This window comes from Thalassophryne amazonica, chromosome 5, assembly GCF_902500255.1.
Source record: "Thalassophryne amazonica chromosome 5, fThaAma1.1, whole genome shotgun sequence".
In the NCBI taxonomy this organism is placed as follows: domain Eukaryota; kingdom Metazoa; phylum Chordata; class Actinopteri; order Batrachoidiformes; family Batrachoididae; genus Thalassophryne; species Thalassophryne amazonica.
In genome coordinates this window covers 118,391,284-118,521,562 of record NC_047107.1, presented here as the reverse complement: position 1 = coordinate 118,521,562, position 130,279 = coordinate 118,391,284, and the positions used below count along the sequence as shown (strand labels likewise).

At 43.1% G+C, this 130,279-nt stretch overlaps 2 protein-coding genes and 1 long non-coding RNA gene across 4 annotated transcripts; all 3 read right to left on the bottom strand.

Annotated features, from left to right (window-relative positions):
- Window positions 1-13,905: 13,905 nt before the first annotated feature.
- Window positions 13,906-93,200, bottom strand: rasgef1ba (RasGEF domain family, member 1Ba). Its single transcript, XM_034171188.1, has 14 exons — window positions 92,919-93,200; window positions 82,684-82,866; window positions 79,509-79,631; window positions 79,230-79,367; window positions 73,354-73,569; window positions 64,916-64,990; window positions 61,462-61,557; window positions 61,066-61,168; window positions 53,030-53,109; window positions 49,625-49,720; window positions 17,421-17,516; window positions 16,492-16,615; window positions 15,995-16,067; window positions 13,906-15,316 (listed from the first exon to the last, which is right to left on the bottom strand). Exons 2-14 carry the CDS (start codon window positions 82,858-82,860, stop codon window positions 15,292-15,294), a joined length of 1,422 nt encoding a protein of 473 aa, XP_034027079.1. The 5' UTR covers window positions 82,861-82,866; window positions 92,919-93,200; the 3' UTR covers window positions 13,906-15,291.
- LOC117511193 lies at window positions 34,726-46,574 on the bottom strand. Its single transcript, XR_004560907.1, has 3 exons — window positions 46,507-46,574; window positions 38,118-38,192; window positions 34,726-34,756 (listed from the first exon to the last, which is right to left on the bottom strand). It is a non-coding gene; the product is annotated as an uncharacterized LOC117511193 (long non-coding RNA).
- Window positions 93,201-96,761: 3,561 nt separating the features above from the next.
- Window positions 96,762-114,088, bottom strand: LOC117511191. 2 transcript variants are annotated; one of them, XM_034171186.1, is made up of 3 exons: window positions 114,021-114,088; window positions 105,185-105,817; window positions 96,762-99,119 (listed from the first exon to the last, which is right to left on the bottom strand). In XM_034171186.1, the coding sequence occupies exons 1-3, from the start codon at window positions 114,079-114,081 to the stop codon at window positions 98,605-98,607; spliced, it is 1,209 nt and encodes a 402-aa protein (XP_034027077.1). In that variant the 5' UTR covers window positions 114,082-114,088; the 3' UTR covers window positions 96,762-98,604. The 2 variants fall into 2 exon arrangements, with proteins under 2 accessions (XP_034027077.1, XP_034027078.1); XM_034171187.1 differs by lacking the exon at window positions 114,021-114,088 and adding an exon at window positions 108,509-108,621.
- Window positions 114,089-130,279: the final 16,191 nt, after the last annotated feature.

The following is a 130,279-nucleotide window of genomic DNA, read 5'->3' as shown; positions in this document are numbered from 1 at the left end:
AAATTCTTGAAAGGATAGTTGTAAAACAGCTAACTGATCATCTGCAGAGGAATGGTCTATTTGAAGAGTTTCAGTCAGGTTTTAGAATTCATCATAGTACAGAAACAGCATTAGTGAAGGTTACAAATGATCTTATGGCCTCAGACACTGGACTCATCTCTGTGCTTGTTCTGTTAGACCTCAGTGCTGCTTTTGATACTGTTGACCATAAAATTTTATTACAGAGATTAGAGCATGCCATAGGTATTAAAGGCACTGCGCTGCGGTGGTTTGAATCATATTTATCTAATAGATTACAATTTGTTCATGTAAATGGGGAATCTTCTTCACAGACTAAGGTTAATTATGGAGTTCCACAAGGTTCTGTGCTAGGACCAATCTTATTCACTTTATACGTTTCCCTTAGGCAGTATTATTAGACGGCATTGCTTACACTTTCATTGTTACGCAGATGATACCCAGCTTTATCTATCCATGAAGCCAGTGGACTGCAGGATTGTCTTACAGACATAAAGACATGGATGACCTCTAATTTCCTGCTTTTAAACTCAGATAAAACTGAAATTATTGTACTTGGCCCCACAAATCTTAGAAACATGGTGTCTAACCAGATCCTTACTCTGGATGGCATTACCCTGACCTCTAGTAATACTGTGAGAAATCTTGGAGTCATTTTTGATCAGGATATGTCATTCAAAGCGCATATTAAACAAATATGTAGGACTGCTTTTTTGCATTTACGCAATATCTCTAAAATTAGAAAGGTCTTGTCTCAGAGTGATGCTGAAAAACTAATTCATGCATTTATTTCCTCTAGGCTGGACTATTGTAATTCATTATTATCAGGTTGTCCTAAAAGTTATCTGAAAAGCCTTCAGTTAATTCAAAATGCTGCAGCTAGAGTACTGACAGGCACTAGAAGGAGAGAGCATATCTCACCCATATTGGCCTCTCTTCATTGGCTTCCTGTTAATTCTAGAATAGAATTTAAAATTCTTCTTCTTACTTATAAGGTTTTGAATAATCAGGTCCCATCTTATCTTAGGGAACTCATAGTACCATATCACCCCAATAGAGCGCTTCGCTCTCAGACTGCAGGCTTACTTGTAGTTCCTAGGGTTTGTAAGAGTAGAATGGGAGGCAGAGCCTTCAGCTTTCAGGCTCCTCTCCTGTGAAACTAGCTCCCAATTCAGATCAGGGAGACAGACACCCTCTCTACTTTTAAGATTAGGCTTAAAACTTTCCTTTCTGCTAAAGCTTATAGTTAGGGCTGGATCAGGTGACCCTGAACCATCCCTTAGTTATGCTGCTATAGACTTAGACTGCTGGGGGGTTCCCATGATGCACTGAGTGTTTCTTTCTCTTTTTGCTCTGTATGCACCACTCTGCATTTAATCACTAGTGATTGATCTCTGCTCCCCTCCACAGCATGTCTTTTTCCTGGCTCTCTCCCTCAGCCCCAACCAGTCCCAGCAGAAGACTGCCCCTCCCTGAGCCTGGTTCTGCTGGAGGTTTCTTCCTGTTAAAAGGGAGTTTTTCCTTCCCACTGTTGCCAAGTGCTTGCTCACAGGGGGTCGTTTTGACCGTTGGGGTTTTTCTGTAATTATTGTATGGCCTTGCCTTACAATATAAAGCACCTTGGGGCAACTGTTTGTTGTGATTTGGCGCTATATAAATAAAATTGATTTGATTTTGATTTGTGAGGAGCTCGGTCACTCGGGAGGAGCTAGGAGTCGAGCCGCTGCTCCTCCATGTCGAAAGGAGTCAGTTGAGGTGGCTCGGGCATCTTTTCCGGATGCCCCCTGGACGCCTCGCTGGAGAGGTGTTCCGGGCACGTCCCATTGGGAGGAGGCCCCGTGGAAGACCCAGGACATGCTGGAGGGATTACATCTCTCAGCTGGCTTGGGAACACCTTGGGGTTCCCCCGGAGGAAATGGGGGAGGTGTGTGTGGATCGGGAGGTTTGGGCGGCTTTGCTTGAGCTGCTGCCCCCGCGACCTGACTCTGGATAAAGCGGAAGAAAATGGATGGATGCACATGGGGTTGTCTGGAGCCTCCTCTGTGTGGTCTTCAGGTTGTGTTAAGCTGCGGTCATCAATCTCCTCCGACGTGCTGTTTACATCATCATCATCATCATCATCATCATCTGTATATGAGAGCAGAAATTAACGTGATGCATTAAAGTGAACGAGGATAAAGAGTGTCGGTTAACTCGACGATCAGACTGTGTTCATGCACTTTACTCCGCGAATAAACTTATGGGATAACTTAACATGAATCCCCAACATTAACTTGAACTAAGCCACACATTTGGCTCAAAGTACACGTCTCGTAAAAAAAAAAAAAAAAGGAACGTTGAGTTAGCGTGATTTTATCAGGATTTACCTCCAGGCTTTCCGGTGTCTCGGGTGAACTTTCCTCCGGTGGAAAACTGACTTCTACTCCAGCGTCCTCCTTGGAGAGGGTCGACCTCCGATTATTACTCCATTAATTCACAATAAGTGAAGCTGGTTGGAGCCGCGCCGCTTCTGCTCGTTACTTCCCAGCGGTTTTTAATTTGCTCTGACCTGCTAACTCCGGACACAAGTCTGTGCTGCCAACTTCTGTTTACGTTTACTCATGTAAACGCAGCTACTGACGCTGTCAGAGGTGCTGAAGTCTTCACTCGAGTGGAACGATAGACATACATTGATTTTGATATCTATCACTATAAAGAATTTCATCGTCATTCACACTAACTCTGTAGAAAGCCACCTGCAGTGAATGTTTAACTTTAAAGAAATTATTCTGAAATTTAAATTGTAATCCTTGATGTTATCTGTCAGAGGTGGGACGAAGCCACTGTCAAGTCATTCTCAAGTCATGAATCGCCAAGTCAAGTCTTAAGTCAGCTTGCAAACAATTGGTGGTCATTATGACTTGAAACTTGCTGATTCATGACTTGAGAGTGATTTCGTCCCACCTGTTATGTTTCCTACTTGCACATTTTAGACTCAGAGATAAGAGGTCATTATTTATTCCATGCAGTCGTTGAGTTTTTATAGTATCACAATACGATTATCACAATACGCAATGTATTGTTCCAGCCCTAGCGACAGATCATTATTGTCAGTGATCACCAATGACTGACAACATCTCCATTTGTGTCTCATGTAACACTAAAGTAGTTGAACGTATGAACACTTTGAAATGAAAGAAAAACAGACAATTTCATTTTGCTACACTTAACAAATATTTCAGACTTGAATGAAAGGGAACCACAAAGAGCAGAAATTTAACTAGTGAACTCCCAAAAACAAAACTCATACACCAGTTTCCATACCAGCTGAAAACAATCAGTAAAACTGAAATAATTAACAGAAAAGTAACTTTAAAATATTTCAGCGACTGGAGATGTCCCGATCAGGCTTTTTTTTGTTGTTGCCCTAATCAGTCATTTAATACTAAGTATCTGCCAACAGTTCCGATCCAATACTTGTATTTTATAACATAAAATATAATTGTAAACTGTAGTTTGCCAAAACAGCGCCCCACCAACACTTCAGGGCTGTTCAGGAAATACAGTGGAGCCTTTGCAGTGGTTTGTCCTCTTGAGCTCTCCCATTTGAGACAAACTGTTTTTACAGTTTGAAAGCAGCAATAAATGCCTTAAACTGGTTTTAATCTGGATAAATATGAATAGTCTGGTTTAAACTGTGATGGTGTTTTAAATGGGTTTTAAACCAGATGTCCAATTCAGAACACATTTCAAACAGCTCTAACAGGTCTAAACTGGTGAAAATTCAGATAAACTTTGTTTAGATTTCAGACAGTTTGAACAAAACGATTTATTGGACAACGTCTCCTGAGGCAATGAGAAATTGTGATTGATATTTACTGAGAGAGGTTCTACCTGTTCACACTGTAGAGATCAAAACCATCTGACACCACTGTTTTTTGAAAATGTCCTGTATTTAAACTTTGGTTTCCAGTGGTTTCCGGGTTTTTGGTGCCACCTGAGTTAGAAAAGTGTTCCACAGTTTGGATGAACTCAAAACATGTCCATTTTAATTTCCGTCTTTGGTGATAGAATGATTTGGACCATTGGGCGCCTCTGAGACAGTCAGGCTGCCTCTGCACCGACACCCCTATTCTCCCTCTGCAGGACGCTGCTGAGTTAATTCAAATTAAGTTTCAATTTATCAATTTATATAGCACCAAATCACTTCACAATTCACAACAACACAGTTTAATCTAAAATCAAAATTAAAAACAAGAAAAGCACAGTAAAAAGATAAAACACAGTAGAATAAAAAGAAATTACAAAGCAAACACAAACAGATTAAAAAACTAATGATAAGACAGTCTAAAAAAGTGGGTCTTCAGTCTTGATTTAAAAATCTCCACCGTGTCAGACTGCCGAATAACAGCAGGTAGATCGTTCCAAAGAGCCGGACCACGGTAGGAGAAGGTTTTATACCCCACAGACTTTTTGTTCATCCTCGGAACACACAGAAGCCCTGCGCCTTGCGAACGCAAAGTCCTCGCAGGTACGTAGGGCTTAACCAAGTCCGCCAGGTAGGAAGGTGCCAGTCCATGAACAATTTTATAAACCAACAGTAAAACTTTAAAATCTGATCTGGCAGAAACCGGTAGCCAATGAAGGGATGCCAGAATGGGTGTAATGTGGTCAAACCTTCTACTTTGTGTCAAAAGTCTGGCAGCAGCATTCTGTACCAACTGAAGTCCTCGAATGCTAGACTGCGGTAGGCCAGAAAATAAAGCATTACAATAATCCAATCTAGAAGAGACAAACGCATGAATCAGAGTCTCAGCATCAGCCATAGACAGGATGGGGCGAATCTTTGCTATATTTCTTTCTTTCTTTCTTTCTTTAATATTTATTTCATTCATTTAAAGGAAAAAACAGAAAAGCAAAATAAAGCATTCTTTAACCTGACACATACCCCTGACTTATCTCATAATTATAACCATTATTTAATAGATTACATCTCTAACATGTTACATTTTAAACTTAAAACATTTTAAACCTTATGAACAGATTACCTTTTTGACTTTCTTACAGCCCACTGACTTATTTCATAGTTTCATACTTACTTAATACATCTAGTTTAATACGTTTTTTTAAATAATTTAAGCGACCTTAATTCTTTAATTTCCTTGTTGAGATTGTTCCATAATCTTACACCATTTACTGCGATACTCCATTCCTTTACTTTGGTTCTAAATCTTGGTTTTTTAAAGACTTCTATTCCTTTCAATTTATAACTACTTACTCTTTTTTCAAACATATTTTGAATGTTTGTTGGTAAAGCATTTTTATTAGCTTGGTACATTGTTTGTAATATTTTCAAATCAACCAAATCACAAAATTTAAGTACCCTATACTTAATAAACAAAGGATTTGATGGATCTCTAAAACCACTGTTGCTAATCACCTTTAAAACTCTTTTCTGCAGAATAAATACAGGTTGTATATAGGTTGTATATGTTGATCCCCAGATTTCTACACAATAAGTCAAATATGGGAAAATCAATGAATTGTACAATGTTAATAAACCATAACTATTTAATGAATATTTTACTTTATGCAAAACAGCAGTGGCTTTTGCTATTTTTCCTTTTATGTAATTTATGTGTGACTTCCATGTAAGATCTTCATCAATCATGACTCCTAAAAATTTCCTTTCTTTTACCCTTTGTATATCCATTCCATCTATTTGTAATGACACATTATTTTTTTCGCTCTGTCATTAAACGATATGAAATTTGTCTTATTAATATTTAGTGACACTCTGTTTATATCAAACCAATGTTTAACTTTTTCCAATTCTATATTTATCACTTGTGCTACTTCCTGTATATCTGATCCAGAGTAAAACAGCTATCAAGCACATTAGATACATTCACAAAATCATTGATATACAAAATGAACAGTTTGGGTCCAAGTACCGATCCTTGTGGTACTCCATGAGTAATGTTACACAATTCTGATTTGGTGTTATTTATCTGAACAAACTGTTTTCTATTTTCTAAGTAGCTTTTTACCCACTGATGTGCAATACCTCTTATTCCATATTGTTGTAACTTGTGAAGCAATCTTGAGTGGTCTGTAACATCAAAAGCCTTTTTCAGGTCGATAAAAATACTTTCAAAATAATCCTTATTTTCTATTGTTGTTGATATTTTCTCTATTAATTCCATAATTGCCATAGCTGTCGAATGTTTTGTTCTGAATCCATACTGAGCATTATTTAAAATATGATGTTTCTCAGTGAATTTATCCAGCCTTGTCACAAAAACCTTTTCCATAATTTTAGAAAACTGTGGAAGCAATGATACTGGCCTGTAATTAAAAAAATTATGTTTGTCTCCAATTTTATATAATGGGACTACCTTGGCAATTTTCATTTCATCTGGAAAAATCCCTGTTGACAGAGACAGATTGCAAATATAAGTGAATGGTTCAATAACAGTTTCTATTAATCTTTTTACAGTCATGTCAGAATCTTCATAGTCAGTTGATCTTTTGCTTACAGTTTTTTTTACAATATTTCTTATTTCATCTTTTTCCACATTGTCCAGGAAAATGCTATTGACCGTATTTACAAGTGTATGTCATTTATCTTCTACTATTGGTTTATTTCCCACCAAACTTGATCCTACATTTGAAAAATAATCATTAAACCCATTTGCAACTTCTTTTATGTTATATATCTCTTTATTTTCCTTGACAAAGTAATTTGGAAAAGTTGCTTTCGCTCCATCACTTTCAATCACACTTATAATTCCCCATGTTGCCCTCATATTATCTTTACTCTTATTTAATTGTTCACTATAATAATCTTTTTTTTTTGTTTCCTAATTATTGTCAATAGTTTATTTTTATATTTTTTTGTATCTGTGTTCTGTTTCCTTTGTTTGCATTTTTAAAAAGCACCTGTATAAATAGTTTTTCTTTGCACAAACATTTTTTATTCCCTTTGTCAGCCATGGTTTATTTACTCTTTTCTTATTAATTTCTATTAATTTACAGTTTTTAATTATATGATTTCATTAATATTTTCATAAATGAGTTATATGCTACATTAACATCACTGACATAAACTTCTTCCCAATTTTGATTTTTAAGATATTTTAATGCCTCTAAGGCTTTTACTGACTTATCTCTTTTAAAGTTTATAACAGTTTTTTTTTTTCTTGTACTTATTTTTATATTTAAATATTGAAAAAACTGGTAAATGATCGCTAGCATCTGTCATCAAGATCCCATTCTTAATAATTTCATCTGTTCTATTTGTAAATATATTGTCGATTACCGTTGCACTTTGCGATGTAATTCTGGTTGGTTTTGTTATCAAGTGGAATAAACCCAAACTATACATTGAATTCACAAAATCACTTATTCTTTGGCAACTGGAGCTTTCTATGTTAATGTTAAAGTCTCCACATATAAAAAGTGTTTTGTTTGTAATTTGATGGAATAACTCTATTATTTTATCTGTAAATTTCATAACACAAGTCTGGTGCTCTGTATATACAACTGATTAGAATATTCTTAGATGTTTCATGTACAAGTTCCACTGTTACAATTTCTATGACGTCATCTATAGTTGTCATTTCTTCTACAATTGTACATCGCAGATCTGCCTTTATGTACAGAGCAACACCACCGCCCCTTTTATCTCTTCTGTTCAGAAAATACAGCTCATATCCTTCCATTTGAACATCAGCCATGAGATCATCTTTAAGCCAAGATTCAGTGATTGCAACAATACTAAATCTATTTTTAAACTGATTTAAATAATCTTTTATTTGTGACATTTTACAATACAAGCTTCGACTGTTTATATGTATGAGTGACAGGGTATCTTCTGCAATTTTTTCACTATTTAGCTGTTCTACCGTATAATACTCACAAGCAATCGTTTTTAAGTCAAATATACTTTTGTCAATATTAGTGTCTATATCATATATTTTATCATCTGTTTCCATGTTTGATCTGATTTTTTTTTTTTTTTTTTTTGTTGGTCCAATTACCAACAGACGTCATATTTGATTGTCTATTCAGGTCTGTATTTTGTAAGGTCCTCCATGTTTTTGATTTGTATACCGTTTGTTCCTTCTTTTACTCTAATCCACACCCTACAATTCCAGACCCATGTAGCAACAACGTGCTTCTGTTTTTTTAATAGTCTTGCTTCCCTAGCAATCTGCATTTTTTTTTTTTGTTAGATGCTCATTTATATAGACACTTGTTCCTTTCAACTTCTTTGCCTGTCTTAATATTTCATTTTTATATTTTCTGCTTGTAAATCGTATAACAATGTTAGTTTATTTTTTCTATCTTTAGTTGGAATAGTATAACAGTCTATTGTGTCTTGATGGATGTCAACACCTTTTTGATATAAAAAGTTTATAACTTGCTGCTCCAATGATTGGTGTTCTTCAGGTGGTGCATCCTCCCCGCTGGCTCCACCAGAATCCACCACCCTTGCATATGTCCGATGCCTTGTTTCTAGTCCAGATATTATAACATCATCTTTTCTAGTGAATTGTTCAAGTTCTTCTACACGTTGTTCAAGTTTCTTGATGATCCTGTCCTTCTCTCTAACCAGATTTTGGAGTTCTTTAATTTCCACCGTCAGCTTGTCTAAATTAGACATGTCTTTTGATATCTGGTTAATTGAGGTCTTTATCTCCTCTATATTTTCCTCAAGTTTTTCCATTTTTTTGGGTGGTGCCATGTTGACTACCGTGGCTCAGTATGGCCACTATTGATTACAAAAGCAATTCTCACCCGTAGCCTCCACCACCACAGGTCCGCCGCACACCAACCCTCCCCGTTGCTAACCTCGTTCACAGCCGCCCCCAGCCTCGGTCGTAGCCGCTGCTAGCCACGGATGTAGCCGCCATCAGCCAGGAATGTAGCCGTAGGCGGCCTCAGATGTTACCGCCGCCGGCCTCGGTTGCCGCCGCCAGCCCCGGTTGTAGCCGCTGCTAGCCGCGGACGTAGCTGCTGTTAGCCTCGGATGTAGCCGACGCCTCGGGCCTGGATGTATCGCTGCCACCGACGCCTCAGGCCTGGATGAACCGCCTCTACTGATGCCATGGGTCTGGATAAACCGCCTCCGCCGATGCCGCAGGCCTGGATGAACCACCTCCGCCGATGCCGCAGGCCTGGATGAACCACCACGCCGCATGAATCGCCTGACCCAAGTACGATCAGCATACACTCAAATTTGTGTCCAAGAACAAACTCAATTCGAATAATTCGCTGAATTCGAATCAGAACGCTCTACATCAGGTCCAGTCTGTTCCTCCACTGTTGTTGCGAGCTGTGGGCGTGATGCACTTCCAGCTGCACTCCTCCTAAATTCCTGGTATAAAGAGTCTTTCTCAGATTTTCTCAGATCAAAGAAAGCAGTCCTCATAATGTCCCTAATGTGGAGGTCAAAGGACAACGTAGGATCAAAGATTACCCCAAGGTTCCTCACCTTGTCAGTATGATGTATAACACATGAACCTAGGCTAAGCGCCAGCTGATCAAATTGGTGCCGATGTCTTGCTGGGCCAAGAACCATCATTTCAGTCTTATCAGAGTTCAAAAGTAGAAAGTTGCTAGACATCCAACTTCTCACTGCTGCAAGACAGTCCTGTAAAGATTTTATGTGGACAGGATTTCCAGCAGCTATCGGCACATACAACTGAGTATCATCAGCATAACAATGAAAAGCAACCCCGAAACGCCGCAAAATATTCCCAAGGGGTGTCATATACAGGGAAAAAAGCAGGGGACCCAGAATGGATCCCTGCGGAACCCTGAACTTCATGCCCTTAAAGTCAGAGGTAGTGTCATTGCACAAAACACAATGGGAACGACCAGACAGATAAGACGTCAACCACGCAAGAGCAGTTCCAGTAATCCCGAAACAGTTTTCTAGCCTATCAAGTAGAATATGATGATCAACTGTGTCAAACGCAGCACTGAGATCCAACAACGCCAATACTGTAGTAGTATCCGAGTCCATTGCTCGCAGAAGATCATTAACTACTTTAATAAGTGCTGTTTCTGTGGAGTGATGTCTTCTAAAAGCAGACTGCAGTGGCTCAAAAAGGTCATTCTCAGTAAGATAGTCCACAAGCTGCCGTGAAACCACCTTTTCCAGAATTTTAGAGCAGAATGATTTGATATCGGCCTATAATTTTTCAATACACCAGGATCAAGATTAGATTTCTTGAGTAGTGGTTTAACCACGGCAGATTTAAAACAATTTGGAACAGATCCAGAGTTTAAAGAAAGGTTAACAATTTCCAGCACAGTCGGCCCAAGAATGGGCCAAAGATCCTTAAACAATTTTGTTGGTATAGGATCAAATAAACAAGTTGTGCTTCTAGTAGACATCACGAGTTTCGTCAGCACACCTTGTGAGATACTGTTAAATTCCGTGAATCTAGGTAGCACCTCAGTGGTAGTCCCCAAAAGCTCCTCAAAAGTTAAACTTCTGAGGAGCTCCAGAACCCTGAGCTCATGCTCCATATGGACCTTCTCTACACTCCTCCCTCTCAGCCGCCTCCCTGTGCTGGCACTCCTCCCTCTGCAACCACTGGGCCAGGAGCTCCTGATGCCAGCGGGTCTGCTGCCGCCTCTGGCTCTCCAGCTCCACCAGCAAGCCCCGGGTCTCCGACACTAATCGCTGGAAGCACTCCGACAGGTGCCTGAGAACCGGTTCCAGGCAGGCAGAGTCTGGGTGAGGATGGAAGGAGTTGGATGTGGATCCTGCAGGTGGGTCTGGGGCTGCAGGGAGAGGGGAGGCAGGGGGATGTAGAGATGGAGGAGCAGGTGGAGGTGGAATCAGAAGTGGGGAAGGACTTCTCAGGCTGTTTTCCACAGGTGTGCCTACAGCAAAGGACAAAATCAGTGTTTTTAATACCAGTAGAGTCTGCTTTGCTTAAATGAACATACTCCCGAGAACACTCTGAGGATTCCACAAAAATGATTTCCATTGTGTTTGATATCCTTTGCCATTCATGTCCAAGGCTTCAAACCAAATTTCATTGTCAATCGTGAAGTTTTCGTGGAAACATTGCGATTATGATGATGTATCATGAGTCCATTCCACACTCATTTCCAGTAACCTCTCCTCCTTAGACATTCTTACCGACAGCCAGTGGAAGTTTGCAACACCTTGCAGTTAACTCGACATACAGAGATGGCATTCTTAATTTAGGCAGCGAGCCGACCAACCACCATTTGGACTGTCAATTTTCAAAAAAGAAGGGTATAGCCAGGTTGTCTTAACAATAATGTCAGGCAGAAAAGAAAATACATTACTGTAAAGAAGCAAAATCTAATCAGATTTCTAAGGTCAAAATATAGTATTTGGTTCTCCACAACCACTAGAATGCAACATTGATGATGCATTGTGCACCAAAAATTTTGGGCACCCTGTTTTTCTTTTTGTTTGTTTCTGTGTAGGCTCTCAGTTGTCCAGGTGGTTTCCATAGTAGAGAAGCTTGAAGTCAGACTACCAGAGCAAGAATTTTAGCTGAGGAAGCTTCTGTAATTTGAAGCAAAACATCAACCCAGTCCAGTCAAAGATTCAAGCTTCTCTGTTTTATTTTTTTGGGGGGGGGGACACCCAAAAGTTAAATTTCTGCCTAAAATTATGGCTAGAATGTTACTCACAAGCAACAGATTCTGGGGTTCAAGGAGCCTTAAATAGGTGGAAATTATGTGAAATCAGATGGGTTTTTTTTTTTTGTAGATTAGACATGGAAGATCAGAAATTTTTTTTTGTCTAAAATCAAGCAACAAAAAAACCTTATGTCGCATATCAAAGAATGTTGATTGCTGCGTACGTACACATCACGATGACAATGCTCAAATTATATGTACATTGAGGAAAATAAGTATTTGAACACCCTGCAATTTTGCAAGTTCTCCCACTTAGAAATCATGGAGGGGTCTGAAATTTTCATCTTAGGTGCATGTCCACTGTGAGAGACATAATCTAAAAAGAAAAATCCGGAAATCACAATGTATGATTTTTTTTTGGTTTGAATTGTGATGGATCAGCACCCCACACAATTGTTGTTGGTTTTTGTTTTTCTTTGTTTGTTGTTTGATTCCTTTGAATTGATTAAAATGAAAAGGACAAATAAACAGTTTTTTTTTTAAATTATCTGTAGGTGTGAATGTTTGTTTGCGTATATGTGGCCATGTGACAGACTGGCGTACTGTCCAGTTTGTAACCCCCCTCACGCTGTATGACTGCTGGGACAGGCTCCAGCACCCCCATTGAAGGTGTGTGTGTGTGTGTGCTTCCTGATGAAATTCAGAATACAGTTTAAAGTCCTGGTGATCACCTACCGAGCTTTTCTTGGTCAGGGTCCTGCTTATCTTGGGGACTTCCTGCAGCCTTATGTTCCTCTTCAGTTTTCTGACCAGGGTCTGCTGGTTGTTCCAAGGCCGACATAGAAGACAAAAAAGTGATGTTTGCATTTCAGGTTGTAGCTCTGAAACTTGGACACTGTGGACACTTTTAAAAAGCGATTGAAGTTCAGCTTAAGTTTGCCTTTGGGTCATTTATTTAATCAACTTTTTATTTTGTTTTTATGTATGTTTCATTTATTTTACTGTTTTAATCTTTTCTGTGAGGTATTGTACTTTGTGACACCTGTTCTTCAAAGGTGATATACAAATAAATATGTCTACTGGTAAATCCAGAGTCTCACCTTCTGGTTGAGCGCTTTCTTTACCATGATGGTCCGGTACAGCATCTTTAAACGTGTGTGTGTGGGTGGGGTTACCTTTGAGTCAGAGTGATCTTAGGGTCAGGGTTACCTTTGAGTCAGAGTGAGTTTAGGGTCAGGGTTACCTTTGAGTCAGAGTGAGTTTAGGGTCAGGGTTACCTTTGGGTCAGGGTGAGTTTAGGGTCAGGGTTACCTTTGAGTCGGGGTGAGTTTTGGGTCAGCATTACCTTTGAGTCAGTAAGTTTAGGGTCATGGTTACCTTTGGGCCAGGATGAGTTTCAGGTCAGGGTAAACTGTGGGCCACAATGAGTTTAGGTTCAAGGTTACCTGATTAGTTTAGGGTCATTGATACCTTTTGGATTAGAGGTTTGGTTTTGGGTCATTGCCTTCAAACTTTAGTGTCTTCAGGGACAGAGGATGTCAGTTGGACACAAGTATAGGTGTTATGTTTGGCAGCCTGTAGCAATGATGTGACATTATGGGGACATTACGCCATGTTTTGGGTTGTGTCCATGTGTGTCCTTTGTTCCCCCCCCCCAAAAAAGTACGAGTGAATGAAGCTGTCAACTAAAAAAGTGGTTGCAAAATTATTGGTCACAAATCTGACTTCATATAAGTAAAAAGCTAGTTTTAGTTAATTCAAATTTGTAAGTCTTTTCGACTGCTCCCTTGTTTTCATTTGGGGTCGCCACAGCAGAGCCAAGGTGGATCTGCATGTTGTTTTGGTACAAGTTTTACACCAGATGCCCTTCCTGACACAACTCCACATTACACCGAGAAATGTGGCAGGGGTTGGGTTTGAATCTTGGAACCTTCCACACTGATTCCAAGCGCACTAACCACTTGGCCACCACACCTGCCACTTCTAATTTATTTTAATTAGTTTAATCTTTTTTTAAAGAATGTAAGAAGTTAGGTCAGATTTAACCACCAGAGGGCGACTCACTCAGCTTCTCCACATCTTCAAAACATTAGTTCTGTAATGAACGATTTCATGTTCAATCACGAAATATTCTTTTTTCTCACCTCTCAGGTTTTGTTTTTTGTTTTTTGGCCATTGTCCAACATTTGCCAGCAACTTTTGTTAATTTTGAAGAAAATGAATCTTAAAAAAAAAAATCAAGAACGAGTCAGTTCATCATTTTTACACTTTTTAATATTCTCTTTCACAACTAATGCAGTTCTAAATTTCTCTATTGGATTGTAACTGAACACAAACGTAAACAATAAAAACGACATGTGACGGTGAGCAGACATCGGTCCAACACTTCTGACATCATATTTCCACCTCAAACATTTAAAAATAAATCTATTTAAAAAGTAATAACAACAACAACAGGTAAACTATCTGAGGACTAATTCAGGACGTTGTGTACCTTGTACAAAATTAAATAAATGTTGGCATGACGACAACACACAGTGGCTTATAAATAAAATATGGCAAAAAACAAAACTGCATTACAATGTCAAAATAACATTTAGCATGTTTAGGGTCAAAACATAAATTCTCTTCACATTATTAATCCTCACAAACAATCCATTCACTGAACCACCAGGGGGCAGTACAACCACACTGACGTCTAAGCTCAGGATGGAGAGGAGGTAGAATAAGGTCTGAAAGTTTAGTAATTTAACTTAAAGATGACAAAATTGTCATCATATTTATCAGCAGAGTTCTTTTTATGTAACAGAACAGCCGGCGTTTATTTTAGTAACCTTTAGGCCTAGAATCACGTTACACAGAGCTGCTAATTCAAACAGTTCTCCAAAAACTGGAGCTTCTCCACCAGAAAAGTTCTTTAAATGGTTCCTTCTGGAAACACTGAACAGACACTGGATATGAACACAGTTCCCACAACAGGAACTAGTTTTATTAGTTCCTGAACCCAGCACTGGAACCTACCTGTTGTGTGTGAAGCCTGAGGTTCTGCATTCAGAGGTTCATTAAACAGGATCGCCATCTTCCAGATGGCGCTCAGAAACAAGAGCATTTCCAAATCTTAATCATATCTTCAAAATGCAGCCTGCACATTTTGTCGTACATGACAAGAAAAAAAGACAATAGAAAGTGAAATTTGAAGACGAAGAGAAATCAGAAAGTACACACTGTGTGGAGGAGGTTTAAGTTCTCCAGAAGGAGAACTGCTGGTTTGTGGAACCACAGTGAGAAATGTTTCTGTTCCAACCATTTGGGCCGCGTTAACCAACCAGCAGCTAACGTTGAGCTTCAGTGGAAAATACCTGCAGGGAGCCAAAAACCCCCCACAGTCCAAGACCGCCTGGCTCCCAGGAGACGATCAGGACATCAAAAACATGCCCTGATAATCTGAATAAAAATTCATACAAAGAGGTGAAAAAGAAAACCAGCGGTCTGTCCTGACAACACGTAGGACAATGAGAATCAGAAAAGTAGCGCTTCGTAGAAATCTGCGGCTGGAGGTGCAAAAAACGGCATCCAGGCAAACTGAGATTGTCAGTTCCCATGAAGGTCAGGATACTTCGTTCGGATGTCGACTGCTTCGTCTTTGTCCGGGGTTTAGACTCTGCTTAGCAAAGAGGATCTATGGAGACAAGAGACGCCAACAGCTGTTAGCATTGCAGGACAGGCCGGAAACAAACAAACAAAAAGCTAGAAATGTAAACAAACAAAACAAAACAGAGAGAGAGAGAGAGCTGAAAACAAAAAAGAAATGGAAACAGAAAAAGAAAGAGAAACAAACAAAAATCTGGAAACGTAATAAAAAAAAGACAAAAACAGAGAGAGCTGAAAACAAAAAAATAAATAAATGGAGACATAGAAAAAGAGAGAAACAAACAAATCTGGAAACATAAAAAAAACAGACCTGAAAACAAACAAAAAAGAAATGGAGACAGAAAAAGAAAGAGAAACAAACAAAAAGCTGGAAACTTTAAAGAGAGAGAGAAACAAAAACAGACAGAAACAAGAAAGCTTTAAACTTGAAAAAGCGAGAGAGAGAGAGAGACATGGAACTGTCTGGAGTTCCAGACAACATCATCTGTGTATAAATTTAACCTGATGTTGCTCTTTTAGACTTAATTTCAGGGTTACAGTTGAATCAGTGATAAACTTGCAATAAAACAAAGAAAAAACTGGACAGTGACAGATCAGGCCACAGTGTGGATGTTCGGCAGGTTGTCCGGCAGGTTGTCAAGGTTACAGTTAAATCTGTGTGATGAGGCTGGATTAAAGTGAATATGTGTGATGAGCAGCTGCAAACCTGAGGGACTTCCAGCGGTCCTTCTCCATGTTGTTCTCGGGACCTTCGCTGTCGTACGATGCCAGATACAGCGCTGCCAAGAAGAAAAAAATAAACACTTTGAAAAAATGTTTTTAGAAACTCCATTGTCAGAGTGTAGAACTGCTTTCAAGTTTTCAAACCAGAGCCAAATCAAACCACTGAGGTAAGAAAGTGACGGTTTAAGGAAACAAAATCCTCTGGTGGGATTTGAACCCACAACCTTCTTGCGAGCATTTGGTTCAACAGCGACCCTTGAAACAGTAATTTTTTTTCATTTTATTTTTTATTTGATTATATTTAACATCAAATAAACATTCAGCTTCAGTCCCTCGTACCAGAACTATTTTTACAATTTTGTAAAAATTCTAATTGTATATCACATTTAATTAAATTTTTTGCAGCTCAAAAGATGTCAGATTTGTCATTTTTGCATTTATTTATTTTTTAACAGAAATGACCGGCTGCCATCCTCTTACCATCTTCGCTGAACACCGGAGCCGTCAGCAGATACTGCAGGATCTTGCGATCTTTCTCAAATGGACACTCCACTTTCTTCCAGGTCATGAACTCGCTCACTTGTTTGGCCAGTTCCCAGAATTTCTGAGAAGAATCACGTTATTTATGGTGAGAACAGTCCATCCGTGAAGTGAGAAAAGAAAGCTTTCATACAACAATTATTTCCACATAAATTTAGCATTATTTCATAATAAAAGACGGGGGAGCGATCAGAGCGTCACAACAGCACATCTGAGTCAGACTCTCTACACCCAAAGCGATCAAAGGGAATAATGTGATTACTAACCATTAGATGACAAAATAAAACCCCTTAAGTCATTCTAAAGTCAGTCTTAAGCAGAAATGAGGTGATAATCGGTGAATCGCTGCTGACGCTTCGAAACGACACGTGCAGTGAAGGCAGAGGGGACCGATTTTTAGGGTGGGGGGAACCATTCGGTCTGTGACACCAGTGCTCAGGTTCCACACAGCACAGGCACGTGAGGTCCAGCTCGATAACATCCATCTAACGGTGACCAGAGCTTCAGTTATGTACTAATTTATCAAACTATACTGAGTCATGTCAAAGTCAGACCTCGCTTTAGTTCTTTTTTTTCTTTCCGGATTACAGAACAGTATCATTGACGGACTTTAACCCAGAGGCTCATGATATTAAAAATGAAAAACTTTGTGATTCTGTATCTGAGAGCAGGGGAACTTTGACGTGGGTTTATTCATGGAAACGGCTAAAAACCCAACTCGTCTTACTTCTCTATTCTCTGAAAGTCTTTAGGGAAGTTGCCATAAATAGCAGCTGATCTGTGGAAGGTTTACTACGTTTTCCACACATCGCCAAGGTGTCATCAGTTACCAGGGAAATCCCCCCCAAGGAATAAAAACCTCAGCTGACCTCAAAGTTGACGTGTCCGTTCTGCAGCCTGTTGGCACATCCCTCGTTCAGGAAGTAAATGTCTTTGATCAGCAGGCTGAAGAAAGGGATGACAATCTGAAAGACAATGACAAACTGTCATCAAAATAACCTGAAAGACACCTGTATGTTGCCAGGTTTGTTAACAAAAAGCCATTTTAAAGTCTGAGGTCACTGTAAAAGTTATCTCGTGCAGATGTTTAGTTTTATCGTCCTGAAAGCAAAGCATGTGACAGCTGATCTGCTCGGCTCCACTGAAAAACACGAAAACTGCAGCAAAACGTCACAAGCCTTGTGGCTGCCTAAAGACCGTAAACAACCCACCCACACGCCCCTAACTGAGAAGTCACAAGGCCGAGGATAATTCACGTTGCTCGAGAACTTTCTGTTTCATGACATATGAACTTTTGCCAAATTTCTTTTGACTTAAAATGCTGCGCAACAACACTCAAAGTTAAAAAAGTAAAACAAATGATTTCCAAACATTACACACTGACTTCATTGTGCATCAGGTCCTCGTGACAGATGTGAGGTTTGTGACCATCACAAGCTGCATGTGTCCAGCTGGTACTTTGAGAACTGTGATGCAGGACTAATGTGAGCCAACAGACCTTAGCGCTGATATTTCTTTTTTGAACGATGTAACAGGTTGACAGCAACCTCCTTTTGCAGTACAGCAACCACGTTTGCCTCCCACACAGAAGGCCCTGGTTGGAAACCCCTTCTGCCCCATTGTCCAGGTACATCTGGTGTAGATTCAAGAAGGGTGTCCGGTATAAAACTTATGGCAAATTCATCCACATGAACAAAACTTTGAAGAATCTATAAAAACACATTTCTTTTTTTAGGGCCAAATGATATCTTTTACAGACTGATCAAGACAAATATCCCTCAATCCATCCATCTTATATACCCGCTTACTCCAATTATGGGTCATGGGGGACTGAAGCCGATCCCAGCAGTCATAGGGTGTGAGGCGGGGTACACCTTGGACAGGATGCCAGTCTGTCACAGGGCCACATATAGTCAAACAAACACATTCACACCCTCACGAAAACCTACAGACAATTTAAAGTTTTCCAGTTCACCTAACATGCACATCTTTGGATGTGGGAGGAAGCCGGAGCACCCAGAGGGAACCCATGCAAACACGAGGAGAACATGGAAACTCAACACAGCAAGGCCCAGGTGGGAATTGAACCCATGACCTTCTTGCTGTGTGGCAACAGTTCTAATCACTAAGCCACCATGCTGCTCATCTAGACAAATATTAGCCTCAAAACTATGAAAGCTGAGATTGTTCAGAACATTTTGATATGCAACACATGGGCATTATACAGTAAACAAGGACCCCGCGAGTTAACGTGTTAATTATCACTTTTTTTGGTCGCTTGGCAGCAGAATCAACAAGACTGTCAGTTTTCTGATGGTGACCGACCATTAATTACTTGAAGGATTAAAATGCTGACATTCTAATATTCCAGACCAAAGCTAACTTTCTTTCTGAACAGCTCTTCATTAATAAGATTTTTACAAACTTCATGTGAATCTGAAGCCTGAGGTGACGAGTTCACAGTGCCTTCACTGAGGATAAACACGCCGCAGACCAGAACGTCCGGCTGAAGATGCAGCAGAACATCATGTGACCTGGCATGTGCTCATGTTTTCCTTCTTTCTGGAACAGAACAACATGTTTGAGGCGGACACCATTTATAACTCGACCTCCGCCACTCCGGTGAAGCTGCTCATACACTGTTATGCAACATCGGTCCCGCTGCACTCGAGCGGCTGTTAACGGGATAAATTCGACTGGAGCGTGGCGCTCAGACGATAACAAGCTGCTTATTTTGCTTTGCTCTCAACAGGAATGGTTTCTTTAAAGTTCACTGCAGCTAATGGAGATAACAGGAGTGTGATAAGAATCTGAACTTTTTGTACAAAGTGTTCAGCGCGCACAGCAGCGTGGGCGTCACCCATCGCCGGCTTCAGGGTGTCTCGTGGTTCTTAATCTCAATCTGAAAGGTCACAGTTGATCCCAGCAGCAGCTGTCAAACCCACGATTAGCGTCACTGTATGAAATGTAAACCCAAGTCTGGAGCACAGATATTCAGAGCTTTAAGTAAACAGTGGCTGCTGGATGTTTGGACCATTTGGCAAATGAGTCACTAAAAAAAAACTACAACTTCAGACTCCTGTTCAATTGAATGGAGAAGTGTACATAATATATGTGGAATGGAGTAGAGAATTAACAAACAGATCAAATCTAACCTTACAATGTGCCAATGTGCTTTCTGGCAAACTGGAGCTGGACTTTCAAATTTATTTTATTTAAGTATTTAGATCCAACTGGTGACGCAAAATTCAAAACTTTCACTCTGCACAATTTCCTCAATCACAGCCACAGAAGCCGATAACTTCTTTAGGGTTGTTTTGTCGCCTTGGTGTCTTCCCTCATGAATCACATTCTTTCACAGTTCCTCAGTTTTTGAGAACTGATGTCTCCAGACAGATTTACCGTACAGTACCATACTGTTTGTATTTCTTAATAACTGATGTAAATAAGGTACAAGACATAATAGGGGAGGTGATGGTCGAGTGGTCTAGTGAGACCAGAGGATCCTCAGTTCAAATCCCAACCTGACCAGAAAATCATTAAGGGCCCTTGGGCAAGGTCCTTAATCCCCCAGTTGCTCCCGTGTGTAGTGCCTTGTATGGCAGGGGTGAAGGGGTGAATGTGAGGCATTGATGTGTAAAGCGCTTTGAGTGTCTGATGCAGATGGAAAAGTGCTATACGTATAAATGCAGTTAATTTACCATGGACCATAATCGGTTCATGTGTTCATCCCCCTGACTTGTCTGAAGAAAACTGGATGTGAAAGTGATGGCTTACATGTGTTGCACTTGTTACGTCCACCAAGGATGTAAGAAAATCATCGGCATTTATTTATTTATTTGTCTGTCTGTTAGCAGGATTATCTCAAAACTACTGCACGGATTTTGACGAAATTTTCACCACAGACAGACAGTGGTGTCAAAAGTACACACATTTGTTACTTAAGTAGAAGTATAGATACTGCAGTTTAAAAACACTCTGGTAAAAGTTGAAGTATCAACTTGACCTCTTTACTCAAGTAAAAGTGAAAAAGTATGTGCTCCAAAACCTATTTAAAGTATAAAAGTATAAAGTAACCTTTAAAAAAAAAAAAAAGGTAGATGCCACTATATTAATTGAAAGCTTAATTTAAAAACTGATTCGTTCTACATGTGGCTCAAGACCCAAAACCCCAAATTACCCCCCAACACCACCTGCACGAAAATGTTTCAATTCTAGAAGCTCTGAAATGCAATCTGGAACTATTCCAGACAATAAACTGCAGTGAGTGTAGCATCCATTTAGTGAAGGAAAAAAAAAACACAACTTTCCTTATTCAAATTAATTCCAGTAGTATTCTGCTCTTACTAGGATGCAGCAGTTTTCTAGTTTGGCAGATAGTTCTGGAGGAAATCACTGAAGAAATTAACAAACTGAAAATATGGTTTGACTGAAACAAACGTCATTAAACTTAAATAAGACAGGGATGAAATGGAGGTGTAATAGTCACTAGGTGTTCACAGGAGACATTTATGTACGTATGTATTTATTTATGTATGTTCATTGTTAGTTGCTTTTATATTTTCTGTTGTGTTTCTATTCATGTTCTTTTTGCCTCTTTCTCTAGAATTGTATATAATAATAATTAGATTATTAATATATAAACAAAAATAAATTTAAGAAATATTACAATTTGAAAACAAATGCACCCGAACGTGATGAGAGCTGCAATTGCTAAATGCTAACTTTTAACATTGAAAATGCCATAGACATGCTAACGCGTTAGCGTCGCTCCCGTTTTTAAGTTATAAAATACATCTATCAACTGTTTCAGAAGACCATAACAGGTCGGTTTAACATGGAAAAGGTAAATAATACTCACAGAAGTATGCTCTTTAGGATTTTAGCGGGGGGAAATTAAGCGAAAGAAAGAAAGAATAAACGAAGCAATGGTCGAAGCATTGCTTCAATCTGCGAACCACTGCTTCGATTGGTTCACGGTTCAGAGCAAAGCCGCGCTGCAGAAAAGTTGATTACAGGCGCACATGACGTGAAATATATATATATAAACATTAAACTGAAGCCAAGAGTAACGAGGCTGTTTGTTTTAAAAATGTAAGGAATAGAAAGTACAGATACTTGTGTGAAAATGTAATGAGTAGAAGTCAGAAGTAGGCAGAAAAATAAGTAATGGAGTAAAGTATAGATACCTAAAAAATGTACTTAAGTACAGTAACGAAGTATTTGTACTTCGTTACTTGACACCTCTGCAGACAGATATTGGGCCATGGAAGACTCCATTCAATTTTGCAGGTGCTCTGGATCCAAATCCAGATTCTGGATCAAGATTTCACTTTATTTACGCTCTGAAGGATAAAGTCAAAACGACTTCACGGATTCTCACCATATTAGGGCATGGAAGACGCCACTGAATTTTGGAGGTGATCCGGATCCAGATTGGCAGACATCAGAAATCTTGGATTGCTGTTGTTCACACAATCATTTTGCCTTTTATATTTTTCCTTCATGATGTATAAATTACTTTTCACCTAGATTAACGAGCATCATCTTAGAAATGTTAATATAAAACGCCTGAATTTTTTTTTTTATGTCATAAAAAATTTTAATGTAAAAGCTCAAGGATGCGCAAACTTTTTCACAGCACTTTGTGTGGCTGTGAAGTTGCACGTACTGTAAAATGCTTGTTTGTCAGTTTGTTTCATTTCCGAAGGCCGCCACTGTTTGTTAATTATATTAATCATGTTGCTGAATAATTGTGTGTTAATTAATGAGATAATAAATTAATTAAAATTTAATTAATTCTATATTCATATTTTCATGCCCTCCTCTCTTTCACTTCCAAACTCCACTGGAATTTACTTTAAACACAGTAATTTAAACAAAACTACTTCTTACTGAACAAAACAAATAAAGAAACAAATCACTTTTACAGTGGAATCATTAAAAGTGACATGCATCTTCTTTCTTAAATTATTTTTTTTATTTTGTTTTGTTTATTTAGAACAAACATGTCCATGTTTTCTGCTCACAGCGTTCAAGCATGATCATTAACGGTGTTGACAGATACAGCTGATGCTTTCCAGCAAAAAGATGTAAAAAAAAAAAAAAAAAAAAAAAATCACCAATATCCACCTAAAATTTATTAACTGTAAAAAATATTATCTATTTAATATATAAATATTACATATACATTTTGGCTTCAGTGCAGAAGGTTCCCAGTTCAAACCTTCTCTCTCAGTTCCTTACCTTCTCTCTGCTGCTGTGGGCGGTGATGGACCGCTGTGTGGCTCCTCTCAGAGCTGTTCTGTAGTTGTAGAAGTTACTGGAAGGATCCATCTGATGCTACGGAGAGAAAACTGACTCAGGATCAGTTAGACAACAACACAAACATGAATGCTGCTTGAAAGCAGTCTGCTGTTCCTGATCTGCAGGTTTGTTCAGAAATGTGCTGTTTGACAGTGCATTTTCTTCCTTGTCATCACCGAAACACTGGAGTATGTTATGGATTAGATCAGCCAAAAATACAGTAAGTCAGCAACAGGTTTTACCAACCAGGACTGTAGTTTTACAAAGGTATATCAAAGCCCAATCTCATTAGAAGTTCAGTTCTGTAGGATAGTTTTGGGTTTTGTGATTTTTGTTCCAATCTCATGGCTTTAACCCTTTACCTACTGAGGCTATAAATGGACGATTGGTTAATAAAAATAAGAATTAATATTCAATGTTTGTGTGCTTTGGTACCCTTTTCCAAGAGTACCTGAATTTCAATTATATTACACCTGATTAACTATTTATACACATTATTTGTAAGTTTTAGCATTTAAATGAGAAAAAACACAAACAAACTTGATTTTTTTTTTCAGTTTTTTAGTGAAAAATGATTGTTATGTAAAGGAAGTTTGGATTTCACATTTTTAACAGGAAGCTGTAAGTGTTTACAATCAAAATGATTAATTTTGTGTGTCTAGAACTCAGAAACAGTGCAGAAACAGTGCAAAAGTAAACATTTTGCATGGTGAAAATATGCAAAAAGTAACCAATTTTAAAGTGCAGAACCAAACAATATGAATAACAACAAAGTGCAAACTATATATAAATATATCAATTATTATCTGTATTATTAAAATGTGTATTAAATCACTCATTTGATCACTCATTTTGTGCAAAATTATACAATATGAATAAAACAAAGTGTCAAACTATATACAAATATATAACCAAGAATCAAAATTAGATCTAAACTACATCAGTCCATTGTCAGTGTGGTAATGTTTGTAACAGTTTCTGTTTGGCTGAAGACAGAGGCCAATTTTACAAAGTTTGCACATCCAGCAGGTTGACCTCTTGCACACCTTGCAAGAACGCCGCCCCTTTGTGGATCGCTGGCAAGTTGGGTTTCCACTGCTTGTTGGCACCGGGCAGTGGCTTGTGGCTGATGGAGCCATCACAACCACACAAACACGCACACACACCTTCACAAATGACACTAACACCCTGCCTTTTCCTCAAAGATTACTACATTTATGTTTGCTGTCTGTCTCTGTACTTTTCTGTCACTTTTGCGCTCTTTTTCATACGTTTCCCTGGTTTCAAAAGTCACCGAACGCACTTTACCGTAATATATGCAACATATAGCATACTGTTGGAAAGCACGGGTTCTTGGCTTGCTGTCAGTGTTGAAATTTTTCAGATTGAGGGCTTACATGAGAACTTGCGGTAATGAGAATCAGCGGCGCACTAGTGTTTTTCCTCTGCGTTATGACGTCACAGGCTTACGTTTACCATAATACACCATATATCATTGGAAAGCCCTTGGTGTTAGCTTAACAATGCACTTTGAATCATTCGGATTGGACAAACTATGGTGGAGTTACGGTAAAAAAAAATATGCATATGGAAAATATGACGTGGGTGCCATCGCCATAGATAAAGGGTTAAAGAGGTTGATAACTCAGAGGGACAGGAAGTTCAGAATTCACCTAAAAGATGAAAGGAGGCTCACGGGACAAAGCATGGAGACAGAATAAAGACACGAGGATGTGGCTGATTGACAGATGAGCTGAAAATAGAAGCAGATGAACTGCAGTGACACATGAAGGGAAGTCTTTGAGCCCTGCAGGATCCCACTGAGGATCCCCGTCTGACTCTAGATCTCCTCAGATCTCCTGTTCAAACAGCCGCGTTGGCGCTGCAGTATTTGCAGTTTCCACAGGTACGGGGGGTGGGGTGGAGTATGTGATCTGAACTCTTCCTGACTCCTCCACAGTCTTCACAGACTCATCAGTTCAACATGTTTGGTTTACTTGTTTACTTTTCACGAGGCTTTTTTTGCAGATTTTAAGCAGCAAATGGGCTTCACTGACAGTAAATGGAGCACTGAGACGGTTTAACCATGATGGATGGATTTTTACCACCTGGTTGATTCGTGGTCATTATGACCACAGGACAGGACATTTACCTGGGTGCGCAGTTCTCTCATATAGGTCTTTGCATGTTTGATAATTCTTTGCTGGAGCTTGTTTGAGTTTTTGTTATTGGTAATATGGTCAAAGCAGATGGTCCCTGCTCTGAGTCTGGTCTGCTTGAGGTTTCTACAAGTAAGAAATGCCAGCTGGAGTTTTTGACTTCTGTTGTTGCTTACATGTTAGCTCTGGGGGTTTGGTACAGTTAAACCTTACCCTTGAGAAACACCTTGGGCGACTCACACTCACCGGCCACTTTATTAGGTAAACCTTACTAGTACTGGGTTGGATCCCCTTTTGCCTTCAGAACTGCCTTAATGCTTTGTGGCATAGATGCATAGATTCAACAAGGAGTTGGAAACATTCCTTAGTGATGCTGGTTCATATTGACATGATGACCCATTCAACCAGTCTGCCCATTCTCCTCTGACATCAACAAGGCATTTTCGTCCACACAACTGTGGCTCACTGGGTATCTTCTGTTTTTCAGACCATTCTCTGTAATGGTGAAGGTGATGGTTATGTCTTTAAAATCCCAGTAAAAATCCCAAAATCCCAGCAGTTCAGTATAAGTCCAGTCCTGTTACTGCCAGAATCTTCAAATTCACAAGGAACATTCTTGGAACACAGACCTTCGACAAGTTCAAAGATGGCTAAATTTGACCTATTCCAAGAGGTCAAAAGGTCACATTCTGTTTCCAGTTTTTATGCTATAAATCATGCAGGGGGGTGGGGTGACAGCCAATCAGAGTAGAGAGGCACCGTGACGTCACTGGCTGGTCTCTCTCTGGCTGCCGAAACCATTGTGTTTCTGTGTAAATATAACATGTTTCTCATATATTATGTAAAAGTTAGTGAGAAATAAAGCTTCTAAAACTGAAAACACTGTTTTTGTAACCTGATAACACCTCTGGAGTGATTTACAAGGCCTGTCGCGGATGTCAGCGTGCACGCGACTCACACACACACTCAAAGGTAACTTCCAGTCTTTTCAAACGCTCATGTATGAGGTGTGCACGTACGTGCTCATACGGCCGAGGGTATTTTAATTTTATGATTATGATGGGTTTTTATAAAAATATTATAAGGGCTTTTTTCTTTTTTTTTTCTTTTTTTTTTGCAACTTAACAGCAAGGTGACAGCCTAATATCAGAACTTAAATCCACAGATCTGGTAACTCTGATGCTGTACCCACAGAATGTTTTTGTGCCAACTTACTTCTAAGATGTCAAACTTTGCTGTTTTGACTTTGCTCCAGGTCTTCTTCAGTCGGGAAACGGGGCTCATGTTCATCCCAGCTGAAAGACAGAAACAACGAGACAAATAAGAGACGCATCGTGCGAATTCAGCAGAACAGGGTGAAGCCCCGTGCGACACCATGTCAATTTATAGTAAGCGGATTACTCCAAAGTTGAACACAAGGACATGGGATCTTATTTAAAATTAAAACTTTAGATATGTTATTCCACAAATGCAGGCCCAAAAGTAGGAACTCCAATAATGATCATTTAGTAAGATTCAAATATTTTAATATGTTCCTTCATATCTAATTATGGACTCTATCATTTTTGGATTGGAAGATACCAGTGTTTTCTGGGGAGATCTTCAGAAACAATGTTCTTCAGCTGCTCTCTGCTGGATCTGTCGTGGTGCTCAATGTTTCCCCTTAAAATACCCCAAAGGTTCTCTGCTGGATTCAGGTCAGGTGATGTACTTGATCAGGTAATACATTTTGTGTTTTTCTTTAGAAACTCTTTGCTTGGATCATTGTCTGGGAGGATCAATTGTTGAATTTCTGACAGCTGGTATGCTGGCATGTCCACCTCTCTGGTATTGAGTCAGGTATTGTCTGGCTAAATGCCTGCCACCCAGGACCCCATGCGGTTCCATAGTGCGGTGGATGTTGCAACGTTTCTGACCAAACATATAAGATCCAGGTCTTATCTGAGTGAAGAATGTGGTCACGATATTCATCAAGCATCTTCAAGCTTCTTCAAGTTCTTTTGCAAAGTACATTCTTGCATGTTTGTTCCAAAGTTGTCAAGAGCTTGTTTTTCTTGAACATGTCCACAAAGCCTGAAGTTATTCAACATCCGTCTGCTGCGGAAACTCAGATTTCCAGTGATAAAGCCTGTGCCAAGTCTGAAACATGTGGCTGTCGGTTTTTCAGAGTTAGATTGTGGAAGCAGCTCGCCGTCGTTATTTTTGGAAGGCGGTGACTGTGGTTTTGCTGAGTGATACGACACCTCCTTCTAGACCTGATTACTGCTGGTCAACTAACTTCCTGCATCCTTCCCCATCTCTGTGAAATCTCAGATCAGAGTTTAAAATCCCTCTGGCAGCTCTTCTTTAAACACACAAGTGGAGACAGTCCATAGGTCCAACACTGACAAAGTTCTGGTGTTGACATTTTGTTAAGTATTAGACATAATGCAGTTACAAGATGTGACACAGTTTTGAATCTCTTGACACTGAAGAGATACGGCATGAGGGCGGACACTCATCTCTTGTAGTCTGTGAATGGTCGCATTAGTTTTCATGTTGTTTTCCCATTCAGTCAGACACAAGCTCCTCCCCCGTGCCGCTGCACGCCTTTTTTTTAAACGTCATTCTTTGTACTGTTGTTTGGTCTGATTCAGCGAAGCAAAGTCTGCCACAACAATGGCGTTAAACGCATCACTTCCCCTCCCAGCCCTCTGCTTCCCATATGGTCATCCTCAACAACACCAAAAACACAAAACAAAGACTTTACTCCACAGAAAAAATTTAACACTCAGCTGCAAATATTTCAATGTTAATTTTCAAAAATAACACTAAAATAAATTATCCTGAATGGTACACTGAACACACACACACGCTTACCACATTTATTTTAACAACAGCTCTGAATCCAGAACTTTTAAACCTTGTTTGTTTATGATCCAAGTTTTGATGTCTGAAATTTATCAGAACTTCAGCTGCTTGAAACATTTATTTTTTTGTTCTTCTTAAGTTGAGCTTTACAGTTTGTGACAAAACATTTAGTGCGGTACGACCCCAAGGTTGAGAACCCTTCTCCATTTGAAGCTTGTGAACGTGTGATGACAGTAGGAAACAAAGTAACAGGAAAAAACTAATAGACCAAAAGTAATAGAAAAAAAACAGGAAATGTAATAAAGTAACAACAAGTAATAGACAAAAAGTAACAATGAAAAGTAGCAGGAAGCCCATCCATTTTGTGTCCCCATTTACCCCAATTAAGGGTCACAGGGTGCTGGAGCCTATCCCAGCAGTCAAAGGGCATAAGGTGGGGCACACCAGTCTGTCACAGGCCCACATATAGACAAACAAACATATTCACACCCACACGCACACCTACAGAGAATTTCTAATTTCCAGTCCACCTAACCTGCTTGTCTTTGGATGTGGGAGGAATCCGGAGGGAACCCACACAAACACGGGAAGAACATGCAAACTCCACACAGAAAGGCCACAGGTGGGATGTGATCCCATGACCTTCTTGCTGGGAGGCAACGGTGCTAACTACTAATTCTCTACTAATACTAATACTCTATAAATAAACTGGATTGGATTGCGATGTTCAACTGACCTATTGCTGGATTTATTTTTATGTAATCTTGTTTTTGTTTTTTGTCATTTTTAAATCAATTTCACTCTCTTCCTATGAAAGCTAATAGTTCGACCTCAGTGGTGTTTGTTTGCACATCACAACAGGTTGTTGGGAATTGACCCCAAAACACGCGGTGTGGGTTTATCAGGACAGGTGTTCGATGGTGGGTGTCGCTCGACTGGAACATGACAATGTCTCTTTATTAATCTCGTGTTTTTCAGCGCTGACAGAATGTCGCCACCACTTTAAAAGAAACAAACACGGGCGGATGGTGTCTTTTTCCATCCGGTGTTTCTATAATCACCTCCCTAATGTCTGTCTGAAACTCGCAGGTCCCTGGAGAGGAGGGGAGGGATTTGCCTGTGGCGGTCTCTCCTTCTCTCCGAGGACAAGGACTGAGGACAGCTGGCACTCCAATATCATCTATTCTACCCTGTCCTCACCACTGTCTCTGCTGTGGACTCTCTCCGGTCACTGCTGACCATCTGTCTGGATCAGTTGATCTCACTCCCATTCCAGCTGCCTCCCCCCACGTTCAGACTTTCACAATCCCCCTCAGGCCTGTGAAGCTGACCAGATGCTAATCTCTGAACTGCCCGGACATCACATGAATCCCTGGAACCCTCAGCTGGGCCTCCAAAGAGGTCTAAGAGCCCTCCGGGAATCCTATTAACATTTCAAGACACTCAGCAACTTTTTTTTTTAAAAGCATGTCTGGTCCTGCACGTTCCAAATGAGGGAGTCTGTAAATGAATTTACGCTTCATCTGAGTTCATTTTGGTGTCAAACGTAGTAAACAAGCTACTTGGAATCTCTTGTGGAGTAGAATGCAACTCCAAGAGCCAACCTCACTCAGGGTTTTTAAGCGTATTGTAATTGATTGGAGGCAGATTCTGTTGAGGTGTGTACCTGTGTCCTTTCTGACCTGCCTGATTATCTTCTTGGTCTGTTGAGCTGCTTATGTTTGTTTTGTGATCTTTTGTACCAGTCTGAGGGTGGCAAAATCCAACCCTTTATGGCATGTGGATAACTGATCAAGCCGTGGATTTCCTGTTGGGGTGAAATACAGCGGAGATCTTGTGTGCCCCGTGGCCACTACAGTTGCCATGAACGCCCAACAGGAACCCTGAACACAAGACGGCAAAAGGTGTGAAACAAGTCGTCCTCAACAGCAGATCAGGCAGAGGAGATGATGTCTTGTAACCCAATGTCTATGAAAACGGATGAAGGCTGTAGCAGGTCCTCAGAGCCCGATCGTCTGGGATTTCGCAGCCATTGGACCAGACTAAGGATCTGTAAAGGACCGTGTGTTTCTTGAAGTGCAACGACATCTCCAAATTGACCCTGGATGTCCACCATCCATCCAGGAATCTACTAAGAAACCATCTTCCTTGCCACAATGACTAATCTGAACTGTGACTGCTGTCTTGGTCAAGGCTCCGTTGTAAAAGAGATCCTTTAATCTCAATGCGACTGACCTGCTTAAATACATAAATAAAAATGTAATGTGGCTGAACCAGGTTGGGAAAGTCAGAGTTTGACCGGTTTTCATCATTGTAATCTATTTTTCATTGTCACTATCTCTTGCATTAGACTCTATTGGCTTTGCTCAAAAAGTAAATGAATCCACCCACCACTTTAATCATATCTTAGATCTTGTTCTGACTTATGGTATGGAAATAGAAGACTTAACAGTATTCCCTGAAAACTCCCTTCTGTCTGATCATTTCTTAATAACATTTACATTTACTCTGATGGACTACCCAGCAGTAGGGAATAAGTTTCATTAGACTAGAAGTCTTTCAGAAAGCACCGTAACTAGGTTTAAGGATATGATTCCTTCTTTATGTTCTCTAATGCCATATACCAACACAGTGCAGAGTAGCTACCTAAACTCTGTAAGGGAGATAGAGTATCTCGTCAATAGTTTTACATCCTCATTGAAGACAACTTTGCATGCTGTAGCTCCTCTGAAAAAGAGAGCTTTAAATCAGAAGTGTCTGACTCCGTGGTATAACTCACAAACTCGTAGCTTAAAGCAGATAACCCGTAAGTTGGAGAGGAAATGGCGTCTCACTAATTTAGAAGATCTTCACTTAGCCTGGAAAAAGAGTCTGTTGCTCTATAAAAAGCCCTCCGTAAAGCTAGGACATCTTTCTACTCATCACTAATTGAAGAAAATAAGAACAACCCAGGTTTCTTTTCAGCAGTGTAGCCAGGCTGACAAAGAGTCAGAGCTCTATTGAGCTGAGTATTCCATTAACTTTAACTAGTAATGACTTCATGACTTTCTTTGCTAACAAAATTTTAACTATTAGAGAAAAAATTACTCATAACCATCCCAAGGACGTATCGTTATCTTTGGCTCTTTTCAGTGATGCCGGTATTTGGCTAGACTCTTTCTCTCCGATTGTTCTGTCTGAGTTATTTTCATTAGTTACTTCATCCAAACCATCAACATGTTTATTAGACCCCATTCCTACCAGGCTGCTCAAGGAAGCCCTACCATTATTTAATGCTTCGATCTTAAATATGATCAATCTATCTTTGTTAGTTGGCTATGTACCACAGGCTTTTAAGGTGGCAGTAATTAAACCATTACTTAAAAAGCCATCACTTGACCCAGCTATCTTAGCTAATTATAGGCCAATCTCCAACCTTCCTTTTCTCTCAAAAATTCTTGAAAGGGTAGTTGTAAAACAGCTAACTGATCATCTGCAGAGGAATGGTCTATTTGAAGAGTTTCAGTCAGGTTTAGAATTCATCATAGTACAGAAACAGCATTAGTGAAGGTTACAAATGATCTTCTTATGGCCTCGGACAGTGGACTCATCTCTGTGCTTGTTCTGTTAGACCTCAATGCTGCTTTTGATACTGTTGACCATAAAATTTTATTACAGAGATTAGAGCATGCCATAGGTATTAAAGGCACTGCGCTGCGGTGGTTTGAATCATATTTGTCTAATAGATTACAATTTGTTCATGTAAATGGGGAATCTTCTTCACAGACTAAAGTTAATTATGGAGTTCCACAAGGTTCTGTGCTAGGACCAATTTAATTCCCTTTATACATGCTTCCCTTAGGCAGTATTATTAGACGGTATTGCTTAAATTTTCATTGTTACGCAGATGATACCCAGCTTTATCTATCCATGAAGCCAGAGGACACACACCAATTAGCTAAACTGCAGGATTGTCTTACAGACATAAAGATATGGATGACCTCTAATTTCCTGCTTTTAAACTCAGATAAAACTGAAGTTATTGTACTTGGCCCCACAAATCTTAGAAACATGGTGTCTAACCAGATCCTTACTCTGGATGGCATTACCCTGACGTCTAGTAATACTGTGAGAAATCTTGGAGTCAATTTTGATCAGGATATGTCATTCAAAGCGCATATTAAACAAATATGTAGGACTGCTTTTTTGCATTTACGCAATATCTCTAAAATCAGAAAGGTCTTGTCTCAGAGTGATGCTGAAAAACTAATTCATGCATTTATTTCCTCTAGGCTGGACTATTGTAATTCATTATTATCAGGTTGTCCTAAAAGTTCCCTAAAAAGCCTTCAGTTAATTCAAAATGCTGCAGCTAGAGTACTGACGGGGACTAGAAGGAGAGAGCATATCTCACCCATATTGGCCTCACTTCATTGGCTTCCTGTTAATTCTAGAATAGAATTTAAAATTCTTCTTCTTACTTATAAGGTTTTGAATAATCAGGTCCCATCTTATCTTAGGGACCTCGTAGTACCATATCACCCAATAGAGCGCTTCGCTCTCAGACTGCAGGCTTACTTGTAGTTCCTAGGGTTTGTAAGAGTAGAATGGGAGGCAGAGCCTTCAGCTTTCAGGCTCCTCTCCTGTGGAACCAGCTCCCAATTCAGATCAGGGAGACAGACACCCTCTCTACTTTTAAGATTAGGCTTAAAACTTTCCTTTTTGCTAAAGCTTATAGTTAGGGCTGGATCAGGTGACCTGATCCATCCTTAGTTATGCTGCTATAGACGTAGACTGCTGGGGGGGTTCCCATGATGCACTGTTTCTTTCTCTTTTTGCTCTGTATGCACCACTCTGCATTTAATCATTAGTGATCGATCTCTGCTCCCCTCCACAGCATGTCTTTTTCCTGGTTCTCTCCCTCAGCCCCAACCAGTCCCAGCAGAAGACTGCCCCTCCCTGAGCCTGGTTCTGCTGGAGGTTTCTTCCTGTTAAAAGGGAGTTTTTCCTTCCCACTGTAGCCAAGTGCTTGCTCACAGGGGGTCGTTTTGACCGTTGGGGTTTTACATAATATTGTAAGGTCTTGCCTTACAATATAAAGCGCCTTGGGGCAACTGTTTGTTGTGATTTGGCGCTATATAAAAAAATTGATTGATTGATTGATTGATTGCACAGCCACAGAAGAAATAATATAAAGCTTTAAAATGTGTCTGCAATAGAAAAAAAATGATGCCTTGCCTCTACAGAGTGTGTGTGTGTCACCTATTCCATGTTAAGTTCAGAAACCCGCGAGAAATACAATCATCGTTTTTCCCTCTAACCAAAGACCACATCGCTGATATGATTAAAATATGTATTGTGAGAATAAACTGGGACGGAGGCGTGTGAGGTCACAGCTACAGCGGCAGATTATGTCACAGCATTAAAAAGAAAACATCTCTCTGAACACCAAATTGCATTTACGGCGATGATCGGATTGACTGAAAGAACCTCTATGTGCGTGACGCAGACGAGAGAACAAACACAGTTTTAAAAACACGAACAAACTGTTGAATGTGAGATGTTGTTGATGATCTTTCGGTCATGTTTGCCCAAGTCATATTGATTTTGTTTCAATCCAAGCAGCATTTGGCAGATTAATTAATTCAAGGAATAAAGGTCAAAAGTTTGAGTTAACACTTAAACTGCAGTAGGACTGATGACACTCATTTAGAAACAAATGTCAAATGTTTTTATTTTTTTTAAATGTCTAATTTCTTTATAAACAACCCGGTTTCAGGTGGTTTTAAACTGTTCAACCTCATCGATCAACTGGATTCAAGAGCTTCAAAGGTACATAAATGGGTTTAAACCAGACAAACTGGTTTTCTAAACAAATGATTAACTATGTTAAACAATTTTATTTGATTTGTTCTCCAACACCAACAGATGTTTGGCTGTAAGATGGTGTGTGATTGGTATTTTATGTTTTTCCTTCTATATTTTGCAAACTTTATTACAATGAAAAGATTACTGTTTAGGCATAAAAATGTAATAATCTGAAGCTTTAGAATTACTTTTCTAACACCTAAATTCTCGCTCTGAGATCAAAATCTTACATAAAAAAAAAAATCAACTATGGGGATTCATCAACCAAATGTATTTGAAACTGATCATATAAAAAATTGCAGAAAGAAAAATAGCAAGTCACAGTTGCACACGGCTGCCACACGTGCTGAAAATGTCAAAAAATGTAATGAATACCACCAATAATATACACTATAATAAAATATAATTAATTTGTTTGTGTTTTTAAAATCACTAATGGAGCTCTAAAGAAAATAAATTTTTCAAAAATAAACCATAAACTCAGTAAAAGTTACTATAACTAATGGTGTCAAATAACTAATGTGGAGGAAGAGCATGTGGAAACAAACACTCACATATGATGGCCATGAGGGAGTTAAAGTTTCCAATGTTGAAACATTCACGTGCCACGTCGATAAAGAACTCTATGATTCGGGCTCGATGCTTCTTCTTCACAGGCTGTAAATGAAAAAGGTCGCATTAGCCCTCAGGGCAAATGACATCACCTCGGAAACATGATATTTTATTTTCTCTACAAAATGAAATGCATTATAATGTCTGATAAAACACAAGAAATGCAGACATTAGAGGGTAACGTCTGTGTTTTGCCTGAAAGATTTCTAAAAGTAAATCTGGCTGCAAACTAATTTACGTTCTCGGATGGTGGCCACAGAGGTTTTAATTAGTCTTTTGGTTTATTTTTGTTATATCTGCTCCTCCAGGTTTAACACTGAGGTCTTTGAGACTCACCATGCAGATTTCTGTTGCCACCAGATAACTAAGCCTGTTGAACCATTCCACGTACGCCTCCAGGTGTTCGCCTTCTTATGGCCACTGAAGCAGCTCTGCAACAACATTTTTTTTTCAATTAGCATCCCAGCTAAATCCTGTGCATGCAAGCAAATCTCTTCAATTCCCCAAAATGTAAGGACAGATGTCTATTAGCTTTAGCGTTAACGCCAAAGGCCCACTATCTCAAGAAGATAAGATGAGATCCTTAATAGTCCCATGACAGGGAAATCTACGATGTCACAGAACAACATTGCAAGTATGCAAAAATAAGGTAGAAGAAAATAATTCCCAAATACAGAAGTCAAGTTCTGTGCAGAATAACAGTAAATACACAGAATAGATCACACTATATACAAGCAGAAAGAATGTTTTGTCACATTGCCAAGTATTCAAGTGATGTTGTACATGAGTGTGCAAGTATTATTGCACAAAATGTGTAGTCTGATTGCAAATAGCTGAAAAATTGTTACTGGAAGGATATTAATGATTTGAGTGGTCTACTGGGAACAGTGCTGGTTGTGGAATCTGACAGCAGCAGGAAGGAACCAGTGATATCGCTCCTTCACGCACTTTGGGTGGAGCAGCCCTGTCACTGAAGGAGCTTTCTAGTGCAGTCAGGGTGTCACGCATGGGGTGTGGAGGTGTTCTCCAGCAGGGATGACAGTTAGCCGTCATCCTCCTTTCTCCCACCTCCTGTACTGAGTCCAGGTACTTCCCAGGGACAGAGCTGGCCTTCCTAATGACACACACTTCCTAATCAAAGAAGGTCCTCAGGAGCGCCCCCTGCACTCTGAAGGACCCGAGTCGCTTCAGCAGGAACAGTCCAGTTTATTGTTTAGGTGAACACCCAGGTGCTTGTAAGACGTCCACTATCTCAATAGCCATTCCCTGGCTCTTCACCATGTCAGTGGAAAGTACCTGTGCCTGTGGAAATCCACCACCAGCTCTTTGGTTTTCCCCTCACTGATGTGGCAACGGTTCCACTGACACCAAACCACAAAGTCGTGGGTCAACAACCAGGTTATATATCAAGAATTCGCACCACACTAACTACCATGTTTTGGTTTGGGGTTTTTTTTTGCGTGTTCCCATTTTACTCATGGTCATTGTGGTGATTTGGTATGTGACCTTCTTCCTGGATTAGTGGGTATTGAACCCTAAACCTTCTAGAACTTGCTCACACGACTCCATGAAATTCCTGCTCCATTGCTGCTATGATTTTGTTACAATTACAAACAGGCACTTTTTGAAAACAATGGGTTCCTCTTATGATTTCTATTTAAAATTTTTATATTTGCATATTCGTCCATTTTTTTATTGTTAAAACTGTGCCACCCTTTGAAGCAAACTTGGAAATTGTACTTTCACCTGTTGTATAAAATAAACATTCTAAATATAACTGTTGTGAGAAGCCCCTTGAGTCCTTCTAAGCTGTGATGCAAAAGCACTACCACGGTGCCACCATGTTGTGGCATTCATAACTGGTCTACAGAAGCAAATAAACAGCACGGAAAGGTCGGAGCCTAAAGTAAAGTATTCAGTGAGTTCGTAACACCAGCATGACTCAGTGCTGACAGAAGCCTGTATTTGATGAACCTGGGTCACACAGTACTCAACCCATCAAACTCAATTTCAAAAATATTTAGCGATGTGGGCGACACAGTAGCGAATGATGTATGTCAACGTTTGGGAAAACCGTTTGTGAACACTGAATGGGTTTGGGCTCAACACTTGTTGAGGTGATGTCATGCAGCTGCCATATTAAACTTACACTGGGTCCTACAGACACAAGACCCATTAATATTCTAATCTCCACTTGTGCAGACCGGCCCTTTGTGTGGATTCCTCTTGATCCGATTCCACACATTCCTTTGGCCTTACGCCACTCAGCAACTTTTCCCGCCAGCGGACACATCACAGGTTAACACACACACACACACACGTTTATCTACACTTGATAGGACTCTTTGATATAACCCAGAATTTTGCTACACGATGAACCCCAGTACTTTTTCAAACATAATTCAAATCCATAAAGCTATAAGTCATAAAAAGGATTTTTTTTTTCCCCAGCACCATTATAATTGTAATCATTTATACTTAAATCAAGGATTCACAATCTTATATCACCATTATGATCAAATCCTTATTGCCTGGAAACTGGTTAGGGTTTTGACCCACATGGTTTAAAATACAGTGACAAGATGCAATGACACACTGGGAAAGTCACTTTCAAAGGGTACAGTTATGTAACATATGCTAGTTTTGGCTTCATAGAGCTGAAGAAATTCCATAGACCATTAACTATACCTGAAAGTGCCCAATAATATTGAACGACGTGAAATGGGAACAAAAATACAACACGCATAGTTAGACAATCAATGTTGGAACGAACTCTGGATAAAAATCCAGACAAATTTCATGCAAAGATGTTTGCTGGATACCTGCTGGACAGGTAAGACTACACACACAGGTCTACTGCATCAGTGGTAATATTAAATGTTACAGTTACAACATTTTCACTTGGTTGCCAAAATAAGTCAGTGAGGAGATAAACATAGCTTTCTTAAAACAAGTTCTTCCGAGTTGTAAATCACAAATACCAACTTCCCAGTTTTATCAAATCATCTATAATCTCATGGAGCAAACTCGCTATATTTGTCATGGAACCCCCAAATAAATACTTTACTGCCAACAACATTAGCTGTAAGACAGTGCTGTGATGTTACCACAGAAATACATGAATTTTTAAAAAGGTATCATGAGATTTCAGCACGAATTCAATTTGGTAGCCAACTGAAGGAGGCTACACCTTTAAACAAAGACATATAGCTCTCAAAACAACCTTTTGGGAAATGAGCGAGGACAATCTCCTTCAACTTGGAAGGTATGGAAACTCAAATGGTCCCCACAAAGACAAATAAACACACATAGCCATTCCCATATTTCAAAGGAAATTGTTGGGGGGGTACGAGGCAGGAGAGCTTGAGGCACAAAGAGCGTATTAACCCCCTTGTCACCTTGCTTCCAAAAAAGGCCCGTTGCATAGCAGCCAAACGCTAGACAAGAGAACCCCTCCCCCTCCACATAAACACCCCAAAACAAACTGCAGCCGCTTTAGGTTGCTCGGAGATGAAGCATGCGCCTGCCTGCCTACCTAATCCTGACACGGGGATGATTTTTATTGGTAGTCGTTAGTATCAGCACAGGACATTTGTCCCGTCTGGATACCAGCTGCCCGAGGTTTGACCTGACAGGCAGTTCGTCGCTGTGTTGTGTAAACTTAGTGTCCGTCTGGAAGTGAAACGAGGCCTTCCCACTCAAACCACATCATCAGACACATGGACATGAGCCAATACGTTGGCAGAACCGCCGGGTGCGTTTCTTATTTTTGGAAAAGCTCACAGTTATTACCTTACTGTTGTTCAGAGGGTCTTTCTGCACGAAAGCTTGCACAAATTCTTCAGGTCCAATGTAACTCAGTCGTTCCTAAAAAGGAAGGAAAAACTGCAATAAGTTCCCTCGACTCAACTATTGTTTAAATCAAGCCGTGGTAAAAACACCACATAGATCCAGTCCAGGATCTGCCGACTCCCTACAGGTAATGAAATAACTGTCCAGAACTATTTCCTAATCCACTCGAGTTGGATCTCCATCTGGATCTGGCCCACGTTTCCCAAGATCATCTTCGGATCAAAAAGTTCTGACTGTATTTCAGAGACCTACAACAAGACCCAGAACATCTTGACCTTAAAATTGTTTGAGAAACATGAATTGGCTCAAACTCACTCAGGACAAAGAACACACCTCTTGGAATGATCTCACAGATTGGGTTTATCCAGATTATCACTTTATTTGTAGGTAAACACAAGCGGGGGTGGGGGGGATTAAATATTGAAGCAAATGATCCCTTGTTGCAACTGAAGCAGCTGCTTAAAGCCGAATCTGTTGGGAAGGTGTCGTAGCACGGACCCACAACATGGGGCGCAAATGAATGGACAATGAGTAAGCCAAAAGGTAACAATTTACTGTTGTGACAATACACAACTAAATACACAGAAATTGCAAAGTCAATTAACACCAGGTGACGTGTGGGCAGGCTCGAAGATAGAAGACCCCGACGAGAGAGAGGCCGCGTCCCACACGGCCTCCACCACCAACGGTCTGAAGAACACCGGAGCCGCCAAGTCCCGAATCCCCAGGTGACCTCTGTCTTCGGCTGTCGACCCTGGTACTGCTGGCAAAAAGCAGAGACAAGATGAATGAGTGTAAATCCGTACACTCAGTGGTCTACAGTCTGTACACAGTTAGGAGGGAGCACCTCCACCTCCAATCACACACACTCGTGCAGCTCCTGATCTACCACTTATCTGGGATGGGGTGCGAGGTGAAGCCGTCACTCTCACACCAAACGCCAATCCTCCAGACAAGGCAACACTTCAGGAAAATGGCTGCAACAGAAGTTCAGTTGGTTACACAATGTGTCAGTCAGCAGAGAAATTACCTCTCGGTAGTCGATTTCTCGGCGAGGAGGTGGAGTTGCAGTCCGGCTTTTATGATGGTGATGATGATGATGAACGAGTGACAGCTGGTGCAGGGGATGAATGACAGCTGTCACTTCTTCTGGGTCTGGCGCCCTCTCGTGCTTGGAGCCCGCACTCCAAGCAGGGCGCCCTCTGGTGGTAGTGGGCCAGCAGTACCTCCCTTCAGCGGCCCACATAACAGGACCCCCCCCTCAACGGCGCCTCCTGGGCTTGTCCGGGTGTCTTCTGTAGAAATCGGCCAGGAGGGCCGGGTCCAGGATGAAGCTCCTCTTCACCCAGGAGCGTTCTTCAGGTCCATACCCCTCCCAGTCCACCAGATATTGGAACCCCGGCCCTTACGACGGACGTCCAGGAGCCTGCGGACTGTCCAAGCAGGCTCCCCGTCAATGAGCCGGGCAGGAGGCGGCGTAGGTCCAGGTGCACAGAGGGGCGAGGTGTGGTGTGGCATGATACGGGACATGTGGAATACCGGGTGGATCCGCAGTGAAGCTGGGAGTTGGAGCTTCACTGCGGCCGGGTTGATGATTTTGAGGATTGTGAAGGGTCCGATGTATCTGTCTTTTAACTTGGGGGAGTCCACACAGAGGGGGATGTCCTTCGTTGAGAGCCACACCTCCTGCCCGGGCTGGTACGTGGGGGGGGGACCGTCGGCGGTCTGCTTGGGATTTGGCCCTCGTCCGGGCCTTCAACAGGGCAGAGCGGGCGGTCCGCCACACCCGGCGACATTTCCGAAGGTGGGCCTGGACCGAGGGCACACGACCTCTCCCTCCACCAGCGGGAATAATGGGGGCTGGTACCCAAACACACCTCAAAAGGGGAGAGGCCGGTAGCAGACGAAACTTGGCTGTTGTGGGCATACTCGATCCAGGCCAGATGGTGACTCCAGGCCGCCGGATGTGCGGAGGTGACACACCGCAGGGCCTGCTCCAACTCCTGGTTGGCCCGCTCTGCCTGGCCATTGGTCTGGGGGTGGTACCCGGACGAGAGACTCACGGTGGCCCCCAGCTCCTTGCAGAAACTCTTCCACACCTGTGAAGAGAACTGGGGACCACGATCCGAGACGATGTCCGACGGTATCCCATGCAGCCGCAAGACGTGGTGAACCAGGAGGTCTGCTGTCTCCTGGGCCGTCGGGAGCTTCGGGAGGGCCACGAAGTGGGCCGCCTTGGAGAACCGGTCCACTATCGTGAGGATTATGGTGTTGCCCTGGGACGGCGGGAGGCCCGTGATGAAATCCAGGCCGATGTGAGACCAGGGGCGATGAGGCACTGGCAGGGGTTGGAGGAGGCCCGTCGTCCTCCGATGGTCTGCCTTGCCCCTGGCGCAGATGGTACAGGCCTGGATGTAGTCCCGGACGTCGGTTTCCAGGGACGCCCACCAGAAGCGCTGCTGGACTACTGCCACGGTCCTACGCACTCCGGGATGACAGGAGAGCTTGGACCCGTGACAGAAGTCCAATACGGCAGCTCTTGCCTCTGGTGGGACGTACAGTCTGTCCTTGGGGCCAGTCCCCGGGTCCGGGCTCCTGGTCAGGGCCTCCCGGACGGTCTTCTCCACGTCCCAGGTAAGGGCGGCCAGACAGTGGACTCGGGGATGATGGTCTCGGTGGGGTTCGACAGCCCCGCTTTGGCTTCTTCTTCGTGCACCGGGACAAGGCGTCTGATTTTTGGTTCTTGGTCCCGGGGCGATATGTAATCCGGAAGTCAAAGCGCCCGAAGAACAGAGACCAGCGGGCTTGCCTGGGGTTCAGCCGCTTGGCGGTCCGGATGTACTCCAGGTTCCGATGGTCAGTGAAAACCGTGAAGGGCAACGAAGCCCCCTCCAGCAGGTGTCTCCACTCTTCAAGAGCCTCCTTCACCGCAAGAAGTTCCCGATTGCCAACGTCATAGTTCCGTTCAGCTGGGGTCAACCTGCGGGAATAAAAGGCACAAGGATGGAGAACTTTATCAGCCTCCACGCTCTGGGACAGCACGGCTCCTATCCCTGAGTCAGAGGCGTCCACTTCTACTACGTACTGGCGATCAGGATCAGGCTGCACCAGAACTGGCGCAGTCGAGAACCGGCGTTTCAACTCCTGGAACGCGGCTTCGCACCGATCCGACCAGGTGAAGGGGACCTTGGTGGAGGTCAGGGCAGTCAGGGGGCTAACTACCTGACTGTAACCTTTGATGAACCTCCTGTAAAAATTGCAAAGCCGAGGAACTGCTGTAGTTTCCTGCGGCTTGTTGGTTGGGGCCAATCTCTCACCGCCGCAACCTTAGCCGGATCAGGGGCGACGGAGTTGGAGGAGATGATGAACCCCAGGAAGGACAAAGAAGTGCGGTGGAACTCGCACTTCTCGCCCTTCACAAACAGCCGGTTCTCCAACAACCGCTGTAGGACCTGACGTACATGCTGGACATGGGTCTCAGGGTCCGGGGAAAAGATGAGTATGTCGTCCAGATATACGAAGACGAACCGATGCAGGAAGTCCCGCAAGACGTCGTTTACCAAAGCTTGGAACGTCGCGGGGGCGTTAGTGAGGCCGAACGGCATGACCAGGTACTCGAAGTTACCTAACGGGGGTTGAATGCCGTCTTCCATTCGTCTCCCTTTCGGATCCGAACCAGGTGGTACGCATTTCTAAGATCCAATTTCGTAAAGATTTGGGCTCCATGCAGGGGCGTGAACACTGAATCCAACAGAGGTAACGGGTATCGGTTGCGAACCGTGATCTCGTTCAGCCCTCTGTAATCAATGCATGGACGGAGTCCGCCGTCTTTCTTGCCCACAAAAAAGAAACCAGCACCCATCGGGAGGTGGAGTTCCGGATCAGCCCGGCAGCTAAGGAGTCCCGGATGTAGGTCTCCATTGATTCGCGTTCCGGACGTGAGAGGTTGTACAACCTACTGGACGGGTACTCAACGGGACTAAATCGATGGCACAATCATACGGTCGGTGCGGAGGAAGAGTGAGCGCCAGATCTTTGCTGAAAACGTCAGCAAGATCATGGTACTCCTCTGGCACCGCCGATAGATTGGGGGGAACTTTGACCTCCTCATTAGCTGTAGTGCCGGGGGGAACCGAGGATCCTAAACACTCCCGGTGGCAGGTTTCGCTCCACTGCGTCACAACCCCGGACGGCCAATCGACCCGGGGATTGTGCTTCACCATCCATGGAAAACCCAAAATCACTCGGGAGGTAGATGGTGTTACATGGAACACTATCTCCTCCCTGTGATTCCCAGATACAACCAAGGTCACTGGTTGTGTCTGATGTGTGATTAATGGAAGAAGAGTGCCATCTAGTGCTCGCACCTGCAATGGTGCCGGCAGAGCCACCAGAGGGAGCCCTACTTCCTTTGCCCATCTGCTGTCCAGCAGATTCCCTTCTGACCCCGTGTCTATTAGTGCTGGGGCGTGAAGGTTAACTCCTCACAAAGGATTGTTACTGGGATTCGTGCCGATCTGCGGGGTCTTTCCGCGTGTGTGTTATGGCCCACCCTTAGCCCAGATTCTAAGGACGGGGTTTGTAGTTTGACCGTTCAGGGCAGTCCCTCTGCATGTGCTCACAAGAGCCGCAGACAAAACATCCCCGCGGGCCAGTCTCCTGTCTGTCAGTTAATCTTACTTTGGCCCTGCTCGTGTCCATAGCCTCCTCAGCAGGGGGAGCTGTAGCCCACGGGGCTCTCTGGCAGTGAAGCGTGGGGACGACGTCGCCTTGTCGGAACCGGAAGGGGGAGGGACGGCTCGTACCCGGTCACGCCCCCCGGCCTGCTCCCGACGATGCTCATTCAAACGGTTGTCTAAGCGTATAACCAAATCGACAAGCCCGTCAAAATCCCGCGGTTCCTCCTTAGCCAGTAGGTGCTCCTTGAGGACCGGTGACAGTCCATTTACGAAGGCGGCGCGGAGCGCAACGTTATTCCAGCCGGACCTCGCTGCCGCAATGCGGAAGTCGACTGCATACTCGGCTGCGCTACGGCGCCCCTGTCTTATCGACAGCAGCACGTTTGAAGCGGTCTCGCCTCTGTTGGGATGATCAAACACTTGTTTGAACTCCCGTACAAACCCAGTATAAGACGTTAGGAGCCGTGAGTTCTGCTCCCAAAGCGCCGTAGCCCATGCGCGTGCCTCTCCTCGAAGCAGATTAATAACATAACTACCCGGCTAGCATCTGATGCGTACATGACAGGGCGCTGTGAAAAGACGAGCTAACACTGCATGAGGAAGTCCGCGCACGTCTCGACACAGCCCCGTACGGTTCCGGAGGGCTTATGTAAGCTTCAGGGGATGGTGGGGGGGTTTGTTGAACGACCAGTGGTACGTCTGATTCAGGCCCAGGACCAGCCAGAGGAGGAGCTGCAGCAGCGCCCTGATCGTGCGCTTCCACCCTGGCGGCGAGAGCCTCCACTCTCCGATTAAGGAGGACATTCTGCTCGGTCACTAAATCCAACCGAGCCGTGAAGGCGGTTAAGATCTGCTGCAGCTCACCCAACACGCCTCCCGCTGACGCCTGCGCTCCTGGCTCTGCCATTGGCCGTTCACGCTCGAGCTGACGCCCCTCGGAATCCATGACGATTGGCCGAGAAATCCTGTTGGGAAGGTGTCGTAGCACGGACCACAACAGGGGGCGCAAATGAATGGACATGAGTAAGCCAAAAGGTAACAATTTACTGTTGTGACAATACACAACTAAATACACAGAAATTGCAAAGTCAATTAACACCAGGTGACGTGTGGGCAGGCTCGAAGATAGAAGACCCCGACGAGAGAGAGGCCGCGTCCCACACGGCCTCCACCACCAACGGTCTGAAGAACACCGGAGCCGCCAAGTCCCGAATCCCCAGGTGACCTCTGTCTTCGGCTGTCGACCCTGGTACTGCTGGCAAAAAGCAGAGACAAGATGAATGAGTGTAAATCGTACACTCAGTGGTCTACAGTCTGTACACAGTTAGGAGGGAGCACCTCCACCTCCAAATCACACACTCATGCAGCTCCTGATCTACCACTTATCTGGGATGGGGTGCGAGGTGAAGCCGTCACTCTCACACCAAACGCCAATCCTCCAGACAAGGCAACACTTCAGGAAAATGGCTGCAACAGAAGTTCAGTTGGTTACACAATGTGTCAGTCAGCAGAGAAATTACCTCTCGGTAGTCGATTTCTCGGCGAGGAGGTGGAGTTGCAGTCCGGCTTTTATGATGGTGATGATGATGATGAACGAGTGACAGCTGGTGCAGGGGATGAATGACAGCTGTCACTTCTTCTGGGTCTGGCGCCCTCTCGTGCTTGGAGCCCGCACTCCAAGCAGGGCGCCCTCTGGTGGTAGTGGGCCAGCAGTACCTCCTCTTCAGCGGCCCACATAACAGAATCAGGAATCTGGCTCACACAAGACCAACACCACCCCAGGGGATGACAATTTGGGCAAGTCTGAACTGATGCTCCTCATCTCATTAGGCTTTTTAACAGAACTGTCAGCACCGTCCCAAAACTGATCATAATGCTGATGAGTAAAACTGTACACCAATAAAACTAATACCCTAAACCACAATAATAACACTCAGTTCAGACAAAACAATATTGAAGATTGTCCTTGAAGAACCCGTAACATTTGTTTTTCCATGAACAAACCATTTCAAATCAATACAGCAGCAGGTCGGACATGGAAGGAGCTGCGTTCATTTCACCTTCCATCACACCATCAGCTTGCTCGTTTCTCATGTTGTCTGCTTGGTTGATTTGGTTTTATTGTCTCCAGGTCCATGCCAATAACCCTTACCAAAAAGTAGTATATGCAAGTATGTTTCAAGTATACTTCTAGTTTATTTTATATACTTATCAGTACTATTTTTTGGTAAGGGGAACCTCAATCACATCAGGATTTTTCATATTTACGTGCAAATATGTTTTGAAGCATCACAGTAAATGATCGATGTGATGCAATAACTTTAACTGAGAAAAAGTTTGCCTTCCAGACCTTGTCTGTTCTTTTCCATGTTTCTGTAGATTATCTGGTACTGCCGCTGAATAGTAAACCAATAAAAGTTATCTATACAAGATCATGTAATAACATGACTGAACCATTGTCCAGGCATCATGACGTTCATTCAATTAAATATTCACAATGGAAAAAGTCCAGTCAGTCAATGGATAACCACATCGACCCCATCAATAAAGGTGCAAATTCCATTTCACGAGTCAAAAAATGTTAAACCTATAATTCCTCTTTGATCTTTTTAGCCATTGAAGTCATAACAGGAAATTTCTTCTGCACAACTATAACTTTACCTTAGTATTCAAATTTAAGAATTCACAGTTTTATGCTGCCAATATAATCAAAATTTACCCAGTATGGAAACAGTTTGGGATTTTGAGCCACATGGGTCAAAAATACAGCGACAAGACTACATGACATATTTTCTGTGAAATGTGGTCGATCACCTCATGGGATGTTCTGACCCTGAAACAGACTCTGCTAGTAATCAAAGGCAGCCAGAGACGCCATTGGAAAGGCCTCATATTGGGACATATTTCACAGTGTTTTCGCTAGATATCTCCTAGACAGATAAAACAATGCAGGAAACCTGCTCGTGCACACCTGCACTTCCTTTTTTGCCTACAAGATTTCAAGAAGCAAACTCATATTTCTCAGAATCCATTACCAACAACAAAGTTAGGTGTATTTCTGCGATATACTGCAAAAATAATAGTACTTTAAGAAAACAAAATTACTTTAATAAAAAAATAAAAAAATCGGCAGCTTTGTGGAAAAATGATTTCTTGACTCAATAATTATCATTCAAGCTAAAATATACCTTATTTTCCAAAGTATAAATCACTGGGATTTTCTGTTTGTTTTTCCTAGTTTGGGAGGTGCTGCGAATTACACTCCAGTACGACATATATACTGAAAAAAATCACACCTTTGTTATTGATAATAATAATTAGAATGACCACTATATCAGACTTTACCAGGAATGAAAGGATGACAAAATAAACTCTACTATAAAAAAGGGAAATGCCAATAATAAGAAGACATCTGCAACAATGTACAAAAAACCCAATTAAAGGGCTGATAATACAGAACAAAGGTGTGATTTATATACAGGTTTTTCCCCTTCAAGAGGCATTCTTTAAGAGGTGTGTCATACTCCAGAAAATACCATACCATTAGAAAATTGTGAACACAATGATCAGATATGTATATAGTAAAAAAAAAAAAAAAGATTAAAGCAAGAATACACATCAGAATTCCTGCTGTTTCTTTCAGTTCTTACCAGCTCTATGTGGGTCAGCTGCTGGGCAACAGTGAATGGGTCATTGCAGAGAGAAAGCAAGTCCCTCTGGATGGTTGCCTGGGGTTTAGCCTTAAGAGCCGTCAGCCGCTCAACTGCTGTGGCATTAATCTTGACTAGCGCTCCTCATACTGGCTTAGAACAGTCAACCTCCTGATTAGCCCCTGGCTCATTTGGGTGACCGTTTTTCTGTAAACCTGGGGAAAGGGTATAATAAGGACAGAGAATAAGGACATTCTGTCAGACGTTCACCTGCTGGTATGTGACAATCAAATCCTGCAAGTTTCAAACAGTTGGACTATGAATCTTAAAAATGTCCTGTTTCCCAACAGCATTTAATATTGCAGAAGTTTAATCCATGACTTTTGTTTGTTATACAATTTTGCAAATATATGAACACCCAATAGAGAGCCTTGATGAACACCTGCATAAACTGACAATTCACAAAACTCAAGCATACTGAGGTTTGTTATAAACATAGCTGCGCCAGATTTCTAGTAAGTTTGGCGAGACAACAACAACAAAAGAGCAGAATGAGAGTGAAATTTGACCAAAACCTCCAGTTGCAGGCACACATCCTTGCTTAGCTCATCTGGAGGCGTTTTCAGTGCAGTGGTTTCCCCAACCACTGCTCTGAGCAGTAACCGCACACATGCATGCACACACGCATGTGCGCACATGTTGATTATATGTCAGCAGAAATTTGAGCAAACTGAGGCCAGCTCTTGGTTCAAACCACAATACGACCCTCAAAATCTCAACCTCCGGTAATTACTTTGAAGAAAACTCTGGTCACACACTTAGAAGGTCAGTCAAAATATTACGCAAGTCTGTTCCGGCCAGGATCATTAAGGTCTCTGAGGTTACGAAGCAGAGCATGAAACTAGACTGCAAGGATTTGGGGGGTGCAGGATTCCAAACACTCCCCAGAATCAAGCAGGGTTCAGACCACAGTTTCATAATTGTTCCCCTGCTGACACATGTTGGAAATTGCATTAAAGGGTCCATGCACAGACGCTCATGTGTGTTTGATTTTTGTGTACTCCTGTTACGTATGTATTATGGCCTGCTTCCATCCCACCGGTATGAGTTACGCAAAAGGGTTGCGGTGACGAGGCCCTTTTCCCATGACCACATCCCTCCTCCCTGCGCTGGCTGCCAATTCAGCCTCCAACATCTACAAACACGTCTGACTTCAGCAGGGTGGGAATTGACAATTCCCTCGGAAAGTGCCTGGAGAGCAATTGAGATGGACCTTCCTCACACTGCTGGAAGCAGCAACAGCGAGATCTTTCTTCCAAAATTCACTTCCCAGGATCAGACAAATGCATTAGTTGAGAGCCAATGTGGTTCCACGCGATGTGAGGACATGAAAAGACACATCCACGCATCAAACAATCATCTGTGTGACTGGAAATTACCATTTTAGTGAACAATGATTGAACTTCAACTTGGAAAAAAAATGAGAATGACAGGAGGCCAAAGAGTTCACCAAAATTATCTGTGCTCATCCTGATACACAAGTCAACTGATCCCACGGGGAAGGTGATGGTCCAGTGGTTAAGCTTTGGGCTTGAGACCAGAGGATGCTCGGATCAAACCACAGCCTAACCTGAAAATCACTAAGGGCCCTTGGGCAAGGTCCTTAATCCCCTAGTTGCTCCCAATGTAGTGAGCACCTTGCATGGCAGCACCCTGACATCAGTTGATATTGGCACCGTTGATCCTTGACTCAAAATACATACACACACCAAATGGCAAATATCAGCTCTCCACAGTTTGTACGTGATCATAACTGCACACATGCAAAGCTTTTTATCTTTTCTGCATTCTGCTGTAAGCAGGTGCTTTAATTTGAAAAAAAAAAGACATTAAGCGAAAGACATTAAAAGAATACACTTTTCATATGTACCGGGAGCATGACACTTAAGTCATTCATGGTAATAGCAACACAACACTTAACTAAATGGACTAGACAACTGAACTACAAAACACAATAAATCATTAACACTAACAACACTGTTAAACAACATGAACCACAATAACTTTAAAACCCCCCAAACCCCGATTCCATGGTGCATTTCGCACAATGTCCATTGTTTACTGGTAAGCTAAATAGCGAATTTCTCAAAAAATCTTTGTCCTATCAATTTTGTTTTCACAGCTCATCCTTCCTATCATAACCATACCATTTGTGTGTGTGTATGCATATACGGGTCTATTAAAAGTATCCGACCTTTTTTTTTTTTTCGGATTTCACCATATTAGGGCATGGAAGACGCCACTGAATTTTGGAGGTGATCCGGATCCAGATTGGCAGACATCAGAAATCTTGGATTTGTTGTTCACACAATCATTTTGCCTTTTATATTTTTCCTTCATGATGTATAAATTACTTTTCACCTAGATTAAGAGCATCATCTTAGAAATGTTAATATAAAACGCCTGAATTTTTTTTTTTTGTATTTTTTTATGCTCAAGGATGCGCAAACTTTTTCACAGCACTTTGTGTGGCTGTGAAGTTGCACGTACTGTAAAATGCTTGTTTGTCAGTTTGTTTCATTTCCGAAGGCCGCCACTGTTTGTTAATTATATTAATCATGTTGCTGAATAATTGTGTGTTAATTAATGAGATAATAAATTAATTAAAATTTAATTAATTCTATATTCATATTTTCATGCCCTCCTCTCTTTCACTTCCAAACTCCACTGGAATTTACTTTAAACACAGTAATTTAAACAAAACTACTTCTTACTGAACAAAACAAATAAAGAAACAAATCACTTTTACAGTGGAATCATTAAAAGTGACATGCATCTTCTTTCTTAAATTATTTTTTTTATTTTTTTGTTTATTTAGAACAAACATGTCCATGTTTTCTGCTCACAGCGTTCAAGCATGATCATTAACGGTGTTGACAGATACAGCTGATGCTTTCCAGCAAAAAGATGTAAAAAAAAAAAAAAAAAAAAATCACCAATATCCACCTAAAATTTATTAACTGTAAAAAATATTATCTATTTAATATAAATATTACATATACATTTTGGCTTCAGTGCAGAAGGTTCCCAGTTCAAACCTTCTCTCTCAGTTCCTTACCTTCTCTCTGCTGCTGTGGGCGGTGATGGACCGCTGTGTGGCTCCTCTCAGAGCTGTTCTGTAGTTGTAGAAGTTACTGGAAGGATCCATCTGATGCTACGGAGAGAAAACTGACTCAGGATCAGTTAGACAACAACACAAACATGAATGCTGCTTGAAAGCAGTCTGCTGTTCCTGATCTGCAGGTTTGTTCAGAAATGTGCTGTTTGACAGTGCATTTTCTTCCTTGTCATCACCGAAACACTGGAGTATGTTATGGATTAGATCAGCCAAAAATACAGTAAGTCAGCAACAGGTTTTACCAACCAGGACTGTAGTTTTACAAAGGTATATCAAAGCCCAATCTCATTAGAAGTTCAGTTCTGTAGGATAGTTTTGGGTTTTGTGATTTTTGTTCCAATCTCATGGCTTTAACCCTTTACCTACTGAGGCTATAAATGGACGATTGGTTAATAAAAATAAGAATTAATATTCAATGTTTGTGTGCTTTGGTACCCTTTTCCAAGAGTACCTGAATTTCAATTATATTACACCTGATTAACTATTTATACACATTATTTGTAAGTTTTAGCATTTAAATGAGAAAAACACAAACAAACTTGATTTTTTTTTTCAGTTTTTTAGTGAAAAATGATTATGTAAAGGAAGTTTGGATTTCACATTTTTAACAGGAAGCTGTAAGTGTTTACAATCAAAATGATTAATTTTGTGTGTCTAGAACTCAGAAACAGTGCAGAAACAGTGCAAAAGTAAACATTTTGCATGGTGAAAATATGCAAAAAGTAACCAATTTTAAAGTGCAGAACCAAACAATATGAATAACAACAAAGTGCAAACTATATATATATATATCAATTATTATCTGTATTATTAAAATGTGTATTAAATCACTCATTTGATCACTCATTTTGTGCAAAATTATACAATATGAATAAAACAAAGTGTCAAACTATATACAAATATATAACCAAGAATCAAAATTAGATCTAAACTACATCAGTCCATTGTCAGTGTGGTAATGTTTGTAACAGTTTCTGTTTGGCTGAAGACAGAGGCCAATTTTACAAAGTTTGCACATCCAGCAGGTTGACCTCTTGCACACCTTGCAAGAACGCCGCCCCTTTGTGGATCGCTGGCAAGTTGGGTTTCCACTGCTTGTTGGCACCGGGCAGTGGCTTGTGGCTGATGGAGCCATCACAACCACACAAACACGCACACACACCTTCACAAATGACACTAACAGCCTTTTCCTCAAAGATTACTACATTTATGTTTGCTGTCTGTCTCTGTACTTTTCTGTCACTTTTGCGCTCTTTTCATACGTTTCCCTGGTTTCAAAAGTCACCGAACGCACTTTACCGTAATATATGCAACATATAGCATACTGTTGGAAAGCACGGGTTCTTGGCTTGCTGTCAGTGTTGAAATTTTTCAGATTGAGGGCTTACATGAGAACTTGCGGTAATGAGAATCAGCGGCGCACTAGTGTTTGTTTTTCCTCTGCGTTATGACGTCACAGGCTTACGTTTACCATAATACACCATATATCATTGGAAAGCCCTTGGTGTTAGCTTAACAATGCACTTTGAATCATTCGGATTGGACAAACTATGGTGGAGTTACGGTAAAAAAAAAATATGCATATGGAAAATATGACGTGGGTGCCATCGCCATAGATAAAGGTTAAAGAGGTTGATAACTCAGAGGGACAGGAAGTTCAGAATTCACCTAAAAGATGAAAGGAGGCTCACGGGACAAAGCATGGAGACAGAATAAAGACACGAGGATGTGGCTGATTGACAGATGAGCTGAAAATAGAAGCAGATGAACTGCAGTGACACATGAAGGGAAGTCTTTGAGCCCTGCAGGATCCCACTGAGGATCCCCGTCTGACTCTAGATCTCCTCAGATCTCCTGTTCAAACAGCCGCGTTGGCGCTGCAGTATTTGCAGTTTCCACAGGTACGGGGGGTGGGGTGGAGTATGTGATCTGAACTCTTCCTGACTCCTCCACAGTCTTCACAGACTCATCAGTTCAACATGTTTGGTTTACTTGTTTACTTTTCACGAGGCTTTTTTTGCAGATTTTAAGCAGCAAATGGGCTTCACTGACAGTAAATGGAGCACTGAGACGGTTTAACCATGATGGATGGATTTTTACCACCTGGTTGATTCGTGGTCATTATGACCACAGGACAGGACATTTACCTGGGTGCGCAGTTCTCTCATATAGGTCTTTGCATGTTTGATAATTCTTTGCTGGAGCTTGTTTGAGTTTTGTTATTGGTAATATGGTCAAAGCAGATGGTCCCTGCTCTGAGTCTGGTCTGCTTGAGGTTTCTACAAGTAAGAAATGCCAGCTGGAGTTTTTGACTTCTGTTGTTGCTTACATGTTAGCTCTGGGGGTTTGGTACAGTTAAACCTTACCCTTGAGAAACACCTTGGGCGACTCACACTCACCGGCCACTTTATTAGGTAAACCTTACTAGTACTGGGTTGGATCCCCTTTTGCCTTCAGAACTGCCTTAATGCTTTGTGGCATAGATGCATAGATTCAACAAGGAGTTGGAAACATTCCTTAGTGATGCTGGTTCATATTGACATGATGACCCATTCAACCAGTCTGCCCATTCTCCTCTGACATCAACAAGGCATTTTCGTCCACACAACTGTGGCTCACTGGGTATCTTTGTTTTTCAGACCATTCTCTGTAATGGTGAAGGTGATGGTTATGTCTTTAAAATCCCAGTAAAAATCCCAAAATCCCAGCAGTTCAGTATAAGTCCAGTCCTGTTACTGCCAGAATCTTCAAATTCACAAGGAACATTCTTGGAACACAGACCTTCGACAAGTTCAAAGATGGCTAAATTTGACCTATTCCAAGAGGTCAAAAGGTCACATTCTGTTTCCAGTTTTTATGCTATAAATCATGCAGGGGGGTGGGGTGACAGCCAATCAGAGTAGAGAGGCACCGTGACGTCACTGGCTGGTCTCTCTCTGGCTGCCGAAACCATTGTGTTTCTGTGTAAATATAACATGTTTCTCATATATTATGTAAAAGTTAGTGAGAAATAAAGCTTCTAAAACTGAAAACACTGTTTTTGTAACCTGATAACACCTCTGGAGTGATTTACAAGGCCTGTCGCGGATGTCAGCGTGCACGCGACTCACACACACACAAAGGTAACTTCCAGTCTTTTCAAACGCTCATGTATGAGGTGTGCACGTACGTGCTCATACGGCCGAGGGTATTTTAATTTTATGATTATGATGGGTTTTTATAAAAATAAGGGCTTTTTTTCTTTTTTTTTTGCAACTTAACAGCAAGGTGACAGCCTAATATCAGAACTAAATCCACAGATCTGGTAACTGATGCTGTACCCACAGAATTTTTGTGCCAACTTACTTCTAAGATGTCAAACTTTGCTGTTTTGACTTTGCTCCAGGTCTTCTTCAGTCGGGAAACGGGGCTCATGTTCATCCCAGCTGAAAGACAGAAACAACGAGACAAATAAGAGACGCATCGTGCGAATTCAGCAGAACAGGGTGAAGCCCCGTGCGACACCATGTCAATTTATAGTAAGCGGATTACTCCAAAGTTGAACACAAGGACATGGGATCTTATTTAAAATTAAAACTTTAGATATGTTATTCCACAAATGCAGGCCCAAAAGTAGGAACTCCAATAATGATCATTTAGTAAGATTCAAATATTTTAATATGTTCCTTCATATCTAATTATGGACTCTATCATTTTTGGATTGGAAGATACCAGTGTTTTCTGGGGAGATCTTCAGAAACAATGTTCTTCAGCTGCTCTCTGCTGGATCTGTCGTGGTGCTCAATGTTTCCCCTTAAAATACCCCAAAGGTTCTCTGCTGGATTCAGGTCAGGTGATGTACTTGATCAGGTAATACATTTTGTGTTTTTCTTTAGAAACTCTTTGCTTGGATCATTGTCTGGGAGGATCAATTGTTGAATTTCTGACAGCTGGTATGCTGGCATGTCCACCTCTCTGGTATTGAGTCAGGTATTGTCTGGCTAAATGCCTGCCACCAGGACCCCATGCGGTTCCATAGTGCGGTGGATGTTGCAACGTTTCTGACCAAACATATAAGATCCAGGTCTTATCTGAGTGAAGAATGTGGTCACGATATTCATCAAGCATCTTCAAGCTTCTTCAAGTTCTTTTGCAAAGTACATTCTTGCATGTTTGTTCCAAAAGTTGTCAAGAGCTTGTTTTTCTTGAACATGTCCACAAAGCCTGAAGTTATTCAACATCCGTCTGCTGCGGAAACTCAGATTTCCAGTGATAAAGCCTGTGCCAAGTCTGAAACATGTGGCTGTCGGTTTTTCAGAGTTAGATTGTGGAAGCAGCTCGCCGTCGTTATTTTTGGAAGGCGGTGACTGTGGTTTTGCTGAGTGATACGACACCTCCTTCTAGACCTGATTACTGCTGGTCAACTAACTTCCTGCATCCTTCCCCATCTCTGTGAAATCTCAGATCAGAGTTTAAAATCCCTCTGGCAGCTCTTCTTTAAACACACAAGTGGAGACAGTCCATAGGTCCAACACTGACAAAGTTCTGGTGTTGACATTTTGTTAAGTATTAGACATAATGCAGTTACAAGATGTGACACAGTTTTGAATCTCTTGACACTGAAGAGATACGGCATGAGGGCGGACACTCATCTCTTGTAGTCTGTGAATGGTCGCATTAGTTTCATGTTGTTTTCCCATTCAGGTCAGACACAAGCTCCTCCCCCGTGCCGCTGCACGCCTTTTTTTTAAACGTCATTCTTTGTACTGTTGTTTGGTCTGATTCAGCGAAGCAAAGTCTGCCACAACAATGGCGTTAAACGCATCACTTCCCCTCCCAGCCCTCTGCTTCCCATATGGTCATCCTCAACAACACCAAAAACACAAAACAAAGACTTTACTCCACAGAAAAAATTTAACACTCAGCTGCAAATATTTCAATGTTAATTTTCAAAAATAACACTAAAAATAAATTATCCTGAATGGTACACTGAACACACACACACGCTTACCACATTTATTTTAACAACAGCTCTGAATCCAGAACTTTTAAACCTTGTTTGTTTATGATCCAAGTTTTGATGTCTGAAATTTATCAGAACTTCAGCTGCTTGAAACATTTATTTTTTTGTTCTTCTTAAGTTGAGCTTTACAGTTTGTGACAAAACATTTAGTGCGGTACGACCCCAAGGTTGAGAACCCTTCTCCATTTGAAGCTTGTGAACGTGTGATGACAGTAGGAAACAAAGTAACAGGAAAAAACTAATAGACCAAAAGTAATAGAAAAAAAACAGGAAATGTAATAAAGTAACAACAAGTAATAGACAAAAAGTAACAATGAAAAGTAGCAGGAAGCCCATCCATTTTGTGTCCCCATTTACCCCAATTAAGGGTCACAGGGTGCTGGAGCCTATCCCAGCAGTCAAAGGGCATAAGGTGGGGCACACCAGTCTGTCACAGGCCCACATATAGACAACAAACATATTCACACCCACACGCACACCTACAGAGAATTTCTAATTTCCAGTCCACCTAACCTGCTTGTCTTTGGATGTGGGAGGAATCCGGAGGGAACCCACACAAACACGGGAAGAACATGCAAACTCCACACAGAAAGGCCACAGGTGGGATGTGATCCCATGACCTTCTTGCTGGGAGGCAACGGTGCTAACTACTAATCTCTACTAATACTAATACTCTATAAATAAACTGGATTGGATTGCGATGTTCAACTGACCTATTGCTGGATTTATTTTTATGTAATCTTGTTTTTGTTTTTTTGTCATTTTTAAATCAATTTCACTCTCTTCCTATGAAAGCTAATAGTTCGACCTCAGTGGTGTTTGTTTGCACATCACAACAGGTTGTTGGGAATTGACCCCAAAACACGCGGTGGGTTTATCAGGACAGGTGTTCGATGGTGGGTGTCGCTCGACTGGAACATGACAATGTCTCTTTATTAATCTCGTGTTTTTTCAGCGCTGACAGAATGTCGCCACCACTTTAAAGAAACAAACACGGGCGGATGGTGGTCCTTTTTCCATCCGGTGTTTCTATAATCACCTCCCTAATGTCTGTCTGAAACTCGCAGGTCCCTGGAGAGGAGGGGAGGGATTTGCCTGTGGCGGTCTCTCCTTCTCTCCGAGGACAAGGACTGAGGACAGCTGGCACTCCAATATCATCTATTCTACCCTGTCCTCACCACTGTCTCTGCTGTGGACTCTCTCGGTCACTGCTGACCATCTGTCTGGATCAGTTGATCTCACTCCCATTCCAGCTGCCTCCCCCCACGTTCAGACTTCACAATCCCCCTCAGGCCTGTGAAGCTGACCAGATGCTAATCTCTGAACTGCCCGGACATCACATGAATCCTGGAACCCTCAGCTGGGCCTCCAAAGAGGTCTAAGAGCCCTCCGGGAATCCTATTAACATTTCAAGACACTCAGCAACTTTTTTTTAAAAGCATGTCTGGTCCTGCACGTTCCAAATGAGGGAGTCTGTAAATGAATTTACGCTTCATCTGAGTTCATTTTGGTGTCAAACGTAGTAAACAAGCTACTTGGAATCTCTTGTGGAGTAGAATGCAACTCCAAGAGCCAACCTCACTCAGGGTTTTTAAGCGTATTGTAATTGATTGGAGGCAGATTCTGTTGAGGTGTGTACCTGTGTCCTTTCTGACCTGCCTGATTATCTTCTTGGTCTGTTGAGCTGCTTATGTTTGTTTGTGATCTTTTGTACCAGTCTGAGGGTGGCAAAATCCAACCCTTTATGGCATGTGGATAACTGATCAAGCCGTGGATTTCCTGTTGGGGTGAAATACAGCGGAGATCTTGTGTGCCCCGTGGCCACTACAGTTGCCATGAACGCCCAACAGGAACCCTGAACACAAGACGGCAAAAGGTGTGAAACAAGTCGTCCTCAACAGCAGATCAGGCAGAGGAGATGATGTCTTGTAACCCAATGTCTATGAAAACGGATGAAGGCTGTAGCAGGTCCTCAGAGCCCGATCGTCTGGGATTTCGCAGCCATTGGACCAGACTAAGGATCTGTAAAGGACCGTGTGTTTCTTGAAGTGCAACGACATCTCCAAATTGACCCTGGATGTCCACCATCCCATCCAGGAATCTACTAAGAAACCATCTTCCTTGCCACAATGACTAATCTGAACTGTGACTGCTGTCTTGGTCAAGGCTCCGTTGTAAAAGAGATCCTTTAATCTCAATGCGACTGACCTGCTTAAATACATAAATAAAAATGTAATGTGGCTGAACCAGGTTGGGAAAGTCAGAGTTTGACCGGTTTTTCATCATTGTAATCTATTTTTCATTGTCACTATCTCTTGCATTAGACTCTATTGGCTTTGCTCAAAAAGTAAATGAATCCACCCACCACTTTAATCATATCTTAGATCTTGTTCTGACTTATGGTATGGAAATAGAAGACTTAACAGTATTCCCTGAAAACTCCCTTCTGTCTGATCATTTCTTAATAACATTTACATTTACTCTGATGGACTACCCAGCAGTAGGGAATAAGTTTCATTAGACTAGAAGTCTTTCAGAAAGCACCGTAACTAGGTTTAAGGATATGATTCCTTCTTTATGTTCTCTAATGCCATATACCAACACAGTGCAGAGTAGCTACCTAAACTCTGTAAGGGAGATAGAGTATCTCGTCAATAGTTTTACATCCTCATTGAAGACAACTTTGCATGCTGTAGCTCCTCTGAAAAAGAGAGCTTTAAATCAGAAGTGTCTGACTCCGTGGTATAACTCACAAACTCGTAGCTTAAAGCAGATAACCCGTAAGTTGGAGAGGAAATGGCGTCTCACTAATTTAGAAGATCTTCACTTAGCCTGGAAAAAGAGTCTGTTGCTCTATAAAAAAGCCCTCCGTAAAGCTAGGACATCTTTCTACTCATCACTAATTGAAGAAAATAAGAACAACCCCAGGTTTCTTTTCAGCAGTGTAGCCAGGCTGACAAAGAGTCAGAGCTCTATTGAGCTGAGTATTCCATTAACTTTAACTAGTAATGACTTCATGACTTTCTTTGCTAACAAAATTTTAACTATTAGAGAAAAAATTACTCATACCATCCCAAGGACGTATCGTTATCTTTGGCTCTTTTCAGTGATGCCGGTATTGGCTAGACTCTTTCTCTCCGATTGTTCTGTCTGAGTTATTTCATTAGTTACTTCATCCAAACCATCAACATGTTTATTAGACCCCATTCCTACCAGGCTGCTCAAGGAAGCCCTACCATTATTTAATGCTTCGATCTTAAATATGATCAATCTATCTTTGTTAGTTGGCTATGTACCACAGGCTTTTAAGGTGGCAGTAATTAAACCATTACTTAAAAAGCCATCACTTGACCCAGCTATCTTAGCTAATTATAGGCCAATCTCCAACCTTCCTTTTCTCTCAAAAATTCTTGAAAGGGTAGTTGTAAAACAGCTAACTGATCATCTGCAGAGGAATGGTCTATTTGAAGAGTTTCAGTCAGGTTTTAGAATTCATCATAGTACAGAAACAGCATTAGTGAAGGTTACAAATGATCTTCTTATGGCCTCGGACAGTGGACTCATCTCTGTGCTTGTTCTGTTAGACCTCAATGCTGCTTTTGATACTGTTGACCATAAAATTTTATTACAGAGATTAGAGCATGCCATAGGTATAAAGGCACTGCGCTGCGGTGGTTTGAATCATATTTGTCTAATAGATTACAATTTGTTCATGTAAATGGGGAATCTTCTTCACAGACTAAAGTTAATTATGGAGTTCCACAAGGTTCTGTGCTAGGACCAATTTAATTCCCTTTATACATGCTTCCCTTAGGCAGTATTATTAGACGGTATTGCTTAAATTTTCATTGTTACGCAGATGATACCCAGCTTTATCTATCCATGAAGCCAGAGGACACACACCAATTAGCTAAACTGCAGGATTGTCTTACAGACATAAAGATATGGATGACCTCTAATTTCCTGCTTTTAAACTCAGATAAAACTGAAGTTATTGTACTTGGCCCCACAAATCTTAGAAACATGGTGTCTAACCAGATCCTTACTCTGGATGGCATTACCCTGACGTCTAGTAATACTGTGAGAAATCTTGGAGTCAATTTTGATCAGGATATGTCATTCAAAGCGCATATTAAACAAATATGTAGGACTGCTTTTTTGCATTTACGCAATATCTCTAAAATCAGAAAGGTCTTGTCTCAGAGTGATGCTGAAAAACTAATTCATGCATTTATTTCCTCTAGGCTGGACTATTGTAATTCATTATTATCAGGTTGTCCTAAAAGTTCCCTAAAAGCCTTCAGTTAATTCAAAATGCTGCAGCTAGAGTACTGACGGGGACTAGAAGGAGAGAGCATATCTCACCCATATTGGCCCTCACTTCATTGGCTTCCTGTTAATTCTAGAATAGAATTTAAAATTCTTCTTCTTACTTATAAGGTTTTGAATAATCAGGTCCCATCTTATCTTAGGGACCTCGTAGTACCATATCACCCCAATAGAGCGCTTCGCTCTCAGACTGCAGGCTTACTTGTAGTTCCTAGGGTTTGTAAGAGTAGAATGGGAGGCAGAGCCTTCAGCTTTCAGGCTCCTCTCCTGTGGAACCAGCTCCCAATTCAGATCAGGGAGACAGACACCCTCTCTACTTTTAAGATTAGGCTTAAAACTTTCCTTTTTGCTAAAGCTTATAGTTAGGGCTGGATCAGGTGACCCTGAACCATCCCTTAGTTATGCTGCTATAGACGTAGACTGCTGGGGGGTTCCCATGATGCACTGTTTCTTTCTCTTTTGCTCTGTATGCACCACTCTGCATTTAATCATTAGTGATCGATCTCTGCTCCCCTCCACAGCATGTCTTTTTCCTGGTTCTCTCCCTCAGCCCCAACCAGTCCCAGCAGAAGACTGCCCCTCCCTGAGCCTGGTTCTGCTGGAGGTTTCTTCCTGTTAAAAGGGAGTTTTTCCTTCCCACTGTAGCCAAGTGCTTGCTCACAGGGGGTCGTTTTGACCGTTGGGGTTTTACATAATTATTGTATGGTCTTGCCTTACAATATAAAGCGCCTTGGGGCAACTGTTTGTTGTGATTTGGCGCTATATAAAAAAAATTGATTGATTGATTGATTGATTGCACAGCCACAGAAGAAATAATATAAAGCTTTAAAATGTGTCTGCAATAGAAAAAAAAATGATGCCTTGCCTCTACAGAGTGTGTGTGTGTCACCTATTCCATGTTAAGTTCAGAAACCCGCGAGAAATACAATCATCGTTTTTCCCTCTAACCAAAGACCACATCGCTGATATGATTAAAATATGTATTGTGAGAATAAACTGGGACGGAGGCGTGTGAGGTCACAGCTACAGCGGCAGATTATGTCACAGCATTAAAAAAGAAAACATCTCTCTGAACACCAAATTGCATTTACGGCGATGATCGGATTGACTGAAAGAACCTCTATGTGCGTGACGCAGACGAGAGAACAAACACAGTTTTAAAAACACGAACAAAACTGTTGAATGTGAGATGTTGTTGATGATCTTTCGGTCATGTTTGCCAAGTCATATTGATTTTGTTTCAAATCCAAGCAGCATTTGGCAGATTAATTAATTCAAGGAATAAAGGTCAAAAGTTTGAGTTAACACTTAAACTGCAGTAGACTGATGACACTCATTTAGAAACAAATGTCAAATGTTTTATTTTTTTAAATGTCTAATTTCTTTATAAACAACCCGGTTTCAGGTGGTTTTAAACTGTTCAACCTCATCGATCAACTGGATTCAAGAGCTTCAAAGGTACATAAATGGGTTTAAACCAGACAAACTGGTTTTCTAAACAAATGATTAACTATGTTAAACAATTTTATTTGATTTGTTCTCCAACACCAACAGATGTTTGGCTGTAAGATGGTGTGATTGGTATTTTATGTTTTTCCTTCTATATTTTGCAAACTTTATTACAATGAAAAGATTACTGTTTAGGCATAAAAATGTAATAATCTGAAGCTTTAGAATTACTTTTCTAACACCTAAATTTCTCGCTCTGAGATCAAAATCTTACATAAAAAAAAAATCAACTATGGGGATTCATCAACCAAATGTATTTGAAACTGATCATATAAAAAAATTGCAGAAAGAAAAATAGCAAGTCACAGTTGCACACGGCTGCCACACGTGCTGAAAATGTCAAAAAATGTAATGAATACCACCAATAATATAAACTATAATAAAATATAATTAATTTGTTTGTGTTTTTAAAATCACTAATGGAGCTCTAAAGAAAAATAAATTTTTCAAAAATAAACCATAAACTCAGTAAAAGTTACTATAACTAATGGTGTCAAAATAACTAATGTGGAGGAAGAGCATGTGGAAAACAAACACTCACATATGATGGCCATGAGGGAGTTAAAGTTTCCAATGTTGAAACATTCACGTGCCACGTCGATAAAGAACTCTATGATTCGGGCTCGATGCTTCTTCTTCACAGGCTGTAAAATGAAAAAGGTCGCATTAGCCCTCAGGGCAAATGACATCACCTCGGAAACATGATATTTTATTTTCTCTACAAAATGAAATGCATTTATAATGTCTGATAAAACACAAGAAATGCAGACATTAGAGGGTAACGTCTGTGTTTTGCCTGAAAGATTTCTAAAAGTAAATCTGGCTGCAAACTAATTTACGTTCTCGGATGGTGGCCACAGAGGTTTTAATTAGTCTTTTGGTTTATTTTTGTTATATCTGCTCCTCCAGGTTTAACACTGAGGTCTTTGAGACTCACCATGCAGATTTCTGTTGCCACCAGATAACTAAGCCTGTTGAACCATTCCACGTACGCCTCCAGGTTGTTCGCCTTCTTATGGCCACTGAAGCAGCTCTGCAACAACATTTTTTTTCAATTAGCATCCCAGCTAAATCCTGTGCATGCAAGCAAATCTCTTCAATTCCCAAAATGTAAGGACAGATGTCTATTAGCTTTAGCGTTAACGCCAAAGGCCCACTATCTCAAGAAGATAAGATGAGATCCTTTAATAGTCCCATGACAGGGAAATCTACGATGTCACAGAACAACATTGCAAGTATGCAAAAATAAGGTAGAAGAAAAATAATTCCCAAAATACAGAAGTCAAGTTCTGTGCAGAATAACAGTAAATACACAGAATAGATCACACTATATACAAGCAGAAAGAATGTTTTGTAACATTGCACAAGTATTCAAGTGATGTTGTACATGAGTGTGCAAGTATTATTGCACAAAATGTGTAGTATGATTGCAAATAGCTGAAAAATTGTTACTGGAAGGATATTAATGATTTGAGTGGTCTACTGGGAACAGTGCTGGTTGTGGAATCTGACAGCAGCAGGAAGGAACCAGTGATATCGCTCCTTCACGCACTTTGGGTGGAGCAGCCTGTCACTGAAGGAGCTTTCTAGTGCAGTCAGGGTGTCACGCATGGGGTGGGAGGTGTTCTCCAGCAGGGATGACAGTTAGCCGTCATCCTCCTTTCTCCCACCTCCTGTACTGAGTCCAGGTACTTCCCAGGACAGAGCTGGCCTTCCTAATGACACACACTTCCTAATCAAAGAAGGTCCTCAGGAGCGCCCCCTGCACTCTGAAGGACCCGAGTCGCTTCAGCAGGAACAGTCCAGTTTATTGTTTAGGTGAACACCCAGGTGCTTGTAAGAGTCCACTATCTCAATAGCCATTCCCTGGCTCTTCACCAGTGTCAGTGGAAAGTACCTGTGCCTGTGGAAATCCACCACCAGCTCTTTGGTTTTCCCCTCACTGATGTGGCAACGGTTCCACTGACACCAAACCACAAAGTCGTGGGTCAACAACCAGGTATATATCAAGAATTTCGCACACACTAACTACCATTGTTTTGTTTTGGGGTTTTTTTTGCTGTTCCCATTTTACTCATGGTCATTGTGGTGATTTGGTATGTGACCTTCTTCCTGGATTAGTGGGTATTGAACCCTAAACCTTCTAGAACTTGCTCACACGACTCCATGACATTCCTGCTCCATTGCTGCTATGATTTTGTACAATTACAAACAGGCACTTTTTGAAACAATGGGTTCCTCTTATGATTTCTATTTAAATTTTTATATTTGCATATTCGTCCATTTTTTTATTGTTAAAACTGTGCCACCTTTGAAGCAAACTTGGAAATTGTACTTTCACTGTTGTATAAAATAAACATTCTAAATATAACTGTTGTGAGAAGACCCTTGAGTCCTTCTAGCTGTGATGCAAAAGCACTACCACGGTGCCACCATGTTGTGGCATTCATAACTGGTCTACAGAAGCAAATAAACAGCACGGAAAGGTCGGAGCCTAAAGTAAAGTATTCAGTGAGTTCGTAACACCAGCATGACATCAGTGCTGACAGAAGCCTGTATTTGATGAACCTGGGTCACACAGTACTCAAACCCATCAAACTCAATTTCAAAAATATTTAGCGAGTGGGCGACACAGTAGCGAATGATGTATGTCAACGTTTGGGAAACCTGTTTGTGAAACTGAATGGGTTTGGGCTCAACACTTGTTGAGGTGATGTCATGCAGCTGCCATATTAAACTTTACACTGGGTCTACAGGCACAAGACCCATTAATATTCTAATCTCCACTTTGTGCAGACCGGCCCTTTGTGTGGATTCCTCTTGATCCGATTCCACACATTCCTTTGGCCTTACGCCACTCAGCAACTTTTCCCGCCAGCGGACACATCACAGGTTAACACACACACACACACACGTTTATCTACACTTGATAGGACTCTTTGATATAACCCAGAATTTTGCTACACGATGAACCCCAGTACTTTTTCAAACATAATTCAAATCCATAAAGCTATAAGTCATAAAAAGGATTTTTTTTCCCCAGCACCATTATAATTGTAATCATTTATACTTAAATCAAGGATTCACAATCTTATATCACCATTATGATCAAAATCCTTATTGCCTGGAAACTGGTTAGGGTTTTGACCCACATGGTTTAAAATACAGTGACAAGATGCAATGACACACTGGGAAAGTCACTTTCAAAGGGTACAGTTATGTAACATATGCTAGTTTTGGCTTCATAGAGCTGAAGAAATTCCATAGACCATTAACTATACCTGAAAGTGCCCAAATTAATAATTGAAACGACGTGAAATGGGAACAAAAATACAACAACGCATAGTTAGACAATCAATGTTGGAACGAACTCTGGATAAAATCCAGACAAATTTCATGCAAAGATTTTGCTGGATACCTGCTGGACAGGTAAGACTACACACACAGGTCTACTGCATCAGGTGGTAATATTAAATGTTACAGTTACAACATTTTCACTTGGTTTGCCAAAATAAGTCAGTGAGGAGATAAACATAGCTTTCTTAAAACAAGTTCTTCCGAGTTGTAAATCACAAATACCAACTTCCCAGTTTTATCAAATCATCTATAAATCTCATGGAGCAAACTCGCTATATTTGTCATGGAACCCCCAAAATAAATACTTTACTGCCAACAACATTAGCTGTAAGACAGTGCTGTGATGTTACCACAGAAATAAATGAATTTTTAAAAAGGTATCATGAGATTTCAGCACGAATTCAATTTTGTAGCCAACTGAAGGAGGCTACACCTTTAAACAAAGACATATAGCTCTCAAACAACCTTTTGGGAAATGAGCGAGGACAATCTCTTCACTTGGAAGGTATGAAACTCAAAATGGTCCCCACAAAGACAAATAAAACACACATAGCCATTCCCATATTTCAAAGGAAATTGTTGGGGGGGGTACGAGGCAGGAGAGCTTGAGGCACAAAGAGCGTATTAACCCCCTTGTCACCTTGCTTCCAAAAAAGCCCGTTGCCTAGCAGCCAAACGCTAGACAAGAGAACCCCTCCCCTCCACATAAACACCCCAAAACAAACCTGCAGCCGCTTTAGTTGCTCGGAGATGAAGCATGCGCCTGCCTGCCTACCTAATCCTGACACGGGGATGATTTTTATTGGTAGTCGTTAGTATCAGCACAGGACATTTGGTCCCGTCTGGATACCAGCTGCCCGAGGTTTGACCTGACAGGCAGTTCGTCGCTGTGTTGTGTAAACTTAGTGTCCGTCTGGAAGTGAAACGAGGCCTTCCCACTCAAACCACATCAACCAGACACATGGACATGAGCCAATACGTTGGCAGAACCGCCGGGTGCGTTTCTTATTTTTGGAAAAGCTCACAGTTATTACCTTACTGTTGTTCAGAGGGTCTTTCTGCACGAAAGCTTGCACAAATTCTTCAGGTCCAATGTAACTCAGTCGTTCCTAAAAAGGAAGGAAAAACTGCAATAAGTTCCCTCGACTCAACTATTGTTTAAATCAAGCCGTGGTAAAAACACCACATAGATCCAGTCCAGGATCTGCCGACTCCCTACAGGTAATGAAATAACTGTCCAGAACTATTTCCTAATCCACTCGAGTTGGATCTCCATCTGGATCTGGCCCACGTTTCCCAAGATCATCTTCGGATCAAAAAGTTCTGACTGTATTTCAGAGACCTACAACAAGACCCAGAACATCTTGACCTTAAAATTGTTTTGAGAAACATGAATTGGCTCAAACTCACTCAGGACAAAGAACACACCTCTTGGAATGATCTCACAGATTGGGTTTATCCAGATTATCACTTTATTTGTAGGTAAAACACAAGCGGGGGTGGGGGGGATTAAATATTGAAGCAAATGATCCCTTGTTGCAACTGAAGCAGCTGCTTAAAGCCGAATCTGTTGGGAAGGTGTCGTAGCACGGACCCACAACATGGGGCGCAAATGAATGGACAATGAGTAAGCCAAAAGGTAACAATTTACTGTTGTGACAATACACAACTAAATACACAGAAATTGCAAAGTCAATTAACACCAGGTGACGTGTGGGCAGGCTCGAAGATAGAAGACCCCGACGAGAGAGAGGCCGCGTCCCACACGGCCTCCACCACCAACGGTCTGAAGAACACCGGAGCCGCCAAGTCCCGAATCCCCAGGTGACCTCTGTCTTCGGCTGTCGACCCTGGTACTGCTGGCAAAAAGCAGAGACAAGATGAATGAGTGTAAATCCGTACACTCAGTGGTCTACAGTCTGTACACAGTTAGGAGGGAGCACCTCCACCTCCAATCACACACACTCGTGCAGCTCCTGATCTACCACTTATCTGGGATGGGGTGCGAGGTGAAGCCGTCACTCTCACACCAAACGCCAATCCTCCAGACAAGGCAACACTTCAGGAAAATGGCTGCAACAGAAGTTCAGTTGGTTACACAATGTGTCAGTCAGCAGAGAAATTACCTCTCGGTAGTCGATTTCTCGGCGAGGAGGTGGAGTTGCAGTCCGGCTTTTATGATGGTGATGATGATGATGAACGAGTGACAGCTGGTGCAGGGGATGAATGACAGCTGTCACTTCTTCTGGGTCTGGCGCCCTCTCGTGCTTGGAGCCCGCACTCCAAGCAGGGCGCCCTCTGGTGGTAGTGGGCCAGCAGTACCTCCTCTTCAGCGGCCCACATAACAGGACCCCCCCCTCAACGGGCGCCTCCTGGCTTGTCCGGGTGTCTTCTGTAGAAATCGGCCAGGAGGGCCGGGTCCAGGATGAAGCTCCTCTTCACCCAGGAGCGTTCTTCAGGTCCATACCCCTCCCAGTCCACCAGATATTGGAACCCCCGGCCCTTACGACGGACGTCCAGGAGCCTGCGGACTGTCCAAGCAGGCTCCCCGTCAATGAGCCGGGCAGGAGGCGGCGTAGGTCCAGGTGCACAGAGGGGCGAGGTGTGGTGTGGCTTGATACGGGACACGTGGAATACCGGGTGGATCCGCAGTGAAGCTGGGAGTTGGAGCTTCACTGCGGCCGGGTTGATGATTTTGAGGATTGTGAAGGGTCCGATGTATCTGTCTTTTAACTTGGGGGAGTCCACACAGAGGGGGATGTCCTTCGTTGAGAGCCACACCTCCTGCCCGGGCTGGTACGTGGGGGCCGGGGACCGTCGGCGGTCTGCTTGGGATTTGGCCCTCGTCCGGGCCTTCAACAGGGCAGAGCGGGCGGTCCGCCACACCCGGCGACATTTCCGAAGGTGGGCCTGGACCGAGGGCACACCGACCTCTCCCTCCACCAGCGGGAATAATGGGGGCTGGTACCCCAAACACACCTCAAAAGGGGAGAGGCCGGTAGCAGACGAAACTTGGCTGTTGTGGGCATACTCGATCCAGGCCAGATGGTGACTCCAGGCCGCCGGATGTGCGGAGGTGACACACCGCAGGGCCTGCTCCAACTCCTGGTTGGCCCGCTCTGCCTGGCCGTTGGTCTGGGGGTGGTACCCGGACGAGAGACTCACGGTGGCCCCCAGCTCCTTGCAGAAACTCTTCCACACCTGTGAAGAGAACTGGGGACCACGATCCGAGACGATGTCCGACGGTATCCCATGCAGCCGCAAGACGTGGTGAACCAGGAGGTCTGCTGTCTCCTGGGCCGTCGGGAGCTTCGGGAGGGCCACGAAGTGGGCCGCCTTGGAGAACCGGTCCACTATCGTGAGGATTATGGTGTTGCCCTGGGACGGCGGGAGGCCCGTGATGAAATCCAGGCCGATGTGAGACCAGGGGCGATGAGGCACTGGCAGGGGTTGGAGGAGGCCCGTCGTCCTCCGATGGTCTGCCTTGCCCCTGGCGCAGATGGTACAGGCCTGGATGTAGTCCCGGACGTCGGTTTCCAGGGACGCCCACCAGAAGCGCTGCTGGACTACTGCCACGGTCCTACGCACTCCGGGATGACAGGAGAGCTTGGACCCGTGACAGAAGTCCAATACGGCAGCTCTTGCCTCTGGTGGGACGTACAGTCTGTCCTTGGGGCCAGTCCCCGGGTCCGGGCTCCTGGTCAGGGCCTCCCGGACGGTCTTCTCCACGTCCCAGGTAAGGGCGGCCACGACAGTGGACTCGGGGATGATGGTCTCGGTGGGGTTCGACAGCCCCGCTTTGGCTTCTTCTTCGTGCACCCGGGACAAGGCGTCTGATTTTTGGTTCTTGGTCCCGGGGCGATATGTAATCCGGAAGTCAAAGCGCCCGAAGAACAGAGACCAGCGGGCTTGCCTGGGGTTCAGCCGCTTGGCGGTCCGGATGTACTCCAGGTTCCGATGGTCAGTGAAAACCGTGAAGGGCAACGAAGCCCCCTCCAGCAGGTGTCTCCACTCTTCAAGAGCCTCCTTCACCGCAAGAAGTTCCCGATTGCCAACGTCATAGTTCCGTTCAGCTGGGGTCAACCTGCGGGAATAAAAGGCACAAGGATGGAGAACTTTATCAGCCTCCACGCTCTGGGACAGCACGGCTCCTATCCCTGAGTCAGAGGCGTCCACTTCTACTACGTACTGGCGATCAGGATCAGGCTGCACCAGAACTGGCGCAGTCGAGAACCGGCGTTTCAACTCCTGGAACGCGGCTTCGCACCGATCCGACCAGGTGAAGGGGACCTTGGTGGAGGTCAGGGCAGTCAGGGGGCTAACTACCTGACTGTAACCTTTGATGAACCTCCTGTAAAAAATTGCAAAGCCGAGGAACTGCTGTAGTTTCCTGCGGCTTGTTGGTTGGGGCCAATCTCTCACCGCCGCAACCTTAGCCGGATCAGGGGCGACGGAGTTGGAGGAGATGATGAACCCCAGGAAGGACAAAGAAGTGCGGTGGAACTCGCACTTCTCGCCCTTCACAAACAGCCGGTTCTCCAACAACCGCTGTAGGACCTGACGTACATGCTGGACATGGGTCTCAGGGTCCGGGGAAAAGATGAGTATGTCGTCCAGATATACGAAGACGAACCGATGCAGGAAGTCCCGCAAGACGTCGTTTACCAAAGCTTGGAACGTCGCGGGGGCGTTAGTGAGGCCGAACGGCATGACCAGGTACTCGAAGTTACCTAACGGGGTGTTGAATGCCGTCTTCCATTCGTCTCCCTTTCGGATCCGAACCAGGTGGTACGCATTTCTAAGATCCAATTTCGTAAAGATTTGGGCTCCATGCAGGGGCGTGAACACTGAATCCAACAGAGGTAACGGGTATCGGTTGCGAACCGTGATCTCGTTCAGCCCTCTGTAATCAATGCATGGACGGAGTCCGCCGTCTTTCTTGCCCACAAAAAAGAAACCAGCACCCATCGGGGAGGTGGAGTTCCGGATCAGCCCGGCAGCTAAGGAGTCCCGGATGTAGGTCTCCATTGATTCGCGTTCCGGACGTGAGAGGTTGTACAACCTACTGGACGGGTACTCAACGCCCGGGACTAAATCGATGGCACAATCATACGGTCGGTGCGGAGGAAGAGTGAGCGCCAGATCTTTGCTGAAAACGTCAGCAAGATCATGGTACTCCTCTGGCACCGCCGATAGATTGGGGGGAACTTTGACCTCCTCATTAGCTGTAGTGCCGGGGGGAACCGAGGATCCTAAACACTCCCGGTGGCAGGTTTCGCTCCACTGCGTCACAACCCCGGACGGCCAATCGACCCGGGGATTGTGCTTCACCATCCATGGAAAACCCAAAATCACTCGGGAGGTAGATGGTGTTACATGGAACACTATCTCCTCCCTGTGATTCCCAGATACAACCAAGGTCACTGGTTGTGTCTGATGTGTGATTAATGGAAGAAGAGTGCCATCTAGTGCTCGCACCTGCAATGGTGCCGGCAGAGCCACCAGAGGGAGCCCTACTTCCTTTGCCCATCTGCTGTCCAGCAGATTCCCTTCTGACCCCGTGTCTATTAGTGCTGGGGCGTGAAGAGTTAACTCCTCACAAAGGATTGTTACTGGGATTCGTGCCGATCTGCGGGGTCTTTCCGCGTGTGTGTTATGGCCCACCCTTAGCCCAGATTCTAAGGACGGGCGTTTGTAGTTTGACCGTTCAGGGCAGTCCCTCTGCATGTGCTCACAAGAGCCGCAGACAAAACACTCCCCGCGGGCCAGTCTCCTTTGTCTGTCAGTTAATCTTACTTTGGCCCTGCTCGTGTCCATAGCCTCCTCAGCAGGGGGAGCTGTAGCCCCACGGGGCTCTCTGGCAGTGAAGCGTGGGGACGACGTCGCCTTGTCGGAACCGGAAGGGGGAGGGACGGCTCGTACCCGGTCACGCCCCCCGGCCTGCTCCCGACGATGCTCATTCAAACGGTTGTCTAAGCGTATAACCAAATCGACAAGCCCGTCAAAATCCCGCGGTTCCTCCTTAGCCAGTAGGTGCTCCTTGAGGACCGGTGACAGTCCATTTACGAAGGCGGCGCGGAGCGCAACGTTATTCCAGCCGGACCTCGCTGCCGCGATGCGGAAGTCGACTGCATACTCGGCTGCGCTACGGCGCCCCTGTCTTATCGACAGCAGCACGTTTGAAGCGGTCTCGCCTCTGTTGGGATGATCAAACACTTGTTTGAACTCCCGTACAAACCCAGTATAAGACGTTAGGAGCCGTGAGTTCTGCTCCCAAAGCGCCGTAGCCCATGCGCGTGCCTCTCCTCGAAGCAGATTAATAACATAAACTACCCGGCTAGCATCTGATGCGTACATGACAGGGCGCTGTGAAAAGACGAGCTAACACTGCATGAGGAAGTCCGCGCACGTCTCGACACAGCCCCCGTACGGTTCCGGAGGGCTTATGTAAGCTTCAGGGGATGGTGGGGGGGTTTGTTGAACGACCAGTGGTACGTCTGATTCAGGCCCAGGACCAGCCAGAGGAGGAGCTGCAGCAGCGCCCTGATCGTGCGCTTCCACCCTGGCGGCGAGAGCCTCCACTCTCCGATTAAGGAGGACATTCTGCTCGGTCACTAAATCCAACCGAGCCGTGAAGGCGGTTAAGATCTGCTGCAGCTCACCCAACACGCCTCCCGCTGACGCCTGCGCTCCTGGCTCTGCCATTGGCCGTTCACGCTCGAGCTGACGCCCCTCGGAATCCATGACGATTGGCCGAGAAATCCTGTTGGGAAGGTGTCGTAGCACGGACCCACAACAGGGGGCGCAAATGAATGGACAGTGAGTAAGCCAAAAGGTAACAATTTACTGTTGTGACAATACACAACTAAATACACAGAAATTGCAAAGTCAATTAACACCAGGTGACGTGTGGGCAGGCTCGAAGATAGAAGACCCCGACGAGAGAGAGGCCGCGTCCCACACGGCCTCCACCACCAACGGTCTGAAGAACACCGGAGCCGCCAAGTCCCGAATCCCCAGGTGACCTCTGTCTTCGGCTGTCGACCCTGGTACTGCTGGCAAAAAGCAGAGACAAGATGAATGAGTGTAAATCTGTACACTCAGTGGTCTACAGTCTGTACACAGTTAGGAGGGAGCACCTCCACCTCCAAATCACACACACTCATGCAGCTCCTGATCTACCACTTATCTGGGATGGGGTGCGAGGTGAAGCCGTCACTCTCACACCAAACGCCAATCCTCCAGACAAGGCAACACTTCAGGAAAATGGCTGCAACAGAAGTTCAGTTGGTTACACAATGTGTCAGTCAGCAGAGAAATTACCTCTCGGTAGTCGATTTCTCGGCGAGGAGGTGGAGTTGCAGTCCGGCTTTTATGATGGTGATGATGATGATGAACGAGTGACAGCTGGTGCAGGGGATGAATGACAGCTGTCACTTCTTCTGGGTCTGGCGCCCTCTCGTGCTTGGAGCCCGCACTCCAAGCAGGGCGCCCTCTGGTGGTAGTGGGCCAGCAGTACCTCCTCTTCAGCGGCCCACATAACAGAATCAGGAATCTGGCTCACACAAGACCAACACCACCCCAGGGGATGACAATTTGGGCAAGTCTGAACTGATGCTCCTCATCTCATTAGGCTTTTTAACAGAACTGTCAGCACCGTCCCAAAACTGATCAGTAATGCTGATGAGTAAAACTGTACACCAATAAAACTAATACCCTAAACCACAATAATAACACTCAGTTCAGACAAAACAATATTGAAGATTGTTCCTTGAAGAACCCGTAACATTTGTTTTTCCATGAACAAACCATTTCAAATCAATACAGCAGCAGGTCGGACATGGAAGGAGCTGCGTTCATTTCACCTTCCATCACACCATCAGCTTGCTCGTTTCTCATGTTGTCTGCTTGGTATTGATTTGGTTTTATTGTCTCCAGGTCCATGCCAATAACCCTTACCAAAAAGTAGTATATGCAAGTATGTTTCAAGTATACTTCTAGTTTACTTTTTATATACTTATCAGTACTATTTTTTGGTAAGGGGAACCTCAATCACATCAGGATTTTTCATATTTACGTGCAAATATGTTTTGAAGCATCACAGTAAATGATCGATGTGATGCAATAACTTTAACTGAGAAAAAGTTTGCCTTCCAGACCTTGTCTGTTCTTTTCCATGTTTCTGTAGATTATCTGGTACTGCCGCTGAATAGTAAACCAATAAAAGTTATCTATACAAGATCATGTAATAACATGACTGAACCATTGTCCAGGCATCATGACGTTCATTCAATTAAATATTCACAATGGAAAAAGTCCAGTCAGTCAATGGATAACCACATCGACCCCATCAATAAAGGTGCAAATTCCATTTCACGAGTCAAAAAATGTTAAACCTATAATTCCTCTTTGATCTTTTTAGCCATTGAAGTCATAACAGGAAATTTCTTCTGCACAACTATAACTTTATTCCTTAGTATTCAAATTTAAGAATTCACAGTTTTATGCTGCCAATATAATCAAAAATTTACCCAGTATGGAAACAGTTTGGGATTTTGAGCCACATGGGTCAAAAATACAGCGACAAGACTACATGACATATTTTCTGTGAAAATGTGGTCGATCACCTCATGGGATGTTCTGACCCTGAAACAGACTCTGCTAGTAATCAAAGGCAGCCAGAGACGCCATTGGAAAGGCCTCATATTGGGACATATTTCACACAGTGTTTTCGCTAGATATCTCCTAGACAGATAAAACAATGCAGGAAACCTGCTCGTGCACACCTGCACTTCCTTTTTTGCCTACAAGATTTCAAGAAGCAAACTCATATTTCTCAGAATCCATTACCAACAACAAAGTTAGGTGTATTTCTGCGATATACTGCAAAAATAATAGTACTTTAAGAAAACAAAATTACTTTAATAACAAAAAATAAAAAAATCGGCAGCTTTGTGGAAAAATGATTTCTTGACTCAATAATTATCATTCAAGCTAAAATATACCTTATTTTCCAAAGTATAAATCACTGGGATTTTCTGTTTTGTTTTTCCTAGTTTGGGAGGTGCTGCGAATTACACTCCAGTACGACATATATACTGAAAAAAATCACACCTTTGTTATTGATAATAATAATTAGAATGACCACTATATATCAGACTTTACCAGGAATGAAAGGATGACAAAATAAACTCTACTATAATAAAAAGGGAAATGCCAATAATAAGAAGACATCTGCAACAATGTACAAAAAACCCAATTAAAGGGCTGATAATACAGAACAAAGGTGTGATTTATATACAGGTTTTTCCCCTTCAAGAGGCATTCTTTAAGAGGTGTGTCATACTCCAGAAAATACCATACCATTAGAAAATTGTGAACACAATGATCAGATATGTATATAGTAAAAAAAAAAAAAAAGATTAAAGCAAGAATACACATCAGAATTCCTGCTGTTTCTTTCAGTTCTTACCAGCTCTATGTGGGTCAGCTGCTGGGCAACAGTGAATGGGTCATTGCAGAGAGAAAGCAAGTCCCTCTGGATGGTTGCCTGGGGTTTAGCCTTAAGAGCCGTCAGCCGCTCAACTGCTGTGGCATTAATCTTGACTAGCGCCTCCTCATACTGGCTTAGAACAGTCAACCTCCTGATTAGCCCCTGGCTCATTTGGGTGACCGTTTTTCTGTAAACCTGGGGAAAGGGTATAATAAGGACAGAGAATAAGGACATTCTGTCAGACGTTCACCTGCTGGTATGTGACAATCAAATCCTGCAAGTTTCAAACAGTTGGACTATGAATCTTAAAAATGTCCTGTTTCCCAACAGCATTTAATATTTGCAGAAGTTTAATCCATGACTTTTGTTTGTTATACAATTTTGCAAATATATGAACACCCAATAGAGAGCCTTGATGAACACCTGCATAAACTGACAATTCACAAAACTCAAGCATACTGAGGTTTGTTATAATAAACATAGCTGCGCCAGATTTCTAGTAAGTTTGGCGAGACAACAACAACAAAAGAGCAGAATGAGAGTGAAATTTGACCAAAACCTCCAGTTGCAGGCACACATCCTTGCTTAGCTCATCTGGAGGCGTTTTCAGTGCAGTGGTTTCCCCAACCACTGCTCTGAGCAGTAACCGCACACATGCATGCACACACGCATGTGCGCACATGTTGATTATATGTCAGCAGAAATTTGAGCAAACTGAGGCCAGCTCTTGGTTCAAACCACAATACGACCCTCAAAATCTCAACCTCCGGTAATTACTTTGAAGAAAACATCGCTCTGGTCACACACTTAGAAGGTCAGTCAAAATATTACGCAAGTCTGTTCCGGCCAGGATCATTAAGGTCTCTGAGGTTACGAAGCAGAGCATGAAACTAGACTGCAAGGATTTGGGGGGTGCAGGATTCCAAACACTCCCCAGAATCAAGCAGGGTTCAGACCACAGTTTCATAATTGTTCCCCTGCTGACACATGTTGGAAATTGCATTAAAGGGTCCATGCACAGACGCTCATGTGTGTTTGATTTTGTGTACTCCTGTTACGTATGTATTATGGCCTGCTTCCATCCCACCGGTATGAGTTACGCAAAAGGGTTGCGGTGACGAGGCCCTTTTCCCATGACCACATCCCTCCTCCCTGCGCTGGCTGCCAATTCAGCCTCCAACATCTACAAACACGTCTGACTTCAGCAGGGTGGGAATTGACAATTCCCTCGGAAAGTGCCTGGAGAGCAATTGAGATGGACCTTCCTCACACTGCTGGAAGCAGCAACAGCGAGATCTTTCTTCCAAAATTCACTTCCCAGGATCAGACAAATGCATTAGTTGAGAGCCAATGTGGTTCCACGCGATGTGAGGACATGAAAAGACACATCCACGCATCAAACAATCATCTGTGTGACTGGAAATTACCATTTTAGTGAACAATGATTGAACTTCAACTTGGAAAAAAAATGAGAATGACAGGAGGCCAAAGAGTTCACCAAAATTATCTGTGCTCATCCTGATACACAAGTCAACTGATCCCACGGGGAAGGTGATGGTCCATGTGGTTAAGCTTTGGGCTTGAGACCAGAGGATGCTCGGATCAAACCACAGCCTAACCTGAAAATCACTAAGGGCCCTTGGGCAAGGTCCTTAATCCCCTAGTTGCTCCCAATGTGTAGTGAGCACCTTGCATGGCAGCACCCTGACATCAGTTGATATTGGCACCGTTGATCCTTGACTCAAAATACATACACACACCAAATGGCAAATATCAGCTCTCCACAGTTTGTACGTGATCATAACTGCACACATGCAAAGCTTTTTATCTTTTCTGCATTCTGCTGTAAGCAGGTGCTTTTAATTTGACAAAAAAAAAGACATTAAGCGAAAGACATTAAAAGAACTACAATTTTCACTTATTGTACCGGGAGCATGACACTTAAGTCATTCATGGTAATAGCAACACAACACTTAACTAAATGGACTAGACCAACTGAACTACAAAAACACAATAAATCATTAACACTAACAACACTGTTAAACAAACATGAACCACAATAACATTTAAAACCCCCAAACCCCGATCTCCATGGTGCATTTCAGCACAATGTCCATTGTTTACTGGTAAGCTAAAATTGCTAATTTCTCAAAAAATCTTTGTCCTATCAATTTTGTTTTCACAGCATTCATCCTTGACCAAATATACATAACCATACCATTTGTGTGTGTGTATGCATATACGAGGTCTATTAGAAAAGTATCCGACCTTATTTTTTTTTTCAAAAACCATATGGATTTGAATCACGTGTGATTGTTTCAGCCAAGCTTGAACCTTCGTGCGCATGCATGAGTTTTTTCACGCCTGTCGGTTGCGTCATTCGCCTGTGAACAGGCTTTGAGTGAGGAGTGGTCCACCCCTCTCGTCGTTTTTTTCATTGTTTAGGAATGGCTCAGAGACTGCCGCTTTGCTTGATCAAAATTTTTTCAGAAACTGTGAGGGACATCAAAGTGGACACCATTCGAGAAATTCAGATGGTTTTTGGTGAAAATTTTATGGGCTTCAAAGAGATTACGGAGTGTTACTGTTGCTTTAAGGATGGCCCAGAGCGACTGGTGGTGCGCCGCGCTCCGAAGCCGCCATCGACAGGCTGAGCAACACATTGAGACAGACGTGCGGAGGAATTCCGCGTGTCGCGTTGAGTGATTATCCGAGAAATTGTGGATGTGCCTGGACATGCCAGAACATGTCCTGTGAGGCTTGATCACAGCGTTGCTTTGCACCATGCGGCACTGCCGCGACGCGCAGAATTCCTCCGTACGTCTGTCTCAATGTGCCAAAAAAGTGCTGATGTCCACGTCTTTTCACAATTCCTGTGCTAGCCAGATGGCATCCCGGATAAAACACAGCGTCCAGTTTGGAAATGAACAGCACATTCCACTGTTACAGGAGTTTTTGTCATGGAAAGAGGAGCGGAGGCTTCGCACGTCGCGGCGGTGCCGCATGGCGCAAAGCAACGCCGTGATGAAGCCTCACAGGACATATTCTGGCATGTCCAGGCACATCCACAATTTCTCGGATAATCACTCGATGGAAAAACCACCGACAGCTGTCTGAACGCCATCTCAAAGCTGTCCTGTGAGACCAAAACGGAGGTGGTTTTGTCTCGCTCCAGTAGCGAATCCATTGTGACGTGCGAAGCCTCCACTCGGCTTTCCATGACAAAATCTCTTGTTAAAAGTGAAATCTGCTGGAAAATGGATGATGTCCAGCTCTTGTGATAACCAGAGAAATGGCACACGATGGTCACGGATCCAGACAGCCATCCGTTTAGAAATGAAATGGTCGCTCAGGCTGTCGATGGCGGCTTCGGAGCACGGCGCACCACCAGTCGCTCTGGGCCATCCTTAAAGTGACAGTAACACTCCGTAATCTCTTTGAAGCCCATAAAATTTTCACCAAAAACCATCTGAATTTCTCAAATGGTGTCCACTTTGATGTCCCTCACAGTTTCTGAAAAAATTTTGATCAAGCAAAGCGGCAGTCTCTGAGCCATTCCTAAACAATGAAAAAAACAACGAGAGGGGTGGACCACTCCTCACTCAAAGCCCGCTCACAGGCAAATGACGCAACCGACAGGCGTGAAAAAACTCATGCATGCGCACGAAGGTTCAAGCTTGGCTGACGCAATCACACGTGATTCAAATCCATATGGTTTTTGAAAAAAATAATAAGGTCGGATACTTTTCTAATAGACCTCATATATATATATATATATATATATATATATATATATATATATATATATATATATATATATATATATATATATATATACACACAAAACAGCTACTATATATTATTTTATCTAAGGACCTGATTAATAGTTAAACCAATAATAGGAATTTTGTAAAAATATTACAAATACTGAAAATGTTGAAGGTAAAATGGTTTTCAGTTCTGACAGTAGCAACCCCCAAACATGAACAATTATACAAAGCGATAAAAGCAGCAAATCCTTCATGTGAGGGCCTTGGGGGGAAGAAGAACTTGATTCCAACAGTTTAAGAACCATGTTTGACCACTAAGACGTGAGCAATAACTCCTATTCCAAACTCGACCACAAGCTGCAGTTTCCATCTCAACTTCAAACAGAAGGCGGGCAGGAACTGGCAAAGAGCCCCATCATGACACATCTGACAGATAACACATCTGACGTTTATAAGCATCGTATCTGCTCAATGTGATCACCGGTGAGGCAAACGGGGCCACTCTGTTCCCGCTCGCCCTGGAACTGATCCTGTAGCAGCAGACAGCTGCTCTGATCAAGTCACCGCGACTGACTGCATGATAGTGCTGGGTCTCAGCTTTCCTGGCTGTTTGATGCATACTCCTGTGGAGTGCCACCTGACTTCCACACAAGACCTGGATGTTTCCAGGAATCCAAGCAGCACTAATGAACTTTAAATGTGTCTCCGACATTCTGCACGAATCCAGATTTAATGAATGTTTGTATAAATCAGTCACACATTTTGAAATTAAGGAGTTTTTTTGGTTTTAAATCTGCACATTTTCGGAGAAGGCGGCTGCTGCTTTCCATCGAATGAGCTCAAATCAAGACTGCGGCACTTGTTTTCCTCTCAGCTGCAGCCGCCCGATATATCCAACCACATCCATAATGACAGCCTTACAGTGCAGATCAAGGTCCCGGGCTATGGTCTGAGAACCACTTTGACCAGATGTTTGGGAGATTTATTCCGGACTCCAACCCTTTCCCAGTGCTCTGCAGTTTGAAGAATCAACATCTGACTCTGACCTCGAAAACCAAAACATTGGAAACTTAAAAAATAAAGTAATTTGGAGAACCTGCAACAAAAAAGAATGCTTAAATCACTCTGTTTTTGAATCCATGAACTTGGATAAACAACATCCTCCTTTGCTTGTGACCATCGGTGAATCTATAAACCATTCATTGAAAACCCATGTGAGGCATGTGGTGCTAATCCAGAACACACGTGCACATGGTTCAAGATACCACAGCATCATCTGAAGGCCAAAAAAACTCTCTTTGCCAACACAGTGCACGTGGGATGTGTTTACAGGTGTGATCCAGTCAATGGTCTCACTTGTTAATGACAAAACCTTTACTTTTAGCAAAGAACTGCAGCAGATTCTCCATGAAAATTCAGTAAGGTATATCTTCTATTATGAATTTCAAATCTAAGGTGGAACTCTACTAGTGTATACTAAGGTACACCTAAATATGTCCATATTAATAAACATGTACATTTTGGACAAACATGAACTTGGGTAAACTTGTCCAAGTTCAAAGAATACATGATTCTTATTTTTCCATCTTTAATCTTCAGTCCTTTTGGTTGTTCAGGGTGCAGCTGATGGTGATTAGTCCATTTCATACTGTGTCATTATCGCCACTGTGTTTGAGTCAAGCCAGAAAATAGTATCAACTCTCAGCAGCAACAACCAGACTGATTCTTATGAGATTTGGTGGAACGATGGAGCACTGGCAAAGGGAACCCCGTGTATTGTATACTGGTGGTAGAAAATTGTTGAGATGAAATCACTGAATCTCCACACTGGTAAACCCTGTATTGAAAAGCCCAAAAGGTCTGTTTGGTTACTATTATCAGCAACAATTTGGCCATTGTCGTGTCTCAAGGTTCTTGAAATGTAGCAATATCTCCACCTAGTGGACATGTATCATCAATGCAGGCACAATAGAATTTCACCAAATCTATCGTTTATATATACTGACACACGCAAACACACTTTAATCTAGATGTTATAGAGAACTGACAGGGACAAATTAACAGGCAAACAGAGAAAGGACTGACCTCATCTCCACTGGCCAGCCGGTGGGTCAGCTCCTTCAGGCTGCACATCATCCTCTCATGTCTGAAGTCATACGGGAATGTTTCTGTCCATTCTGTCAGCAGCTGCAGGACCTTTGGGGTGATCTTCTTGATTCTCATCTGACAAACAGACCAGGGAAGCAAGAACAGACTTCAGTTTCTGACCGAGTGTGCCCCCGGTACAAAGTAACACATCGGCGATCCTGAACAACTGGATGACATGTGAGGTGGGCGAGTCTGGATGTTCGCGTTCTGTTCCACCTTGTCAGCGTGGGGGTCACTGAGTCGTTGCTGGTCCATGCAGAGTTGACACACTTTGGACATGAGCTCGTACGGATGGATGAAGAGACGAGAGCTGAGCAGGAATGTGAAGATGTACGTCCTCTGTGGACAAAAAAAAACAGCTTGAAAACCAACTCAACTTTTGACAAGCCTCTTCTACGCCAGAGGCAGAGTGTGTGTGTGTGTGTGTGTGTGTGTGTGTGTGTGTGTGTGTGTGTGTGTGTGTGTGTGTGTGTGTGTGTGTGTGTGTGTGTGTGTGTGTGTGTGTGTGTGTGTGTGTGTGTGTGTGTGTGTCCCACCCCATCTTCCGAGGCCATTGACCAAAAGTGTGAGTTACTAAACACTGCTGCATGCAGAATTCAAATATTTCCAAAGATCAATAAAATAAGAATGGCATATTATAAACTATGACTAAACAAGACAAAAATTATGATGGAATCATTTGCCAAAACGATCTGCATTAATGATTCAGTCAAAATAAACAATTTGATGACTACACATTAGCACTTGTTCCATTTGGTCAAAGGAATACAGCATTCCTGTTGTCCAAACAAATTTTCTAATTGGACAAATGCTAATGTCAAACACTTTACATGCTTTGTTGCAAATAAAGTAATATGTGCACAATTCAAAATAAATTTTATGGTTTTTAACTGTATTTTCCAGAGCATAAGTCATGGTTATTTTCTATCAAACATTCATTGTTGACAATAACTATTTTTAACGGACTTTTCCTTGACTCAAAACACTAAATTAAAAGTACACTACAACAATACACAAAAATCTGAAACTAAAGAGCTGATAATACAGAAAAAAGGTGACAAACTCAGAAAATACAGAATTTGAAGAAAACTACCATGATGTAAATAATTTTTCAGATTGAACTTTGTACTAAAAAGGAAAGAATAATAAAGGTTACGATATTTTTCAGCATATGTCACTTTTTAAATTTTTTTTATTAGTTATATAACTTATATACTGAAAAATCACAACTTTGTTATTAATAATAGTAATTATAATAACTATTTATACAGTACTTTCCCAGGAATCAAAACACTAAACAAAATGAACTCCAAAATAAAAGAACAAATAGTAATAACAAAAGTGTTCTGAGAGCAAAATATCCCCTGTTGGCAAATACTGTTTTGGAACAAGTGCTTGCTACATTCTTCTAACATTTCAAAGAATGTGATAGTTGATTTCAGAATGCAGTCACCAACTCATGAAACTGGCAACATCTACATTTGTTAATCACTGGCCCTAACGCTACCAAAATGTGTCAGTGTTGAATAATATTACAAAATGCATATTACCAACCTATAACAAGGAATTGTATCAAGTTTCCACAAATTCCTACTAAAAATGTGAGATGAGTTGATTTCAGAATGCCGGCACCCACACTCATGAAACTGATGGAGTCTAGATTTGTTAATCAAGACCATAACTCTGGTAAAATGGGCCCAACTCGAAAGAGCTGATAATATGTATATTACCAAACTATAACAAGAACTTGTACCAAGTCTCATGAAATTCCTCCTAAAAATGTGAGAGTAGCTGATTTCAGAATGTTTATACCCTTTTTGGGATGGACCTACCGACAGACAGACGGAAATCACCACAACATAATCCCCCTTTGGGTGCTGGGTGAGCAGGGGATAAAAAGTACACAACTAGGGCTGCAGCTATCGATTATTTTAGTAATCAAGTATTCTATCAATTATTCTGTCGATTAATCGAGTAATCAGATAAAAAGTACTTACGTGTTTTTAACAACATAAGCAATGGCACAATGTCGCTGCATCATCACGGAGATTGTCAAATTTAGTCTATCCCTTTCTGTTTTCCTGGGTAATCATTTATTTTTTCACATCTTCACAAGTTTTGCATCTTTCCTGGTGTCAGGAGCTCAGCCAAAGTCCCCAAAGACATTTTGCTGAAATGGCAATGGGATGTGGCTTTCTGTTTTTTGTTTTCCCCAACTTGTAAAATGCAAGGCTCACAGTCAGTTTTTTTTATAATTATTATTATTATCATTTTATTTGAGTTACTGTTTTTGTGAAGCGTTACGTGTTGCCCAAAAAAGCGAAAGTTAAAAAGCAAAACACTCAGTGTGAGTCGGAGCAAAACACAGAAGGAAGAGTGGACTTCTTTCAGAGACGGTCAATTGGCCGGGGACGGAGCTGCGAGGGCAGTGCTGAGCCGCTCACACCGGGCAGAGACAGGCAGCCACCGGCCGCCACGCGAAGAGCCACCCCCACGTAGAGTGGAGATCAGGCAGCGGACAAAACAGTTTTTTTTTTTTTTTTAAACAGACAAACACACTGATTCGCTTTAAATGCGCGGTAAGCTGTTTCAGATGATCAGCGTGGACCATTTTTCTCCAAAAAGGCTTTATTTCACTCTGTGTGTCCTGTTGGAAACCTGTAGCTATTGTGCAAATTTTACTAGTGCTTACACGACTCATGCATGCTCTTGTCTTCTTCTGTTTGTTTTTCTGGGGACATTACAGTGCCACACACAGGCCTGGCATATCTACTACAACGTTAAACGAAGCTTCGAGGCACAGAATTTGCCTCGAACATTTTTTGTAATCGAATTATTCAAGTTACTCGACTAATCGTTTCAGCCCTATACACAACAACAATGTACAAAAACCACAAATTAAAGAGATTATAATACATAAAAACTCCATTGCCAACATATGCATATTTGAGTTTTTCTTCTTCGAGAGGGATTTTTTGACACATGTGACTTATGCTCTCGGAAGTACGGTAATAATGCTTTAAGTGTAAAATGTGCATCAATCCAACAGCTATGAGAGCACATTATGAAAGTGTCATCAAGACAATGAAATACAATCAAGAACCAAACCCTTGCTTTGTTGTAGCACAAAATATTTCACTTGAATGATTATTTTATGAGCTAAACAGCAGACGGGGGACCTAAACTTTTTAATGCATGATACACGAGCAGAAGAGAAAGACAAAGACAGAAAGACAAAATTCAAAGTCACCTTGGGACTTGAAAGTCTCCAAGAGCGTCTCAGGCAGATCAAACAGAAAAATAAAAGCTTCAATGAACTCAGACTGAAGAGGCAAAAGAAAACAAACCAACAGGGATGAAAGATCGTCAGAGATATAAAATAAAAACTCACATCTGGATAGTAGTCCACAGTCGGGACTAAGTGGTGAATGAGGGCCTCCAGAGAACCTGACACCAGGTTGTTGTCATGGTAATAGAGGCCAGCGAAGCCTTCGTCCTTGGTCTGGTACAGGTTCTTGTTGTAGCTGCCGGTTCCCACCTGTCCTGTGAATGGTGGTGTCTGAGGCATGTTGTCCTGCGGCAGACAGAGGACACAAACAGTTAAAGTCTGACAGATGTTGACCCACAGACGCGGGAAAACCCAGAACTCAGAATAGCTGCGAGACATAAACACAGACAGCAGAGGTTTGTTGTGGGGACAGTTCCACCTCTTGGTAAACCCCGTCCTTGCGTTGTCTATTTTAAAATGTCTGGTTTAAGGTTGGGTTTTTTATGTACAAATGTGATGACTTCCAAAAAAAAAGAGGATTTGAAATACAAACTGTTTTTTTTTTTTAAGTAAGCAAGTCAGGTACACTGAGCAAATTCAGTAAGAAGGATTTCTTGGTTCTGGTTTACAGCTTCACTGTGTGTCAGAACTAAAACTTTGAAGTAAAAACATTTTTCAGGCTGCAGTTATTCAAGATCTTTTCTAATCCATAATGGAGTACATTTTGCCTTCTTCAGGTTTTTCTGGAAAGTTTGGTTCAGTTGGTGAGGTTCTTTTTTTTTTTTTTTTTTTTTACGTGTTCAAGCTCTGGTGCAAACAACCGGGCAGATCATGGTCCAGTTGGAGCTGTGCGGATCCGATCAGTGTACCCCCCACAACTACCCTCCAGGACAAAGTCGCAAAAGATCACATACATCCACAGATTTACAGCGAGCTACATTTAACATTTACAAATCAACAGCAGCAGGATGCAACGTGTTAAAATGAACTCCGTCTGAAGCGTAAATTTCAAGCTGGCTGTCACAAGTATAGAAGCACAAACACACCCCTGCCAGGCTACCAACCTCCTGACCTTTGACCCTGCCACTCTGGCTCTGTCTCATGCAATACAGGCTTGTGCAATGTGGCTGAGAAAACACACAAAGGAGTGTTTCACTTTGGGGGTTCAACACAGAATGCAACCCCCCCCCCCCCCCCCCCCCCCCCCCCCCCCACCACCACCACCACTACTATCACAACCCCCGACAATGTGGCTGTCTGCAGTGACAGGAAGTCTTTCAGGCTGATGGACTGTAATGCTGAACACAGACACCAGGAGATACAAAGTGCACCTGCCCCCCCTCCCTGCACACACCCCAAAGGAAACAGTTCAGTGATTTGTTTCAGCTCAATTGTTTCTTTGGTGGCAGAATAAATTTCTCCAGTAATCAAAGGAAAACCAGTAAACATGGATGTCCTAATACCCACCTGAAAAAAAAGAGTAACACTGGAGCTGAAACCATCCTGGAGCTGAGTGCTTGCATCAATCGGCAAACAGATGCACAAATCTACTTATTTGTGCTAAGTTCCATTGTTACATCTCGTCTCTGCACTGTGGCTCTACTTTGAAGTTCTGCGATTTAAAGTAACACCAGGCTTTGTTCAGTGCTGAGGTGGATTACAACAGTGACGACAGCTCATTGCAGAGAGAAACCATCACACTGTTCAGCGTGATGACCGCAGTTCATTGCAGAGAGAAACCATCACATTGTTCAGCGTGATGCCTGCAGCCCATTGCAGAGATAAACCATCACATTGTTCAGCGTGATGCCCGCAGTTCATTGCAGAGAGAAACCATCACATTGTTCAGCGTGATGACCGCAGTTCATTGCAGAGAGAAACCATCACATTGTTCAGCGTGATGCCCGCAGTTCATTGCAGAGAGAAACCATCACATTGTTCAGCGTGATGCCCACAGCTCATTGCAGAGAGAAACCATCACGTGGAGGAACACTTTAAGGAAGCTCAATTTTAATCCATGTTCAAGACAGCTACAAAGTAATTTTACTGGATGCAAAAACAGGAAAAAATAAATAAACCTGATAAGAGTCTGTATGAGCAGATGATGCTGCCAGCATTGCCTATAGAAACCCATGACCTCTGCAGGTCACATAACCTAATTGGAGCATCCTTGATATTTATGGCGGTCACATGAGTGTCCTGGTCGTGTGCAAATGTGCTGAAGTGCTGCACATTAAATGGCACAACGCTGATTTTTCTGCAAGTATTGGTCTGATTTAACCCTTGAGTTCACAAAAATAAATAAAAAATAAAAAGCGCTGCACCAAATACAAAAAGCGGGCTCAACTAACTATTGAGCTAAACAACCAACTGATCATTTCAACTGCTGCGCTGCAGCTGAAAGAAGTGAATAGAGCAACAAGGTGACGGCTGTGGAGACAATGTGATCGCCAAGCCTTCTACTTTCACACGCGTCGTCGCTACATAACACACGCATGCACTCACACACCATTGCTATTATTCAGCCAGACAGCCGTCGCCATTTCCATGAGAATGGAGATTGTGAAACATGAGGAGGCAGTGATGTGAGCATCTGTTGCACCATGTGCCTTTAGCACAGATTCAGAAAGAGTTTCGATAGAACCGAAAACAAAAAAAAAAGGTTCTGTTGTTCCCTGAACACGGGTCTGCTTCACCATTACAGGTGGGTTGACTCTGATCCAATCTGATGCCAAAACTGCAGAACACCCTAAAAGTTACCAGGTACTGTTATCTGAAGTACATTTCATGTTCATAGCATATCTAATACATAGCCAATACACTTCCATAGTATGTAACAAGCAGTAGTAAAAGCAGAAAGACAGACTTGTAGCCAATGTGAGAAAGTAGCAATGGGGGTCCCAGCCATACTTGACAGCATTGTAAGCCTCTGTTGGACAAACTACATAATGACACTATTTACAACAGCTAAAATGGTTTTCTGTACTGCATATTCCTTAAACTAAACGTTCGGCAAAAATAACACCAATACTGATGAGCAGATATATTGGTCAGGCTCAAAGATAAACACAGGATGAATGATTAATATGTTACTTCACCACAGTGCACATAAACAAAACAACAACAAACTCTGGGCTTCTCATCAAAAACTCCTGCCATTTTCATGTTGTTTTTGCTGCCAAGTCATTCCATCTCTTTTCTATTTCCTTAAGCCCTGTCCTCGTAGCCGCCAGGTACTCGGATAATGGGCCTCTAACAGCCTCGTACTCACCACTAACATGTCTCCATCATCCTCGTTTGTCCTCGTAGTACCTCATACACAAATTGTCCTGTGCTATTTTTTGCTACATTTTGAACTTCTTGAAATTAACGCCACACTCAGAGATGAGCCTCATTAGAGGCCTCCAAATAATCTGCCTCCAAGGGCCTCTAAGAGCCCCTATTCTCCCACGTTTCTTGAATAACTTGTACAAAAGAAAAAAAAACACTACATGACTCATTATTCATCGTTCATTATTTGGTGTAACCAGGGCTTTGTATCTCTCCTGCAGTTATACTGCCTCTGTAGCTGATAGTGAGTACCACAACTCACAGCTGGTGTCATCATAATCTGGCACAATGTACACAAACAATGGTTGAAATTGAAAGCTGTGCCAGTATCAGCATGATTACAATGAAGCGGTTATGAAAGCAGAATAACACACTTAAACAAGAGAACTTATCATTTTATGGCATACTTGCACAAGAGCGCCCCCATAAATCCTGGTGTGGAGGTGCAGTCTTCACCAGCTGCACCTCATGCAGACTTAAGTTTAATTTACAAAAATCAGGATGACTGCTGATCCTGAAACATAAATTAGTTAGTGGGAGAAAAAACACTACCTCCACCATCACCTTTTCTTTGCAGCAGCAGCTGCAGCTTTCGCCGTTATCCTCACAACAAAGCAGCGGCAGGTTACAAGCAGCAACTTCTGAGAGTGTGTGATTTACATTTAGCCTCCAGGTGTGGCGTGCAGTAGCAGTGATGGTGTAGGACCAGTGGGCGGACGAAGAAGACCACATGTCGAGTCCTCATGCCTGACAAAAGCAAACACTTAGCACACTGCTGTTAGTTTTGCTGCTGGGCGGGTGGCAGCTGATGGTAAACAAACAAAATGCCACAGCTCGCCTCCCACTTTAGGAGGGATGGTTTCAATTACAGCCTCGCTGGCCGTGTGTAGCCATCTGTCTCAATATGGATGTTTGGACAGGCAGATCTTTTTGCTAATTCATCACTTAAACAAGTTGTGTTATTCTCAGAAAACAAACAAATTTTGCTGCTGGTGTTTGACTCTGTATAAACACCTGATAACTGTTATGGAGGTGACCTCAGTAGGATTTCTGACCTCTCAATATTGCCCACTGTGCTTACAGGTGGTTGTTGACATGATGCCAAAGTACCATGGTGCAGCACCTGAGAACTTTTGGTGTGGTGTGGTGCTGACCCTGTATCAGAGCTTCAGGCTCAGACCCCTAGCCACACACTCGCACACGCGCGCGCGCACACACACACACACACACACACACACACACACACACACACACACACACACACACACACACACACACACACACACACACACACACACACAAAGTGACAGTGAAGCAGGTGAAGTGAAGCTAAAATGCTCCTCAGAGCTAAAAGATGTTTGGGTTTTTTTCCCCCATTCCATAAGTCTAAATAAAGACTCCACAGCTCTACTACTGTGAGAACAGAGTTTAAGATGAATGAGAGCAATCAGGTGAGCTCAGGTCTGAAAACATGTGGGTCTCCACATCCATCACACCAAGTAACCACCCAGATTCTTGGAAGACAACCACCCAAGCAGCCCACTGGTCCATATCTACCTCTCAAAAGTCACCATCTATCTTCCACAGTGAGGTGAAACATGGGCATGTCTTTGGCCTTCTCCAGTTGTTCAGGTCCTCAATACTGAAACACCTGCATGATGGATCAGGCCCAGAGAAATGCTAAACACCAGCCCAATGGGCCTGCATAGGACTTGGTGAAGTGTCTTTAAATATTTCACTGTTGGTTTTAAAGACAGATAAATATAAACCTGTTTAAAACACATTTCAAGCTGTTGTAAAAACCTAAACCTAGTTTATAATCATTCTCAGAACATTTCCAAACAGTTTAAAACAATTTTTTTTTTATTAAACAGAATAAATTAGGAGTTTGGACTAAGTCCAGAAATAAATTACTTCAACAATAAATTGAAAAACAGAAATCTATTTTGTTGTTGATTTTCAATTTCAATTTATTTTCATTTATATAGCGCCAAATCACAACAAAGTTGCCTCAAGGCGCTTCACACAAGCAAGGTCTAACCTTACCAACCCCGATCAGTTGATCAGTTAATTAATTAATTAATTAAAGGAGATACCCTCTATGAACGCGATGGAAATCAGAGTCCATTGACCAATAATGAGCCTTTCACAAACATAAACATATCTGTGTCGGCGTTATGTTGGCTGTTAATCATTTTACAAAATAAACAATGTAGAAAACAAAAACACTCTGGCTGTTGGAAGGTCTGTCATTATGTACTTTGTCCAGCAGAGGACGCTCCCCTGACATTGTTTATAAAGCAGTCAAGCATGACTGGGACCCCCATCACCCCTTGGTCACATTAGCTACAAGAGACAGAGGCAAAGTGACCAGCTGCCATTTATTTTCAATCAGAGTAGGTGTTTTATAGTGGCAAGAGACAAGTGGTCGCTACATCTCTTGCTAGACGGACCAAAATAGACAATAAGTCGCATTTTTATTGCTAAGTGAAGACATTGTGATGGCAGAGTGATGTGCGTTGGTTAGCTGTATTTATAGTTATTTATAATCAAGTTTCATTTTTTATGTATAAATTGGCAGATATGTCGTTATCAAAAAATTTTCTCACCCTAATATCGTTATCAGCTCCCAAAAATTAATATCGATTGGGCTCTAATGGAGACTGTCTTACCAATGAGCTGTAGAGACGACTAATCAAGGGCCTTTACCTGAAGGGCTTGCTGGAATTTGGCCGTGTGTTGGATCACACAGGACCCCGACATAGTGACACTCGAGGAACCTGCAGTAAATCAGCAGCTTCCCCCACTCTGTGTAAACACTGAGAGGACACGAGGAATCTCACTCATGCACCATCTGAGGAAACAATGGTGAGAGAGGGCTGAGTGACGGCAGCAGGAAGGAACACTTCAGCAAAGAGGCCCCAGTGGAAGAATGGAAGTCATCTAAAAAAAGAGTGACGCGTTCTGCATCGTCACAAATACTTGACACTATATTTAGACTTTTACGGAAGAATGAAGTTATGCACTCAATCCAAAAACAAAAATATTGCATTTCTGTTTCAGTATGTCTGATCGAAACTACATGTTCGATAATTTCAATTGTGAATATTTATTAAAGCTCCAGATCAATAATTGGGTACTCCAGAGTCTGAAACATGATAATCCACCCCCCTTTTTTTAACAGCAGACCAAACAACTGAGCTTATTCATATTTATCGTCTGCAGCCTGTTTTAGATGAGTGACTGATTAAACTCTGAGGGCACAAAAGAATATTCATTAAATTGACTTTTCCTTTCACCCCTCACATATCCCAGAGCAGCTCCACTCCACAGGCTGAGGTTTTCGCACCAGCAGCGTCTGGCTTGAATGAGCATCCGCAGCTGTTTGTCTGAGCGGCAAACCTCACAGCTTCCATAATGGATCCTGTCGCCCGACATCATCACATGCTGATGGCTCATGAATCTCCCCCCACTCCCAACTCCGAAAACATCCTGCAGGTAAAACTGCACTGGAAAAGTACCTACAACTTTCAGATTCTCTATTTCAGTCTGTTATGCTGCTGTTAAATTACTTTATTTTGACTTTTGTAAATTCCTGCACAGTTACAGCGCACTCGCCATCTGTTACCATGTACAACATTATGTACAACGTGCAAGTTATCTGTTGCTGCAGCGATAACTTAGACCACCAAAACACTAGATGGCAGTGTGACATCTGCTGGAATTAGTGACACACACACACACACACACACACAACAAAAAAAAAAATGCCTTAAACATATTCAAATCACTGCTCTTGGGGTCTTACGTGACCTAATGCACCTCATATCGCCTGATGCTTGGCTAATATTGGCAAGCAGGGCAGCGTTTGGATTCCCTGGAACTCAATTTAAGTCACATCTGTCGCTTGCAGCACACAGATGGAGCAGCAGAGAGGCAAAACAAATGAGGCACGCCGATACATCGAGGCTTATTTTTACTTTCGTAGTGTTCCGAAGAATGTTAGAATTGGGACACTGCTAAAGGCCAGTTTTGTCACCATGCTGCTGCATGTCTACGTTGTTTCTGGCTGATGCACAGCGCATGATAACGTGCAAAAAAATCTGATTAGCTGAATGTACCTCTGCAGTCACGCGACAGGCTTGACCTGCGACAAAAATACAAGAAATATCAAGGAAAAGGTGAATTTCGGCACACGGCAAACCAGATAACGGCGTTAGCAGAGAGAGAAGATGCTATGTTAACAGGATGAAAACTGTTTTCACTCCAGGCTTTTTCCATTTCTTCTGCACTTTATGACAATGAATGTAACACTGCCCCTGGTGGCAACGTGGAGGTACTGCAGCTGACTGTGCATGTCAATGAAGACAACACTGATTTTTAGCTGCGAAAGTTAAAACCAGTGTAGCTTAATCTGTACATAAAAACACCGGCACCGGTTAGTTCTGCAAAACAGAAATTTGTGTCGTGTTTCTCGTATGCACATCTACAAATGTGCATATGAGACTCTTCTTATATTGATTTGATACCCCTTTAAAATCAGGTCATTGGTCAGACATTTGTCTCTCGATCTGCGTCATCTCCAGTACAAGAGTTCATGCATGACTTACTTGGATATGCCTCAAATTGCCTTTTCCATTGGCAGACTTGAGTATTTATGTATGGGAAAAAGAACTTAAAAATTCTTATGTTCTATTGAACAGGACATGTTCACAAGCGTGTTCCCACAGCAAATGATAACAATACACAAGTATTGGATTGACTGTACATAAGGGAATGAGAATCAAAAGAAAATATCATCAGATCATACATACATTCATGTGGTATTTCATGCAATTGGGTTAGAGAGCATGTGTTCAATGAACTGAATAAAAAATCAAACCAGCATAATAGGACTCCCCAAAATTCTGCAAACTGTTCTATAAAGTAGAGATGTTAGTTTATCCACTCCTGCAAATTTCGTTAAAAAAGGCTGATGGCGCGGGCCACCAGGTGGCGCTAAACTTCCTCAAAATTGGGCAAGTTGAGGACTTTGGTGCCCCCTGGTGGCCAGCACCATTAAGACCCCAATGTTTTTTCAGTTGCATTTGATAGAGTAGGGCCTATATTTGTTGATAACACTGAAATCTGGTTGGGGTCTTGATGGCGCAGAGGGTTATGGGCCTAAGGTTATGGGAACCTAATCTGGAACAAACCAATCGGTTAACAGTTCTACGGTGTGGACAAACTGTTCAAAGCTTGTGCGAAGTCAAACGGATCCACACTGGAGCCATGGTGACAATGACCCTGACCAAAAATGGGAGGAGCCAAAAGAAATCAGTTTATAGTGTGGACAAATTGGTTTAATGTGTATTTAAGATGTTTTAAGATGTTCAATCCAGATATTACCTGTTTGACTGGTTTAAAACTCCCGAAACTAGAAAACTGTTTTTTACTGGGTTTACACTAAGCCAGTTCTGACTTATTATTAAAACACAACTCCATCCATTTGGGAACATTTAATTATTTTGTTAATATAATGTGATATTTTACAGCCTTGACAGCTCCTTGTAAAAGTAATTAACAGTTGGGCTGCTGCAGTAATCTGTACTCAGTTACTAGTTGATACTTTGACGTCAGGTGTCAGAATCCAAAGGTTGTTCAAACAAAGTCAAATTCCACAAATGTCTATTCAGCAATGTTCATGACATCATTCCCAAAACCCTGCAGGTCATCAATGCTTTCACCAAATCATCCAACTGCCACTTTGAACATGTTTCTGACATCGGCTTCTCATTTTTGACAATCTGACTGCAGCGAAATTCCCAACATCGATAATTCACCGACTGTCAGAGGAACACATTCTGGACAAATAAAATGAACTATGTTGTCTGCACATGATTAAGACACATGATTGGAACAGAGAACCACAGTTTGATTGAGATTAAGTTCCATCATCCCTCAGTGTGCTGCAGGACGGAATCCTCTTAAGCCCCTTTAGCCAGAAGGTAGTGGGTTTAAAAATAGACCTCTGCCAACGAGTGGGGGTGGGGGGGGGGGGGAGACTCATTACTGGAATGTACCCAGAATCTCAGGGTCCAAAAAGGCCAACGGCTATTTTGCAAATGCTAACAAACCATAAGAATGTTGTATTGCAGGTCAAGTTCAGCCAACATGTTGGATCAGAACGGAGCTCAGAGAATACCAAAGTGAAGAAACCAACAGTCAAATTAAAATATCTAAAACATAAAAGTACTGCCTTGCACCAACTCTAAATATTTAGTTTAGGTCTCCTGAATCAACAAAGTACAATAAACATAAAAGCAGCAGCTGAGATCAATAAGGTACTCTAAATATAAGTTAGTGTCTCAGGTCAACAAAACACTCTAGAAGGTAATATTCAAGATCAACAAAGTTCTCTAAATATTAGGGCAGCATCTTACGTTTGCCAAAGTACTGTAAATATTCAGGTAGCATCTCAGAGCAGTAAGGTACTCTAAGCATTAAAGAAGCATCTCAGGGCTACTCTAGATATTAGAGTAGTATTTCAAATCAGTAAGTATTCTAAAGGTACCATTTCAAGTCACCAGAATGCAGTTTCTTGGGTCATTATATCGCATTTCAGTATGCAGCATCACAGAGTAAGTTACTGCATTTGGGTGGTATTGGATGAATGAAGTACTCTAAATACTAAGGAGAGTTTCAGGTCAGAAGTGTCAGTTTCTTAGATTAGTTATTGCGTTTTAGTACACAGCATCATGGTTACTGTATTTGTATTTTGGGTAGTACCAAGCGATTGAAGTATTCTAAATACTAAGGCAGTATTTCAGGTCAACAAAATACTCTATAAATGCAGTTTCTTAGATCAGCATATTACACTGCACGACAGTAATGATTTATTCTATTATCTCGGGTCAGCAGTACACGTCTGAAGTATCTAAAGTACTCCATCAAAGGTATTAGTACCAGATTAAAGGTATATATCTGGGTTAAATACCAATGTAATAGTTTTGTTAAATCAAATGTATGCATGCAGCGCGCGCACTCACCTCACCGAGCACAAATCCAGCTCTTTGAATCCTTTAGAAAACGTGCGCGTAGGCAGTTCGGCACGCGCGCGCGCGCTCACAGCACCATCACCGGCGGTACTCGGGTGGAAAGTAACCAAAGAAAAAAGTAAGAGACAATTCCCAGCAGCGTGTCAAGAACCAACAAACGAACCAACATGCAAAGCAAAAATAAAGCAAAAGAAAACAAAAACGGGTGAACGAATAAGAGTGCAGTAAAATCCACGAGGTCAGGTGCGTCTGTGCGCCGCGCGCAGTCTGAGCTGCGAGCGCGAGGACCCGCAAGGTTTTGTTCAGAGAAAGCCGACAGCCAATCAGAGACCAGAACGCACGCCCCTCCCTCCCACTGTTTTCTCTTTCATTTTTAATCTCTTAAACCTCTCATTGTCTCACACCAAACCCAAAGTTACCGCTTAAATAAAGTCATTAGAATCATAATTAATTCATCGTTACTCTGCTGAGCTGCTCAGTGATCAGCAGCCCTCAACTCTACTCACACAATTTAAAACCTTCACAATAAAATGGTAAAGAACCAATTTTGCATCGTCAGATTATTTAATAAAATGAATTTTCTGAACAACAAAAAAAGTTTTTCAATGTTGAATAAAAAAAAAATCCGCTACAACAATTATTAGCCCAGTTTGATGAATTTATAGAAAATCATTACTTTTACAGCCACTTCTCTTGCGACAAGTCGGGATAAACACATAAACATTTGTAAAATGACTGAATATGTCTTGGACTTAATTTCCTTAAATAATTAAGAAAAACAGAGATTGTGGTGAATAAACTGCATTTCTGTAGTGCTTTAAAATGATGCTTCACATTCACATATACCAAAGTCATTGCGCAATGTGCTCAATGGCACGCTGGGAGGAACTTGGGGATTAGGAGCCTTCACCAAGAATTTTCCTGTGTGACAGGGATTTGAACAGAGGATCCTCTGGTCACAAACCAGCCACTTTAGCAATAGAAGTCCTCAATGTTAAACCGTACAGAGATTAACTGGAATCCTTTCCCGGTTTGTTTTTTCCCCCATAATTATGAACACAAAGACAACGTGACATCCCCCATTCCCGTTTTCATGTTGTTACAATATGAAATTCTGCCTGGAAGGTGAATGTACAGACGTGGGCTTGCGACTGGAGGAATCTTGGTTTGATTCCCTCACAAAATGAAAAATCACTCAAGTCCCTTGGACAAAGTCCCTAATCACCAAGTTACGACCTGGTGTGCAGTTGAGCGCCCTGCACGGCAGCACACCAATATCGGTGAGTGAGTGTGTGCATGTGAACTGGTGAATATTAGGCATCACTGTAAAGCACTGTGAGCACTGCATCAGGTGGAAAAGCATTATACATACAGACCATTTATGACAGGAAGAGCTGGATTTTTGTACATTTTACATCTGCAAAGAATCTGTAAAAATGCTATCCTAATGTTACAAAAAAACAAACTAAAAACAAATTCAGAGAACACTTGTTTTTGTAAAGTCATAACAGAATTCAGTGTTTTGCCATTACACAGAATGCAATGTTACACTATAAAGAATTCAGGCAAAATTGTTGGATGACTTCCAGTTCAGTTTCTCGCCAACTACAGACTTGGATTCACATTTCCCACACTGCTATTACAAGATCTTTCAGGAATAAGGCAAACGTAAGACCAGAGGAAAATAAATAAATAAATACATTATACAATATACAAATCTATTCTAAATAGCCTCTAAGGACAGACAGACAAAGCATAAAAAGAATGCAAAACCTGAACTTAAAGGTACATAAAAGGGTGGTGGGGGGCGGGGTGTAGTCTTGATTCTGGGGGGTCTAGGGGTGGTCCCCCAGAAAAATTTAAAAGAGCAAGTCAAATTTTGTATATTCTGGTGAATTGTAATGGTATGAAGCCCTCTGAAACAACAAAAACTCACTTCAAACTGTCAAGTAAAAACACAGTATTGATTATGGGGGGTCTGTGGGATCTTCCCCAGAAATTTTTTAAAAGAGCAAGTTAAATTTTGTATATTCTAGTGAATTTTAATGGGTATGAAGCCCACTGAAACAAAGAAAACTCACTTCAAACTGTCAAGTAAAAATTCTTTGTCTTCTGTAGTATTTTGATCTGTTCTAATCCGGTAAATGCGCCAAATGGGTGCTGTGTCACTGGTTGTACAGTCAATAAAATACAAAATTAGGGCCTCAAGCAACTGACAACGTTGTTCTGCTGTGCACAAAGTAACACTGTCACCAGTTTTGAAAACACATGTGCACTGAGAAACTCAAAACTGGCTTATTCACATTTAATCGGTAAAATGCTCTCCCTCGTAAATAAAACTAGGGCTGCAACTAACGATTATTTTAGTAATCGATTAATCGGTTGATTTTTTTTCAATTAATCGTTTTTTATTTTTTGTTTTTTACTTACATGTGAGTTTTGCCATTATTTCTTTAAGTGAGTTATTATTAAAAGACCTTTGTCACGCAACATCGTTTGACCTTGTAACAAAGTTATGTTATATTCTCATCAAAAACATACCTGGAGTAGTGTTTTGTTTTATTTTGCACATACATACATCACTGACACACCACAAAGATTTCCATCAGGTTTCACCTATGAGCATTTTTAGATGCCTACAGCAACTATCTCAACCACTGACAACACATTACAGCAAGAGTCCACAAAAGTATTTTAAAGGCCTGACTAATGTGTAATATGCTATATTTAATAATATATTTTCATGAAAAAGACACAAATGTGCAGTTTACTGCATTTTTTTTTCTTGTGTTAAAACACAGCTGAGATGTGGTTTGACCAAAACAAATTGTCATTAAACTTAAATAAAGCAGGGATGAAGTGAAGGTGTAAGAGTCACTAGGTGTTGGCAGGAAAGTTATTTCTATATTTATTTATTTATGTTCATTGTTAGTTGGTTTAATCTTTTCTGTTTTATCAGATTCTTTTTGTCTGTTTCTCTAAAACTGTATTGTGGCATTATTAGTTATATTACTATTATTGTTGTTGTTGCTATTATTATTGATATATAAATAAAAATAAATAAAGTATTACAATTTGTAATAGCATTAAGCTCTAAAAGTCAAATGTAACTTTAACACTGAAAACGCCATAGACATGCTAACGCGTTAGCATCGGTCCCGTTTTTAAGTTATAAAATACATCTATCAACTGTTTCAGAAGACCATAACAGGTCGGTTTAACATAAAAAGGTAAATATTACTCAGATATATGCTCTTTAGGGTTTTAGTGGGGAAAAATTAAGATAAGCAAAATAAAACAAAGAACCGAAGCAGCAGATCAAAGCACTGCTTCACTGGTTCAATGCAAAGCCACACCATGCTCCACTTGGGGAAGGTCTGCCAATGTTCCCACAAAGACAGAGAGGAAAAGGACCGCGGCTCATGGCATGCAGGAAACAAAGCGGAGAGGAGTGAAAATTCACACAGTCCCTTCCTCCGCGGTGCGGCGCCATCCACAATGACATTGCTGCTGCTTTGATTAGCGCAGAACGGGATGTTGCTTCGACAGTGAGAGTATCATATTTCGGCCCCAAAACACGCATGACACCACGTGCGCGCGCGTATATGTGGTTAAATTTTCCAAATGACGGAAATCCGTTGTGGTGACAGAGAACTTTAACCCATGTTCGAATGAGTTCACATGCACACGCTACTGAGTGTTAACACTTTGCATTATGGGTAAGGGCAAAACACATAAAACAAAAACAGCAGAAAGGCTGGAATGTGTCAAACAATCGATACTCAGAACAATGTTATAAAATACGCCCTCTTTAAAGACATTTGTCTTTTTTTTTTGCAGTCAAGTCACAGTCCAGTGTGTTGCTCATGGGCACTTTTGAGGCGGGAATACACCAACTGACCTGGGAATTGAATTCGTGACCCTTGAGGTTTACAGCAGACATTACAATCATTGCTTAGACAAATCAAGAAGAAAACATTTTGAAGTTTAGGGGACACATTTCGATAAAACAGTGTAACGAAGCGGGCCAGAAACAGAGCTAAAAATGTTCCCTTTTGGAGTTCGGCTTTCTTTGAGGTCGTGCGCTGACCAAGTCCAGAATCTAGTCAAATTCTGGTTGGGATTCAGTTACCCCATGAGGACAGTCGTTTTAAAAATCTGAGTGTGTTACACAGCACACACAAGCTTCTGCTGAAATCTAATGATTTGACATGAGTACTTTAAGGCTTTGAAAGCAAAGACATGGGATTGCGCACAAACAGTGACGCTTTCAGAGGTGCTGAAGTCTTCACTCGAGTGGAACGATACACATACAGCGATTTGATATCTATCACTATAAAGAATTTCATCATCATTCACACTAAGTCTGTAGAAAGTCACCTGCAGTGAATGTTTAACTTTAAAGAAATTATTCTGAAATTTAAATTGTAATCCTTGATGTTATCTGTCAGAGGTGGGACGAAGCCACTGTCAAGTCATTCTCAAGTCATCCATCGCCAAGTCAAGTCTCAAGTCAGCTTGCAAACAATTGGTGGTCATTATGACTTGAGACTTGCTGATTTATGACTTGAGAGTGACTTCGTCCCACCTGTTGTTTCCTATTTGCACATTTTATACTCAAAGATATGAGGTCATTATTTATTCCATGCAGCCGTTGAGTTTTCATAGTATCACAATATGATTATCACAATACACAATGTATCGTTCCAGCCCTAGCGACAGATCATTGTCAGTGATCACCAATGACATCTCCATTTGTGTCTCATGTAACACTAAAGTAGTTGAACGTATGAACACTTTGAAATTATAGAAAAACAATTTCATTTTGCTACACTTAACAAATATTTCAGACTTGAATGAAAGGGAACCACAAACCACAAAGAGCAGAAATTTAACTAGTGAACTCCCAAAAACAAAACTCGCACACCAGTTTCCATACCAGCTGAAAACAATCAGTAAAACTGAAATAATTAACAGAAAATTAACTTTAAAATATTTCAGCGACTGGAGATGTCCCGATCAGGCTTTTTTGTTGTTGTTGCCCTAATCAGTCATTTAATACTAAGTATCTGCCAACAGTTCCGATCCAATACTTGTATTTTATAAAATAAAATATAATTGTTAACTGTAGTTTGCCAAAACAGCGCCCCACCAACACTTCAGGGCTGTTCAGGAAATACAGTGGACCCTTTGCAGTGGTTTGTCCTCTTGAGCTCTCCCGTTTGAGACAAACTGTTTTTACAGTTTGAAAGCAGCAATAAATGCTTTAAACTGGTTTTAATCTGGATAAATATGAATAGTCTGGTTTAAAGTGTGATGGTGTTTTAAATGGGTTTTAAACCAGATGTCTAATTCAGAACACATTTCAAACAGCTCTAACAGGTCTAAACTGGTGAAAATTCAGATAAACTGTTTAGATTTCAGACAGTTTGAACAAAATGATTTATTGGACAACGTCTCCTGAGGCAATGAGAAATTGTGATTGATATTTACTGAGAGAGGTTCTACCTGTTCACACTGCAGAGATCAAAACCATCTGACACCAGCCTCACCATTTTAACTGCTTTTTGAAAATGTCCTGTATTTAAACTTTGGTTTCCAGTGGTTTCCTGGTTTTTGGTGCCACCTGAGTTAGAAAAGTGTTCCACAGTTTGGATTAACTCGAAACATGTCCATTTTAATTTCCGTCTTTGGTGATAGAATGATTTGGACCATTGGGCACCTCTGAGACAGTCAGCCTGCCTCTGCACCGACACCCGTATTCTCCCTCTGCAGGACGCTGCTGAGTTAAACTTCTGAGGAGCTCCAGAACCCTGAGCTCATGCTCCATACGGACCTTCTCTCTACGCTCCTCCCTCTCAGCCGCCTCCCTGTGCCGGCGCTCCTCCCTCTGCAACCACTGGGCCAGGAGCTCCTGATGCCAGCGGGTCTGCTCCCGCCTCTGGCTCTCCAGCTCCACCAGCAAGCCCCGGGTCTCCGACACTAATCGCTGGAAGCACTCCGACAGGTGCCTGAGAACCGGTTCCAGGCAGGCAGAGTCTGGGTGAGGATGGAAGGAGTTGGATGTGGATCCTGCAGGTGGGTCTGGGGCTGCAGGGAGAGGGGAGGCAGGGGGATGTAGAGATGGAGGAGCAGGTGGAGGTGGGATCAGAAGTGGGGAAAGACTTCTCAGGCTGTTTTCCACAGGTGTGCCTACAGCAAAGGACAAAATCAGTGTTTTTAATACCAGTAGAGTCTGCTTTGCTTAAATGAACATACTCCCGAGAACACCCTGAGGTTTCCACAAAAATTATTTCCATTGTGTTTGATATCCTTTGCCATTCATGTCCAAGGCTTCAAACCAAATTTCATTGTCAATCGTGAAGTTTTCGTGGAAACGTGATTATGATGATGTATCATGAGTCCATCCCACACCCATTCATATTCCCTAGACGCTCATCTTCATGTCCCACAGAACCTCCATCACACCTCTGAGGTCAGTTTTGGGGGGGCTGGTATACAAAGTCTCATTTCCAGTAACCCCTCCTCCTTAGATGTTCTTACCGACAGCCAGTGGAAGTTTGAAACACCTTGCAGTTAACTCGACATACAGAAATGGCATTCTTAATTTAGGCAGCGAGCCGACCAACCGCCATGTGGACCATCAATTTTCAAAAAGGAAGGGTATAGCCAGGTTGCCTTAACAATAATGTCAGGCAGAAAAGAAAATACATTACTGTAAAGAAGCAAAATCTAATCTGATTTCTAAGGTCAAAATATAGTATTTGGTTCTCCACAATGCACTAGAATGCAACATTGATGATGCATTCTGCACCAAAAATTTTGGACACCCTGTTTTTTTTGTTTCTGTGTAGGCTCTCAGTTGTCCAGGTGGTTTCCATAGTAGAGAAGCTTGAATCTTCGACTGGACTGGGTTGCTTGACGCGAGGACGTTTCGCTTGAAATCGCAGAAGCTTCCTCAGCTAAAATTCTTGCTCTGGTAGTCTGACTTCTGTCTCTCTTCTGTCTTCTTCTCTTCTGTCTCTACAAGAGTCAAGACAGAAGTCAGACTACTAGAGCAAGAATTTTAGCTGAGGAAGCTTCTGCAATTTGAAGCGAAACGTCCTCGCGTCAAGCAACCCAGTCCAGTCAAAGATTCAAGCTTCTCTACTATGTTTTTTTTTTTGTTTTGGGACACCCAAAAGTTAAATTTCTGCCTAAAATTATGGATAGTATGTCACTCACAAGCAACCAATTCTGGGGTTCAAGGAGCCTTAAATAGGTGACAATTATGTGAAATCAGACGGGGGGTTTTTGTAGATTAGACATGGAAGATCAGAAAAGTGCAAATTTTTTGTCTAAAATCAAGCAACAACAAAAAAAACCTTATGTCAAATCGCATATCAAAGGATGTTGATTACTGCGTACATACACATCACGATGACAATGCTCAAATTATATGTACAGTGAGGAAAATAAGTATTTGAACACCCTGCAATTTTGCAAGATCTCCCACTTAGACATCATGGAGGGGTCTGAAATTTTCAGCTTAGGTACATGTCCACTGTGAGAGACATAATCTAAAAAGAAAAATCCGGAAATCACAATGTATGATTTTTTAAAAATAATTTATTTGTATGTTACTGCTGCAAATAAGTATTTGAACACCTACCAACCAGCAAGACTTCTGGCTCACACAGACCTGATAATTTTTCTTTAAGAAGCCCTCTTATTCTGCACTCTTTCCTGTATTAATTGCACCTGTTTGAACTTGTTACCTGTATAAAAGACACCTGTTCACACACTCAATCAATCACACTCCAACCTATCTACCATAGCCAAGACCAAAGAGCTGTCTAAGACACCAGGGACAAAACTGTAGACCTGCACAAGGCTGGGATGGACTACAGAACAACAAGCAAGCAGCTTGGTAGAAGACAACAACTGTTATGATTATTAGAAAGTGGAAGAAACACAAGATGACTGTCAATCTCCCTCAGTCTGGGATTCCATGCAAGATCTCACTTTGTGGGGTAAGGATAATTCTGAGAAAGCTCAGAACTACACAGGAGGACCTGGTCAATGACCTGAAGAGAGCTGGGACCACAGTCACAAAGATTACATTAGTAACACAAGATGCTGTCATGGTTTAAAATCCTGCAGGGCAGCAAGGTCCCCCTGCTCAAGCCAGCACATGTCCAGGCCCGTGTGAAGTTCACCAGTAACCATCTGGATGATCCAGAGGAGGCATGGGAGAAGGTCATGTGGTCAGATGAGACCAGAATAGAGCTTTTTGGAATCAACTCCACTTACCATGTTTAGAAGATGAGAACAACCTCAAGAAAACCATCCCAACCGTGAAGCATGGGGGTGGAAACATCATACTCTGGGAGTGCTCTTCTGCAAAGGGGACAGCACGACTGCACCGTATTGAAGGGAGGATGGATGGGGTCATGTATTGCGAGATTTTGGCAAACAACCTCCTTCCCTCAGTAAGAGCATTGAAGATGGGTCATGGCTGGGTCTTCCAGCATGACAATGACCCCAAACACACAGCCAACAAAGGAGGGGCTCTGTAAGAAGCATTTCAAGGTCCTGGAGTGGCCTGGCTAGTCTCCAGACCTGAACTCAATAGAAAATCTTTGGAGGGAGCTGAAACTCCAAACCTGAAAGATCTAGAGAAGATCTGTATGGAGGAGTGGACCAAAATCCCTGCTGCAGTGTGAGCAAACCTGGTGGAAAAACTACAGGAAACATTTGACCTCTGTAATTGCAAACAAAGGCTACTGTATCAAATATTAACATTGATTTTCACAGGTGTTCAAATACTTATTTGCAGCAGTAACATACAAATAAATTATTAAAAAATCATACATTTTTAGATTATGTCTCTAACAGTGGACATGCACCTAAGATGAAAATTTCAGACCCCTCCATGATTTCTAAGTGGGAGAACTTGCAAAATCGCAGGGTGTTCAAATACTTATTTTCCTCACTGTATCACGCAGCCCTAATGAAAATGCTCTCTGAAGGGGCACCGGTCCATCGCAGGTTACTTCCCCAGCCAAGGCTGGTACCGATTAAGAGCTGGGAGGACTGAGACGATGCAACAGAAGTGTCTTGTCCAGGGACACAGACAGGTTGCTTGAAGCACAGAAATGGAACAGAACCCTGGACTATAATACTGGTAGTTCAACTCCAATGACACAGAGCCAGATAAACTACAACAAGGGATGTAATGGGTCGAAAAAGCCACAGTTTTGATTGGATAGTTTTTAAGTCAACGATGTGATCATTTTTGTGTTTGCTTTCAATTTTTAAAAATACAATGAACAACCAAAAATAGGCACTTTTGCCCATGTTCCCGACTGAAAACAAGGTGTACTATGTTTCCATAATATTTCAAAATAAATGTACTTAATTATATAAAATTGGAATTAGGGATGCGTATTGATAAAATTTTATTGATATCGATGCCATTATCGATTTCGCTTATCGATCCGATTCCTTATTGATTCCCTTATCAATACCTCTTGTGAATTTTCTGTGTACTAAAAGTAGGATTTCCACGTTTTCTATGTCAACAACATTTTATTGAGTCTTAAAGTAAATAAATATGAAATTGGTCACTGGATCTTTAAACTCTGGACATAATAAACTCTACATGGTGGATCCTTGATCTCTGGACATAAATAGAAATAAATAAAATCTGTAGTTTTTGTCAAATGCATTTCCTTTCAGACATTATTGGCATGAATATCTTTCCATACATCTGAGCTGAGCTCTTGCAGCTGGCTGTGCTGCACATCAGGATGTAATTCATAAAGAATGCAGGATGTCTCACTTTGGAAGGAAAAAACAAACATTTTAGTCGATTGTAGTTTATTGCCTGTATTACAGCATTTGAAAAGATGTCATTTTCTTTAAAGCGGCGATTAGTTTTGAATAGGGCTGAAATGATTAGTCGAGTAACTCGAATAATTCGATTACAAAAAATGTTCGAGGCAAATTCTGTGCCTCGAAGCTTCATTTAACATTATATGCCAGGCCTGTGTGTGGCGCTGTAACGTCCCAAGAAAAACAAACAGAAGAAGACTAGCATGCATGAGCCGTGTAAACGCTAATCAAATTAGCACAAAAGCTACATTTTTCCAATGCGACAGAGTAAAATAAAGCCTTTTATGAGAAAAACGGTCCAGGCTGATCATCTGAAATAGTTTACTGCGCATTTAAAGTTGAAGCAGTGTGTTTGTTTATAAAACAAAACACTGTTTCGTCTGCTGCCTGATCCCCACTCTACGTGGGGAGTGGCTATTACCGTGGCGGCCGGTGGCTGCCTCTCTCTGCCCGGTGTGAGCGGCTCAGTATTCCCCTCACAGCTCCGTCCCGGCCACCTCTGACAAACAATCTCTGGAAGAAGTCCACTCTTCCTTCTGTGTTTTGCTCAGACATGCACTGAGCGTTTCACTTTTTAATTTTCGCTTTTTTGGGCAACACACAACGCTTCACAAACACGGTAACTCAAAATAATAATAATAATAAAAAAACCTGACTACGAGGCTTGCATGTTCAACCTCCAACTGAAATGCATTGACTGAATCACAGAGAAAGAGGGATTAAAAAAAGTCACGCTGGGACTCAGTTCACCAACCTAAAAAAAACAACAAAAAACAACAACAAAAAAAAAAAACTTAAAATGGTTACATTTTACAAGTTAGGGTAAACAAAAAACAGAAAGCCACATCCCATCTCCATTTCAGCAAAATGTCAAGACTTTGGCTAAGCTCCTGACACCAGGAAAGATCCAAAACTTGTAAAGATGTGAAAAAATAAATGATTACCCAGGAAAACAGAAAGGGATACACTAAATTTGACAATTTCCGTGATGACGCAGTGACACTGTGCCATTGCTTAGGGAGAGCCCTGGACTGTTGATGTTGTTAAAAACGCAAAAGTACTTTTTATCCAATTACTCGATTAATCACCAGAATAATCGATAGAATACTCGATTACTAAAATAATCGATAGCTGCAGCCCGAGTTTTGAAGTTATTAATTCAGACTGGACTCTCTCAGCATTTGGAGCTGTGCCAACAGAACGGAGGACAAGTCTCGTTTATTGCCCGTAACAAGACAAGAGTCCCAGTTAGTGACTTTAATTCACACAAAAATGACTCACGATTAACATATTTTAATAGCTTTGAATCAAAGAACCAACAAGCCAGCAGATCGAAGCATTGCTTCATTAGTTTACACTGCAGAAACAGTTGATTACAGAGCTGCTGCAGGGTCTGTAATCAGTGGAATGATCATTTTCCCGACATACACCCTCAAAAACAATGGCCGCTCTGAAGAGAATCGTTAAGCAAAAAGGATACTGATATTGATGGATCGAATCATTTCTTAACAATACCTGAAAAGAACCGGTTCTCGATACCCAACCCCAATTGGAATATGAGCAATATCTGTGAAAAATCATTAAAAGTTGAAAAATAGGAAATCAATGGAGCAAGTGACCCAAGTTAAAAACATGAGGATGTCTACATTGTGTGGTGAGTGGTAAATGAAATAATAATTTCATTTATACCCATTTCAAGATAAATACATTAGTCCTACCCTGTGATCCAAATTAACCGAGATTAGCCTCTTGGTTCAGCTCCGTAAAGACTGAACAGAGAAAAGATGACAGACTCTTTGTCCTCAACTCCTTTAATTTTTGAAAGATTATTTGTGTGGTTGGAGTGCGCTAAGCCTGATGTCTGTAGTGGAGCATGAGGCTGTAACAAGCTGCGTGAGCGCACAGCTACAGTATCTCTCCGCAAGGCTGCTTTTTTTTTAAGCAGACTGCAACAGTGCACAGGAGCTGGATTTCTTCCATTTTGATTGTGATTTTACTGCAAATGCATCAAAATGAATCCAGTTATTACTTTAAAACAAGTCACCATGACACAAAGTCACACTTATGTAAACTCTGTAATTAATCCACGGTGCTCATCCATACTGAATCGTGGTGGCGGCCTATACAAACCACAGCTCAACTATGTTCGGTTAAACCAATATCTACAACAATCAATAAACAATTAAAAATTGCTAAATAACTGATGGTCAACTGCTACCGCAACCTCGACTCGGCTAAGCAGCAGAAAATGATGATAACCGATGGCTGCACCCTTTCTGCAATGTTCAACAAACAGCCTGTCACCAACCAGTAACAGGTTAAGGTTTCTGGTAACAGGTTAGAGTCACTTCTAAACTGTGCTGATGAGACGCTATACATACCGCTGGGTTCACGATGAATGGACGCCTCCAGATAAACATCACTGTGTTTGTCTCTCAGACGATGTGGAAAGCTTATTTCGGTGATCTCAAACTCATCTGTCGAATCTTCTCCATCCTCCAACTTGACTTCAGAATCAATCTGCCACGGCGGCCGGACTCCTTCCAAAGAGCGCAGATGCTCTCGTCCAGTCCTCCCCAAAAAATGGCTTCCGCTCATCTCAGAGCTGAAATCTGAAGCGGTACTTCCTGTCCTGCCAGCAGCATCTATGTGATGCCCCGACATCTCTTCAGGAGGGACAAAATAGTGTCCTCCTTCCCGTAATGCTGATCTCCTGCCCAGCACAGCATCCATCTCTGCAAAGTATTTGAAAGTACAAGGCTGCGCGCCATCGACGCTCCTCTGCTGTTTGGCTCTCACGTAGTTCGCCTTCAGAGTTTTGACCCGAAGGCGGCACTGGTGTGGACTCCGAGTGAAGCCCATCTCGCTCATGCGGGCAGAGAGGTGTTTAAAGACATGCCGATTGCGCAGATTTTCCGCCAAACTCTTCTGGACGCGTTCATCACTCCAAGCACACAGCAGCACCTGGGTTTCCTCCGCCGTCCAGTTAACTGAGCGCTCAGCCTCTCGCTTCCCTGGACACACAAACACAATTCACCACAACCACAAACTTAATTATTTTATAATTTAAACAATGAGTGATCAAATTTAGTGATTAATTTATCATGAGCAGTTTCTTTTACAAAGGTGGCATTTATTTAAATTAGCAATTTAAGAAAAAGCACACCACAAGAACAGGCTGAAAAACAATTATTTACAGGTCTCCTACATTTCGATCAAGCAACAAAGTTTCTATGACAACATGCTGGAAGGTTTGAAAGGCAAGTGGTGTTTGACCTTAACTCTCACTACCGCATATAAAAAAAATGACCCAGAATGCATTGCATCATCAGCATCAGTTTTTATTTTATTTTTATTTTTTTGTTTTTTTTTTTTTAAGATGATCAACACAATTCCAGTAGACATGACAATTTTCGCTTAGGAGCGCGTGGCTAATGTGCTTTATTTTCAAATGATTTTAGTCTTTACCGTTACTGTCACATGCATTAACTCCAAGTCTGTCATCACGGAGGAGCACGTAAATTTCAGGAATATGACGGTCCCATAGCTGTAAGGAGTGTTCCCTGCAGTGTAAACTACGCTGTGAGCTGGTGAGTCTCACGGAGAAAGACAAACAGGTTCATGCAATTTTCGAGAAGTGTGACCATGAAGAGTCAAAGAGAAAGCGGTGGTGGGTGGCTCTGTTCGCAAACTCAAAGGGAGAGCTGTGATGTGGACACATGACTTGAAACTACTACCAGTCGTTCATGTTAGAGATCTGCCTATCAACTATGGACAAACAAATGAAAGAATCAAGCAACACAAATGTGACAACAGCTAGCAGATGTGTACTGACTATCATGCAAATCCGTGTGTAACCAGAGCTGCGTCAGAAAGCAGAATGATATTCTATATGGCTGCTGCGTGCAAACACCAGAGGTGTAAAATCAACGGGATGCAGTTGTGTTTCAGGGTATGCATTTGTTAGTACTTTGTTTGTGGTTATCCTGTCTTATTAAAACATATTTAATGGTTTGTTTGTTTGTTTTTCCTGAATACACCTTGGCTTATAAAGGAGCCAGAGCCAGAAATACACTGCTTGGTGAACCTCAGAAAATTCAGGCAAAAACAAATCACGCATGGCGATAAGCAATTTTATATATATGGCATGGAGAACTCACAGAGATGTTCCAGATGTGATTTTCATTCCCTTATAACAAACACATGGTTCTCCATGCTACATTTTGTCTTTGTATCAGAGGTCTGCCTACACTGTGTGAACCATCCTCGGGCAAGCTGTATATATACATGCAGAAAGCAGTGTGGTGACCAAATAGTGATCACACACTTGTCTTCAAAACAAAAGGTGCCTGGTTCAAGACCACCTGTGACCCTTCTCCATTTAATGTGGAGTTGCATAAGGAAGGGCATCTGACATAAAACATTTGCCAGATCAACATGCAGAGCCATATTGGATACGCTGGGGCAACCACAAGCAAAAAGGGAGAAGCCGATAGAACTCCATGTACATGTGCATATCTATATAGCATATGACTCATACAGACCAACCGATATATCAGTTGACTGAATACATCAGCCAATATGAGCCTTTCATGAACACATTGTATAGCTGTGATTTTTGCTGATACGGAAAATTTATGTTACCAAATAAGATATGCAGCAAAACCATTTGGCTGTTGGAAATGGTGTCATTACATAGTTTGTCCGAGCAACCTGGCATTGTTGACAATGCTCTCAAGCATGGCTGGTACCCAATTTTTTACTCCAGAATATTCCGTATCATTCGGAATATAATGACATGCATCAAACTGCCACAGTTAGGAAACAACAGGTACGTGTGGCGCTTTTTCTTGGATAAATCTTTTAAACAATTTTCAAGGTGGTGCTATGTCACCAGGCAAAGTGGCCAATCCGAAGGCGAGAATTTGTGCTTTCGTGACTGTCCGCTCTGTGACAACACGCTCGGGCTGTAAGCTGTTTTATTGAAATCAGCTGTTTTTTTTTATTGTCTCTAACTTGCTTGTAACGGCCGCTGACAGTTATCATTGCCTCGAACGGTGAAAGATGACCTGAAATGAACCAGTGTACATTAAATTGACTTTTTGACGAGTCTGGCCCCTTTGAACACCAAATTACATGTATTTGCATGAGCTCTGCAATGTTTTCACCAAGAAAACCCGCCCCTCGAGGTAAACTGCCTAAATACCTACCTTGATAAAAAAAAAGTGATTACCAAACTAGGTAACTTTTTTTTAATTTCTGAATTTTATTTTTTCTAAGAATTCATTCATTTTAATAATAAACTTATGGCTGCAGCAACAAATAGCCAAACTATACACTGTGCGCTCCTAAAATGCAACATTTTCCATCAATTACGAATTTCAAGTTAGTTTGATGATGACGTCAACCACGCTTAACGCGCTGTTAGCTAAAACAAGTTAGCATTCACTGGAAAAGTTATTCAGCTTCTTCCAGACACCGACTGTCAGCAGGATGTTATCGAAATATCTCTCTGCAATCGCATAAATCGTAACTAATTAAACACTTTATTTTTCATAACGAAAAAGCTACAAACACACAGAGAACACAGCTAGCGTTAGCCGTTAGCTAAACTGTTTAACAGTCTATTACATGTGTAACAGTCAGAATATCTGCGGCGCGTGAAACTGCACAAAAAACACGTTTCCTTGGTTTTAAGATCTTACTTCTTGTTGTTGACACAGAGTTTGTTGAGTTGATTGCTGTAGGATTCATGTTGACGCTCCGAGAAACGTAAACAACGCCGGAGCTCCTCTCTTCCGGGTGCCAGCGGAGCCCCGCCAAGTGACGTCACTCGGCAAACGACCAATAACAGCGCAGAGTAGATGGCTTGTCTTTCATGACAAAATCACTGTTTTAAAGCATGGAATAAAGTAAATAAATACATATACACACACACGTGTGTGTGTGTGTGTATGTTCAGATATTTTAAAATAACATCTTAATTAAAAAACAGTTTTTTACATCAAAGGTCCTAATACTTTGAGAAAAAAAATCCAGAATAGTGTAAAATTTTCAACACTTAATAAATTAAAGTTCCGCTTTTACAAAAAAATGCATGAAAATAAAGCAATTTAAAATACTAAAGCCAAGAGATGTTGAGGAAAATGTAACTCATCAAAATAAAAAATTTAAGCAAATAGATGATATTTTTGTCTTAATCATATATTCATAAGCTAAATAATACCTTGATAATGACAAAATAACTGAATAATGTGGAAACTGTATCAACCAAGTGAGTTGGTTAAGAGTAAAATTCACAATCTTATAAGACTAAAGTGAAAAAACAATATTTTAAGAAAAAATGATCACGTTTCAGCATACTGTGTAAAAAAACAGATCTTCAAAATATTTTGCTTCTTGCAGAATTGCAACACTGGTGTGTATCAGATGGTCACCAACAGCCTAAATCTAAGGTATTATGATTTCTGTGCGACATGTCCTTTAAACTTGATAATAAAGATGCAGATATATCATCAGAATGATGAAACATATAAAGTTATACAAAATAAAAAGACAGGACTCTCTTGCTAGGTCAGAGTGTTGTGCAATCTAACGGCAGTAGGCACAAAGGACTTCCTCAGTCTGTCCGTGGAGCAGCACTGGGACAGCAGTCTGCTGCTGAACATGCTCCTCCTCTCTCTGAAGGCCTCATGTAGAGGGTGTGAGGCATTGTTCATAATTGCCTTGAACTGGGACAGAGTCCTCTGCTCAACCACCTCTTCCACTGGAGCCAGCTTCAGTCCCACTGACCCAGCCTTTTTAATGATCTTATTCAGGCGGGAGATGTTCTTCTTACTGGTGCTGTACACTCTGGGTGCCAGTCCCAAACCCGGATAAATGGGGAGGGTTGTGTCAGGAAGGGCATCCAGCGTTAAACAATCCCACCCATCCATGTGGAGTACAAATCGAATTTCCATACCGGATCGGTCGAGGCTGGGATAACAACAACCGCCAGCGGTGCAATTGCCCAACAGGGTGCCAGCGGACATTGGCCTACTGCTGGGGGTTGAAGAGGAAGAAGAGGAGGAGAACGTGTCCATAGGCAGTGAGAGAAGAGGAAAACTATAAGGTAGTGAGAGTTGGGACTTTGAATGTTGGCAGTATGACTGGTGAAGGGAGAGAGCTGGCTGCAGAGGAGGGGCCCAGGGTATTTAGGGAGAAGGATGCTGAGGAGGGAGGCCAAAGAGGAGGTTTATCCACAGCAAAATTTACTGTGTGGATGTACTGAGGGAAGACACGCAGGTGGTTGGTGTGACAAGTTACAGAGGACAGAGTGAGATGGAAATGATTGAGCTGCTGTGGCATTGGTATTAGTTGTTGAATTTCAACTCAACAGATTTATAGACAACAGCACAATTAAAGGTGATTAAATGATGCATGTCAACAGAATCACATGTTATATATTTGTAAATTGAACAAAACTGGATTTGGTTTGTTAGCTATTTGCAAGTAATACATTTATTTATGAACTTTAAAATCACTTTGGGGTTGTACTTTACAGCATCATATTATATAAAGAGGTTAGACCCAGTGGACCGTAGGACCAGTGGACAGTAGGGCTAGTGGACCCGACCAGTGGACAGTACGACCAGTGGACCTGAGGGACCAGTGGACTGTAGGACCAGTGGACCGTAGGGCGAGTGGTCCCTCCCTGCTTCTTCTTCTTTGTCTTTCGGCTGTTCCCGTTAGGGGTCGCCACAGCAGATCAATCGTTTCCATCTCACCCTGTCCTCTGTATCTTCCTCTGTCACACCAACCAACTGCATGTCCTCCCTCAGCACATCCACAAACCTCCTCTTTGGTCTCCCTCTTCTCCTCCTGCCTGGTGGCTCCATCCTCAGCATCCTTCTCCCTATATACCCTGGGTCCCTCCTCTGCACATGTCCAAACCATCTCAATCTCGCCTCTCTGACTGTCTCCAAACCGTCCCACCTGAGCTGTCCCTCTGATATGTTCATTCCTAATCTTGTCCATTCTTGTCACTCCCAAAGAGAATCTCAATATCTTCAGCTCTGCAACCTCCAGCTCTGCCTCCTGTCTTTTTGTTAGTGCCACCATCTCTAAACCGTACAACATAGCTGCTCTCACTACTGTCTTGTAAACTTTCCCCTTCACTCTTGCTGATATTCTTCGGTCACAAATCACTCCTGCCACCTTTCTCCACCCACTCCACCCTGCCTGCACTCTCTTCTTCACCTCTCTAACACACTCTGCATGACTTTGAACAGTTGACCCCAAATATTTAAACTCATCTACTTTCACTTCTACTCCTTGTAACTGCACTATTCCACTGGGCTCCCTCTCATTCACACACATGTAGTCAGTCTTGCTTCTACTGACTTTCATTCCCCTTCTCTCCAGAGCATATCTCCACCTCTCCAGACTAGACTCAACTTGCTCTCTACTCTCACTACAGATCACAATGTCATCTGCAAACATCATAGTCCATGGGGACTCCTGTCTGATCTCATCTGTCAACCTGTCCATCACCACTGCAAACAAGAAAGGACTCAGCTGATCCTTGGTGTAATCCCGCCTCCACCTTGAATGAGTCTGTCATTCCGACTGCGCATCTCACCGCTGTCACACTTTTCTTGTACATGTCCTGCACTACCCTAACATACTTCTCTGCCACTCCAGACTTCCTCATACAATACCACAGCTCTTCTCTTGGCACCCTATCATAAGCTTTTTCTAAGTCCACAAACACACACAATGTAACTCTTTCTGGCCTTCTCTGTACTTCTGCAACAGTATTCTCAGAGCAAACATTGCATCGTAGTGCTCTTTCTTGGCATGAAACCATATTGCTGCTCACAGATCACCTGTTTTCTAAGCCTAGCTTCTACTACTCTTTCCCATAACTTCATGCTGTGGCTGATCAGCTTTATGCCTCTGTAGTTACTGCAGCTCTGCACATCACCCTTGTTCTTGAAAATAGGAACCAGCACACTTCATCTCCACTCCTCAGGCATCCTCTCACTTTCCAAGATTTTATTAAACAATCTGGTTAGAAATTCTACTGCCATCTCTCCTAGACATTTCCATGCCTCCACTGTAATGTCATCTGGACCAACTGCCTTTCCACTCTTCATCCTCTTCATAGCTGTCCTCACTTCTTCCTTACTAATCTCTTGTACTTCCTGATTTACTCTCACCACATCATCCAGCCTTTTCTCTTACTCATTTTCTTTATTCATCAGCTCTTCAAAATATTCCCTCCACCTTCTCAGCACACACTCCTCACTTGTCAGCACATTACCATGTGCATCTTTTACCACCCTAACCTGCTGCACATCCTTTCCAGCTCTGTCCCTTTGTCTGGCCAATCGGTACAAGTCCTTTTCTCCTTCCTTACTATTCAACTTCTTGTACAGCTCACAATATGCCTTTTCCTTCACTTTTGCCACTTCTCTTTTCGCCTTACGCCGCATCTCCTTGTACTCCCGTCTACTTTCTTCATCTCTCCGACTATCCCAAAACTTTTTCACCAACCTCTTTCTCCTTATGCTTTCCTGGACCTCTTCATTCCACCACCAAGTCTCCTTGTCTTCCTTCCACTGTCCAGATGTCATACCCAGTACTGTCCTAGCTGTCTCCCTCACCACATCTGCAGTACTTGTCCAGTTGTCCAAAATGGCTTCCCCTCCAACCAGTGCTTCTCTCACCTGCTCGCTAAATTTCACACAACAGTCTTCCTCCTTCAGCTTCCACCATCTGATCCTTTGTTGAGCTCTCACTCTCTTCTTCTTCTTTACCTCTAAAGTCATCCTACAAACAACCATCCTATGCTGTCTAACGATACTCTCTCCTGCCACCACCTTACAGTCTGATTTATTTTAGCTTGCATCTCCTATAAAGAATGTAGTCCACCTGTGTGCACCTTCCTCCACTCTTATATGTTACCCTGTGCTCCTCCCTTTTCTTAAAGTAGGTATTCACCACAGCCATTTCCATCCTTTTTGCAAAATCAACTACCATCTGTCCTTCCTCATTCCTATCCTTGATACCATATCTACCCATTACTTCCTCATCACCTCTGTTCCCTTCACCAACATGCCCACTGAAGTCCGCTCCTATCACCACTCTTTCATGCTTGGGCACACTCTCCACCACCTCATCTAACACACTCCAGAAATCTTCTTTCTCCTTCATCTCACAACGTATCTGTTGGGCATATGCACTGATGATATTCATCATCACCCCTTCAATTTCCAACTTCACACTCATCACCCTGTCAGACACTCCCTTAACTTCCAACACACTTTTAACATACTCTTCCTTTAAAATGACCCCAACACCATTTCTCTTCCTGTCCTCACCATGGTACAACAACTTGTACCCACTGCTGATGCTCCTGCTCTTACTTCCCTTCCACTTGGTCTCTTGCACACACAATATGTCTACCTTTCTCCTCTCCATCATATCAGCCAGCTCTCTCCTTTTACCAGTCATACTACCAACATTCAAAGTCCCCACTCTCATTTCCACCCTTCTAGTTTTCTTCTTCTCCCGCTGTTTGTGGAAACGTTCTCCTCCTCTTCATCATCTTCACCCAGCATTAGCCCAATTTCCACCGGCAACCTGTTGGGCAACAGCACCGGCGGTGGACATTGTTAACCCGGGCTGTGACCGATCCGGTATGGAAATTAGATTCTAAGTCTGCATAGTTGGGTTGGCTTGTTTTACGCCGGATGCCCTTCCTGACGCAACCCTCCTCATTTATCCAGGCTTGGGACCAGCACTCAGAATGTACTGGCTGCACACCCCATGTGGCTGAGTTACACCCCATGTGGCTGAGTGGTCCCTCCCTGCACAGTTAAAAAATGCTGCAATTTATGTTTCTCCCTCATTTAGACAACACTGTATTTTAAAAACCATTTTATTATTGGATATTTTCTGTGGGATTGAGGTCAGGAGTGAACAGAAACATTATCGACTTTTATTTTTATGACAGTGGATTCCCTGCTGTGTGTTTTCCTGCCAAGTGTGAACGCGGCCCTAAAGATCACCCCGAATAACAAAGACAACCTGAGGAAATGGCTCGTCAAATTTGGTGAACTGTGGCTTTCCTCTTTCACTGCTTCACCTCTTCACTCTTTCATCTGCAACACCATAGGGAGCACTGATACACATTAGTGACATTGGCATTGATACAGTAAAAACATGTTTCACCTGCATTCAGCAGTGGATCCTGACTCAAACCATATTTCATGATGTCTGCATTATTCCTCATAGTTATGATCCATTTTTTTATTGTTGATGATGTCACATGTTCAGCAAAGGAACAAACAGCATGAATAAAATTCAGCACCAACAACAACATTGCTGGTGACCAGCCAGCAATGAAATGTCACAAAGAAAGTAACAAGAAACAAAACTTTAAAAAAAAAAAGGAGCAGAAAAAAGTTATTCAGACAAGTAATGAGAAAAGTAGCACAAAAGCATACCGGGGAAAAGTTCATCCAAAACGTAATGAGAAAAGTAAAAGACAAAAACAAACAAAAAATACAAAAAAGCAAAGAGAAAAGTAATAGACAAAAAAATAACAGGTAAAAGCTGGACAAAAAGTAAGTAAGACAAAAACTAGGGAAAAGTTGAACAAAAAGTAACGATATAAGCAACAGAAAAACAAAAAAGGAAAAAGTTAATGGAAAAAGCAATGAGAAAAGTAACAGGAAAAAATTAGTCAATAAGTCACGAGAAAAGTAACAGACAAAAACAAACAGGGAAAAGTTAGTCAAAATGTAATGAGAAAAGTAAAAGACAAAAACTAGGGAAAAAGTTGAACAAAAAGTAACGATATAAGTAACAGAAAAACATAAAAGGAAAAGGTTAATCAAAAAAAGCAATGAGGAAAGCAACAGGAAAAAGTTTGTCAAAAAGTAGCAAGAAAAGTAACAGGTAACAGACAAAAAGAAATATGAAAAAAAAAAATTCAAGCGATAAAATGTCCAGCACAGCAGAGGTCATTTACACAGGTAGACGGGGCCGAGTCACTTGAGTGGACGTTCATGTGGTTGGTCAGAGGAGCCTCGGGGCCGCTTCCTGCTGACCTGCAGAGGAACATCACACGGACCGTGACACACATACTGATGAACATGTTTAGAATCTTTTAAATTTTTTACAAACAAAGAATCCTGAAGCAGTTTTATCGTGTGAGCAACAAGATGACGATTCATCCTCCACAAAAGGTATTTTGGTTTGAAAAACCAATTATTGCCAGGTTGACAGCTGTGGCTTGTGGTGTGTGAGAAGCTCTAATCAGAAGCTTCATAACCTCAAGGGGTGTTACCGAGAAGCTTGTGTCGAACAGAAGCAAAAGAACAGATTTTTAATATATGACTGCAGCCTACAGAATCTGCAGCCTCTCATCTTTGGGCTCTGCAGCCTGCAGAGTCTGCAGTCTCTGCAGCGTCTGCAACCTCTCATCTTCAGGCTTCAGCCTCACTGGGAACAGACAGGTTTCAGATCTTTGCCGTGGAGAAACCAGGTCAGGGAACGCACCAAGAGGTGAGATCAAGTGGAATTGTGACATCAGGTGAGGCCTGAGGGGAGGCGACCTGTCCCACTGTGGAGGTTCAGGTCCCACCTTTGTGATTTTATTCTCTGTTCACCCACTTTTATGTCTTCTGACAACCAGGGCGGGCTGTTTTCTAGGACAGTGGCTCTTGAATGTCCATGTTAGAGGCACAAATAAGACTCTGAAGAAATGCAGCAACATATTATGAGGTATCCAGGCATCTTAGCTCGTCTGCTGAAGGTCAGCTGTACCATTAAGACTCAGGAAACTAGAAACTGATAAACATTTATTCCCTAAATATAAATTTTTACAAATGAAAAACAGCATTTGGAGCCGGTCCCATTCCTGACGACGGCAGGGTACGTCAAACTCGAATCCAGCCATTGGAAGAAGGCAGGGCCAGAGCCTAACCCCAGTTGTTGGTGATGGGGCAGAAGGGCATGGTGCAGGTCAGTAAACAAGGCGTTAAGCAGGAGCCAAGTAGAGGGTGTCAGGAGGAGGAGGTAGAGGCATGCTCAGCAACCACAGTGGCAGGGGCCAACAGGAGATGGCTGGGCAGAGGCAGTGCAACTGATGGTCAGCAACAGGGACCAACTGGAGTGGATGGGGTGGAGGAGGCAACGTCCTGGAGATTAACTGCATGCAACAGAGAGGTGAGTCAGGATTGACATCTTTAAATGGCTTTGACGTCTCCTACTGGTTGCGGTTGATGACTAAATTGTGGAACAGCTGCTTCTGATGGCATCCTGTCCAGAGTGAACCCTGCTTCACACCCTATGACTGCCGGGATAGGCTCCAGCCCCCTGTGACCTTTGATTGGTGAAAGCGGGTATCAAAAATGAATGAATAAATTCTTCTGACTGGAGATACAGCTGTTACTGATTAGCAGATGTGAAGGAAAGCTTGAAACCTGAGTCTTCCTGGTAGAATGTATGCTAGGCTACATTTCTGTCAGAAGTCATCACTTCTAGATGCTGTCGTGATACCGTGGAAATTGTCCAGAGGTGAAGTGGCTACAAAACAAAATGAGCTACAGGTCTAATTTACCTCAAATGTGGTTTGTGGTTTCTCCTCTCCATCAAGAGAACCAAATTATTGTTTCTGATATTATGAACCAAATTTCACCACAATAATATGTATTGATTATTATTCTTATTATTACTACTACTACTGTTGTTGTTGTATATTTACCACATTTTAAAGATAAAACTACCAGCACACCACAGTCATGGTCAAAATTATTGCCACCCCCGAACTGCAACTAATGAACTTAAAATATCAGTCAAGTCCCATTTGGGAGCATGTGCCTGTGCCGCTCAGCAGCACATCCACCACACCATGGAACCCTGTGGGATCCTCCAGGATAGCAATCACTCAGACAGAAAACTGGTCCATCTCCACCTCTCAAAAGTAAGTGCTGATCTGCTGCAGCCAGGTGAAACTTGGGTGTGTCTTTGGACTTTTCCAGACACAACTGAAGAAAACCACGGAGCTGAAGAGCACTAGGGAGCTGAAGAGAAGCTGAAGAGCACCACAGGGCTGAAGAGGAGCTGAAGAACACCACGGAGCTGAAGAGTTGCTGAAGAGCACCAGGGAGCTGATGAGCATCAGGGAGCTGAAGAGGAGCTGAAGAGCATCAGGGAGCTGATGAGCATCAGGGAGCTGAAGAGGAGCTGAAGAGCATCACGGAGCTGATGAGCATCAGGGAGCTGAAGAGGAGCTGAAGAGCACCACGGAGATGAAGAGGAGCTGAAGAAGAACACGGAGCTGAAGAGAAGCTGAAGAGCACCACAGAGCTGAAGAGTACCAGGTAGCTGAAGAGCACCACGGAGATGAAGAGGAGCTGAATTGCACCAGGGAGCTGAAGAGGAGGTGAAGAGCACCACAGAGCTGAAGAGGAGGTGAAGAGCACCACGGAGCTGAAGAGGAGGTGAAGAGCACCACGGAGCTGAAGAGGAGCTGAAGAGCACCATGGAGCTGTAGAGGAGCTGAAGAGCACACAGAGCTGAAGAGGAGCTGAAGAGCACCAGGGAGCTGAAGAGGAGCTGAAGAGCACCACGGAGCTGAAGAGGAGCTGAAGAGCACCATGGAGCTGTAGAGGAGCTGAAGAGCACACAGAGCTGAAGAGGAGCTGAAGAGCACCAGGGAGCTGAAGAGGAGCTGAAGAGCACATAGAGCTGAAGAGGAGCTGAAGAGCACACAGAACTAAAGAGGAGCTGAAGTGCACCACGGAGCTGAAGAGCATCATGGAGTTGAAGAGGAGCTGAAGAGCACCAGGTAGCTGATGAGCATCACGGAGCTGAAGAGGAGCTGAAGAGCACCACAGAGATGAAGAGGAGTTGAAGAGCAACACAGAGCTGAAGAGAAGCTGAAGAGCACCACAGAGCTGAAGAGTACCAGGTAGCTGAAGAGCACCACGGAGATGAAGAGGAGCTGAAGAGCACACAGAGCTGAAGAGGAGCTGAAGTGCACACAGAACTAAAGAGGAGCTGAAGAGCACCAGGGAGCTGAAGAGGAGCTGAAAAGCACCAGGGAGCTGAAGAGGAGCTGAAAAGCACCAGGGAGCTGAAGAGGAGCTGAAAAGCACCAGGTAGCTGATGAGCATCACGGAGCTGAAGAGGAGCTGAAGAGCACCATGGAGATGAAGAGGAGCTGAAGAGCAACACGGAGATGAAGAGGAGCTGAATTGCACCAGGGAGCTGAAGAGGAGGTGAAGAGCACCACGGAACTGAAGAGGAGGTGAAGAGCACCAGGTAGCTGAAGAGCACCACGGAGATGAAGAGGAGCTGAATTGCACCAGGGAGCTGAAGAGGAGCTGAAGAGCACCACAGAGCTGAAGAGGAGGTGAAGAGCACCACAGAGCTGAAGAGGAGCTGAAGAGCACCACAGAGCTGAAGAGGAGCTGAAGAGCACCAGGGAGCTGATGAGTATCATGCAGCTGAAGAGGAGCTGAAGAGCATCACGGAGCTGAAGAGAAGCTGAAGAGCACCACAGAGCTGAAGAGTACCAGGTAGCTGAAGAGCACCACGGAGATGAAGAGGAGCTGAAGAGCACACAGAGCTGAAGAGGAGCTGAAGTGCACACAGAACTAAAGAGGAGCTGAAGAGCACCAGGGAGCTGAAGAGGAGCTGAAAAGCACCAGGGAGCTGAAGAGGAGTTGAATTGCACCAGGGAGCTGAAGAGGAGGTGAAGGGCACCACAGAGCTGAAGAAGAGCTGAATTTCACCACGGAGCTGAAGAGCACCACGGAGCTGAAGAGGAGCTGAAGAGCACCACAGAGCTGAAGAGGAGGTGAAGAGCACCACAGAGCTGAAGAGTACCAGGTAGCTGAAGAGCACCACGGAGATGAAGAGGAGCTGAAGAGCACACAGAGCTGAAGAGGAGCTGAAGTGCACACAGAACTAAAGAGGAGCTGAAGTGAACACAGAACTAAAGAGGAGCTGAAGAGCACCAGGGAGCTGAAGAGGAGCTGAAAAGCACCAGGGAGCTGAAGAGGAGCTGAAAAGCACCAGGTAGCTGATGAGCAGCACGGAGCTGAAAAGCACCAGGTAGCTGGTGAGCAGCACGGAGCTGAAGAGGAGCTGAAGAGCACCATGGAGATGAAGAGGAGCTGAAGAGCAACACGGAGATGAAGAGGAGCTGAATTGCACCAGGGAGCTGAAGAGGAGGTGAAAAGCACCACGGAACTGAAGAGGAGGTGAAGAGCACCAGGTAGCTGAAGAGCACCACGGAGATGAAGGGGAGCTGAATTGCACCAGGGAGCTGAAGAGGAGGTGAAGAGCACCACAGAGCTGAAGAGGAGGTGAAGAGCACCACGGAGCTGAAGAGGAGCTGAAGAGCACACAGAGCTGAAGAGGAGCTGAAGTGCACCACGGAGATGAAGAGGAGCTGAAGAGGAGCTGAAGAGCATCATGGAGCTGAAGAGGAGCTGAAGAGCACCAGGGAGCTGAAGAGGAGGTGAAGAGCACCACAGAGCTGAAGAGGAGCTGAAGAGCACCACAGAGCTGAAGAGGAGCTGAAGAACATCAGGGAGCTGATGAGCATCATGCAGCTGAAGAGGAGCTGAAGAGCATCACGGAGCTGAAGAGGAGCTGAAGAGCACCACGGAGCTGAAGAGGAGCTGAAGAGGAGCTGAAGAGGAGCTGAAGAGCATCATGGAGCTGAAGAGGAGGTGAAGAGCACCACGGAGCTGAAGAGGAGGTGAAGAGCACCAGGGAGCTGAAGAGGAGGTGAAGAGCACCACAGAGCTGAAGAGGAGGTGAAGAGCACCACAGAGCTGAAGAGGAGCTGAAGAGCACCACGGAGCTGAAGAGCATCATGCAGCTGAAGAGGAGCTGAAGAGCACCACGGAGCTGAAGAGGAGCCGAAGTGCACCAGGGAGCTGAAGAGGAGCTGAAGAGGAGCTGAAGAGCACCACAGAGCTGAAGAGGAGGTGAAGAGCACCACAGAGCTGAAGAGGAGCTGAAGAGCACCACAGAGCTGAAGAGGAGCTGAAGAGCACCAGGGAGCTGATGAGCATCATGCAGCTGAAGAGGAGCTGAAGAGCATCACGGAGCTGAAGAGGAGCTGAAGAGCACCACGGAGCTGAAGAGGAGCCGAAGAGCACCACGGAGCTGAAGAGGAGCCGAAGTGCACCAGGGAGCTGAAGAGGAGCTGAAGAGGAGCTGAAGAGCACCACAGAGCTGAAGAGGAGGTGAAGAGCACCACAGAGCTGAAGAGGAGCTGAAGAGCATCACGGAGCTGAAGAGAAGCTGAAGAGCACCACAGAGCTGAAGAGTACCAGGTAGCTGAAGAGCACCACGGAGATGAAGAGAAGCTGAAGAGCACACAGAGCTGAAGAGGAGCTGAAGTGCACACAGAACTAAAGAGGAGCTGAAGAGCACCAGGGAGCTGAAGAGGAGCTAAAAAGCACCAGGGAGCTGAAGAGGAGCTGAAAAGCACCAGGTAGCTGAAGAGGAGCTGAAAAGCACCAGGTAGCTGAAGAGGAGCTGAAAAGCACCAGGTAGCTGATGAGCATCACGGAGCTGAAGAGGAGCTGAAGAGCACCATGGAGATGAAGAGGAGCTGAAGAGCAACACGGAGATGAAGAGGAGCTGAATTGCACCAGGGAGCTGAAGAGGAGGTGAAGAGCACCATGGAACTGAAGAGGAGGTGAAGAGCACCAGGTAGCTGAAGAGCACCACGGAGATGAAGAGGAGCTGAATTGCACCAGGGAGCTGAAGAGGAGGTGAAGAGCACCACGGAGCTAAAGAGGAGGTGAAGAGCACCACGGAGCTGAAGAGGAGCTGAAGAGCACACAGAGCTGAAGAGGAGCTGAAGAGCACACAGAGCTGAAGAGGAGCTGAAGTGCACCACGGAGATGAAGAGGAGCTGAAGAGGAGCTGAAGAGCATCATGGAGCTGAAGAGGAGCTGAAGAGCACCAGGGAGCTGAAGAGGAGCTGAAGAGCACCAGGGAGCTGAAGAGCATCATGGTGCTGAAGAGGAGCTGAAGAGCACCAGGGAGCTGAAGAGGAGGTGAAGAGCACCACAGAGCTGAAGAGGAGCTGAAGAGCACCAGGGAGCTGATGAGCATCATGGAGCTGAAGAGGAGCTGAAGAGCATCACGGAGCTGAAGAGGAGCTGAAGAGCACCACGGAGCTGAAGAGGAGCCGAAGTGCACCAGGGAGCTGAAGAGGAGCTGAAGAGGAGCTGAAGAGCATCATGGAGCTGAAGAGGAGATGAAGAGCACCACAGAGCTGAAGAGGAGGTGAAGAGCACCAGGGAGCTGAAGAGGAGGTGAAGAGCACCAGGGAGCTGAAGAGGAGGTGAAGAGCACCACAGAGCTGAAGAGGAGCTGAAGAGCACCAGGGAGCTGATGAGCATCATGCAGCTGAAGAGGAGCTGAAGAGCATCACGGAGCTGAAGAGGAGCTGAAGAGCACCACGGAGCTGAAGAGGAGCCGAAGTGCACCAGGGAGCTGAAGAGCACCACGGAGTTGAAGAGGAGCTGAAGTGCACCATGGAGCTGAAGAGCAGCTGAAGAGCACCAGGGAGCTGAAGAGGAGGTGAAGCGCACCACAGAGCTGAAGAGGAGGTGAAGAGCACCACAGAGCTGAAGAGGAGCTGAAGAGCACCACAGAGCTGATGAGCATCATGCAGCTGAAGAGCACCAGGGAGCTGATGAGCATCATGCAGCTGAAGAGGAGCTGAAGAGCACCACGGAGCTGAAGAGGAGCCGAAGTGCACCAGGGAGCTGAAGAGGAGGTGAAGAGCACCACAGAGCTGAAGAGGAGGTGAAGAGCACCACAGAGCTGAACAGGAGCTGAAGAGCACCACAGAGCTGAAGAGGAGCCGAAGTGCACCAGGGAGCTGAAGAGGAGCTGAAGAGCACCACGGAGTTGAAGAGGAGCTGAAGTGCACCATGGAGCTGAAGAGGAGCCGAAGTGCACCAGGGAGCTGAAGAGCACCACGGAGTTGAAGAGGAGCTGAAGTGCACCAGGAAGCTGAAGAGGAGCTGAAGAGCACCACAGAGCTGAAGAGCACCACAGAGCTGAAGAGGAGCTGAATTGCACCAGGGAGCTGAAGAGGAGCTGAATTGCACCAGGGAGCTGAAGAGGAGCTGAATTGCACCAGGGAGCTGAAGAGGAGTTGAATTGCACCAGGGAGCTGAAGAGGAGTTGAATTGCACCAGGGAGCTGAAGAGGAGGTGAAGGGCACCACAGAGCTGAAGAAGAGCTGAATTTCACCACGGAGCTGAAGAGCACCACGGAGCTGAAGAGGACCTGAAGAGCACCACAGAGCTGAAGAGGAGGTGAAGAGCACCACAGAGCTGAAGAGTACCAGGTAGCTGAAGAGCACCACGGAGATGAAGAGGAGCTGAAGAGCACACAGAGCTGAAGAGGAGCTGAAGTGCACACAGAACTAAAGAGGAGCTGAAGTGAACACAGAACTAAAGAGGAGCTGAAGAGCACCAGGGAGCTGAAGAGGAGCTGAAAAGCACCAGGGAGCTGAAGAGGAGCTGAAAAGCACCAGGGAGCTGAAGAGGAGCTGAAAAGCACCAGGTAGCTGATGAGCAGCACGGAGCTGAAGAGGAGCTGAAGAGCACCATGGAGATGAAGAGGAGCTGAAGAGCAACACGGAGATGAAGAGGAGCTGAATTGCACCAGGGAGCTGAAGAGGAGGTGAAGAGCACCACGGAACTGAAGAGGAGGTGAAGAGCACCAGGTAGCTGAAGAGCACCACGGAGATGAAGGGGAGCTGAATTGCACCAGGGAGCTGAAGAGGAGGTGAAGAGCACCACAGAGCTGAAGAGGAGGTGAAGAGCACCACGGAGCTGAAGAGGAGCTGAAGAGCACACAGAGCTGAAGAGGAGCTGAAGTGCACCACGGAGATGAAGAGGAGCTGAAGAGGAGCTGAAGAGCATCATGGAGCTGAAGAGGAGCTGAAGAGCACCAGGGAGCTGAAGAGGAGGTGAAGAGCACCACAGAGCTGAAGAGGAGCTGAAGAGCACCACAGAGCTGAAGAGGAGCTGAAGAGCACCAGGGAGCTGAAGAGGAGCTGAAGAGCACCAGGGAGCTGATGAGCATCATGCAGCTGAAGAGGAGCTGAAGAGCATCACGGAGCTGAAGAGAAGCTGAAGAGCACCACAGAGCTGAAGAGTACCAGGTAGCTGAAGAGCACCACGGAGATGAAGAGAAGCTGAAGAGCACACAGAGCTGAAGAGGAGCTGAAGTGCACACAGAACTAAAGAGGAGCTGAAGAGCACCAGGGAGCTGAAGAGGAGCTAAAAAGCACCAGGGAGCTGAAGAGGAGCTGAAAAGCACCAGGTAGCTGAAGAGGAGCTGAAAAGCACCAGGTAGCTGAAGAGGAGCTGAAAAGCACCAGGTAGCTGATGAGCATCACGGAGCTGAAGAGGAGCTGAAGAGCACCATGGAGATGAAGAGGAGCTGAAGAGCAACACGGAGATGAAGAGGAGCTGAAGAGCACACAGAGCTGAAGAGGAGCTGAAGTGCACCACGGAGATGAAGAGGAGCTGAAGAGCACCACAGAGCACCACAGAGCTGAAGAGTACCAGGTAGCTGAAGAGCACCACGGAGATGAAGAGGAGCTGAAGAGCACACAGAGCTGAAGAGGAGCTGAAGTGCACACAGAACTAAAGAGGAGCTGAAGTGAACACAGAACTAAAGAGGAGCTGAAGAGCACCAGGGAGCTGAAGAGGAGCTGAAAAGCACCAGGGAGCTGAAGCGGAGCTGAAAAGCACCAGGGAGCTGAAGAGGAGCTGAAAAGCACCAGGGAGCTGATGAGCAGCACGGAGCTGAAGAGGAGCTGAAGAGCACCATGGAGATGAAGAGGAGCTGAAGAGCAACACGGAGATGAAGAGGAGCTGAATTGCACCAGGGAGCTGAAGAGGAGGTGAAGAGCACCACGGAACTGAAGAGGAGGTGAAGAGCACCAGGTAGCTGAAGAGCACCACGGAGATGAAGGGGAGCTGAATTGCACCAGGGAGCTGAAGAGGAGGTGAAGAGCACCACAGAGCTGAAGAGGAGGTGAAGAGCACCACGGAGCTGAAGAGGAGCTGAAGAGCACACAGAGCTGAAGAGGAGCTGAAGTGCACCACGGAGATGAAGAGGAGCTGAAGAGCATCATGGAGCTGAAGAGGAGCTGAAGAGCACCAGGGAGCTGAAGAGGAGCTGAAGAGCACCAGGGAGCTGAAGAGGAGGTGAAGAGCACCACAGAGCTGAAGAGGAGCTGAAGAGCACCACAGAGCTGAAGAGGAGCTGAAGAACACCAGGGAGCTGATGAGCATCATGCAGCTGAAGAGGAGCTGAAGAGCACCACAGAGCTGAAGAGGAGCTGAAGAGGAGCTGAAGAGGAGCTGAAGAGCATCATGGAGCTGAAGAGGAGGTGAAGAGCACCACGGAGCTGAAGAGGAGGTGAAGAGCACCAGGGAGCTGAAGAGGAGGTGAAGAGCACCAGGGAGCTGAAGAGGAGGTGAAGAGCACCACAGAGCTGAAGAGGAGCTGAAGAGCACCACAGAGCTGAAGAGGAGCTGAAGAGCACCACGGAGCTGAAGAGCATCATGCAGCTGAAGAGGAGCTGAAGAGCACCACGGAGCTGAAGAGGAGCCGAAGTGCACCAGGGAGCTGAAGAGGAGCTGAAGAGGAGCTGAAGAGCACCACAGAGCTGAAGAGGAGGTGAAGAGCACCACAGAGCTGAAGAGGAGCTGAAGAGCACCACAGAGCTGAAGAGGAGCTGAAGAGCACCAGGGAGCTGAAGAGGAGCTGAAGAGCACCAGGGAGCTGATGAGCATCATGCAGCTGAAGAGGAGCTGAAGAGCATCACGGAGCTGAAGAGAAGCTGAAGAGCACCACAGAGCTGAAGAGTACCAGGTAGCTGAAGAGCACCACGGAGATGAAGAGAAGCTGAAGAGCACACAGAGCTGAAGAGGAGCTGAAGTGCACACAGAACTAAAGAGGAGCTGAAGAGCACCAGGGAGCTGAAGAGGAGCTAAAAAGCACCAGGGAGCTGAAGAGGAGCTGAAAAGCACCAGGTAGCTGAAGAGGAGCTGAAAAGCACCAGGTAGCTGATGAGCATCACGGAGCTGAAGAGGAGCTGAAGAGCACCATGGAGATGAAGAGGAGCTGAAGGGCAACACGGAGATGAAGAGGAGTTGAATTGCACCAGGGAGCTGAAGAGGAGGTGAAGAGCACCACGGAACTGAAGAGGAGGTGAAGAGCACCAGGTAGCTGAAGAGCACCACGGAGATGAAGAGGAGCTGAATTGCACCAGGGAGCTGAAGAGGAGGTGAAGAGCACCACGGAGCTGAAGAGGAGGTGAAGAGCACCACAGAGCTGAAGAGGAGCTGAAGAGCACACAGAGCTGAAGAGGAGCTGAAGAGCACACAGAGCTGAAGAGGAGCTGAAGTGCACCACGGAGATGAAGAGGAGCTGAAGAGCACCAGGGAGCTGAAGAGGAGCTGAAGAGCACCAGGGAGCTGAAGAGGAGCTGAAGAGGAGCTGAAGAGCATCATGGTGCTGAAGAGGAGCTGAAGAGCACCAGGGAGCTGAAGAGGAGGTGAAGAGCACCACAGAGCTGAAGAGGAGGTGAAGAGCACCACAGAGCTGAAGAGGAGCTGAAGAGCACCAGGGAGCTGATGAGCATCATGGAGCTGAAGAGGAGCTGAAGAGCATCACGGAGCTGAAGTGGAGCTGAAGAGCACCACGGAGCTGAAGAGGAGCCGAAGTGCACCAGGGAGCTGAAGAGGAGCTGAAGAGGAGCTGAAGAGCATCATGGAGCTGAAGAGGAGGTGAAGAGCACCACAGAGCTGAAGAGGAGGTGAAGAGCACCAGCGAGCTGAAGAGGAGGTGAAGAGCACCAGGGAGCTGAAGAGGAGCTGAAGAGCACCACAGAGCTGAAGAGGAGCTGAAGAGCACCACAGAGCTGAAGAGGAGCTGAAGAGCACCAGGGAGCTGATGAGCATCATGCAGCTGAAGAGGAGCTGAAGAGCATCACGGAGCTGAAGAGGAGCTGAAGAGCACCACGGAGCTGAAGAGGAGCCGAAGTGCACCAGGGAGCTGAAGAGGAGCCGAAGAGCACCACGGAGTTGAAGAGGAGCTGAAGTGCACCACGGAGCTGAAGAGGAGCCGAAGTGCACCAGGGAGCTGAAGAGCACCACGGAGTTGAAGAGGAGCTGAAGAGCACCACGGAGTTGAAGAGGAGCTGAAGTGCACCAGGAAGCTGAAGAGGAGCTGAAGAGCAACACAGAGCTGAAGAGGAGCTGAATTGCACCAGGGAGCTGAAGAGGAGTTGAATTGCACCAGGGAGCTGAAGAGGAGGTGAAGGGCACCACAGAGCTGAAGAAGAGCTGAATTTCACCACGGAGCTGAAGAGGAGCTGAAGAGCACCACAGAGCTGAAGAGGAGCTGAAGAGCACCACAGAGCTGAAGAGGAGGTGAAGAGCACCACGGAGCTGAAGAGGAGCTGAAGAGCACCACGGAGCTGAAGAGGAGGTGAAGGGCACCACAGAGCTGAAGAAGAGCTGAATTTCACCAGGGAGCTGAAGAGGAGGTGAATTTCACCACGGAGCTGAAGAGCACCACGGAGCTGAAGAGGAGGTGAAGAGCACCACAGAGCTGAAGAGGAGGTGAAGAGCACCACGGAGCTGAAGAGGAGGTGAAGAGCACCACGGAGCTGAAGAGGAGGTGAAGAGCACCACAGAGCTGAAGAGGAGCTGAAGAGGAGCTGAAGAGCACCACGGAGCTGAAGAGGAGGTGAAGAGCACCACAGAGCTGAAGAGGAGGTGAAGAGCATCACGGAGCTGAAGAGGAGCTGAAGAGGAGCTGAAGAGCACCACGGTAGATCAGCTATGAGACTTTAAAGTGAGCTTCAGTGCAGCTGTGATGTGTGGTTTCTGAGCCTGTCTGTTTTTACAGCAGTTCCTTTCTTCAGACAGGGAACTGACTTGCAGAACCTTTGGTCTCACATGGCCTCTAATTTGGATTCTATTTTTTTATAGTAGCCATTAATTTGCAGAGGCCACTTTGACCACCAGGAAACTGCTGGCAGAGCGGCTGAGCTTCAGAACACTGACGACAGCCAGATGGCAACATGAGAAAAACACGCAGTCACACACACACACACACACACACACACACTGAAACAAGATGAAAAGTATGAAGCCCAAACGACACCACGGCATAAAAGTTGACTGTGGATAAATAAGATTTTAAAATAAATACAGCTGGAAATGAATAAAAAGGCCATATTATTGTTAAAAAAATGTTTCATAATAATACTGAATTTTAAAATGATTATTATTTCACAATTTCATGGTGATATAATTCTCTATTTATTAAAATGATTATTTCTTACGTATTATCAAACCCATTTGTTCCACGTTGAACAGTTTGAGGAAAAACAACAGTCAGTCAAAATGAGCCAAAAAGGTCTGGTTTGAGAAAACAACAACAAACTCATCAACAGGAGAAGGAAATCTGATCACATGACTCCTGCTTTGGCGTCGTGACGGTGAAAACAGATTTCAAGGTTTGGTTTGAGTAGATTAGACGGTAATATCAGACGTAACAATGTAAGGCATCACACAATTAATCAAAAATATTTTGCTGATTATCCATAGAGGTCTCTCGGTTGTTGATATATACAAAAAAGTGTTTCTCAGACCACATTTTCCTCTTTAACTTTGACCAAAGTACTCCAAAACAGAAGTACTTCTAAATATCTATCCAAGTAATACTCCCACCAAGTTTGAAGGAACTCTGTCCAGATGTTTTTGAGTTACCTTGTCCACACAGCTTCACCATTGCATCTGTATTTTGTAAAATCAGTAACAGACAAGAAGTAACAATAAAAAAATAACACAAAAGTAGCAAAAAAGTAACAGACAAAAAGTAATAATAAAAAGTAACAGATAAAAGAAATAAGAAAAAAGTAGCAGACATAAAGGTAACAATAAAAATATAACAGACAAAAAAGTAACAATAAAAAGTAACAGACAAAAAGTAACAAGAAAAAGTAACAGACAAAAAGAAAAAAGTAACAAACAAAAGTAACAAGAAAAAGTAACAGTGCAGACAGCAGTGATACAAATGTGTTAATGATCAGACGTTGCAGCCATCTGCGGGTCTGTGTCATTTTAAACTCATTTAATTTTAGCATTACTTTGACTTCATTACTTTACTTATGTTAATTTACCAATTTTAACACCCAATTCATGGTTTAGGTAACACCGTCATTATGTAACACCTACTTTAATACTGCAATTTGAGGTAAAAGGTGTAAATATAATGCTACTGTTTAATGTAATCTGAACCATTTAGGGGCTTGTTTTAAACTTTAAAGTGATATCTTAACCCCCCCCCCCCCGCTGCCTAGGCTCAGGGATTACGATGAATGCATCCCACCTAAGTCACCGTGGCGACCACCTTTTTGTGGCCTAGGAATGCCGGCATTACTCTGTTTTCTCAGGGCAGACATCCACATCTCTTCTGGAAAATTGATCCCGACCACACAAGTAGACCTCACCCCCCACCCCCGCCATATCCAACCCCCATCACTGTCAATCAACACCTCATACTCAGAGCACAGCTGATTGAAAGCACAAGGTTCTTATATAAAATCAAAAACCCTGGAACAAAGCTGTATGAGCAGATCAAAGACCACGAAAAACCACAAGGGCCAAAAATCTACTCATTACGATAACGGAAATTAAAACCATAGAATATGTGTGTGAGAAAATGAATGTGAACAGCTGGGCCACACGTGTTCCAGTTTCTTATCAAAATACAGGATGTGCTTTTTATTTCCTGTTCAAATGATCAGAAACATTTAATCTTGTATCTCCTGGGTCAGCACAGATCGTGACCAAACTTTGACGAACAAGCTGAGCATAATATCTAATCAATAATTAACAATGTTCTCATCAAGCAACCGGCTGCTCAGAATTTATCAATGAAGGAGTTTGTCTTTGTGAAGTTGTGGGACTGGAAGCTGTGTGTTTGTGCTTCTTGTGCACTGACAGACAGAACATGTGTTTGAAGTTTTGAGGCAGAGAGAGAGAAAATGAAGAAGCGTCTGCTCAGCTACAGGATGGTTTGTGTGGTGGTATTGTTATTTAGGAGAAACAACCAGGTTAATTTATGTGATTTAACATATTTCTGTGCAGTCTGAGCAACCACACCTGCTCTTAATCAATCATCAATCCAGAATCCAATAAACATGCTGTAGGTGGCAGTGTTCAGCAGGTGGCAGAAGAAAAACCAAGCTGTGATTTCAGTTTATGTTGCACATGAAAGTTCAGCCAGTGCGACAAGATAATGTACAGAAAGTTCAAGTCTATGGCATTTGGTGCTGGTCCCCATCATGGCAGGGAGTAGAGTTGAGATGATTGCAAATCTTGTACTTGGAAATGGCAGGAGTGGAGCCTATCCCCAGGCAGAGCACAGGGAACAACTGGTGGCGGTGGGGTGGAGGAGGGGACGTCTTATCGGTGATCTGTAAACAGCGAGAGGTAAGTGATGTTTTAAGGAATGTGCACAGTTCCTATTGGTTGAGAGCTGATGACTAACAGAAAACATTTGCTTCATTTAGAGATTAAAGCTGATGTTAATTAACCAATTCTGAGTGACAACTTAAATATCTGCATCTTTTGGTAGAAGCTACACTGCACTGCATTTCTCCAGATGTTAATCAGTTTATCCTCATTATCTGACCAACATTCATGATAGGATCATTTATTTTTCTTGAATCATCGTTTACATGGGAGGATATGGGCTCATTAAATTATTTTATCGATTCATTCCCTCTATTTTACCGAAGGCATGCCTCAGCTTTCGAGAACCCGCATTTAATATCTTTATTTGCTGTAATTTGCTGGTGTATAGCTACTCCTCTATGTCCTGCTCTGGACAGAAATGGAGGCTTTGTTTGGCTCCTGAGTGGCAATAATAAATTATTGTCATTTTTCACCTGCCGTCAGCAGTGTTACTGGCAGCAGGTGCGACGGCATCAAGACGGGCAATGACGACTCTGCAGCGTTGCCAAACAATAATATCATTAAGTGCAGAAAACACACTGCAGCTTGGCTGGAGGGCCCGAGGTTAGCGGTCTGAGAGTGAAGGTAATTAGCCTGAGCAGCTGGGAGGCTGAGCTCCGTGCACGAGTGCACGTGTATGAGCGTGCATGTGTGTGTGTGTGTGTGTGATTATAGCTTATTTGAATACATCATTTGTGCCTTTCTGACACACAGAGCAAATAAATGATGCACTTCTGAACCGTGAAACCTTTTTTGCTATTTTAGCATATTTTATTTCACATACATTACCACTTAACATTATCTTTTTCTTTTTCCATTTTTTTTAATGAAAACTTGTCACAGTAGCATTTTCCCTGCTGTCAGCAGATTTTCTTGGATTCA

Bases quoted from the DNA above. Each gene is read 5' to 3' on its own strand.
- rasgef1ba (XM_034171188.1), bottom strand. From the start codon at position 82,860: ATGCCTCAGACACCACCATTCACAGGACAGGTGGGAACCGGCAGCTAC. The intron at 49,721-53,029 runs GTAAGTTGGCAC...TTCTCTCCGTAG, and splicing joins CAAAGTTTGACATCTTAGAA to CATCAGATGGATCCTTCCAG. The intron at 16,616-17,420 runs GTCAGCTGAGGT...GATTCTTCTCAG, and splicing joins ACGGACACGTCAACTTTGAG to AAATTCTGGGAACTGGCCAA.
- LOC117511191 (XM_034171186.1), bottom strand. From the start codon at position 114,081: ATGAGGAATAATGCAGACATCATGAAATATGGTTTGAGTCAGGATCCA. The intron at 105,818-114,020 runs GTGAAACATGTT...TTGTGTGTCCAG, and splicing joins GGATCCACTGCTGAATGCAG to GGAAGCGAGAGGCTGAGCGC. The intron at 99,120-105,184 runs GTATGTATAGCG...CCTTTGCTGTAG, and splicing joins CATTCATCGTGAACCCAGCG to GCACACCTGTGGAAAACAGC.